Here is a 144,179-nt window from a genome sequence, read left to right on the forward strand (position 1 = left end):
AGATTCAATCATTTCACAGAGTTCAATATTTTCTATAAAATGCATGCATAATTAATAGCAAGTGGCCAATTATACATAAATTCTTACAACAAATAAGCAAGGACTTATTTTTTTTATTCATGCTATTCATTTATCTTTTGGCATAAATACACTGTAGCCAATTAGACATTCAGTGGAGTGGAAGTTCCACCATATTGTGATGCTGCCACATAAGTACAAGGTTTTAGAATTACCATGATAGAGGACAACAAGGATAGAACATCAAGATCCAACAATGAAAGGCTTTGGACCAAAAGTGAAAGATTTCCTTGGCTAAAGCCTATCACATGGACACAGAATACTTTAATGTTGGGTGGAGAATAATCCACCACTTAGCTGGAAGGAGACAAGAACCAAATATTAGTAAAAATTAGTAATGTCAACCACAGATATGACTTCTAGCTCTAAAAGCTAGTAGCTGTGTAACAGGTGAATGGCTTAATATTTTAGCTTTAATGTTTTAAGCCTAAAAATAATTATACTTTTTAAACTTTAACACTAAATTAGAAAAAATATATATATTAGATAGAAGGCACATAACACATACAAATATTTCCTGATCACAACACATTGACCAGGCCAAGTAGCAACAACATAGATGAGATAATATTCTAAGATATTCTGACTGATATTTCCATACTGACTCCTAAGTTTGCAATGTAATATATAATTTAAATATATTTCACATTCTTTTCCCCATGTGCTAGGTTCTAGACTTGAAACAGAAATTTTTTTAAAACATTTAATTAGGCTGACAAGAAAAAAAAATGTCCTACAGCAACATACGATCCCCAAATCTTTGTGATTTAGCACAATAAGTGTATATTTCATGTTCACATAAGACCCTTATGAGCTTGAGGTACCTCTCTAGACTAAAATTCTTCCATGGTAGGACTCAAGTTTAATTTTTTAATCTTACAATCTCAACACTTGGCCTCTTACATGACAGATAGAATTATCAGTAGTACCTGTAACTGAGCAAGTCTGAAAAAACTGACCAGTCTGAGATAGTAAAAAAAAAAAATTCACAATTACTCTGTTGTAAGAAATACTAACAAATATAATACAAAATGTATTTGAACTAGAAGTAAAATCTTACAACTATGATGTAGTAAAATATAAGATTAAAAATCTGGAAATCAGAATTGCACTTTTTGCTATATAGCATTAAAAGCATATGATGTGACTGTTGTGAATATTAATCTGCTCATCTGAAAAGAAGACTATTTATTCTGTTTTTTTTAGTGATTCATAGGGTTTAAAATATATAATTCAATAAAATGGTGATTTCTGATGCTTGAAGTAGTAAAGTTGGTAAGATATTTGCAAGACATCATCAAAATGAATGGAAATCTCAAATTGAAGAATTTAACTCAAAGTTGAATTGTCTTTAAAGCCTGTTTTTTTCTTCTAATGTACGAAGCACCAGGAAAAATTAGCCCATCATAGGGTCTACTATTATATAGGGTCTACTATTTTTTATAGGGTCTACTGTTTTTTCCTGTCTGATTTACTTATATAATGAAACATTAACAAATATAAGCCATCAACACCATTTAATTAACAGCTAAATTAAATGTTGTAAGAATTTATGTATAATTGGCCACTTGCTATTAATTATGCATGCATTTTATAGAAAATATTGAACTCTGTGAAATGATTGAATCTTAACATATTAATGATATCAGTAATTACATAATTTACAACCAAGAAAAACAATTTAAAATATCTACTGGCGATCTAGATATTGTAATGATCAGATAATGGCTTTAAAAGATCAATAAATTGATAAAAATATGTACAGAATAGGTTAAAAGTTGTTCAATTTTCAAAGAATTTTATTCAAATGAGTGTCCTGGAATGCAAAATATAAGATATGCAATTAACACACAATCAATAGAGGGAATTGGCTACAGAATAGAATAAAAATTGGAGAACTATAAGGTAAATCAATAGAAATATCCAAATTAAAGTACACAGAGTACACAATACAACAAGAAAAACACATGAGCATTAAAAACATGGAAGACACATTCAGGAAGATATTTGAAGAGTTAATGGCTGGTACTTTTTCAAAATGGTTGAAAGATAACACCAAACAGATAAATAACATCAGAGTACCCGAAACAGAATTAATATATATGCTTCTCAATAAAAATAAATCAAAGTATTCCATGGTGTATATGTGCCACATTTTCTTAATCCAGTCTATCGTTGTTGGACATTTGGGTTGGTTCCAACTCTTTGCTATTGTGAATAGTGCCGCAATAAACATACGTGTGCATGTGTCTTTATAGCAGCATGATTTATAGTCCTTTGGGTATGATTATAGTCCTTTGGGTATATACCCAGTAATGGGATGGCTGGGTCAAATGGTATTTCTAGTTCTAGATCCCTGAGGAATCGCCACACTGACTTCCACAATGGTTGAACTAGTTTACAGTCCCACCAACAGTGTAAAAGTGTTCCTATTTCTCCACATCCTCTCCAGCACCTGTTGTTTCTTGATTTTTTAATGATGGCCATTCTAACTGGTGTGAGATGGTATCTCACTGTGGTTTTGATTTGCATTTCTCTGATGGCCAGTGATGATGAGCATTTCTTCATGTGTTTTTTGGCTGCATAAATGTCTTCTTTTGAGAAGTGTCTGTTCATGTCCTTTGCCCACTTTTTGATGGGGTTGTTTGTTTTTTTCTTGTAAATATGTTTGAGTTCATTGTAGATTCTGGATATTAGCCCTTTGTCAGATGAGTAGGTTGCAAAAATTTTCTCCCATTCTGTAGGTTGCCTGTTCACTCTGATGGTAGTTTCTTTTGCTGTGCAGAAGCTCTTTAGTTTAATTAGATCCCATTTGTCAATTTTGGCTTTTGTTGCCATTGTTTTTGGTGTTTTAGACATGAAGTCCTTGCCCACGCCTATGTCCTGAATGGTATTGCCTAGGTTTTCTTGTAGGATTTTAATGGTTTTAGGTCTAACATTTAAGTCTTTAATCCATCTTGAATTAATTTTTGTATAAGGTGTAAGGAAGGGATCCAGTTTCAGCTTTCTCCATATGGCTAGCCAGTTTTCCCAGCACCATTTATTAAATAGGGAATCCTTTCCCCATTGCTTGTTTTTGTCAGGTTTGTCAAAGATCAGATAGTTGTAGATATGTGGCATCATTTCTGAGGGCTCTGTTCTGTTCCATTGATCTATGTCTCTGTTGTGGTACCAGTACCATGCTGTTTTGGTTACTGTAGCCTTGTATAGTTTGAAGTCAGGTAGGGTGATGCCTCCAGCTTTGTTCTTTTGGCTTAGGATTGACTTGGCGATGCGGGCTCTTTTTTGGAATACTATGCAGCCATAAAAAAGGATGAGTTCATATCCTTTGTAGGGACATGGATGAAACTGGAAAACATCATTTTCAGTAAACTATCGCAAGGACAAAAAACCAAAGACCGCATGTTCTCACTCATAGGTGGGAATTGAACAATGAGAACTCATGGACACAGGAAGGGGAACATCACACTCCGGGGACTGTTGTGGGGTTGGGGGAGGGGGGAGGGACAGCATTAGGAGATATACCTAATGCTAAATGACGAGTTAATGGGTGCAGGAAATCAACGTGGCACATGGATACACATGTAACAAACCTGCACATTGTGCACATGTACCCTAAAACCTGAAGTATAATAAAATAAATAAATAAATAAATAAATAAATCAAAGTAAAAAAATACACTTTTAAACAAGTGTAATGAAAAGACATGTCATTATCTAGCCTGCATTAAAATTATGATAGCTGGAAAAACATGCAAGACTAAATCTTAGAAATATAAATAATTAGATCCAGAGATATACATCATATATTTAGTAATTTAATGTATTATATATGATTAACTCATATACAGTATATTAGACCTGTTTAGTGTTAAGAAAAAAAAGCTTTTGGAGAACACAATATCGAAGGCAGATTGTTATTCAAAAGACAGTTTGGGAGGTCCCTGTATTTTTCTCTGTACATTTGGAAATAAATGGACCTTGTCTTAAAATTGCAATATTAGTTATTTCCTTCTTAGTGCGTACAGGGAATTCAAACGTGGAACTTTGGCAATAATTATTTTATAATATAACTGAAACTTAATACTTCAAATTATTCAATTTTTAAGGAGACTATAGGACTTTTTTACTTACATGTTCAACATCTAAATGTGCAAATTTAGTAGTTGTTGTTAATGATAAATTCAAGCTGTTTTAATGTAGTTTTCTATATATTTCAATCTTTTTTCTTCAATCTCAGGACAATTATCTTCTATAAAAGAAAAGCTTTGAAATTTGTTTTTCCAAAGATCATGCTGTAGCATATACTAACTTAAAAATGGACAATATTACGTTCAGTGGCATTTATGGCCCTAATTAAAATGAAAACATTTGCACTAATATTAATGTAATTAACAGTTAATATGTCAAATATATATAACTTACAGTGGACAGAATTTTGACAAAAAATTTCAATTGACTATGAGAATGTTTTTAAATATGAAAATATTTGAAATTCTACTTGCATGCTCGTTAAACATTGATTTTTTTAAAACTCTGATTGCACATTTTTTTCTAAATTATCAAGTGTCAAAACATTTGTTCATATGTCAGCAGCATTAATAACATCTAGGAAATGTAATTTTTGTTTCACAGTTAAAAAATAGCTGAAAGGATGCTAATATGTAAAGGATAAAATGAAACATACTCAGGAGTAATAAAACAAATGATTTATTAATACATAAACCACTATACTGTTCTGCTTTTTTTCATGTATTTCTAAGAGTAAATATAAGACATAATCAAATATAATTTGCTTACTAGGCTAATCGTAAATGATGCTGATTCAGCTGTTCAAATGAGAATTATAAGCCTTTGTTGATTAGGTCATTGAATTAAATCTCCTCAGTATCATTACAACTCATTTATTGTATGCAGATTAATAGAATAGGGATGTTTACATTTTTATTTTTATAGAGTAGAGTTTCTAATTGAGAATGGAGCTACTTTTACTTTGCATACTTTAATTCAATTTTCCCCTCTGTTAACCTACAAGGACAAAAAATATACAGTGAAATTTAATATAATTTAGTAAGAAAAGTAGAGAAAGCCTGGGATATGTGAACCCAGCATTAAATGATCAACTTTATAAACAATGGCCACATAGGTGAATATGACAGGATTCTGACTAATTTGTGTAAGAAAAAAAGTCAGTGTTCATAAATGCGAAAAAGGGTATATTAAAGGAATCCATTTGCATCTGCATGTTAGGATTCAAAATATAAAATCTTGATATGAAATACTGTTATAGGTAAAAAATTTGAAGATAGCTAAGCAAAAATCAGAGGAGAGGTCTCAAGTCAGAATGATAGGCTTCCTAAAGAAGCAGACGCACACCGGTCAAACAGTGGCAGTGTGCTAACAGCCAACCGGCGCCATCATACTTTTTCTTCGTTTAACAATATTCTCACTAATAACCCAGATAATTTTTTCAGTTGGCTAGTTAAACATCATGCAAATATTTTAGTCTGCAGATAAAACATTGCAAAGCAGAAACTCAACTCAGAAAACTGAAGGGAAGAGCACACTAAAAGCCATACATACCTGGAGATTAAGTTAATTCACTCCTACATTTTAAAAAAAAGACCTTCCAAAAATTAAAATGTGTGTTTGATATTCTAATAATTCTCATATTTTCCTAAGTCATTCTTTACCTCTATGACCCAAAAGGTTTGTACACTAAACCCTTTGAGTAATGGATAAGAGATTTTTCTCTCTTACATTGTCTTTTCAATTAAGTAATCATTTTCTAATTGTACAATCTCAAATCAAAAACTTAAACTTAGTTGTTTAATAACATAGTTCATTTCAAACATGCAATTGCTCATACCTTTATTGAAGCACTATTATATAATACATAGCCTAGTAATGTACCTCTTCTGTATTCTGATAAATATCTTTTTAGAAAATGAGCATCTATTATTTCAGGTACCATGAATAAAGGTGTGGTTTATAATTTTAAACTAACTGTAACAGGCTTAAGGACCATCATGTAAGAACAATTGCTTTTGTCTTTGTTAAGCATGAGTTGTTTTTTGGGGGGGGAATTTACTTTAAAATATACATTTGGTACAGAAATTAGAGATCAGGGTTTATTTTCTACCTTGTAAAATGCATCTGTCATTTTTAAGGCTTCTAATGTGCTTTGGACTTTTTTTTTAAATCATTTTATCCTATTAAGATGAGGTGGTTAAGATGGTGGAAAGCGTGATGTTCTGAGGAAAGGCTAGGGTGGAGAAAAACTGACATAGCCCTGGAGCAAGGTTATAAATAAATACTGTTGTACATTTCCTATGAACCTAAACAGTGTCTTAGCCTTCACCTGATAGTAATAGAAAATACTATATTATTCTGTAATCTTCTCTAGCAAAGGTAGCATAAATTTCAGGGCAGATGCAATGAGATTACTTTCTTTTTGAGTTTGTGCCTTTCCACAATAATCTACCAAGATAATAGAAATATTGCCAGAAGAAAACAAAAGAAAAACAAAAACAGAGTGATAGTCTTGAAGGCATTGCATGAAAACAAGGTTTGAGAAAAGATGACAAACAACAACAACATCTTCAAAAGCATAGAAGAGTAACAGTTAATACGGTGTAGCTGAGAATGGAAAGAATCTTTGGTCCAGGAAATGAGAGGATACAAGTACCTAATTTCAAGGTGCATAAAAGAGCCATAACATAAAAGAGCTTCCAATTAAACATAAAGGTCTTTAGTAACTTTTGTATAGCAAGCCAGAAAGTATTCTAAATATGTAACCAAGTGGGTGGAACTATTGGAATTGTATTTTAGAAACATAGGTATGGTAACTATAAAATATGTGACAAGGGGAAAGTAGCAAAACCTGATTTTGAAAAATGCAATAGCCCAGGTAACAGATGGCTAAATTTTACCTTAAAGCAATGTAAAACATATTTAATTTTTACTAACATTTTGGAAATTCATAAGCTATTAAAGGAAAGGGGAGGTCCCATGACTTGGCTTACAGCTTGATGAAAGAAATAATCATAATCAGAAGAAAGGGCAAAAATTCCTTGGTAGCCAGAAGAAATGGAGAATGGTGAAAATGGGAAATTATATTCTACTCCCTACAGATTGGTTGACTGATTGATTCATCATAAAATGAGAACCAAACATAAAAGTTGAAAAAGAAGGTGCTTTAATTTTTCCTTACATATATATTTATTTTTTGAATTGATAGTTAAAATTGCATGTATTTGCCATTTACAACATATTGTTTTGAAGTATGTGTAAATTATGAAATGACTACCTCTATCTAACATCTCTATTACTTTATAGTTATTATTTGTAATAATACCTCACATTTACTCTTTCATCAGTTCTCAAGAATAAAATATATTGTTAAATATAGTAATCATGTTGTGCAATAGCTCCCTTGAACTTATTCCTCCTATCTGAAATGTTGTATCCTATGACCATCAACCCAAACAGCCCCATGCAGCACTCAACCTGTTGATAACCACCATTCTATTATCTACCCATAAGGTATATTTTTTTAGATTCTAGATGAGTAAGATCATGTGGCATTTGTCTTTCTGTTTCTAGGTTATTTCACTTAACATAGTGTCTCCCAGGTTAAGCATTTTATTTCCTCAAATGACAGAATATTTTTAAGTGTGTGAAGATTACTTGTGTAATTATATATAATTATATATTAATTATTTAAGCTACATTTTCTTTATTTACCCATTGATGAACACTTAAGCTGATTTCGTAATTTGATTATTGTGAATAATGCAGCAATCAACATGGGAGCGCAGATATCTCTTCAATGTACTGATTTCATTTGCGTTGAATATGCATTAGTCCACATTCATGCTGCTGATAAAAACATACCCAAGACTGGGCAATTTACAAAAGAAAGAGGTTTAGTGGACTCACACTTGCACGTGGCTGGGGAGGCTTCACCATCATGGTTGAAGGGGAAAAACACGTATCACATGGAGGCAGACAAGAGGAAAAAATGAGAGCCAAGTGAAAGGGGTTTCCCCTTATGAAACCATCAGATCTCGTGAGACCTATTCACTACCACGAGACCAATACGGGGGAGACTGCCCCCCATAATTCAGTTATCTCCCACCATGTCCCTCTCACAACATGTGGGAATTGTGGAGGTACAATTCAAGATGAGATTTGAATGGGGACACAGCCAAACCATATTATTTCACCCCTGCCCCCTCTCAAATCCCACGTCCTTACATTTCAAAACCAATCGTGCCTTCACAACAGTTCCCCCTAAGTCTTAACTCATTTCAGCATTAATTCAAAAGTCCACAGTCCAAAGTCCCATTGAGACATGGCAAGTCCCTTCTGCCTATGAGCCTGTAAAATCAAATGCAAGTTAGTTACTTCCTAAATACAATACAAGGCATTGGGTAAATACAGCCTTTCTCAATGGGAGAAATTGGCCAAAACAAAAGGGCTGCAGGCCCCAGGTAAGTCCGAAATCCAGCAAAGCAGTCAAATCTTAAAGCTCTAAAATGATCTCCTTTGACTCCGTGCTTCACACCCGGGTCACACTGATGCAAGAAGAGGGTTCCCATGGTCTTGGGCTGTTCTGCCCCATGGCTTTGTGGGGTACAGCCTCCCTCCTGACTGCTTTCCTGTGCTGGAGTTGAGTGCCTGCAGCTTCTCTGGGTGCACAGTGCAAGCTGTCAGTGGATCTACTATTCTTGGGTCTGGAAGATGGTGGCCCTCTTCTCACAGCTCCACTAGGCAGTGCCCCAGTGGGGACTCTGTGTGGGGGTTCCAACCCTACATTTGCCTTCCACACTGCCCTAGCAGAGGTTCTCCATGAGGGCCCCGCATCTGCAGCAAACAATTGCCTTGACATCCAGGCATTTCCATACATCTTCTGAAATCTAGGCAGATTCCCAAACCTCAATTCTTGACTTCTGTGTACCCACAGGCTCAAGATGACATGGATGCTACCAAGGCTTGGGGCTTGCACACTCAGGCTATGGCCCAAGCTAGAGTGGCTGGGATGCAGGGCACCAAGTCCCTAGGCTGCACACAACAAGGGGGCCCTGGGCCCAGCCCAAGAAACCATTTTTTCCTCCTAGGCCTCTGGCTTGTGATGGGAAGGGCCATCTCAAATGTCTCTGACATGCATCATAGACATTTTCCCCATTGTCTTGGTGATTAACATTCAAGTCGTCATTACTTATGCAGAGTTCTGCAGCTGCTTGAATTTCTCCTTAGAAAATGGTTTTTCTTGTCTAGCGCATTTTCAGGCTGCAAATTTTCCAAACTTTTATGCTGTTTCTCTTTTAATGCTGACTGCCTTTAACAGCACCCAAGTCACCTCTTCGATGCTTAGCTGCATAGAAATTTCTTCTGTTAGAAACCGTAAATCATCTCTCTCAAGTTCAAAGTTCCACAAATCTCTAGGGAAGGGACAAAATGCTGCCAGTTTATTTGCTAAAACCTAACAAGAGTCACCTTTGCTCCAGTTCCCAACAAGTTTTTCATCTCCATCTGAGACCATGTCAGCCTTGATTTCATTGTCCAAATCATCAGCATTTTGGTCAAAGCCATTCAAGAAGTCTCTATGGAGTTCTGAACTTCCTACATTTTTCTGTCTTCTACTGAGCCCTCCAAACTGTTCCAATCTCTGCCTGTTACCCAGTTCCAAAGTCACTTCTACATTTTTGGGTAACTTTTCAGCAGTGCCTTACTCAACTGGAACCAGTTTACTGTATTAGTTAGTTTTCATGCTGCTGTTAAACACATACCCAAGCCTGGACAATTTACAAAAGAAAAAGGTTTAATGGACTCACAGTTTCCGGGCTGGGGAAACCTCACAATTATGGAAGGAGGAGAAAAGCACATCTCACATGGCAGCAGACAGGAGAAGAGAATGAAAGCCAAGCAAAAGGGGTTTCCCCTTATAAAACCATCAGATCTCATGATGCTTATTCACTACCATGAGAACAGTATGGGGGGAACTGCCTCATGATTAAATTATCTTCCACCAGGTCCCTCCCACAACCCATGGAAATTGTGGAAGCTACAACTCAAGATGAGATTTGGGTGGGGACACAACCAAACCATATCAGAATATATACCCAGTAGCAGGATTTCTGGATTATATGGTAGTTCTATTTTTAATTTTGTAAGAAACCACAATACTGTTATTCATAACAGCTGTGCTATCTTATATTCTCACCAACAGTGTGCAGTGGTTCCTTTTTCTCCACATCGTCATTAACACTAATCTTTTGTCCTTTTAATGATTGCCATTCTAACAGGGTTGAAGTAATATCTCATTGTGGTTATAATTTGCATTTCCCTGGTGATTATTGATGTTGAACATTTTGTTTCATATACCTGTGGCCACTTGCATGATTTTCTTTGAAAAATATTTATTCAGATTCTTTGCACTTTTAAAAATTGTGTTCTTTGTTTTTTGATATTGAATTGTTTGGGTTTTTAATATATTTTTGATATTAACCTCTAATTAGATGTATAGTTTGCAAATACTTTCTCCCGTAATGTAGGTTGATTCTTCACTATGTTGATTCCATTGCTGTGCAGAATCTTTTTAGTTTAATGCAATCCCACTTGTCTATTTTTGCTTTTGCTGCCTGTGCTTTTGGGTCATATCTAAAACAATCATTTCCTAGGCCAATGTCCTTGAGCTTTTCCTATATGTTTTCTTCTAGTAGCTTCATTGTTTTGGGTCTTACACTTGTCTTTATTTTAAGCTTATTTTCAGATTAAGCATAAGATAAGCGTCTAATTTTTTTTTTCTGCCTGTGTACATGTAGTTATCCCCAAATATTTATTAAAGAGACTCATTTCGTCATTATATGTTCTTGTTAACTGTGTTGAAAATCAGTTTGCTCTATATGCATACATTTACTTCTGGGATGTCTATTTCATTTTACTGGGCTACATATCTGTTTTTTTGTCAGTGCAATGCTCTTTGGTTAGTAAACTTGGTAGTATATTTTTAAGTCAGGTAGTGTAAAGCCTCTAGCTTTCTTATTTTTGCTCAAGATTGTTACAGCTTTTTGAAGTCATTTGTGTTTCCATACAAATTGCAAGATTTTTTTTTCTTCTGTGAAGAATGCTATTGGTGTTTTGATAGGGACTTCACTGAATCTAGATAATTTGGGGTAGTATGGAAATTTTTAAAATATTAATTCATCCAATTCATGAACATGGGAGTTTTTTTATTTGTGTCTTCTTCATTGTCTTTTATTACCATTTTGTACTTTTCAGTGCAGAGATCTTTTACTTTCTTGGTTAAATTTATTGCTAAATAAATGTTTTATACCTGTTTTAAGTAAAATTGTTTTCCTGATTTCTTTTTCAGAGAGTTCACTATTAGCACACACAAAAAAAAACCTACTGATTTGGGTGTGTGGATTTTGTAAACTTTAACTTTACTAATATTTTAGTTAGTTGTAATTAACAGTTTTTTTGGTGGAGTATTGTGGGACTTCTATATTAAGATCATGCTGCCTACAAACAGGGAGGAAAAATTTAACTTTTTATGTCAAATATAGATGTCTTGCTTACTCTGGTTAGGACTTCTAGTACCATGTTGAATATAAGTGTCAAGAGTAAACATGCTTGTTTTATTCTAGATCTTAGAGAAAAAGCTTTCAGCACTTTCCCATTTAGTATGAAGTTAGCTGCGTGTTTGTCATATATGACTTTTATTATGTTGAAATACAGTCCTTGTATATCAAATTTGTTGAGAACTTATGAAAAAAATTAATTTTGTCAAATACATTTTCTTGCATCTATTGAAATGCTGATATGGTTTTTGACCCTTATTCTGTTAATGGGATGTGTAGTTTTTTTTGATTTGCATATGTTGAACAATCCTTGCATTTTGGGAATAAATTCCAATGGATCATGGTGAATAATCTTAAGATACTGTTGCATTCAGTTCTCTAGCCTTTTATTGAGGATTTATGCATCTGGGAGATATGTCTGTAATTCTCTTTTCTCTATTGTCCTTGTCTGGCTTCAGTATCAGTGTGATGCTGCAAACATAAAATGTGTTATTACATTGTCTTCAATTTTTTGGTTGCATTTGCAAACAATTGGTATTAGTTATTCTTTAAATGTTTGATAGAATTCAGCAGGGAAACCATCAGTTCCTGGCATTTTCTATGATAGATTTTTTATTACTGATTTAATCATCTTATTTAATATTAGTCTGTTCAGATGTTCTATTTCTTCATGACTCAATCTTGGTAGATGGTATTTGTTGAAGAATGTATTTCTAAGCTACACTACCAAACAAAATTACATTATTACAATAAGCAACAACTGAGAAAGCCACTGCATGAACCTATCTGCCATGAAGGAAAAATTGCAGAGCCTTGGCAACCTGAAAGCACCAAGGAACAAAGCCAATCAATCACAGAATATATACTACAGTCATACCTTCAAGGGAAAAGAGAATGAAAAATCAACAAGCCCTATCCAAGAAATAGCAATTCAAAAAATAAACAAAAAAAAGGAAACATCAGCTCTCTCTGATGAAAAGAAACCAGCACAAAAACAACTCTAGCAATACAAAAAAATAGAGTGTTTGGTCACCTCCACTAGCTCCCAAGTAATGAATTCTAACCAGAATAAAATCTCTGAAATGACAGATATAGAATTTAAAATATAAATGGCAAAGAAACTCAATAAAATACAGAAGTTGAAACCCTGTCCAAAGAAAACACTAAAATAATCCAAGAGTTGAAAGACAACATAGCCACCTTAAAATAACCAAAAGAACTTCTAGAATTTAAAAAATTCACTACATAAATTTCAAAATACATTTGGAAGCCATAACAACAGATTTGACCAAGCAGAAGAAAGACATTCAGAGCTAGAAGACAGGCCCTTTAAATCAACCCAATCAGGTAAAGTGATAATAATTATTATTATAATAAAAACCCAAAGCCTTCAAGAAATGTGGGATTATGGAAAACAACCAAATATAAAACTTATTAGCATTTCTAAGAGAGAAGATAAAGTAAGCAACTTGGAAAATATATTTGAGGATATAATTCAATACAAATTCCTCAATTTTGCTGGAGAGGTCAACATGCAGATACAAGCAATGCAGAGAACCCTTATGAAATACTACACAAGATAACCATCTCCAAGGCACATAGTAATCACACCATTCAAGTCAATGTATAAAAAAAAGATAGCTAAAGAAAAGGGTCGTATTATCTATAAAGAGAAGCCCATTACATTAACAGCAGTCTTCTCAGCAGACACTATACAATCCAGAAGAAGTTGGGGGCTCATTTTTGGTATTCTCAAAGAAGAAAAAAAAATGCCAGCTAAGAATTTCATATCCTGCCAAACCCAAGCTTAAGAAATGATGGAGTAATCGATTTTCTCAGACAAGCAATCACTAAGGAGATTTGTCACAACCAGATCAGCCCTACAAGTGACGCTAAAGGGAGTTCTAAACATGAAAACAAAAGAATGATATTTGCTATCACAGAAACATACACAAGCACATTGCTCACAGATCCTATAAAGCAACTGCACAATTGTGACTGCAAGGAAACTAGCTATGAATTCTATCATGAGAATAAAACCTCATATATCAAAATGAATCTTGAACATTAATGGACTAAATGCTCAAAGAAAAGAGAGAAAAATCTATCACACAAATAGAAAACAAAAAAAGAGAAGGGGCCACAATTCTTGGATCAGATAAAATAGACAGTAAACAATAGTACAAAAATAAGGATATTACATTATAATAAAAGATTCAAATCAAAAGAAGATTTTGGTATCCTACATATATATGCCTCTAACATTGGAGCACTCAGATTTATAAAACCATTACTTATAGACATAAGAAAATACTTTGATAGTCACATAATAACCGTGGGAGACTTGAACACCCCACTGACACCGTTAGACATATTATCAAGGCAGAAAGCTAAAAAAGAAATTCTGTACTTAAACTTGACATTTGGCCAATTAGATGAAATAGAATCTACGTAATAGTCCACTCTACAACCACAGAATATACATTTTTCTCATTTGAACATGAAGCAAACTCAAAGATTGACCACATACTTAATTCTAAAGTAAGTTTTGACAAATTTTTTAAAAGTTAAAATCATATCAAGCATCTTCTCAGCCCACAGTGGAATAAAAGTAGAACAAAAAATGGTACTAACAAAAATAGAGACAAAACATACCAATACCTTTGGGATATGGCAAAGTAAGTGTTAAGAGGAAAGTTTATAACACCAAACGCCCATATCAAGAAGATAGAAAGATTTCAAATTAGCAAACTAACTTTGTACCTAAAGGAACTTGAAACACAGCAACAAACTAAATCCAAAGCTAGAAGATGAAAATAAACAAATAAAATCAGACTAGAAATAAATGAAATTGAGACCGAAGACAGCATACAAAGAATCAACGACACAAAGAGTTGGTTCTACAGAAGAATAAACATAATTGATGGACTGTTAGCTAGATTAACAAAGAAAAGAAGTGGAAAAATCCAAATAAACATAATCAGAAATAACAAAGTTGACATCATATCTGATCCCACAGAAATATAAAAGTTCCTCGGAGACTACTATAAACATCTATATGGATATATTAGAAATTGTAGAGGAAATGGATAAATTCTTAGAAACACACTATCTCTCAAACTTGTACCAAGAAGAAACTGAAATCCTTAATAGATCAGTGTCAAGCCATAAAATTTAAACTGTAATAAAAAATCTACCGATCAAAATATGTGCTGAACCAGAGAGATTCACAGTCAAATTCTACCAGCTCCCCAAAAAAGAGTTGGTAACTATCCTATTGAAACTATTTCAAAAAATTAAAAAGAGAAGATTCCTGGCTAACTCATTCATCAAAAACAGTATTATCCTGACACCAAAACTGTGCATACACACACACACACACACACACACACACACACACACTAAAACTACAGGCCTATATACATGATGAACATAGAAACAAAATTCCTCAACAAAATACTAACAAACTGAATAGAGCAGCACAAAAAAAGTTATTACACCATGATCCACTGGGATTTAATCCTGGGAGGGAAGGATGTTTCAACATATGTAAATCAATAAATGTGATTCACCATATAAACAAAAAAATAAAAACAAAAAAAATGATCATCTCATAGATTTGGAAAAAAAACATTTTATAAATTCAACATTCTTTTAATGGTAAAACTCTCAACATACTAGGTATTAAAAGAACATACCTCAAAATATTAATAATAAGAGCCATCTATGACAAACCCACAGCCAACATCATACTAAAGAGGCAAAAGCCAGAAATATTCCCCTTAAGAATGGAACAAGACAAGGATGTCAACTCTCACCACTTTTATTCAACATAGTGCAGGAAGTCCTAGCCAAGGCAGTCAGGCAGGAGAAAAAAATTAAAGGCATCCGAATAAGAAAAGAAGAATTCCAATCATTTCTCTTTGTTTACAGTATGATTCTATAACTAGAAAACCCTTAAGAGTCTGCCAAAAGACTTCTAGGCTTAATAAATTGCTTTGGCAAAGTCTTAGAATATAAAATCAATGAACAAAAAGAAATAGCATCTTAATATACATGTAATGTTCAAGCTGAAAACCAAATCTAGAATGCAATCTCATTCACAATAGCCACAAAGGTAAAATACCTAGGAATGCCCCTAAGGAGGTTAAGTATCTCTATGAAGAGAACTACAAAATACTTCTAAAAGAAATGACAGTTGACATAAACAAATGGAAAAGCATTCCATGCTTGTAAATAGGAAAAATCAATATTGTGAAAATGGCCATACTGCCCAAAGTAATCTACAGATTCAACACTATTCCTATTAAACTACTGATGTCATTTTTTAAAGAATTAAAAAACAAACTATTCTAAAATTTATATGGAACCACCAAAGAGCCTGAATAGACAAGGCACTCCTTAGCAAAAAGAAAAATGGCAGAGGTATCATAACACCCAGCTTCAAAGGAAGCTACAAGGCCACAGTAACCAAAACAGCATGGTACTGGTACAAAAAGAGGCACATAGATCAATAGAACATAATAGAGACCCCTAAAATAAAACTGCTCACCTATAGTCCATTCATCTCAAACAAAGTTACCAAAAATAATCAATGAGAAAGGGACTCCCTATTTAATAAACGGTGTGGGCAATCTGGCTAAGCACATGCAGAAGAATGAAAATAGACTCCTACTTATCACTGTATGGAAAGATTAACTGAAGATGCATTAAAAACTTAAGTGCAAGATTTCAAATCTTAAAAAATTTAGAAGGAAACCTAGGAAATACTCTTCTAGACATTACGCCAGGCAAAGAATTTATGATGAGGACTCTAAAAGCACATGCAGCAAAATAAAATGTCAGTAAATATGATGCCATTAAACTAAAGAGTCTCTGCACAGCAAAAGAAACTCTCAACAGAGAAAACAGACAACCTAAAGAATGGGAGAAAATATTTGCAAACTATATATCTGACAATAGACTAATATCCAAAATCTACAAGAAACTTAAGTGAATCAACAAGGAAAAACCAAACAACCCCATTAAAGTGGGAAAAGGTCATGAAAAGACACTGCTCAAAAGAAGTCATACATACTGCAACAAACATATGAAACTATCCTCAGCATTAGGAATCATCATAGAAATGCAAGTCAAAACCATAGTGAGGCATAATCTCACACTAGGTCAAAATGGTTATTATTAAAAAGTCAAAAAAAAACATGTTATTTAGATTGTGGAGACATGGGAATGCTTTTACATTGTTGGAAATGCAAATGAGTTCAGCCCCTGTGGAAAGCAGTTTGGAGATTTCTCAAAGAACTAAAGCTAAATAAAGAAAAATAGAACTACTGTTTGACCTAGAAATTTTGTTACTGGAAATAACTGAAGGAAAATAAATTGTTCCACCCAAAAGACACATGTACTCATATGTTCATTGCAGTACTATTCACGATAGCAAAGATATGGAATTTACCTAGGTGCCCATCAATGGTGGATTGAATAAAGAAAAATGGGGCACATACAATGGAATACTACCCACATAAAACAAAGAATAAAATAATGTTCTTTGTAGCAACATCAGTGCAACAGGAGGCTGGTGTCCAAAGCAAACTAACAAAAAACAGAAAGCCAAATATCGAATGTTCTCACTTACAAGTTGCAGGTAAATCTTGGGTTTATATGGACATAAAGATGTGAACAACAGACACTGGGAACTCTATATGCAGCAAGTGGGAGCAGAGCAATAGCTGAAAACTTTCTATTGGTTATTATGTTTACTATCTGGGTGACAGAATCAATAGAAGCCCAAACTTCAGCATCACACAATATACTTTTGTAACAAACCTCCACATGTACTCCCTGAATCTAAAATAAAAATGAAAATTAGGGGGGGGGTACGCGTAATAGCACTGGGGGGGGGGGGATAAGTAGAGATAGAAGTGAAAGTTCTAAAAATAAAAAAAAATTAGGGGGGGGGGGGGTGAGCATCGGAGGGGGGGGGGGGGGGGGGGGGGGGGAGATCGCACTTATCCAGTAAAAATGTAAAAAAAAAAAAAAAAAAAAAAATGAAAATTTAAGAAATAAAATAAATTTAAGTGAAATACAAAATCACACCAAAAAGCAAAATTTTTGTCATATTAAAGTGAGAAAATATGTTTATAATTAATACTAGTTTCTGCTACCATATTAATCTACAATAGTCAGAAGTTAGATGTGTCTTTTATAATAAAATATATTCAGGGCCGGGCGCAGCGGCTCCTGCCTGTAATCCCAGCACTTTGGGAGGCCGAGGTGGGTGGATCACGAGGTCAGGAGATCAAGACCATCCTGACTAACACAGTGAAACCGTGTCTCTACTGAAAAATACAAAAAATTAGCTGGGCTTGGTGGCGGGCGCCTGTAGTCCCAGCTGAGGGAGGCTGAGGCAGGAGAATGGCTTGAACCCGGGAGGCGGAGCTTGCAGTGAGCCAAGATCAAGCCACTGCACTCCAGCCTGGGCTACAGAGCAAGACACCATCTCAAAAAAAAAATATATATATATATATATATGGAACCAACCCAAATGTCCAACAACGATAGACTGGATTAAGAAAATGTGGCACATATACGCCATGGAATACTATGCAGCCATAAAAAATGATCAGTTCATGTCCTTTGTAGGGACATGGATGAAACGAAACCATCATTCTCAGTAAACTATCTCAAGGACAAGAAACCAAACACCGCATGTTCTTACTCATAGGTGGGAATTGAACAGTGAGAACACATGGACACAGGAAGGGGAACATCACGCTCCAGAGACTGTTGTGGGGTGGGGGGAGCGGGGGGGACAGCATTAGGAGATATACCTAATGCTAAATGACGAGTTAATGGGTGCAGCACACCAACATGGCATATGTATACGTATCTAACAAACCTGCACGTTGTGCACATGTACCCTAAAACTTAAAGTATAATAATAATAAATATATATATATAAAATATATATTATATATATAATAAAATATAAATAAAATAAAACATAAAATATATATATTCAGAAAATGTAATAAAAAGATAATTGGTCTTAGAAAGCTCCCTAGAGTTGTCTGTCCAATATGGTGGTCTGTAGCTATATCTGGCTATTGAGCAATTGGAATGTAGAGTCCTCAAATTGAGATATACTATAGGTATATAATATATACCAGATTTCACAGATGTCATAGGAAAAAAAAATAAAATATTTCATCAATATGTATGGTAATTGAATGTTGAAACAATATTCTGGATATAACTAAATTAAATAAAATGTATCAAAATTATTTTCTGTTTCTAGTCACTTGTTTTCAGTGCAGATACTAGAAAAGCTAAAAAGATCTTTTGGAAATATATTTAAGTGTGTGTTTCTAAATTTTCTCTATTTAACCGGTATTTCTCTTTACTCCATTTCCCATTATTAAGACTATTAAGGTTTTTAACATCCTATGTTTTCCATTTTAATTTAACAGGCACATTTGTAAAGAGCTTGCATTCCATTTTGTTTTCTACTTTCACTTTCATGTGGTAGATTATATAATGTTTGTGGTATGCTGAATTAATCTCATCTAATGATGATGGTAATATTAAGGTATACAAGAAAATATCAACATATAAAAATAACTTCCATTGATCTAGGATTATTTTAGAAGTTACGGGTGGTTAAAGGCACCACGATAGTTTAGTACATTTATCAGTATAAGAATAACCTAAGTGCAGATAGATGATGTGACTTTACCACTTGTCCTAAAATTTGGAATATTAAAATATTAGTTAATAAGATTATTAAATTTGGAAGTGCTAAAGTTTTGATAATCATACATGAGAAATATCTACTTTCACTCCTTCAAGGTAGCTCACAGAATATCGTGGTGTTCCCATACTATGAGCAATCATTTTGAGATTCTGTAAGCCATGAAAATCTCTCTCATTCTGTACATTTTCTGAGAATTTCAGAAATATTAGGTTCTATAAATTTAACAGTCGTTAACAATATCTGCTGCGTATTTTTTGTTGTTAATTAGTTTTCTTGTTTTCAAATCAAGATTTCTTCAGATTATTATTTCATTTTGTTTTTCTAATTTGTAGGTCTAATTCAATTTGTAGTTCTTATTATTCTTCAGTTATTATTTTATTATTTTGCCAAATAATTTTATCTGTTTTATTTAAAGTTTACAAACCAGTATTGTTTTACTCTAATTATTTGATATTTCCTATTGGTATTCTAAATATAATATGTGTGTTTCCTTCAGGGTTTCTCAATGGAACAGTATTAATAGGATGTGTATATATTTGCATACCTTTTTATATCTATACTTGTATATAATAGATTACACAAACACATCAAAAGAGAGAGGAAGAGAGATTTATGATGAGAAGTTTGATTATACAATTATGAAGGATGTGAAATACAGACCCAGGAGATCCAATGGTATATTGAATTATATTTCAATTATGTTCCAAGTCTGAAGGCAGGAAAAGGCCCATGTCCCAGTTGGAAGACTTTAGGCAGCAAGAATGAAATCTTTTTTACTCAGTCTTTTCTTCTATTCAGGCCTCCACTTTGAGGAGGACAATCTGCTTAATATATCTACTCAAATACTAATCTCACTCAGAAACACTCTCACAGACACATTCAGAATAATATTTACCCAAATATCTAGGTACTATATGGCCCAGTTGACATATTAGCCATCAAAATGTGATAAACTAAAGATTGAAATAGTCAATCTTTCCAAACACTGAACGGTTTTTATTTTATTTTACTTTATTGCCAAGAGGCAATAAGGAAATGCAAATACAGTATGAAAAATATTTTAATGTGTAGCATACAAACATAAGATATGGCTCCTCAGCAGTATATATGTGCTGACAAATACAAATGCATGCTTGTAAGGCACTGTGACTAGTAGTAGCCATCTCAGTATGCTTTATAGAGGAAATAAGACTACTTTTTTGTAGTTTTCGTTTAAAACAAACGTATTTTCAAATATTAGCACCTTGGAACAATATCTTTAGAAAAGTACATTAAGTCAGGTTGCATGCTTGTTTATCTCACAGTAGAATAAAACTTGTCCCATTCCTTTTCTCAATGTTTTTTAATTTCATTAATTTCTCCATAAGTATCTGATAAGAATTCATGGCGCATCACCAATTATTGCTCAAATTTTTGTTAAACGTGATTGAATTTATTATGTTGGCCCAAATTAGAGATGACAGAAGTGTAAACTGAGACAGTAGAAAAGTAGATCAAAGAGCAAGTTATTGTAACTCCGAAACCGTCTCAACACTCTCGTTTCCCAATATATCTTGTTTTATTAATATTTTTAATTGAATTGCTAAGGTAGAAAAAATGCAATATTTTTCATGAAAAGACTAAATAGCCACAAGTAGCCAAAATGCAATCCCATGGGATATACCAGACACACATGATGTAGAGTTGTTACTAATACAAGCTGAACCGGTCTTAAGTTGTATATAATGGTGTTTTATATAGTCACAATAAGGTTTCCTTGAAGTATATTATTTTATCCTGTGATCCAATCTTGTGAATATTTTACTATAAAAACATAAATATGTAAAAGTTACTTTAAAACACAACTGTCTTCTGGACACATAGTTTTATCATCTGAATGTCTTATTCTAATTGTTACAAATAATTAGAAATTATTTCCACAAAACTCATTTTAATTTTTAATTTTGAAATTACTTTTCTAACAGAAAAATTTATGAAAATCAATACAGATACTGTTTTAATACTTTTAAGTTTCCTTTGATATATTGTTTTGATTTGGATTTACCCAGAAAAAGACCCTGAGAATAAGAATCAAAGACAAGTAACTTATTTTGCAGTTGATCTCAGAAAGCACTGGTAAGAGAGAGAAAATAAAAGAAGTCTGTCAAAGGAGTATCATTGAGAAGGTTACAGTTCTGAACAACTGACCACCTGTTAAAGAACTCCAGGAGACATCGTAGAATATGCCTAAGAGTCTTTTCACATCAGCGTCAGGAATGTAAGGAGATGTATCTTCCAACTCACAATTATTAGACAAACAGTCCTTGTCTAATAATGAATATGAATTGGAAGATACATCCCCCTACTTTCCAAAAGCCTAGTACTTCCTGTCTGCCCCACATAGGAGTAAAGAGAAAGCCATCATAAGAGAAACTTCATTTGCTGTAGCATGCTATCAGCATGTATTTGAATCAAACTCATTAAATAGTCTCTATAGGGGGTCAAACCTAACAAAATAAAGGTAATAGCTAGACAGAGCAAGAATCATATTTTGTAATATTTGCCAGTGTGTTTTCAAGCAGAAAGCCATTTTACTTTCTACATTTGAAAATAAAGGTAAGAATAGGAAAGAAGGACATGACAATCAAATTAAGAATATTTCAATTTCATTTGAACAGAGCTGGGAAAACTTCTATTCCTTATTGCTAAGTGCATCATGAAAAGGTGCATACTCAATGCAGCATGATGAAGTTCCATGTATCAAGGTTACTTGAGAATTGCTTTCTGATGACCAGAATATTTGCATGCTCAAGTAAGATGAATAGGAAAATACTGTAAAAGATACTAAACAGTGAAAAGATGAATTCTGAAGAATTTGAAGAATGGCAGAATATGCCACCCCATCTGACAAAGGGCTAATATCCAGAATCTACAAAGAACTTAAACAAACTTACAAGAAAAAAACAACCCCATCAAAAAGTGTTCAAAGGATATGAACAGACACTTTTTTTTTTTTTTTTTGAGACAGAGTCTTGCTCTGTTGCCCAGGCTGGAGTGCAGTGGCGAGATCTCAGCTCACTGCAAACTCTGCCTCCCGGGTTCATGCTATTCTCCTGCCACAGCCTCCCAAGTAGCTGGGACTACAGGTGCTCGCCACCATGCCCAGCTAATTTTTTTGTATTTTTAGTAGAGACGGGGTTTCACCATGTTAGCCAGGATGGTCTCAATCTCCTGACCTCGTGATCCACCCGCCTCAGCCTCCCAAAGTGCTGGGATTACACGCGTGAGCCACCACGCCCGGCCGAACAGACACTTCTCAAAAGAAGATATTTATGCAACCAACAAACTTATGAAAAAAAGCTCATCATCCCTGGTCATTAGAGAAATGTAAATCAAAACCACAATGAGATACCATCTCACACCAGTTAGAATGGCGATCATTAAAAAGTCAGGAAACAACAGATGCTGGAGAGGATGTGGAGAAATAGGAACACTTTCACACTGTTGGAAAAAATGTCCTTTTTATAGCAGGAGGTTATTCCTATAACCAGAGACAAGGAGTTAAAACTGAAAAATATCTATGAATAAATCTTGTTAAATTACATTTTATCTTTCCGGTTACTTTTCAGAATTACCTGCTCTAGCTCAAGCCCTTTTGTGTTGTCATGTTTTCATAATTTAGTACTTTTTGTCTAATTTAGTATATAAGCGTGCAGTGCTAACTGCTTCCTTGGGTCTTCATCTCCTTATGAGTTGTTCCATGTGATATAACACTTACTTTTTTAAAAAAGAAAATATTGTATGCTTTTCTTCTGTTAATGTGTCTCATATAAGTTTAATTCTTTTGTACAGTCAGAGACCCTAAAAGGGTTGAGGAGAAATTTTGTCTGCCCTACAGTTCCAACAAACAGAGAAAATGGAAAGACAATTATATAGACATGTGGTCAAAAAGCATGCATAGTGGAATGAAGGTACAATGTGCTTTGAATAAGAAAGTGTGGAAAGAATATGTAAATGTTCAAGATTTTTACTAAAGCAATTATTGACAACAAGTTACAGATATACTCCTAGAAAATGGTGACTGAAATGGAGTCTATCTATTCCTGATAAGGAGGTTCAGAAACTGGCAAGGCTGTTGAATTATTTTTTAAAGGTATGAGTTAATTATTTAGTAAAATTTGAGAACCCTAGGAAAATTTAAAGAAGGTAAAGTGGTCTAAGTCTCAGAATGGGAAGTATTAAGTGGAGGTGATTGAGATTTCTGAAAATGAGAGCCAGATGAGAGTACTCAGTTTCAAGTTGACAGAAGACAGTGGAAATTCTTGACTCCCATCTCCCCAACCCCCACTGAGCATGAAAAATGTAGTATATGAGCCAATGAGTGGTTTGCATTGGAAAACATAAATTGAAACCACGTTTTGAATCAGAAGGAGATTTTAATTATGTTTCAGATATAGAAAAGATATTCTGTGAATAATGAGGGACATAACATTTCCCCTCTTTAGTTGGAAAGAAGGCTTCAAAAATCATAAAGGCAAAAAGCTCTTTGCTATTCAGAGACATCTAATGTGAATTATTTTTCACTATTTCTTAGCCTCATAACTCTTATTAATTCACTTTGTACTACTGAAGCTTCAGATATTTTGAATGTACTTCCTTACTGGCTTTAAATTGGAATATACCCACGAGAACCTTGGTTCATTAGAAGGCGGAAGAAAAACACAATTCTGCTCTTTTCCATGGAGGCAGGTGCTGGTAGTTGCTGGTGGTTACTGTAGTGACAGTAGAGTTTGTTGACTGTTGATGCCAACAGTCTTTTTTGTTTGTTTGTTTTTGTTGTTTTTGTTTTTGTTTTTGAAATGGAGTCTCGCTCTATTGCCCAGGCTGGAGTGCAGTGGCACAATTTTGGCTCACCGCAACCTCCACCTGCTGGTTGAAGAAATTCTCCTGCCTCAGCCTCCCAAGTAGCTGGGACTACAAGCACGCGCCACCATGCCCGGCTAATTTTTTTTGTATTTTTAATAGAGAAGGGGTTTCACCACACTGGGAAAGCTGGTCTCAAACTCCTGACCTTGTGATCTGTCTGCCTCGACCTCCCAAAATGCTGGGATTACAGGCATGAGCCACTGCGCCCGGCCGACTCCAACAGTCTTTGGTGTGACTAGGCTTCTTAGGATTTCTCTGCTTTACTTCTCTTAGCTCCCTTTTACTCATTGATGTTTTTCAACATTTTGTGAGCAATTTCTTATATCTCTCTGTTTGAAATAACAATTTTTATGTTAAAATTTTATTTCAATGATAGAATAATGATTAGGGACTAGATGACTTCATTAAGAGTAAAGTTATTTTTCTGCATTAATTTATTTAATATGGACTTTTTCTTAGTATTATTTTAAATTGGCAAATTATACTTGTATACATTTGTGGGGCACAACGTAATGTGTTGAAATATGTATATGATATGGAATAATCAAACCAAGCTAATTAACATCACTTCACTTACCTATAATGAATACAGCACCTCACTTACCTACAATTTTTCTGTGGTGAGAAGTCTGAGATGTACTTTCTTAGTTACTTTGAAATATAAAATACACTATTATTGACTTTAGTCACACTGGTGTGAAATAGACATGAAAGCTTATTTCTCTTGTCTATGTGAAACACTGTGCTCTTGACCAAGAACTCTGTGTTTCCTCCCTCTCTTCAGTGAACATTTTTTAAAAGGAACCTTAAATGTATGTCAATAGAAGCACATTCAGTGTTTGCTTATATCTGTACATCTGTTCTTTTTTTTTTTTTTTTTTTTTTTTTTTTACATCTCTGTACCAGCTGATTGCTGTGCATCTCCTCACTCCCCCCCCGTTCACCCATTCTCCCTCACCTCCCTGCTCGCCCCCCACCCCCATTTTTTTTTTTGTTCCCCCTCCCCCCCCCCCCCCCCCCCCCCCCCCCCCCCTCATCTGTTCTTTTTCTAGATATTGCTGTGATTTCTACTTCAGTGCTTCTGAAACTTGTTCAAACAAATCACCCATGTATTTTGTTAAAATGCAGATTCTGGTACATCAGGTCTGGGGTGAAGCCCAAGATCCTACATTTTTAGTAAGCTCCAAGGTGATGTTTCTTGATATGATTTGGCTCCATGTCCCCACCCAGATCTCATGTTGAATTGCAATCTCAAGTGTCGGAGGCAGGGCCTGGTGGGAAGTAATAAGATCATGGGAGTCCTTTCTAATGGTATAGCATCATCCCCCTAGTTTTGCCTCGTGATAGAGTTGTGACAAGTTCTGGCCGTTTAAAAGTGTGTTGCATTTCACCATTATCTCTCTCCCTCTCCTGCCCCCATGTGAAAACATGCTTGCTTCTCTTTCACGCTTTGACCATAATTGTAAGTTTCCTGAGGCCTCCAAGCCATGCTTTCTGTACAGCCTGTGGAACAGTGAGTCAATTAAACCTCTTTTCTTCATAAATAACCCAGTCTCACCGCTGGGCGTGGGTGGCTCATGCCTGTAATCCCAACACTTTGTGAGGCCAAGGTGGATGGATCACCTGAGGTCAGCACTTTGAGACCAGCCTGACAAATATAATGAAACCCCGTCTCTACTAAAAATACAAAAATTAGCCAGGCATGGTGGCATGCGCCTGTAATCCCAGCCACTCGGGAGGTTGAGACAGGAGAATCACTTGGACCCAGGAGGCAGAGGTTGCAGTGAGCCGAGATCACGCCATTGCACTCCGGCCTGGGCAATAAGAGTGAAACTCTGTCTCAAAAAATAAATAAATAAATAAATAAAAAATAACCCAGTCTCAGGTAGTTCTTTATAGCAGGGTGAGAATGGATTAATAACACTGCTGCTGGTGGTTACTACCTTATTTTCTTTTTAAAATTGTTTTTATTTTATTTTATTTGTAGACATTTATGAGGTACAAGCATAATTTTATTACATGCATGATTGCACAGTTGTGAAGTTAGAGGTTTTAGGGTATCCATCACCCAAATAACATATATTCTATTCATTAAATAATCTCTCGTCACCCACCTTCCTTCCACTCTCCAATCCTTCTGAGTCTTCACTGTCTATCATGCCACACTGTATGTCCACGTTTACACATTATATAGCTCCCACTTATAAGTGAAAACATTCAGTATTTGTTTTTCTGTGTCTGACTTATTTACTCAAGATATTTACCTTCAATTGCATCCATGTTGTTGCAAAAGACATAATTTCATTTTTTTCTTATAGCCGAATAGTATTTCATTGTGTATATATACCAAATTTTCTTTATACAGTCTTCCACTTATGGATACTTAGGTTGATTCCATGTAATTGCTACAGTGAATGGTGCTGTGGTAAATACATGGGGGCAGGTGTCTTTTCAATATAACGAATCCTTTTTCTTTGGGTACGTATGCAGTAGTGGGATTGCTAGATTGAATGGTAGTTCTATATCTAGTTACTTGAGAAATGTCGATACTGTTTTCAGTACAGGTTGTACTAATTCACATTCCTACTAACAGTGTATAAGAGTTCTTTTTTTTTTCTATATCCTTGCCAATATCTGTTATTTTTTGTCTCTTTAGTAGTAGCCATTCTGACTGGTAAAAGATAATATCTCATAGTTTTAATTTCTATTTCTCTAATGATGAGTGATGAATATTTTTTATATGCCTATTGGCTATTTGTATGCCTTCTTTGAAAAATGTATATTAATGATTTTGCCCATTTTTTAATGGGGCTATTTTGTTGTTATGTCGAGGTAATTGTAAATTCTGGATATTAATCCCCTGAGATATGCATTGTTTAAAAATATTTTCTGCAAGTGGTCTGTTTACTTTGTCGATTATTTATTTTGCTATATAAAAGCTTCTTATTTTAATATAGTTCCATTCATCTATTTTTGGTTTTGTTGCCTGTGCTTTTGAGGTCTTAGTCATAATTTGTTTGCCTGGACCAATGTCCTGAAAGTTTTCTGTAGGTTTTTTTTTCCAATAGTTTTATAGTTTCAGGTATTACATTTAAATCCGTAGCCCACCTTAAGTTGATTTTTGTGTATAATAAGAGATATGGGCCGGGCGCGGTGGCTTATGCCTGTAATCCTAGCACTTTGGGAGGCTGAGGCAGGTGGATCACTTAAGGTTAGGAGTTCGAGACCAGCCTAGCCAACATGGAGAAACCCTATCTCTACTAAAAATACAAAAAAATTAGCTGGGCAGCATGGTGCTTTCCTGTAATCCCGGCTACTTGGGAAGCTGCGGCAGGAGAATCACTTGAACCCAGGAGACGGAGTTTGCAGTGAGCCAAGATCGTGCCACTGCACTCCAGCCTGGGCAAGAGGGGTACACCATCCCACCCCCACCAAAAAAAAGAGAGAAAGATATGAGTCCAGTGTCATTCTTCAGCATATGGCAATCCCATTTTCCCAGCACCATTTATTTAAAATGTTGTGCATTCCCCAGTGTATGTCCTTGTCAATTTTCTCAAAGATCATTTGGTTGTAAATAATGTGGCTTTATTTCCAGGCTCTTTATTCTGTTCCACTGATCTATGTGTCCATTTTTATACCAATATTATGCTATTTTGGTTATTATAGCCTTGTAGTGTAATTGTAAGTCAGGTAATGTAATGACACCAGCTTTATTACTTTTGCTTAGAATTTCTTTAGCTAGTTGGCCTTTTTTTTTTTGGTTCCACTTGAATTACAAAAGAGTTTTTCTCTAATTCTGTGAAAATTACATTGGTATTTTGATAGGGATTGAATCTGTAAAGAACTTTGAGTAGTATGGTCAGTTTAACAATATTAATTCTTACACTCCATGATCATGATATGCTTTTCCATTTGTTTGTGTTATGTATGATTTTTTTCATCAGTGTTTTACAGTTTTCCTTATAGAAATCTTTCACCTTCTTGATTAAATATATTCTTAAGTATTTCTCTTTTTTTGGTAGCTATTGCAAATAATATTGCCTTCTCGATTTGGTTTTCTGCTGGATAATTATTATTGTATAAAAACACTACTGACTTTTGTATGTTGATTTGTATCCTGAAATTTTACTGAATTTATTTATTAAATCTCAGAGCTTTTTGGAGTCATTTTTACATTTTTCTAGATGTAAGATTATATCATCAGTGAACAGGAGAAAATCCGCTTCCTGTCTTCCAATTTAGAATCCTTTTATTTATTTCTCTTGCCTGATTGCCCTGCTTAGGGCTTTCAGTACTATATCTAATAGAAGTAGTGATACTGTGCATACATTATGTTGTTCCAGTTCTTAGAGGAATAGCCTTCTTCAAGTTTTCCCCATTCAGTATGATGTTGGCAATGGGTTTGTTATACACGGACTTTATTATTTTGAGGTATGTTTTTCTGATGCCTAGTTTATTGAGGTTTTTTATAATGAAAAGATGCTAAATTTTATCTAATGCTTTTCTGTGTCTATTGAGATGATCATATGGTTTTTGTTTTTAATTCTGTTTACGTGATGTATCACATTTGTTGATTTCAATATGTTGAGTCATCCTTGCATTCCTGCAGTATAACTTACTTCATTATGGTGTGTTATCTTTTTGATGTCCTAATATATTTGGTTTACTAATATTGTGGTGAGAAATTTTGCCTCTATGTTCATCAGGAATATTGGCTTATAGTTTTTGTTGTTGTTGTTGTGTGCTTGTCTGGTTTTGGTATCAGGGTGGTACTGGCCTCTTAGAATGACTTAGGGAGAATTTTGTCTTCCTTAATTTTCTGGAATAGTTTCATGAGGATTGATATTAGTTGTTATTCGTATGTTTGATAGAATTCAGCCATGAATACATCTGGTCCTGGGCTTTTCTTTGTTGAGAGATTTTTTTTTATTACTACTTCAATCTCACTGCTTGTTATTGGTCAGTTTAGATTTTCTATTTTTTCCTTGTTTACAATTGGGAGGTTGTACATTTCCAGAAATGTATTTATTTACTCTCAGTTTTCTGGTCTGTGAGCATACTGCTATTCATAATAGTCTTCAAGATCTTTTGTATTTCTCTGATATCAGTAGTAATTTCTAACATTTCATTTCTGATTTTGCATTTAGTGTTATAATCTTCTCCATTAGCATCATTTTTGCTCTATCTCAGAAGTCTTATTATGTTGTGTTTCTATTTATCTGTTTCAATTAAAAAAATTTGCCTTAAAATCTTTATTGACCCAGTTTTTGTGTTTCCTAATTTCTTCTGTATACATTTTTTCTGTCTTAACTTATTTTTTCTAATTTTTCTAATGTCATGATTTCTTCATTGACCCATTATTCTGGAGATTGTTGGGTTTCCTGTAACTGAATGTCTAACTCTTGCTAGACTTGGGAAGTTCTCATCAATTATATTCTTAAATAGATTTTTAAATTTTAAATATTTCTTCCCCTTTGGGAATACTGACAATTTATAGGTCCAGTCACTTTATGTAGTCCCTGACATCTCAAAGACTTTGTTTATTCCTATTTATTTTTTTATTTATGTTTGCTTTACTAGATTATTTCAAAAGACCTATCTTCAAGTTCTGATATTCTTTTCTTCTGCTTGCTCTAGTCTATTAGTGAAGCTTTCATACATATTTTTTTATTTCGTTTAATACATTTTTTACTTCCAGAATTTCTTTTTTGCTTTTTTTAAGATATCTATCTGCTTGGTAAATTTTCCATTGATATCCTGGATTTTCTGATTTTTTTTATTGGTTCTCATATTTCTCTTACATCTTATTGAGCTTCTTTAAATCAATATTTTCAATTTTTATTGACAATTTGAAATTTTTAGTTTGTTTTTATATTGATATATGTACATCTGTTGTTAGAGTCACTTCTTCCAGTTTTTTTAAGTTGCTGTTGTAGGAGAAATTTTTTCTTGAAGGTGTATGTATGTTGTTGGTTGAGTACAGCGTAATTTATTTTGCAATATATAAGGGTCAGTGGTCTCTGAGTCTCTTGGTCGTTGAAGGTATGGTTGTTAGTTGAGGCTATGGTGAAATTTTTCTGGGAACTGGAACATCAGGTGGGTCAGTCCTTGGACCCCAGTAGTGGTAGTGGTGGGCTGAATAATTGGCCCTCCTTGTGTCTTGCTCAGATTCTGGTTGTGGCAGCAGTGGGCTAGGCATAGGGGTTGGTTATCAGGCCTCTGGGCAGCTGGAGTGGTGTAGGTGATGTGAGTAACAGAGGTAGAGTAAACCACCTGAAACCAAGAAGTCCATGCTAGTGTTGTTGGTGGCAAAAATGCTTTGGTCAGGCTAGTCTTCTGGCCCACTGGTAGTGCATGCAGGTGGAGTTAGCTGTGGTGATATCCATCAGTTGTGCCAGCCCAACCTCAGACCCCAACAGGTATCAACAGTGATGAATTGGGGCTGGGAAATTTCAGGGCCCCTGGGTGCACCCTAAGTACTATGGGAATGGGTCCAGGCTAGCAGACTTGCCCTCAGGCCTCCTGGTAGTGCCTTGATACATTTGCTGACAGATGGGGGTCAGGGCAAGTGGTAATCATCAGGACACCACCAGAATCCTCAGATAAGGGCTGTGGTGACTGTTCTCTGGGCCTGCCAATAGGGTTGGCAGAATTTTTGGCTGGAGCAGCATGGGAATGTAACTGTAGAGAGTGCAGCCTGTTCATTCCTTAGTCTCATTGCAGCCCATAATAAGGTAGTGGGACTTGTACTAAGGATGCATGGAAGTGCCTGGTATCCCTTTTCCTTCTTGGCATGGTAGCTACAACAACATCAACTCAAGCCTTGCCTGAGGGCAGGATGCAGATTCCCAGTGGCTGAATTCTCAGAATAGTACCAGCTGTGGGCCCTCTATACAGTGAGTTCCATGGGTAAGAAGCTATAGGAAATGCAGTCTTCTAACACCTTGGGCTCACAGCAGCCTGTAGCAGGGTGGTGAAAATTGTCCTAGAGCTTATCTGAGTGCCTGGTCTCCCTTCTCCCTCTTTGGCTGGGTGGCAGCTGCAGCTATGTAATTCCAATCTTGACCTGAGGATGAGGCACAGCTCAGTGTTCAATTGAAGATGGCATCACAAGCCCCCAAACAGAGAGAACAGGATTCTTGGGTGAGCAGCGAGGGTAAGAATTTGTAGGAAGTGCAGTCTTCTCATGTCTTGGTCTCACAGCAGCCTACAGCAGAGTGATGGGTATTGTTTAGGGGTGTGTGGGAGCTCTCAGTCTGTCCTATTCCTTTTGGCCCAGAGGTGGCAGCTGCAGCAACTGCCTCAGTGCAGGGCGTTGACACTGGTAACTAGGCTCTCAGAATGGTGCCAAGCTATAGCTGCCCTGGGCTGTGATGCCTATAGAATTCTGCATGAGCTCTCTGTCTGGAGCAATGTCTCTGTATAATCTCTAGGCAACACCCTAAAGCCTGAGTCCCACATGGGCCAAGGTGTTCTCCCATAAGGAAGGTGGCAAAAATCCCATTGCAGAAATGTGGAGCCCCAGGGGTTTTTCTCTTACTCTTCCCTGCATTCAGGAGCTTCTCCCTGCTACCAGCCAGTTTCTAACTGGGCAAGCTTCCTGAAACCCTCTCTTTACTTGCTTTTGGTGCTGTCTGACACTTCTCTGTTGAATCCTAGCATTCTCTCTTAGGAAATGTTTGAAGTGTAAATATCTACTTGCTGTCCTGGTTCCTCTCTATGAAGGGGATGCATTCAAGTTGTGTGTACTCAGATATCTTGACCCTCTTGAAATAACTATTAATGGTTTTGTTTCCTTTACTAGACTCTGATTAAAATCTGTAAGATTTGTCAGAAGCATTGTATTTGCATGTCAAAAGCTACTTTCTGGAGAGATGCTGCTTTATTATGTTAAGAGTAGCTGTAAATAGTTTTTAATCTAATGAAACAGACCTAGCATACTAAATGCTCACATAAAATTGGGAACATCAATTAGGCAGTTACAGCAGTAAAAAGGACTGCTTTTCTTCATTAGGCAGTAGTGGAGTGGCCCTTTTATGAATGGGAGTTGATTCACAGAGTTTAGAGCAGCACATAGGGTCCATGTAGAGAGGAGGATACATGTTAGATTTTATTCACTTAAATTTTTTTTCACAAGAAGAGAGATACAATTCATGAAGCCAATAAAATATGCTACTATATTATGATGAATTTGTTATGATTAGTCCATCGGTTCTTAGTGAATTCTTTGTTAATAAATTTATAAGTATTTTATCTCTAAAAAATTTAAATACGATGATACATATCCAGGTTATTTGTTGGCCTCAGCTAAAGTAGTAACAATATTAGTGTGTCTGTTTTCAAGGGACTCACTTATTTTATTTTTTTTTATTGAAATCTATAGTAGTCTACGAACAGAAACATTTTTAAGTTTCTTAAACCCAGGTATCCACTGGAGAATAATACTGTTTTAGAAAGATGACTTTAACATTTTTTTAGCAAACTCTTTAAATAAGTTATTCACAGATTTTCAAAAAATAACACATAATAACTACACTTTATCGTGCAGTTCCCCTTAGCAGCATTAAAAATCTATAGTTATTATTTTCTTAATACTCTCAAGTGCTAACAGCATATTAGAATTTTGAAAATCAAATGCTACATCTTTTTAACAGATGCAACTATGGGAATGCAAGTGAAGAAATCAAACTCTACAAACCAGCTTTAAAGAAAAGGAAACCTTAGGAATCTTATTTCTTTTTTCTTGCTCTATTTCCTAGACAACGTATTTAGTTATTAAAATGATTTTGAACAGAATATAAAATTAGCAAATCTACTGCAAGCCTAAACATTTTATGCTCACAGATGATTAAAGCAAATATAAAAGATTTCATTCTCAATCTAAAGAACCTATTTTTTAATATCTCATGTTATTGTGTAATTACCTAGTTATGTAAACTATCCTTAATGCTGCATTAAACACAGAAAAGGGAATGCCCTCTTTTCATATGTCCTCACATTTCTAGAAGAAAAATAATGATATGAAATAATGCTTCTTTGTTTCTTCTTCCCTCTCTTTTACTTCATTTATAAAATCTCTATATAAGCATATATAATGACACACAAACACATAGCTACCCACAAATGTGTAAAATGTATTTTAAAAAATTTACTGTTAAGGAAATGGATAATTCTGGGACAATGATTCTTGAGAGAAGATTATGCACTTCATTCAAATACCACCTGTATGTGCCACAGAAGTTAAGGAGCGAGACCTGCATATAGAAAAATCCCTGAGAAAATGGACATGAGGAACAATGCTGAAGCCACAGTGTCTGTAGAAATCTATAAACTGGCCAGAATTTAGAAACTCGTTTCCTTTCCAAAACTCTTCACTGCAATCTCCATTCTACCATTCTTATGGTATTTTCACAGACCCTATAGTCAGCCTTATAGACATAACATCTCAAAATATCTCTTTAATCCCATAGACTTGGCATAAAAGTAGTCACTTTCATCTATGGACATTTGTAGAGAATAAGTTTTTTGTTTGTGGTAATTTTTATTTATTTATTTTTTGCTTTTCTTTCTTGTTTTTTTTTTATTATACTTTAAGTTCTAGGGTACATGTGCAGGTTACATAGGTATACATGTGCCAGAGAACTAGAGGTTCTCCTCATCATGCGGTCTATTATAATGACATATAGTTAAAATGATAAAGAAAAGTCGTTGCTTTTTTTTCCTTAAGACAGTGGTCACAAATTTATAAGACTGTGAAAAATAAGTATTGTCTGTATTTACAGGTTATTTCACTCACTTCAAAAAGAATACCTTGGACAGGGCTACTATGATGGCTGGTCATGTTAGTTATGGTTTTAAAAAGGATATATAAAATATAAATGAATATGGAGAGTATTAAATTAAGGTAAATGGTGGCAGCATTAATATGAAACATGCAATTAGAATAAAAGAATATGATAGAATTGGTTTTGTAATGGTTAAATAGGACAAAATTATTTAAATGCATTAAAAACTAAAGCTTCTTTAAACAAACCCCACAATCAAAATGACTTATTTTTATGAGAAATGAATTTCCAAACACAAATGTGTACTAATTTTACTATGCTTTATATTTTCTTGATTCATTTATAGGTGTTTTTTCTGCTAAATATTACATAGTTCTGATATAATAACCCTGACTTTGACTCACATTCAGTAAATGATTAAGGGCGAGCTTTCCGGAATCACATTTTTTAAGTCTTCCTTATTAATATTTTCATATTCGATACCATCATTTTATGTTCTCCTGAAAATTTTTCTCATAAGGATTTCAAGCCTGGCTAAAAATATAGAAAAAAAAAGAACGGTTTGAGGGGAGGGATACAATGTGCATTACAAAGAATGAACAATGAGAAGATAATTAGAATCCATGATGCCCTTGAGGTCTAAGAATTCTGAACTCTATAAGCCCAGGTACTGTGATACTATACCTACATATCTCTAATTATAGTTTTGCCTCCAGTTGGAGATTATCAGAAATCTCAGGCATTAGTTTTCTATAAAAATAGCATATTGCATTTTTGGAAAAGAAATAAAATATAAGATATTTTCAATGAACAATAAATACAGTGATGATTTGTTAAGAAACATTTTCAGAACATGAATGCAATGAGGCAATTTCTATGCAATTATTAAATATGCCCTCATTTTCTGATCTTTTCTATTATAATCAGTAATTACATTTCTTTCAGTAAAAATCCCCTAGGAGATGCATTTTTAGCATTAAATCAAAGAGTTAAGTAAATTAATTCCATCTAGTAGGGCACTTTTTTTTCTATATTCACTTACTCTTACCATTATGAGTTGCACATGCATTAATATTAGAATATGTAATAAAATTAAAAATGAATACTAATTTTCTAGGAAGTGTTTCCACCTCTAAGCAAGGGGAAATAATCCACAAAAGCTTACTAATCAAAAGACATCATTTATCTTTTAAAATGTAGCATAATTTTATGCATAACTATGTTGGGGTTGCTGTGTACTTTGTTTTATTGATACAATACTAACTAGGACATTCTTCCAAAGTTATTGTAGCCTATACTGGAAAATAGGCATATCAACATTTAAGTGTAATAACATGTTTCATTAACTAAAAATAGATGTATGCTGTATTAGTCAGGGTTCTCTAGAAGGACAGGACTAATAGGATAGATGTATATATGAAAGGGAGTTTATTAAGGAGTATTGACTCACACGATCACAAAGTGAAATCCCGCAATAGGCAGTCTGCAAGCTGAGGTTTAGGGAAGTCAGCCCGAGTCCCAAATCTTCAAAAGTAAGAAAGCCGACAGTGCAGCCCTAGGTCTGTGGCTGAAGGGCTCAAGAGCCCTGGGCAAACCAGTGGTGTAGGTCCAAAAGTCCAAAAGCTGAAAAACTTGGAGGCTGATGTTCGAGGGCAGGAAGCATCCAGAGTGGGAAAAAGAGGCCAGAAGTCTTAGCCAGTCTAGTCCTTCCGTGTTTCTCTGCCTGATTTTATCCTATCAGCACTGGCAGCTGATTAGATGGTGTCCACCCAAATTGAGGGTGAGTATGCCGCTCCTAGTCCTCTGACTCAAATGTTAATCTCCTTTTGCATCAGCCTCACAGACACACCTGGGACCAATACTTTGCATCCTTTAATCCAATCAAGTTGACACTCAATAGTACATCATATATGCAGATGATGAATAGTAAACAAAGAATAAAATGGTCCCTTTTACTTAAGAATGGTAGTAAAGATTTTATTGAAGAAATTGAAATGGCATTGAGTTTACAAAAATGAATAGGTGTTAATGGAAAAGAATATTCGGGATTGTGTGAAAGATATAGTTCAGAATGATGGAAACTACAAAATTAGCATTAAGTATAATCTGCCATTTTTCAGAACTCCATGGAATTTTATGTAAAGAGTGAGCTCTATCAGTGAGTATTAGAGAAAGGGTGACTATAGAAAATCCTGGAGAGGGACGGGCATGGCGGCTCACACCTGTAATCCCAGCACTTTGGGAGGCCGAGGCGGGCAGGTCACCTGAGGTCAGGAGTTTGAGACCAGCTTGACCAACATGGAGAAAACTTGTCTCTACCAAAAATACAAAATTAGCCAGGCATGGTGGTGTATATCTGTAATCCCAGCTACTCGGGAGGCTGAGGCAGGAGAATCGCTTGAACCCAGGAGGCAGAGGTTGAGGTGAGCCAGGATAGCGCCATTGCACTCTAGCCTGGGCAGCAAGAGTGAAACTCCATCTCAAAAAAATAAATAAATAAAATTCTGAAGAGATAAGCAAGAACCAGGTTAAGTTTAAGGAATTTTAACGCAAGTTATGATATGTATATTGCCTTTTATAGGTACAGATAAACCAATGTTAAATATTATGCAATAAGATTATATGATCATAATTTTTATCCATGATATTTGGATAATTAGCGATATATTTATTATTTAAAGAAATTTATTTTTATCTGTACTTTTTTATTAGTTTGTTTATAGGGTTCTGAGCTTCAAAATTAGACCTTGAGTCTGTCTTATTGTCCCAGGGGAAAGAAGACATACATTAACTACAGAAGATGAAGAAGCCAATTAAGTATCTACATATATTTCTTTTGAACTCATAATAAAACCATTGCGAAAGTTTTGCATTAAAAAAACTAGCTTTTTGAAAAAAGAAAGATTTTTTTGAAATCTAAAATATTAATTTTCAGTGTACTTTGCATGGTGTTTATGTCATATGTAACTTGGTAGAGAAAAATACATAATAATTTAAGAGCCACGGTTTTTAAAATATAAATTATTCTCCATGTTCTTTTCAGGAAAGATAACTCAGAAAGCTGTAACAAGAAAATCTTTAGAGGAGGGAAAATGAACAATAGAATACATTCTTGGTGTAGATGCTAAGAGTCAGAATGTTAAAAGAGAGAGAATTTAGAAAACATATGTAAGTTTAGAGTGCTCTCAGAGCACTCGAACACACGTGGCTCACTTCTCAACAGTAGTCTGAGAACACTCTAAGCCTCATTGAGAAGTTGGGCACTCATAATGGTATTTGAGAAGTTAAGTAGTAATAATTAGCTGAAGTTAGACTGAAAAACTTGAGGAGACTCCAGAAAGTCCTACTAAACTCTGTGTTGCAAAATGCAGGGAAAGCTGCCAAGAGTTCCTGAACATAATAAAGACCTTAAGAATGCATTCATTTTTTAAAAAAATAGGTATTTGTGAAGTACTTTTATCTTTTTTATTTCCTTGATTTATATATACTACCTATGTATATCATATATTTTATATGTTGCATATTTATTTATTACATATATATCACATATATGCATATGCTACAAATATATGTATGTTATATATTATATAGATATATTACTGCATATGTTACATAGATAACATATTTATCTAATTATCAGTCTCAGCTAACAAGATAAAAAATCTCTTCTGAAAGATAATTTCTTTTAAATTTTGTTAGTTCATTGATTTTATAGACATTTATCTTGTACCACTTATATTTTAATCTACTCCAAACTTGTTCAGGGTGTGAGGAATTATAATATCAAAATTAGAATCAAACCCTAAAACTGGGAACACCAAAGTGTGAGCAAAGTAAACATGAGCGTCCTAGATCATGCTGGCATCCTTGAAGGTGGATGTAGTGGACCTATATTGATAAGGTGTAGATAATTTTTAGGAGAAACAAAGTTAATGTATCAATGGACATAAGAACTTACAAAGTTATGTTCTAGGTATTTATAAATATTAAGTAATAAATATAAATAAATATTAAACTATGTTTAAATAAATTAACACTTGATGTCAACAAAAACAACAAATACATCAAATATATTACATTTCAACACTTAAATTATGAAATGTAGTGTTCAAAATTTTTAAAAAATATTTAAAGTATTGAAAAAACAAAGATAAATCTTGTAGTAAAAAATGAGTCAGTAATTAAAGCTTACTTAAAATAACAGGTTGTTTGGAAAAAAAATCAAGTAATGTTTTAAAACTCATAAGCTATGCTATTGGAATTAAAAGCTCGGTAAATGAATTAAACAGAAATTTTGGCAGTGCTGGAAACAGAATGAATAAATTAGAAATTAGATCTGAAGAAATTGCCAGAATATAACTAGCACATGGAAGAGATAAAAGAAAGGTTAAGAAACATAGAAGATAAAAATAAGAAGATCCAGTATACGTTAAGCTGAGAAAATAGAGGAAAAATGTTTTAAAAAAGAAAAAATATTCAAAAACTTCACTGCATTTTTTAAAGAATTGGTGAAAGATATACATCCACAGGCAGAGACAGATTTTTTAAAAGACGTATAAAAGCATAAAAGGAGCAATTCAGGACTTTATTGTAGTAAAACTAAAAAACATCAAAGAAAAAGAAAACATCAGATAAAAATCAGCTAGAGGAAGAACTATTGAATTTACCAAAGTTTGTTTATTTTTGGTAAACAATTGTTATGGAAGGAAGCGAGACATGAATAGAATAATATCTTGAATTTGCTTACAGAATATAACAGTGAAACAAAGTAGTGTACACAACAGAGATTATGTTATGAAAGTGTTAAATAAAAATTATGCATAGTCAGATAAATATTATCATGTAAATAAAATGTATATTTAGGTAAATACATTTTAGAGTCTTTGTAGAATTTGGGATAAGATTTAAAAATAAACATTTTGAAGGTTTTACATATGCATGGAGAACTTAGAAAAAAATAAGTAGATTCAAATAAGCTAAAAGTGCGAAGATGAATAATAATAAAACAAATAATCTAAGGTTTAATTGTTCAAAGAAACCAACAGAAGAATGAAGACAGGATGGAAAATGAAATTTTGCAAGAATCTAACAGTATACCATTCAATATATAATGTTATATAGAAATTCTGTAAAAAAAATCACTTACTGGGAAAATTAAGAAATCCATTTTTATAAGAAGATATATAGAATATACAGGGAACATATTTAAACATAAGAATACATCTAGAAGAACAAAATATCCAAATATATAAGAGATTTGGAAGATTGCTAATGACATAGAGCCAGGAAGAGCTACTCCTGTTGAGAGACGAGACCATCAAGATGACCAGCACATTCCAAGCAGATCTTCTGAAAAAGGCATTAAGAGTGGAAGGGTGGTGTATGCTGATGCTGGACTGAAAGTGGAGGAAGGTGGGAACCCTGCATGGGGTTGCAGAGAACCAGGACTCATGGCTGGCCCTTACCAGCTCCTAGAAAAGGGGTGAGTTAAACAGGTGTAGAGTGGCCCATTCTTGCCGTTGACCTCTGGAATCCTAGCTGCAGGAGACTCCATGACCCCATCGACATGTGTGATCTGGTAAGGATAGCTGATTGGAGAGTTGGCAGGGACAGGACTCCAGCATCTACAGAGCTCAGAGGGTTTGCCACAGGAACAACTGCATTTGAGCATGGCCAGGGGTGCCTAATCACCACACTTCGCTATGCTCCCTTAGGTGTCTTCGGCTTTTGCTGACTCTTGGAACTGGACAGAACAGGGCTATCTTGCCCATGGGACAACGTAAATCTGATCTGAGCAACCACTGTCTGCTGGCCTTTTTCAGGGTTTCTGTCTGGCCTTACCTGCTTGGAGTACAGCCTCAGATGCTTAACTGGGGTGCTTCCCAGTGTCCACCACAAGAGCTCCTTCACTGGTAGACCTTGTTTAAGCATTGCAGACATTCAGCAGATGGGCCCCCACAAGCACACACGTGCCTGAAGCCTCCCTCTACCACTTGGCCAGTTCATATGTGAGCATAGACCCTGCTGCCACTGCTTAAAAGAAGCACTTTTGCAAGCAACCCTCCATAGGAGTGTTGTTGTCAGTGGACTGAAAACACTTCAGCCCTTCCAGTGCAGCAAGAGTTTAATCTTGAGGGTCCAGAGAAGAAAGCCATGAGGCAGGCCCCAGCCCCTCACTGTTAGAGCACACAGCCTAACAGTGTTAAGCTGAGCATTAGCCCCCTGAAATCATCCAGAAATGAAGCCAGACAACTGAATTCAACTTATACCACAGTCAAACCCTCAAAGGCAACAAAAAATATAAAAGCAAAAACCCCATTCAAAAGACAGTAATGTCAAAGATTAAAGAAACATCAGCCCACACAGATGAGAAAGAACCAGTGCAAGAACTCTGGCAACTCAAAAAGCCAGAGTGTCTTCTTACTTCCATATGACTGAACTAGCTCCCCAGCAATGGTTCTTAACATGGTGAAATGGCTGAAATTACACAGAATTCAGAATTTGGATGGCAATGAAAATAATTGAGATTCAGGAGAAAGCTGAAACCTAATCCAAGGAATTTAAGGAATCCAGTAAAATAATACAAGAGATGAAAGTTGAAATAGCTGTTTTAAGAAAAAATTAAACTGATAGAGCTGAAAAACTGCAAGAATTCATAATATAATACAAATTGTTAATAGCAAAATAGACCAAGCCAAGGATAGAATCTCAGAGCTCGAAGACCAATTCTTTGAATAAACTCGGTCAAACACAAATAAAGAAAAAAGCATGAACAAAACCTCTGAGAAATATGTAATTATGTAAAGAGACCAAACCTATGACATGTTGGCATCTTTTTTTTTCTTTTTTGAGACAGAGTCTTACTCCGTCACCCAGGCTGGAGTGCAGTGGTGCAATCTCAACTCACTGCAACCTCCGCCTCCCGGGTTCAAGCGATTATCCTGCCTCAGCCTCCTGAGTAGCTGGGACTATCGGCTCATGCCACCACACCTGGCTAATTTTTGTGTTTTTAGTAGAGACAGGGTTTCGCCATTTTGGCCAGGCTGGTTTCAAACTCCTGACTTCAGGTGATCCACCTGTCTCGGCCTCCCAAAGTGTTGGAATTACAGGTGTGAGCCACTGCACCCGGCCTCATTGGCATCTTAGAAAGAGAGAGAGCAAACACTTTGGAAAATATATTTGAAAATATTGCATATGAAAATTTCCCCCACCTCACTAGAGAGATTGAAAGTCAAATTCAAAACAATTCAGAGAAGCCCTGAGAGATACTATACAAGGTGACCATCCCCAAGACATAAAGTCCTCAGATCCTCTAAGGTCAATGCAAAAGAAGAAAAAAAAATAAGGGTATCAAGAGGGAAGGGGCAGGCTACCTACAAAGAAAATGCCATTAGGCTAACAGCAGACCTTTCAGCAGAAACCCTACAAGCCAGAAGAGACTGGGGGCCTATATTTACCATTTTTAAAGAAAAGAAATTCCAGTGAAGAATTTCGCATCCAGCCAATTTAAGCTTCTTGAATGAAGGAGAAATAAAATTCTTAGAAGGAAGTGATAAAGGATTTCATTACCACCAGACCAGCCTCATAAGAGGCCGTTAAACAAGTGCTAAACCTAGAAACAAAAGACTGTTACTGGCCACCACAAAAACACTCTTAAGTATATAGATTGACACTATAATCTGCACAATCAAGTCTTCATAACAATCAGCTAACAGCACAATGACAAGATCAAATATACACATATCAATATTAATCTTGAATGTAAACAGGCTAAATGCCCCCTGTAAAAGACAGAGTGACAAGGGTAAAGAAGCAAGACCTGTGTGTAGAGCCTTCAAGAGACCCATCTCACATGTAATGAAACCCATAGGCTCAAAGTAAAGGGATGGAGAATAATCTATGAAGCAATTAAAAAAAAAAAAAGCAGGGGCTGCTATTTTGATTCAGACAAAACAGTTTTTAAAAATACAGTAAGTAGACTGATTTGAATAATAATAAATCTCCAGCCTCCTGCACAGTTAGCTCTGTGTGAATTACTTTCTCTATTGTAATTCCCCTGTCTTGAGAAATCAGTTATATCTAGGCAAGAGGCGAGGTGAACCCATTGGGCAGTTACAAATTTGGGGGCTTGTTGGGATTGCCCTTGTGGCAACCTGCCTGTTGTTTGGTAGCCCTCCTCTGGCGATGGATCCAGAAACCAACCCAAGTGGCCGCCTAGTTCTCTTGGACTAGAGACTGATTCTGGTACTCTCTCCACTGGTGGGGTGCTGCACACCCAAGGTGCCTGGATTTAATTGCAATAGAGAAACAGTCCTGAGGAGACATCCCTTAAATGTAGCTCTTTCACAGGGTGTCTGTCTGTAGCCCCATTGTGGGGTGTCTGTCTGAAGTCCCGTGGCAGGGTATCTGTCTGTAGCCCCATTTCAGAGTGTCTGGGTTGGTGAGTATCCTAGGCACTGCCAATACCTCCTTGCTTCTCCCAGCTTGTTCTGTAGCCCCATGATGGGGTGTCTGTTTGTAGCTCGACCACGAGTGTCTGTCTTGGTTTGGCTCCTTTGAGGGTCTTGGTTTGTCTGTAGCCCCAATTGCAGGGTGTCTGTCTCAGTTCAGCTCCTGGAGGGGTCAGGTCTCAGTTGGCTCTCCTTAACAAGTAGGAAGAGTCTTGGTTTGGGAGACTTCTTTACAATCAGGAAGATTTTGGGGAGATTTCTCAGATGGAAAATAGGAGGATAGTTTGGAAGGGATACTCTTGGAGTTCTTGGTTAGAAATCTGATTTGGAAGGCCTTCTGTCCATCTCATCTTAGTGTGTGTTTGTATATGTGGAAGGAATCTCAGAAGAAATTGCTGATGAAAGTCCAGCAGGCCTAACTCAGAGAACCCTTCCTATTTGTCCGATAACATTTGGTGAGCCCTGAAGAAAGCTCAACAGGCCTGTCTCTGGGTGACTATCCACTCTTTGCCTTGCCTAGAGACCGCTCCCCACCCCACCCCTGCAACTGTGAATTACAGTCCAGTGGTCATTTTTCCCCACCTGGAGTGGATCAAAGAAAACAGGGACCAACCAGAGAAAGTTTGAGCTATGCCAGGTTGATAGTAGGTGCTGAACAAGGTGACTATGTCTGTTTTATTGTGTATATTTTGCTGAGATGGAAATGTTATCTGGTTTCCAATGAAGCAATTGGCAACATCTTGCAAATTGAAATCTTTGCTATGGTCATAAAACAGAAAAGGTTGAGTTTTCTTTTGTAAGTAGCTTGAACCTCAGCTATGGCACAGTGATCAGGGTCATCAAAGCCACTCCATTCTTCTGGAAGCTGCAGAGAAAGGGAACTCAGAAACCTGGCATGCCAGCCAAAAGGGTAAGAAATTCTTACCAGTCAAGTTTCTGATCACTCTCTCTCTCTCTCTCTCTCTCTCTCTCTGTTTTTTGTGTGTGTGTGTGTGTGTGTGTGTGTGTGTATGTGTATGTGAATGCTAAATGTCTCTATTTGTCTTCTCTGCAAGGGTTTGATTAATATAAAAAGATTTGTGAGACTAGTCTTAGGCTGTAGCAAATCTGGTGTACTTTGTACTAAGAATTTGTCTTTCTGTGTTGTTCTGTAATGGAGAGAGGGGTGTCACAGGATAGAACATGGGTTTTGGATCCCTATAATTCTGCTTTTCAAGCCAGACCATCAGGCTAGTCAGTTACAAACTTTGCTACAGGTCCCTGAAACTTGAATTTATTTGAGTTAAAGTCTGTCTTGTTTTGTGTCTTTAAGAGCTTAATCTTGTGACCACGTTGGTATACTTTCTGTTGGTTTCCACCATCCAGAGGACAAGAATTTGGAGGTTCACGTCATAGTTAGCATTAAAAATTATCTGGAGCAGTTAAGAGCCTTTGCAAGCTTGAAATTGGCTGCTCTAGACTTCTTCTGGGAAGAGCAATTGAAACTGCTTAATGCTGGGTTGCTCAGAAGCTAAGGCTTTGTCCTTTGACATGATGGCCAGGGTTCAATTCTTGGCTTCCAAACTGATTCCTTTCTGCTTTGTTATTTGTGTAACTTTGCCATTTATTAAGGTTTTTTTTTTTCTTTTTTCTCCCCATGGATAGCTTCTGATTTCCTGTCTTGGATTTTCCTTTCTCTAAACTACCCTTGGGGAGATTCTAAATCTTGTTAAAAATAGATAAATAAAGAAAGTGCTTACCATCTCTTTGAGACACATTGTGTATCAATGATTAAGTTATAACCCTAGTTAAAACTCACTGAGTTCATGCGGGAAATTACCTGTGATAGAATTCAAAAGCCAGAAATATTGGCTGCCCTGGCTAGAGTCTGGTAATAAGATATTTATAATGTTTTTTTTTTAAGAAAAAAAGAGCTCTATGGTTAAAATCAGCTCAGTTAAAAAATGGATAATCAAGCTAAATGTATTTCAGAGGACTTTATCTTTTTCCTTTTGCAGAATTGTGTTTTTCTTAAAAAAGTTTTTTTTCCTTCTCAGTAGACTGAATTGCTCTTCCCCATTTTGTCTTCTTGCCACTCTTGATGCCCACATGAGAGAACTTAAGATAAATTTTAACATCCTGGGGCTCCTGGGGAAAAGCAGAGGAGGCACCTCAAACCCCATTATGAGAAAACTCTGTTTTCCTCACTGAAGCCCAGGAATTGAAAGATAATGGATTCTTCTCAAATTATAAGGCTCTGTTCTGTTTTTCATTTTGTTCCCTGACATTTTCTACTTTTCTGGGTATCAGAAATTACTTCATCTTATGAGAGAAACTTGGTGTGTAATAACTAACTAGGGAATATACTTCTTGAGATGTGTAGTGGTAGTTATGAGGGGATACTCAGTTCTTTGATGTTTCTATTAGAGAATCATACTCCTGGCCACCTGGAAGATACGAAAACATCCCCAACCTCCACTGAGAGATGAGAGTTCTCTGGGGGATAGTCTTGATTACAAAATGGGCTGACTGGCTTTGGGTAGCCTTGCAACAAAATGCACAGTAGAAGCACTGCACTGTCTTCTCCTGTAGTATTTCCCTCTTTTAGGGGGATCCAGGACCCAGTATAAAATGTCACACTTAATTTTGAGGATCTGTCTTTGCCTTCCAGCTGTGCCTACTTATTAGACCCTACAAACCCCATGCTTTCCTGGTCCTGTTCCTCCAAGGGCTCCATCCTGAAGCAGTAATTTAATTAAAAGACTGCCAAATGAAAAATCTTATAAGTGCTGGATCTTCCATTTGTCTGTGTATTTATATGTGCTGTGTGTGGGATGTTTATGTAAAAAGAGCTCTGATTAATTGGCTTAGAAAAAGAAGTGCTTAAATCAAATATTTTGTCAGAAAAATAGAAACTTTAGTGCCATTGTGTCCATATGACTGTAGTAAACTTTTGGAAATAAAGACAGTTTTAAAGAGTATTAATAAAATAAAATGTTTTCAAAATGTAGACATTTGGTCTAAATTAAGGTGAGATAGATTTTCTAAATGCTTTAAAGTCATAATCTCATTTTTTGACTTTTGAAAATGGTTCAATTTACCTACTTTGGGACATTATATTCTAGATAAGGCCTGGTAACTTGTGGAGTTAGCCATCCCCCACCTAGTTATGCTGCAAGGAGCCGATCTTATATTCACTTCTGTCTTATGTCCTAGGCTCCACACCTAATACATAATTAAAATTGCTTACTTATCAGGTTTTTTAACAAAAATAAAAGTTGTTGAGGTACATTGTAACATATAATTGAGACTACTGGAGAAATAGTTTTACATACAATGTTTGTATGGAAAGTAGAATGTGTTTTTGATCACAGATTATAAGAAAGCATGGAAATATGGCTTTTGTTAAAGGGAGTGCAATATATTTTAGTACAGAGGGTTTTAAAGATTGTCTTAACCTGAAAAAAGAATGGGACAAAACTGAAGCTTTCAGCAAGGTGAAAAGGATTTGTGAAGGGTTAGTCTTATAAAGAAAGTTCTGTGGGCATAAGCAAGTTGGCTAAGATTTGAAGGGGATTATTTAATCATTTTCCTTAGATTGAATCTTAAAATGAAAGCACACTAATGCAGGGCCAGAATCTAGGCCCATGTGTTCAAACAACAGGGTTTTCTTAGAAAATTCATCTGCTGTTTAAAAAAAATTTTGTGAAAGGTTTTAAGTTTATGAAAATCTTACCTCATGGTCAAACTGACTAAAACTGGGTAGATTTATAAAATATAATTTAAAAACTAGCTTAAGCATTAAAGATGCAGTAATGCAAACATGAAATTTGGTTTTCTCCTTTAAAAAAGGTTTGTATATAATATTAAAAGATAATGAAAAGATTTTGTTTGCCCTTTTGGTAAATGGCAGGGAAAAAAAGGAGGAGAGAAAAGAGATATATTTAGTTGGCCTCATGCTAACCTCATTGGGTCTTATTTGGAATGCTAATTCTCTTCAGAGTAAACATTTTTACCTTTAAAAATTTTGAGTTACCACTTTGGATAAATGAATAACCTGTGATTCTATTTGGTGATATCCAGTGTTTTAAGCCTTTGATATTTGACAGACTTTCCAAAATCAAATTATAAAGTATGTCATTTTCTGACCTAACTGATCCTTTAGACATTGGGTCCCTTGAAGTCCAAAAATGATGTGTTTGGTTTTTTGGTGTAAAAATTATATAAGAAGCATTATCAAATATGAAATGATGTTTGGCTTTCTTTGGGCTATATTTGTGTAAACGTGCTGATATATGTCCCAAAATTATGTAAAACTCCTATAATTCTGATATAACCTAGTACATGTTATCAGTAATAATTATAATTGTTATATTAAATTATTGTGTGCCACAGAGGTTACAAATTTCGTTGTCCATTGTGTCTACATATGTATATTCAAAAATTTTAAAAAAGCTTCCCTGTTTAGATGCTTAAAGTCATGTTTTTAAATAATGAGGGTGTCAAATAAGAAATTATTTTGGAAATTTTAAAAGAATTATAACTGACCACTATTTAAAGTGATACATATCAAAACCAAATAATAATTCAAATGCAAAAGTTCATTGAAAATTTAAACATATTTACAGATATTAGAGAAAAGCTAGAAATCAAAGACCTGTGTTTAATATAAGAAGTTAGAAAAGAAAGAAATATCATTTCAACATATTTTAGAAGTGTGGGTAAAAATGAGCCAGAAAATTATGAAATTGACAATAAAGACTTAGAGCATCAAATGAAGTGAAACATCATTCTCTAAAAAGTATAATATAATACATTTTCCACCCAAAGTATATTAAAAAGAGAGGAGGACCTATAAGTAATACTAGAATTGAAACAGGGGCATGTCTATAGAGTCAGTACAGTTTTAAAAGTAAGTTCAATGATTAAATTTTCAACTATTTGAGAACAATATAAACAAACATGAAATAAACGCAAGTTCTCAAACAAATTTGTTACCTAAATTAACCCAAAGAGAAAAAAGTTTGAATAACCTTTTATAGGCTTATAGTTATATAGTTAGAAATATATTTACAAAGTTTATGGATATCAAGTTTTATAGGAACCTATTGTAAAAATGTATATACTTACAATTGTTCCTAGTTCCTGGTAAGTTTTCAAAATACTTGTAATACCCTGGGTGATAAAAATGCCTTTATTGTGTTAATTAGGTACCTTAAGATGAACTCTTCAATAGCTTCATCATCAGGGATGAACACAAGAAAAACCAATCATGTTATTACATGGTTGGAACTTTGGGCCATCCCAACTTTCAGGGCTGAAGCTTCGGTTCAATCATGTGGTCAATAATTACACTAAGCATAGCTATCTAGTGAAAATTTCATAAAAACTCTGAACACTGAGGCTCAGTAGACCTTTCTGGTTGGCAAACACACTGATGTGCTAGGTGATGACTTACCTGAATTCCATGAGGCTAGGACATAGAAGCTCCACTTCCGCCTTCTGAAAGCCTTCCCCATGTGTCTTTTCATGTGGGGTTTCTAATATGTATCCTTTACAATAAAACTACAATTATAAGTATGTGCTTTTGTCAGATTCCACAAGTCATTCTAGCAAATTGCCAAACCTGAGCAGATTGTGATAAGCTCCAAATTTATGGTTGGTCAGTCAGTAGTACAGATGATCTCCAAGACTTGTGACTGGTGTTTGGAGTAATGGCAGTCTTAGGAAGAACTTTACTCTTAACTTGGTAGGGTCTGCAGTAGCTCTGTACAGTTAGTGTCAAAATTGAGTTTAATTGTAATATACCCAGTTGTCTCACTAATGTTAATAGGACTATTCAACATCATTCCTCTGATACCAGAGGATTCTATAGTCAAAACAATTGTTCAGAGAATTAACAAAAAAATCCATATCCCAACTTTCTTTTATGGCAGAAGAAATTGTGATTTTAAAATTTAAGTGACTTGCCTCAAATCAAATTCTTAGCAGGGCAGGAGCTTGAAATAGTATCAGGCTCTTGAAGTTCTAAACTCAAGTGCAAAACCTTCTTACTAAATCTGCTAATAACATCAAAGTATCAATTAGTAAGTTATAAAGAATTTAAAACGTTAGTAAATGCAAGTAAAGCCTTTAAAAACTTTTATTTAACAATATCATAAGACTTGGAATTATTACACTAATGTTGGCTATGGTGAGATTTACATAGAACATTCATATCATATCCACATGTGAGTAGATAACATGTGCTACAAAATTGTCCAATTATAATTTTTAGTTTAATGTATTATTTACTATTCCTATGTAGCCATCTTTGCAGTAATCCAAAACCAAAAATGATATCAGTAAGGCCTTAATTATCCATAAGGAAAAGAGATAAACTTGACTTCAATTTTTGAGATTTTATGAATAACCGAGGACAAAATGAAATTATATGATCTGACAGAAGAGGCATCGAACATTTTCTTCCATAAAGGATTGGAAAAAGAAGATAATAATTTATGACTACATGTAAGTTATATTGAGGCAAGGGAAGAGAAAGTTCCAAAGCAAATTCATTGCAGTAGAACATTTATATGCAAGCAGAAATGTATATTCTGATTTAAATATTTTTAACTTTGGTGTTTCTGTACTTTTTAAACCTATTCGTGTTTTTAACAGTTAAATGATAATCCGATTTCTTTACTTCTTCCTGATCTTTTCATTTTGTAAAAAAGATTAGAGATGGAGTTGATTCAAAATTAAAATGGTCAATGTATTATATACTTTTTTAAATACAGCTATTGATTTAAATCCTGACTACTATTGATTATTCAATATCATTATATTGGAATAAAAATGAAATGGACAGTGAGAATGGAAAATGCACATACTTAATATAATGGAAAAAGTAAAAACAGGTTGAATGATTGTTTCTCTTGTGATGGGACGTAATATTTAATCTATAATGGAACACAGATAATCAGACAGTGCACTTAAACAGAAGCTTTTTGCTAAAAAAGATAACATAATGTAATTACAGTTTCAGTTAAAAAAAGAGGCTGATGTTTATTCCTGGATGTGTTTATCTGAAATATTAGGGACAGTAAGTCAGTAAAATGAAGATAATTTAGGTTCTTAGAGCAATATATATACATATGTGTGTGTGTGTATACATATACACGTATATATACATATATATATACACACGTATATACACACACACACATCTATACACACACACATCTATACACAAACACACACACACAGGCACACACACACACCCTTATACCAGAAAAACCATTAGGGGAAAATAAATGTCTAAACTAAGCAAATTTAGCTCATTTAATATCTTGTTGTATTATTGAACAGTCATTAGTATTTAACTTGTGAGTGATTGAAATTATTAAAAATCTTTGATATTCTTAGAATTTACAGAGTTTCTTGGTTTTCTATAATATGTATTCTAGTTTTACATTTAACAAATTAATTTTATCAATTAATTCTAAGACAGTCTTTAGTGAATTGAGCCTTTTGGATAAAATAATAAATAATAATAATATAATTCATTATCTATCATACTGTCTATAATAGTTAGGGATGCATCTTTTTTCTGAAAGCTTGACTGGCCACGAGGCCCTCTTGTGAGTATATACAGTAATAATAAGAGTTTAAAAAGTGAGATAATTCTAAAATCACTGTAAAGTTGGACTCCACCAAAAAGATAAGTCTTTCACAAAAATAAAAAAAAAAACACATAGATTACAGTTTGAGGATTGTTCACTCCAAGAGTAAAAACATATTTTTGTATATCTTCAGCAAATAGCCAATTTAAAATTTAATCTCCAAAAAACTATTTTTAAAAATTGTAAATTTTCACCCTCTTTTAAAAGTATATTAAGTATGAATTGAGCGAGTATCATAAAATAACAAAAATTGTGTGTGTGTGTGTGTTTGATCAGACTTTTATTATATGTATAATTTTATAATATATAGGTATCTATGAAGCCTTTTTTCTTTGTTTTATTTTATTATTATTATACTTTAAGTTTTAGGGTACATGTGCACAATGTGCATGTTTGTTACATATGTATACATGTGCCATGTTGGTGTGCTGCACCCATTAACTCCTCATTTAGCATTAGGAATATTTCCTAATGCTATCCCTCCCCCTCCCCCCACCCCACAACAGTCCCTGGAGTGTGATGTTCCCCTTCCTGTGTCCATGTGTTCTCATTGTTCAATTCCCATCTATAAGTGAGAACATGCAGTGTTTGGTTTTTTGTTCTTGCGATAGTTTACTGAGAATAATGGTTTCCAGTTTCATCCATGTCCCTACAAGGGACATGAACTCATCATTTTTTATGGCTGCATAGTATTCCATGGTGTATATGTGCCACATTTTCTTAATCCAGTCTATCGTTGTTGGACATTTGGGTTGGTTCCAAGTCTTTGCTATTGTTAATAGTGCCGCAATAAACATACGTGTGCATGTGTCTTTATAGCAGCATGATTTACAGTCCTTTGGGTATATACCTAGTAATGGGATGGCTGGGTCAAATGGTATTTCTAGTTCTAGATCCCTGAGGAATCGCCACACTGACTTCCACAATGGTTGAACTAGTTTACAGTCCCACCAACAGTGTAAAAGGGTTCCTATTTCTCCACATCCTCTCCAGCACCTGTTGTTTCCTGACTTTTTAATGATGGCCATTCTAACTGGTGTGAGCTGGTATCTCATTGTGGTTTTGATTTGCATTTCCCTGTTGGCCAGGGATGATGAGCATTTTTTCATGTGTTTTTTGGCTGCATACATGTCTTCTTTTGAGAAGTGTCTGTTCATGTCCTTTGCCCACTTTTTGATGGGTTGTTTTTTTCTTGTAAATTTGTTTGAGTTCATTGTGGATTCTGGATATTAGCTCTTTGTCAGATGAGTAGGTTGCGAAAATTTTCTCCCATTTTGTAGGTTGCCTGTTCACTCTAATGGTAGTTTCTTTTGCTGTGCAGAAGCTCTTTAGTTTAATTAGATCCCATTTGTCAATTTTGGCTTTCGTTGCTATTGCTTTTGGTGTTTTAGACATGAAGTCCTTGTCCATGCCTATGTCCTGAATGGTAATGCCTAGGTTTTCTTCTAGGGTTTTTATGGTTTTAGGTCTAACATGTAAGTCTTTAATCCATCTTGAATTAATTTTTGTATAAGGTGTAAGGAACGGATCCAGTTTCAGCTTTCTACATATGGCTAGCCAGTTTTCCAAACACCATTTATTAACTAGGGAATCCTTTCCCCATGGCTTGTTTTTGTCAGGTTTGTCAAAGATCAGATAGCTGTAGATTTGTGGCATTATTTCTGAGGGCTCTGTTCTGTTCCATTGATCTATATCTCTGTTTTGGTACCAGTACCATGCTGTTTTGGTTACTGTAGCCTTGTAGTATAGTTTGAAGTCAGGTAGCGTGATGCCTCCAGCTTTGTTCTTTTGGCTTAGGATTGACTTGGCGATGCGGGCTCTTTTTTGGTTCCATATGAACTTCAAAGTAGTTTTTTCCAATTCTGTGAAGAAAGTCATTGGTAGCTTGATGGGGATGGCATTGAATCTATAAATTACCTTGGGCAGTATGGCCATTTTCACGATACTGATTCTTCCAACCCGTGAGCGTGGAATGTTCTTCCATTTGTTTGTAGCCTCTTTTATTTCATTGAACAGTGGTTTGTGGTTCTCCTTGAAGAGGTCCTTCATGTCCCTTGTAAGTTGTATTCCTAGGTATTTTATTCTCTTTGAAGCAATTGTGAATGGGAGTTCACTCATGATTTGGTTCTCTGTTTTTCTGTTATTGGTGTATAAGAATGCTTGTGATTTTTGTACATTGATTTTGTATCCTGAGACTTTGCTGATGTTGCTTATCAGCTTAAGGAGATTTTGGGCTGAGACAATGGGGTTTTCTAGATATACAATCATGTCATCTGCAAACAGGGACAATTTGACTTCCTCTTTTCCTAATTGAATACCCTTTATTTCCTTCTGCCTAATTGCCCTGGCCAGAACTTCCAACACTATGTTGAATAGGAGTGGTGAGGGAGGGCATCCCTGTCTTGTGCCAGTTTTCAAAGGGAATGCTTCCAGTTTTTGCCCATTCAGTATGATTATTGGCTGTGGGTTTGTCATAGATAGCTCTTATTATTTTGAGATACATCCCATCAATACCTAATTTATTCAGAGTTTTTAGCATGAAGCGTTGTTGAATTTTGTCTAAGGCCTTTTCTGCATCTATTGAGATAATCATGTGGTTTTTGTCTTTGGTTCTGTTTATATGCTGGATTACGTTTATTGATTTGCGTATGTTGGACCAGCCTTGCATCCCAGGGATGAAGCCCACTTGATCATGGTGGATAAGCTTTTTGATGTGCTGCTGGATTCGGTTTGCCAGTATTTTATTGAGGATTTTTGCGTCAATGTTCATCAAGGATATTGGTCTAAAATTCTCTTTTTTGGTTGTGTCTCTGCCCGGCTTTGGTATCAGGATGATGCTGGCCTCATAAAATGAGTTAGGGAGGATTCTCTCTTTTGCTGTTGATTGGAATAGTTTCAGAAGGAATGGTACCAGTTCCTCCTTGTACCTCTGGTAGAATTCAGCTGTGAATCCATCTGGTCCTGGATTATTTTTGGTTGGTAAGCTATTGATTATTGCCACAGTTTCAGAGCCTGTTATTGGTCCATTCAGAGATTCAGCTTCTTCCTGGTTTAGTCTTGGGAGGGTGTATGTGTCGCCTCTGTAGGCTCCACCTCTGGGGGCAGGGCAGAGAAATAAGAAAAATATTTAATGAGTTCTGGAAAACAATATAACAAAATATAGTGGCAGTATTTTTACATATTCAAATTCTAAAAATGTATTTATGTTAATTCATTCACCTAAAAAAATATTTGAGGAGCCTGACCTATCTCCCTGACTCTTTTAAGAGCTAAGAATAATGTCCTAGTCCATTTGTGCTGCTACAACAAAATATCTGAGACTAGGAAACTTATAAAGAGCATACATTTATTTTTTCACAGTTACAGAGGCTGGGAAGTCCAGGATCAAGCCATGGGCAGGTTTGATGTCCTGTCCTCCAAATGAGAGAAATGCTGTGTCCTCACTTGGCCGAAGGCAGAAGAGGGAGAGAGCAAGCTTGCTGAATGCTGCAGGAAGCTTCTTTTTTTAAGACCTTTATCCATTTTAGGAAAGGAGGAGTCCACATTGCCTAATAACCTCTCAAAAACACCACCCTCTAATACTATCACATTGGCAACACTTGAATTCAGGAGGGGACACATTCAAGTCATGGCAGAGAGATAAGTACAATCAGTCTCTACTGGGAAATTCAGAGAAGAAAATCAAAAACTAAACCACAGTGTATTAGTACTCTGATTATATTTATCTATAGGGTTCTACAAAAGCCTGGTGTTGGGTACAGCATTCAGTCTGAGTAAGTCAGGAAAGACCAGGACTCAAAAACAATAGGAAATGTTTGTATTATCCCAGGTAGAAAGAAAGTGCTTTCCAGATATGTTAAAAGCAAGAAAGCTTTTGAAATAATGATAAGTAACTAGTGTAAGTTACTAATGTTAAGTAGTTAGACAAGGCTAATGATGTAAAAAATATGTTAGATGGTTAAGGCATAGTTCAAGGTCTAGTATGCCATGCTAAAAAAAATTCAATAGACAACAAATAGCTATCAAATGATTTGAATGGAGTAATACATGCATGATTGAATTTTTATTACAAGTACATTTTGAAAACAGTGTGGATAATAAAATTAAGAAGACAAATGACAAATTCTGGACAGAGATGAGAAAAAAATATTTAAGAGGTGATTTCTACTAGGATGCTTAATTTACTGTGTGAGAAAATGCACTAAGACAAAGCTAAGAGCAGAAATTGGTAAAACAGAAAACATATGCAATATAATGTGTAAATTTATAAAATTTAACTTTTTGAAAACTAATAAAATTGATTAAAGACACAACAAATGTACTAGATACAAAAAGAAAGATAGAACATATAATTAGCATCGTGAGTAGAAAGGGAAATTTTTCATATATTAAAAAGAATACAGGACAGTATATCTGCTAACAAACTTCACACTTGATAAACAACATATTTATCAAATCTTGGATAAACGTGATCTGCCACAAGTGTCACAAGAACATACAGAAAATGTGATATGTAGATAGTATCCTATAGCTTAAAAAGAAGTTGAAATTGAAGTCTATAGAGTACCAATGGATTTACTGTCTTTCCTTAAAAATTTAAGCAAGGAAAAAGACAGTATTCTTATCTACTTATCCAGAGAAATAAAGAAAATATTTCTGAAAATGTTTTATAAGGCCAGTATAACATAGATTCTAAAATATGACAGACAGCACAAAATATAATGTAACATCACAAATCTGAATGGAAATTCTCATAAAAGAGTATCAAAACAATCTAGCAATAATCTAGTAACGTAGAAAGAATAATGCATTGTAACCAACTTGAGTTTATTCCAGAAATGCATGTTGTATTTTATTTAAAATAATTTAATTCAACAAATTAGAAGAACAAGGTAAACAGTAATGTTCAATTCGGTTTATAAAGAAAATTAATTTATAACATTCAACATCCATTTGATAAAGGATACCTACCAAAAATCTTACACTAAAAAACATACTCATGTCAAAAATTGTAAAACCTTTTCCAGTGGACTAGGATGGCCAGTGTCAACATTTCTATTCAATTTTGACCTGGAGGTCATAGATAGTGTAAAAAGGCAAGGAAAAAGTATATGCTGATTGGTAGGAAGAATTAAAATTGTCATTATTTCCAGACTACATTTTCTTACATGTAGAAAATCTCAGTGCCTCTATGGGTAATTAAAATGTTTCAAAAGGAAAATGAGCACATTGCAGGATACAAGACCAACACAGACGATTCAATTACAGATGCTCCTGAAATTATGATGGCATTACGTCCTGAAAAAGCCATTGTTAAGTAAAAAAGTCTTAAGTTAAAAATGCATTACATACACCTAACCTGCAGAAGATTAGACTGTCCTCCCTTAATCAGGCTCAGAACACTTACGTTAGCCTATGTTGAAACAAAGCCTATTTTATAATATAATGTTGCATATCTCATGTAATTGATTTAATACTCTACTGAAAGTGAACAACAGAATGGTTATATGGGTACTCAAAGTACAGTATTGACTGTGTATTGCTTCTGCACCATTATAAAGTTGAAAAATTCTAAGTCAAACTTTCATAAGTTGGGGACCATCTGTACATGTATACATGTCAGTAATAAATTCAAACTTAAAAATAGATATGACCTTAAAATCATAAAACATCAACTATCCCAGAAAAACTTAGCAAAATATGTGAGTTGTCTATGCAGAAGTCCACAGACCATCAGTGTGATAAGTTAAATTATTTTATTCCAAATAAATTAAAGTATTAGGTGAATTATATAAAATATTTTAATGCATCATAAAATGTTGAATATCAGTAATTTATTTTAATATTCAATGTTGTAAAGACATCAAATCTTTCCAAATTGATCTATTAATTGAAAAGAATTCAATAAAAATATCAATAATATGGTTGCATAAATTGATAAGTCTATTATTTTTACATAGAAACAACCAAAGACAAAAAGAAATGTAAAGCAGAACATTGATGTGCTTACATTACTAGAGCTCAAGACATATTATAAATTATTGTTATTAAAATATTATAATATTGACATGAACAACTAGATCATAGGAAGTTCCAAAATAAAAATAATTTACACAAGCATATTTGTTTTATGACAAACATATCATTACATCGAAGAGAAAAGAAGATATTTTCAATAATGTTGCTGAGTCTTTTGAGTTTCCACGAGTGTGAAAACAGAAAACAAATTACACTCTCTCTTTTTTATGGTAGAATAAATACAAACCAATTTCATATAGTCCAAAGACCTGAATGTGAAAATTAAAATTATAAAGGTTCTAGAAGATAATATGTGAGAATATTTTTATTACTTTAATGAAGTAAAATATTTCTTTAAAACAAAACTCTAAAGGCAAGCTGTAAACAAAAAATGATAAATTGACCTACATTAAAATGAAGAATTTTTGTTCATCTATAAATATTAATGCAAGAATGAAAAAGGAGGGATAAGCCATGGAGAGTGAGTCCATAATTGTAATACTTACACTCAAGAAAGGGCTACATGTTTACACAAAAATAACTATAAGAAAATAAGAAGAAGACAAAAATTTCAATAAAAAAGTGGTTGACAGACTTGAAATAGCACTTCATAAATGATATCTAATATGTGAAGACATGAAAAGGGGCACAATTGCATTAGTTATCAGAGAATTGTAAGTTAAAACCAGTGTGAGACACTAATACCTATTCCCCTGAGAATTGAGGAAATTATGAACACAAAGTGACATGAAGCAATAACAGCTATCATCAGCTTATGTGAGTGAAAATTGTTTAAAAACTCACTTGGGAAAATGTGTAGCAAGTTTACTACTCAAGGTGATATAGTATAGCAACCTTATTGCCTGGTCTATATCACAAATAGGCACATATGTGCCAAAATTTTATGTACAATAATGTGTTTAGTAGAATTATTTTTAGTTGCCACAAATAAAAACAACCAAATCATGCATCACTATTAAAACTAAATTTTAGCAAATTATTAAAATACAATACTGCATGAGAAAGATTAAACTTTATCTACATGTAACCAGAGTGTTTTATAAGACCTAAGATTATTTTCATGGTGAGATGTAACACAGTAACACTGGGATAGATGAAAGGCAGATCTTTTGTTAATTACAACTCTGAATTTGAGAAGGCTACAGGGCAGAGCCTCTCAGAGGTTGCACTGGGGGTCAGAGTGACAGTAAACTGGAGCTGAGCTGTAGGAACAGCTCATGTACCTCAAATGGCTAGGGCTAGCTGGGTTTGGTGGGGTCCCTGTGGATTATCTAATAGAAATAATTTCAGTGGGCTCTGGGGCTTTGGTTTGTCCTTAGTTGTCTGCAACCTGGCTCTGGGATGATGAGAGTGCATGCATTCCCAGAGTTAGAGAATCTAATACGGGAAGCAGTTAGAGTGTGGACTTCATCAGCTGCTCAAGAAGGGGAAAGGGCTGCTCTCTAGCCAGGGGTTCAAATCAGGGTCAAGACAGCTTAATTACAAAACAAACTATATTACACATATGAATTACCAAGATATAATGTTTAGTTTAATTTTTAAAAAAGCTGAAGGAAATATACTGTACAATTTAATTTACATAAAAATAAATTTTAAGGCAATGGTTTATGTATCTATTTAGAAGTCAAAATAGTAATTTCCATTGGAGAGTAGCGATACTGATAGGGAATGAGTATGAGCTGGATTTGGGGGATCTGGTACAACGTACAACTCTTTGTTCACCTGTGTAATGGTTCACTTTTCACAATTTATTAAGCTGTACAGTTACACACTTCTGTGTGTTAGGCTTTTCCCTACAGAAAACTTATATGTATATGCATTTGTATAGTCAGTCAGTCAAACAAGTTAAATAAACTGTTTAAAAGGCTGACTTTAACTCAAATAAATATATTATGCCATCAAATAAAGAATATACAGGGAAATCCAATTCATTCATTTTGTGAGAAGTGAGTTCTTCAGGAGAGCTGCTAATTTGTTATCTCTCCAAAATAGAATTTATTATAATTAATTAGACAAAGAGGATAACAAAAAGGGCAATTCACAGAAGAATTTGTTTTTCCCATCAGTTTTGTATTAGATAAAATGCATTTATGTTTCTTGTAAAATGGCCGCAATAATTATTGCAGAAAACAGTACTAGAAGAGAGAATTAGCTAGAAACCAGAAACAGAGCAAATTAACTGAAGAACTCATAATAACACTAGGAAAAAAATACTTTAATGACTCACAACTAAATGGCAATACTCAATAATAAGCATCCTTTTGTCTAAATACTATATTAACAGTAACATTAATCTCATTTCATCCTGAAAGTGGCTCAGGAAAAAATTTTTAAAGATAGGATCAAACTGTAATTGCTATGGATGACTACATAAAGTAATTCTTGAAGATATGGAGAACAGTGATTTATGAGGTGTCTTGTTGAGCACTCCTCAAATGGCAAGTAGAAAGTAAGACGTTATATTCTATTTGACCCTTGACTATACAGATTGCCTGTTTTCCATCAAAAGAATTAATAATAATCCTTTTCCCTCTCAAAAGTATTCCTGTGTGGACTAAAATTATATGATTACTCCCCAAACAACAAATTATCTATGAATTTCTCTGTTCTTCGAGTATTAGCGATAAACCACTTTTAATATTCAAGAGTCCTTACTATTAATTTCATCTGAGTATCAACCCATGAAACTCTAACTGGTTAGAATACACCAGATTTCATGACTTACCACTATTACTAGAAATCTATAGCAATTAAAAGATCAGTTGATGTTCCAAATTTCCTAGTGGTAATTTTCAAATTTATTTTCTACTCATACAATGTTCAGAACTTAACACATTGAGTAACTAGTTATGTTGAGTTTGAAGTTATGGCAAATTGTTTACTGCTTGGTATTATTCAGCAAATGAATACATATAAATTTTTATGTTGTTCAGAACTCCTAAACTGCAAATCCTTGTTTCCAAGTTAACATTTTATTGGGAGGCAGTGGTTATATCCCTGTAAGTCGTGAGTATTATTTTCTAGATTGTTTATAGAAAGCAAATATGTATATAATAATCTTCCAATCAGGTATATGGCTAGACAAGTAAAAGTCTTTGAATTTGTAATTTGCCAGATGGTTTGGAACGAATATTAATTTTAGTATCTAATGTAGATATTATAATTTGCAAAGACATCTCAGAATACAATTAAAAATAATTACTTTCTCATTTACAAAACGATCATAAAATATTTTAGTGTATGTATAATTGAATGCCTAGTTATAATTCTATATTAGGAGATAAGCCTTTTGCAGCTTTGTATTTTAGCTATATTTTCCAGCAATTTACATATTTGATATTACTTATAATAGAAACATTTCTTATGGAAGTATTAAAATTTTTAATCTTAATGTGTAATTAGCAAGTAGAATATATTTTTAGAAGTCTTATGATTTAAATATGTTGGGAGAAACTGCTATGGATATTTTTTAATTGAAGTAGAGAATACACTAAAGAAAAAGCCACTTTATTACCTTTATCCATTTGATTACAAAAATAATCAAATGGTGCTTTCTTTAGTTGACCATTTCTTTACATGTCATGTCATTGAATATTCTTTGTTCCTATGTCCTTAAATAAAATCTTGAATTATATAGTGATATTTATGAGTAGACTTTGACTTTCATACACATTAAAACATTGCAGTAACTATTTGGTTATATAGTAAGTAGAAATAAAAAAGATATGCAGCATTATGTATTTCTTTAGAAAAATTCACAATTCTGCAGTTCAAATTTAAGGTGTCTGCAAAGTCTCTCTCATATATACATTTACCTCCTCATAGTGATTAACATATATCTATATGGTATATGCTATATGTATTTTTATATATACTATATATGTATATATACATCTATATCCATACTAATATGGTATACTTTATATTTATATATACATATATACACCTATATAGAGAGATATATAGGTATATATAATATATTTATACATATTATATATTATGTATCATAATAATATATACATATATAATATGTATATATTTATACATATTATATAATATATCATATTATATAATATGTATATGTATGTGTATACATATATATTATTATGTATGTATTATATATTATGATATATGATATATGACATATTATATATAATTTGTTTTCTTTTTTCACACTCATGGAAACTCAAATGACTCAGCAACATTGAAAATATCTTCTTTTCTATGCAATGCCATGTTTGTCATAAACAGATATGCTTGAGTAAATTATTTTTATTTTTGCACTACCTATTGATCTAGTTGTTCATGTAAACTAGTTATATTTCATAGTGTTTACCATATATATGTATGGTATATATATGGTATATACTATATATGGTACATATACCATACGTATGGTATATACTATATATTGTATATATACTATATGGTATATACTATATACAGTATGTATACTATACATGGTATATACTATATATGGTATATATATATATATATACCATATATGGTATATATATTATATATACTATACATAATATATATACCATATATACTGTATATGGTATATATAATGTATACCATATATGGTATATATAGTATATATTATATATTATATACGGTATATATATTATATATACTACATATACTATGTATACACCATATATACACCATATATGGTAATATATATGTACATACTATATAAAACATGGTGATATATATACACTATATATGTATAAAATATATATACTATATATATTATATATGCATTTATATACCATGTGGTAATATACATATCATGGTAGTATATATGATAATATATACTGTACATATGATAATATATATTATATGTATTGTAATATATATATGGTAATCACTATGAGGAGGTAAATGTGATGCAGACCATGAAACATAGGTAACTTGGACAGTTGTCTTGAAAAAGGCTCAGTGTCTAATAAGTACCAACTGATTCTTCAAGCCTTTTAGACTACAAAGAAAATTCATTAATGTTGTTTTTAATGCAAAAGATAACTTTAAAAGGAAAGGCTCTAAGTCAAGTGGAACTTGGATTAGTTTGTCTTCCAAATACTCATTCTTATTTGTAATAACTCAAAGTGAGAACTGATCTGAGCTAGTAGACATATTTTTATTAAAATGAGTAACTTTGATTCTTTTTTAAAAAAATATTTATTTTACGTTCTGAGGTACATATGCAAGATGTGCAAGTTTGTTACGTAGGTAAATGGGTGCCATGGTGGATTGCTGCACCTATCAACCCATCTCTGAGGTATTAAGCTCTGCACGTGCGTTAGCTATTTATTCTGATGCTCTCCTTCCCCCTGCCTGCCCTCACCACTGACAAGGCCTCGTGTGTGATGTTCCCCTTCCTGTGTCCATGTGTTCTCATTGCTCAGCTCCCACTTATAAGTGAGAAAAATGTTGGTTTGGTTTTCTGTTTCTGTGTTAGTTTGCTGAGGATAATGGCTTCCAGCTCCATTCATGTGCCTGCAAAAGACATTCATTTTTATGCTGCATAGCATTCCATGGTGTATATAAACCACATTTTCTATCATTGATGGGCATTTGGGTTGATTCTGTGTCTTTGCTATTGTGAATTGTGCTGCAGTGAACATATGCATGCATGTTTCTTTATAAAAAAATAATTTATATTTCTTTGGGTATTTACCCAGTAATGGAATTGCTGGGCCAAATGGTATTTCTGGTTGTAGTTCTTTGAGAAATCACCACACTGTCTTATACAATGTTTGAACTAATTTACATTCCCGTCGACAATGTAAAAGTGTTCATGTTTCTTCACAGCCTTGCCAGTATCTGTTGTTTCTTGACTTTTTAGTAATCACTATTCTGAATGGCATGAGATGGTATGTTATTGTGGTTTTGATTTGCATTTCTCTAATCATCTGTGATGTTGAGCTTTTTTTCATATGTTTGTTGGCCGCATAAACGTCTTCATTTGTAAAGTGCCTGTTCATGTCTTTTGCCCACTTCTTAATGGGATTTTTTCTTTTAAATTTGTTTAAGTTCCTTGTAGATTCTAGATAATGATAATAGACCTTGGTTAAATGGATAGATTGCAAAAATTTTCTTCCATTCTGTAGGTTGTCTGTTCACTCTGATGATAATTTCCTTTGCTGTGCTGAACCTCTTAAGTTTGATTAGATCCCATATGTCAATTTTTGCTTTTGTTGCAATTGCTTTTGGTGTTTTCTTCATGAAATCTTTGCCTGTACTTATGTCCTGAATGGTATTGCCTCAATTTTTGTATATGGTTTTTATAGTTTTGGGTTTTACATTGAAGTCTTTAATCCATCTTAAGTTAATTTTTGTATAAGGTGTAAGGAAGGGGGTCTACTTTCAATTTTCTGCATATAGCTAGCCAGTTTTCCCAACACCATTTATTAAATGAGGAATCCTTTTCCCATTGCTTGTTTTTGTCAGGTTTGTTGAAGATCAGATGGTTGTAGATGTGTGGTCTTATTTCTGAGTGCTCTATTATTTCCATTTGGTCTATGTGTCTGTTTTTGTACCAGTACCGTGTTGTTTTGGTTACTGTCGTTTTTTAGCATAGTTTGAAGTTGGGTAGCATGATGTCTCCAGCTTTGTTCTTTTTGCTTAGGATTTTCTTGGCTATACAGACTCTTTTTTGGTTTCATATTAATATTAAATTAGATTTTTCTAATTCTGTGAAAAATGTCAATGGTAGTTGAATGGGAATAGCATTGTATCTAATAATTACATTGGGCAGTATGGCCATTTTCACTATATTGATTCTTCCTATCCATGAGCATGGAATGTTTTTCCATTTGTTTATGTCCTCTCTTATTTCCTTGAGCAGCTGTTTGTAGTTATCTTTAAACAGGCCCTTCACTTCCCTTGTTGGCTATATTCCTAGGTATATTATTCTCTTTTTAGCAACTGTGAATGGGATTTCATTATAATTTAGCTCTCTGCTTGTCTATTGGTGTAAAAATATGGAATGCTTCATGAATTTGTGTGTCATCCTTGTGCAGGAACCATGCTAGTCTTCTCTCTATCATTCTAGTATTATTATATGTGCTGCCAAAGTGAGCACAACTTTGATTCTTTGTTCATCATTTCATTCTCTAAATTCGATTTGGGAAGAACAAATGTGAGGCTAATATTGGGGATAGGAGAAATTTTTCTAAGCATTCTAGGAATTTATTTGCACCAAATCGTGTAACAGAGGGCAAGGGTTTTTTTTAAAACAAACTTTATGAGTTTTGTAAAAATGCTGGTACAGTATATTTTATGTAAATATAATTTTGCAAATAAATGTTTATTTTTTGTAGCAAATAAAATATATAATTTTGAATAAATCACATAACTCTGTAATTACTATTCTACCAAGTAAACCTTTTCAAATAGATGTAGAGAAATAATAAATAATATGTGATCATAGAGAAAAATCAATGAAACTGGAATATAATAGATTTATTTTGTTTAGCCATGAAAATTGTGATCTTACAGACTAGGTCCTCTCAAACACTTGCTATTATGGCTTTTATATTCTCATTCTTTTTCATTTTGGGCAAAGGCATTTATTCTGCTTAGGAGACTATTTAGCTGCGGATAATATGGAAGTAAAGAATTTGGATAAGGTAATCTGGGACATCATGCCTTGGAATTTGTTCCAGACTGTAGGCTTAAGAAGAAAGATGTTCACGTATGTATGATGTGTCATAGTTTACTAGCATAAACAAAGAAAGAAAATATTGAGAAATGATCTCCATGTATATTAAGCTCTGCTGTAACACTTGCTTATAAATACAAATTTATTCTGAGGCAATTGATACACTAATGAACAATTTTAGATTAATGCAAATTTCACATTTTCTAATGCATTATTTCATGTGTGGGAAACTAAATGAATGTGGAAAATTGCTCACAACCAAATCAATTCACAGACACACATAGACACAAATACACACATCATACCTCTTAAACATCTACCACTACCATTGTGTCACATGATCTTATACTATAACATTCCATCACATTTCAGATTATCATCCATCCATCACTTCAGAATAACTCACAAGCTGCAATCCTTCCACAAGTAAACTTCAGGTATTTTCTATGTATTATGTATTTATTAAAAAATGGTCATATGTAAAACTCTGTGACTCTTAATTAGGATTCTACATTTCAAAAATGTGTGTTACTAAGTTTTTAACGTTATTCCGTAAGCCCTCTAGTGTTCTCAGTGCACAGTCTTGCATAAGAACACATATTTTGTGCTATAGCAAAACTGATTGACTATAGCAAAACTGACTATAGCAAAGTACATAGATGTACTTTGCATATAAAATAGCAAGAATTCCAGAAATTTTCACAACTCAACTCAAATGGAAGAATATTAATAAAATAAATTCAGGGTTCCAAAATGGCAGCATGAAAGAAAACTGTGTTCTGTCTCCACAAAGAAAAGCAAAACCAAATATACAGCGTTGAGTTTATAACCAGAAATAGACCAGGGCTCAAATATGAAGAAAGGATAGTTTGTGGGGTCACAGAGAAGTGAAAATCTCTGAGCAGATGGTAAGCGAATTGGACTTCCATATCCATGATGCCCATGCCCTCATTCTGCCCAGCACCAAGTGTGCAGAAAATTTCCCACGAACTCACTGTTTCTGCACTGTAAAAGGTTAGATGAAGGTGAACAACCAGCTTCCCCATCATGTTCAGTTCCCTTGTAGGATATCTATGTCTGCCTTAATCCACAGGAAGCAGTGTGAGTGCCTGAAGAGAGTTGTATCACTGAAGACAAGCAGAGAAAATGGTTGAAGATGGGACTGCCATCCTCAGCCCTGGAAACAAAAATAAGAAAGTAAGCACATACATACATACATACATACATACATACATACATACAGGAAATAAATTGAGAAATTAAAGTCTTAACTAAAAATTCCCAGCAGGAACATGAAAATATTCATATCTGTCTATCTATGAATGATATGTGATATGTGACATTTGATATATAGGTATAAATATATAAGTTTATATATTTATATGTGTATATGCTATCAACTTGGTTACATTCATCCATTCTTGTAAGACTAGAAAGAAGCACCGATGATCTTTTTATATTAATCGCACACATACACACAAAAAAACCTTAAAAAAAACTATGAACTTGTGATAACATACATGCTAATTAACAGTGATATTTGAGCCACATGTTGTAAGTAATAAAAACAATCATGCTTATAGACCAATGTAATAATTGAAGGTTTTAAAAATAGGACATAAGACACTATTGTTTTAATGGCATTTATAAGTCCAGCGGTCTTGATGACAAAAACTAAAACATTTACATAATTAATAGCATAATCGGAGGTTAATAAACTAATTCATAATCAGCCAGAGAATAAATATTTTCAGTTTTGCAAGCTGCATGGTCTCTGTCGTAACTACTCAGTTCTGCCTTTGTAGTAAGAAAGCAATCACAGACAATGTGTAAACAATTTGTCATGACAATGTTCCAATTAAATTTTATTGATAGAAACAAGCAGCCTGACTGGACTTCAATTCATTGATGCCTGGTGCAAACCATAATCATTTAATTTATTACAATTATGATAATTACTGACATTTGAAATTTAGAGAGTTGTATCACATACTGTTTTAAATTTAAAACTTACCAAATCTTCAGCAGATGTATATTATTATTAATTCTAGATGAAACATTGTGTCTTGATCGGGTTGAATAATTTGATGAACAAAAAATTATGTAGTTATGAATTAGAAACAAAAAATGATCATTTTAACCACTCTTTATTATTCTAAATATTATGCTTAATAAGCTATGTAGTTTACTGGAAAAGAAGCCATATTAGTACTTAGGGAAAATTATTTTAAATTTATGTTCTAAATTATATTTCTTAAATGGTGATTTAAGTAGAGGATATCGAATAACAAGTTAGATAAACAGCTAGTTAATATTATACTCACCTCTCATGGTTCAGGCATAAGATAGAAAGATTTATCTGATAAACTATATAAGGTCATGGCAAGAATCACAATATAAAGCCAGGTATTTGAACAGCAAACATTTTTAAGCCCTATTAAAAACTATTTAAGAATAAACTACTCAAGGAAAGAATTGACTTAAACTTTAGACACAACACTTGGGATAAAATCCAACTAATAGGACCTAATGACTATAATCACTAAGTATAACAATGTGTAACTTTTGTGAAAATAAATATTTGCAATACTGTTACAAATTATCAGAAAATGTAAGGTAGCTTTTTATTTTCTTGATGAAGCTAAATTTTAAATAAAAATAAAAGAATACTACATTATTGAATTGTTTGCTGTAACATTTCAATTGTGTTTGCTACATCATATTCAGAATATTGATGACTGGGTTTGTTGTCAAATGAACTACTCACCCGTAATCCATTACTATAAAAATGGCATGTAATAGGTTTTTACTCAGGCACCTTTACCAGCCAATATTCTTTTAGAATTTCAAAAGTACATCGTAATATGCAACTGAAATATCTTTCATTATTAAGCTTGATTTTGAGATATATTCCATAAATTCTGAATCTCATATTGATATATTAAAGTGATACTTTCTTTCATAAATCTTATAACCATTTATATAATATAAAATTATTCCCCAGAATAAAAATAATCTTGTTGCTATTCAAATCTGTTTTCTTATAATTATGTTGAACATATTTTAAATTTCAAAATTGTGGTATTTTATTCTTATAAAAAGATGTTATTATGATTTTCTTTATAAACTTTGCTGCAGATTAAATATATAGGATGTTTCAAAATATATAAGAATATTACTCAATAAAAGATAGTTTCATTAACCTATAGGTAATAAGATATATTTGCAAATATAAAAAATATAATATTTTATTTAAGGTAGAACATTTCATCACATTGTCACTTCTATTAGATTTTGAACTGATTTCATTAAATTTTCATTTCCAAGTGTGACACTTTTAAGTTATAGGTAAATGTAAAAATAACCAAAATAAGAACATTTTTAAAACCTTTTAGAAACCTAATAATAAAGACATTGTCTAGGATGTGTCACAATATAATTTATTAATACATTTATTAATAGATCTATGCCTCTTAAAAATTATTGACAGGCTTTTTCTTTGTTTTTCCTCTTAAAGCAAGCCCGTCCAACAAGTGGACCACATGTGGCCCAGGGCAGCTGTGAATGCAGCCCAACACAAATTTGTAAACTTTCTAAAAACGTTATGCGATTTTTTTGACGTTTTCTTTTTTTTTTTTTAGCTTATCAGCTATTGTTAGTGTTAGTGTATTTCATTTGTGACCCAAGACAATTTTTCTTCTTCCAACGTGGCCCAGGGAGGCCAAAAGGTTGTACACCTCTGTCTTAAAGAATGACTCTGCTCCATTTTATCAATTATTGAAGGCTATGTACATCATGTTGTCCTAGTATATTTTGGTTTCAGGAAGCATAGAACTATCTTGAACAGAGTAATGTGAGAAACTTTTGTGTTCTTGTTTCAGAGGTAGGAAAAGTTGGAGGATAAGAGTTCCATGTGAAGAGATATGAGGGTGGACTCAGAGAGTGCACCATTCTCTCTTCCAATCAGTGATGGTGTCCTGCTCTAGCTAAGCAGGGAATGAGTGCAGGATTTTAGAATTTGAACCACCAGTGGCAAGTTAGGTTATCCTCAGAATTGTACATCTGGTAACCTCCCAGCTTTTATTATTTCTTTGTTAAGTACTAGCCTGATTTACATGGACTTTTGACAGTTTTGAAAGATATTTGCTTCTTCCCCAAAATTAAATTACCACTGCGTGAAAATATGACTTACAGAATGGAATTATGATGAGCAAGAAGGGCAGAAGAGAAATTAAAAACACAGAAGCAGCCAGAGGTGCTGTGCTCCAATAGTAGAGAAAGATGGCATAAAATTGGTAGAATGGGATTTTTTGGACTAAAAATATTACTAGTGGGAAATTCCTGAAAATATTAAGGAAGGAATTAAAGGATAATATGTGAGTTTGCTATTTATCTGTGTTTAAAGAACTCAGAATTAGTGTGATTTTAACATTAAGGAGACGCTGACATTAATTTATAACTCAAAAGTTTAATGTGGCTCAATTACTTATATTCCAAATTTCCACTAAAATATATAGTTAAATTTTATATTATTTTTATATATCTATTTTCTTAAAACCAAACATTTTTCTAAAATAGCTGTAACTGGAAATACTCTTGCTCCCCACCAATGTGCCTTTTCTTTTCTTCATGGGCACACAAGTTAGTACATGTTCCAGCTTCCGTTGCTGTCGGATAGTCATATAATTCTGTCTTAGCTAGTGAGATGTTGATAGCAATAATTCATACCTTTTCCATGCACGAGCCATAAAAATCATCTTTGGAATATCTGTCCTCTCCCTCGCCTATTGGCAGCCTTGGAGATCAAGTGTTCTAGAGTGCTTAGCTATACAGTAGAGGAGAGACAGTGGCAGAACAAAAAAAATAACCACTATCTTATTAACATGATGATAGTTTAGAAATTATATGTCATTCAGGCCTAACTTCCCCTTATTATTGCCCAGACAATAATAAATCATGTTACTAAATTTTCTCAAACTTCTAACTTTTTCTGTATTGCAGTCCTAATCATAGAACACTTAATTCCAGTGTATAGTGAATTTGTCATCTTCCATGTACTTCAGTCAATCAGAAATAAAAAGGGCCTCCATATATTTAAAAAGAATCAAGGCAAGGAAATAAAGTGTGTGCTAATACCAAACAATAACCATTCTTATAGTTCAGTCTCATTTTATAGTTTATTTTCTCTGGCAACAATATATTTTAAGGTCAGTGCTTATTTTTATTTTCTCTGGCAACAATATATTTTAAGGTCAGTGCTTAATGTGAGAATATTAACTGGTCTTTTTATTTTAATGCATGGACCCTAAAATATAAGATTGTGCTATATCGTCGTCTCTGTTTATTGTCAATATCTAATATTTCCTTGTCTTTGACTTTCTAACTGTGCTTTGCTCTCCCCCCAAAAACAGATAACAAAACAAATATAGGCACAGAACTCTCAAACCATTTATTGAGAAGGTGATTTTCAAGTGAGGGTTCTTCCTTCTCTTAAGACTGGCTCAGGTTTTCTCACTCAGCAACACAGCCCATCCACAGTACATGAAGAAACCATGTCCTTTGTGGATCATGTCACTTCCCACTCACTTTTCCTGAACCTGGTTCCCTTTAAGTCCTTTCTGTGCCCCTCTGAATGACTGTCTCTCTTTTCATTGTCTTTTGACTCATACTGATGGCCAGTGGAATTGGGTTTAGCAGTAGAGGGAAGGTGGGAAGAGACTTTTGGGAAGATATTCCCAAATGTCTCTTCCCAAATGAACATATGCACAGTGTTTAGCCCTTTCACTATATCCAAATTAATCAACTTCTGGGCACCAGCTCTAAACTCTTATTCTGAATGTATCTCCCTAATTTTCTTATTGTGGCCTGCTGTTAGCCAAGCCCTGGGGGGAAAAATAAAATAAAATAAAATTTTCACATTATCCCCCCATGGATTCATTGATCCCTTGCGAAGAGCAGGACTGTTTTCTTCTTTCTTGGTGGTAAATCAGGATTGCATTACTAATCAGTGTTCTCTTATGTCAGGAATTGCCAAGGATATTTCTTTCAGGCATCTTCACCAGTCTTTTTCCAAGATGTGTCTGCTAAACCTGCCAAAATGCTGAACCTCTGGATTGAACTCTTTGGAAGTGTGCTTACTTCCTTCTACAGACATGGTTGTGATTCAGCCTTACCTGAAATAAAATCAATTTTTTGGTGTGGGGGGACTACTCAGAAATTCCTGACTGCATGTAATTCTTTATATATCTCTTTCGTTTCTTGATGAAGACAAGAGCCTGTTACTACTGGCACTGGAGAAATTGTTACCAGACAAATGACTTAATCTCTATCTACTGACCCTTTCATAGTTTAGATGTTATTAAATACACTTTAACAACTCTAGTTCAATATTTAATTACTCTAAAATAAACCACAGCCTATCAAAAGAGCCTCCTTTTTAGTAATCAGACATTTTTTTTATATGAATTCTCTAACACGATCCATTCTCTGCACTACAGTTTGCATAAAAACACCTGTTGTCTGTTTTTTTATTTTATATTTATTTATTTATTTATTTATTTATTTTTGCTATACTAGCTTGACTGTTTTCTATTAAGTTGCATTATGGTGAGCAATTACAATGCCTAGATGGCTTTGAATCCAAAATGTATTATTTAGTTGAGTTTTATGTCAGTTGGCAGTGTCTTTCATATCTCTTTGTAAAATATACTTAAACATCATTGAGCAGCCATAACTCACCAGCATATAAAAAAAAATTGTGGAGTGTGTAATAAAATTACTGGCAGGTGTCTCCTAATGGTGATATATACACATACTCAGAAACCCACATATTTACTTAATTTTCTTTTTTCTTCCCTGGGCATAGACAACTGAACATGTTTAATAAATTTATATTCAAACTCAGATTATGACAAAATATTTTCTGTAATAACCAAGTTGATATCATTTTCCTTCATCTGCAGAAATCTATCAAGATAACTTTAACAAATTGTTTTCTATAACATGGGAAGACTAGGACAAAAAAAAGTCAAGGACAATTTCAGTATTTAAAATAAGAAAACTTTTGGATCTACAGTGGCAATAAGTACAATATGTCCCTATGAAGCAATAAAATGGTTTGACAAAATGAGTGTTTTGTCCAGTTTCTGGCTTTCTGCTTGGAAAGAGGGAAAATATGCAATGCATACATTGTATGTGATGGTCTTAATATTCTTTAGAAAAACTATGTTAAAAGTAAGAATATTTTCTGCTGAGTTAGACAAAAACTTCTTATTTTTGTAGGACTTTTTCTACCTTGGATGAGAGGAATCAGGCCACAATGAACTCTGACATTTGTTTTACCTTCAGTTATTTACAGCCAATATACATTAACCTCAGAACCATGGTGAGGCATTTATAAGATATAGCAAATTTCTCTAATGATCCTTTTAAGGAAAATTGAATTACCATATATAATACTTCTATAGAACTATATCTGTAATTTTAAGCAAATTTCTTTTGCTCCTGTATAAAAGATCTGTGCTTTCCTCTGGAACGGTCATCTGTTTTTACTGCCCATTGGATGCAGTTTCAAGACTCACCAGCTCTTCATCTTCCATGTGTAATAGCAATAAGAAGGCTAATAATTCATAATTTAGCACTGCTTTTATGTCTCCTATATGTTGTATACTATAGGGATAATCACAGGCTATGACCGCAATGCCATCCTCCATGGACATTGTCATTTTTTAGACCTCATACTCTTGATTAATGATGATTTCAGTACTTTTTAACAGTTTTATTGATGGATGATTTACAAAACATAAAGTTCATCCATCATAAGTTTAAAATTTAATGATTTAATACATTTGTAGAGCTGTGCAACTAACCACAAAATTCAGGTTTGGAATATTTTCTTATCCCAAAAGTTCCCTTGTATTAATTTCACTTAACCCCTGCTTCTCCTATTAGCTCAAGGCAAGAGCTTATCTGTTCTCTTTTTCTTTTATCTTTTCTAAAGCTTTCATATAAATGGAACATACAATGTGTACTATTTTGGATCTGAGTTCCTTTACTCATCATAATATTTTTGAGATTCATCTAAGTTGTGGTATACATCAGTAGTTATTCCTTTTAATTTGCTGAATAATATTTTATTGTATTGATATAGCACATTTTGTTTATCCCTCCACAAATTGAAGAGCATTTGAATTGTTTCCACTTTTGTGGCTATTGTCAGTAACACATTCTAAACACTTGTGTACTTGTCTTTTCTTGGATGTATATTTGGTTGTAGGGTAAATTTATATTTAACATTTTAAGAAACTAACAAACTGTTCCTGAAATTGATGTACAATTTTACATTAACCTCAGAATAATAGAATGATTTGAGTTCCTTTACATCCTTACTTTGTTTGTGTAACGATTCTAATAATATACAGAAATATCTCCTTGAAGATTTTGTATTCTCCTAATTAATAATGATGGTGAACATCTTTTCACATGCTTATTAACCACTAATAAATAAAACAAGAAAAAATTGAATTTCAAAGTTACTTTTCTCTTTTTTCAATCTTCTGAGACTCCATTTGTAATTATGCTAAAATATTTGATGTTTTATTACAGGTCTGTGAGGTTCTGTTTATTTTTTAGGCTCAAACTTGTTTTTTCTCTCTGTATTTCACATTTTTAAAATCAATTTATATTTAAGTTTATCAATTCTTTTCTGACATTACGAATCTAAAGTTGGTTTACCTTAGTTGATTTTTAAGTTTTACTTATTGTATTCTTAAATTCCACACTTTCCCTTTCTTTTTTATAATTTCTATGCCCTCATTAGAAGTTCAATTTGTTGATTTATTGTTGCCATACTTTTATTTCGTTTCAGGCATTTTTCTTTTTCATTTATCAATTTTACGTAAATTTATCTGTGATACTCTATTTGAGAACTAAGTACACTAATCAATGGATAGACATCAGGTCTTGTTGCTGCATTTGCTTCAACTATTAAATTGAATGGAATCGAAATTTTTTTCTGCAAGAATAATGCAACACTTTCTCCTTCAACTTGGTATTCCAAGTTTCTTTATTATTTACCTAAACACATATGTAACCTATAGATTATGCAGCATTGCTAGAGTTGCTGAATGAATCATTAACTTATCCAGTTCTTTACTAATTTTATCACACACTTTCTAAAAATAATTTCCTTCTGGGAGAATTGCTAAACTACTTCCAGCAATGCAAATAACCACGTCTGCAAGCCAAGTTTTTTATTGTGTTGCATCAAATGGCTCAATTTTCATACCAAGAATTATTCATAATTGTACTAAGCTGTCCTTTTAGTATTATGCCAGAATTCTTGTATTGTACTCATTCTTATACAATTTACCATTTTGCAATCCTGAAATGTTCATTATCTTACCTATTAAGCATATAAGATTACAAAATGATATTGTGATAATATGTAAAAAAGTGTCCCTCCTTTCAAATGACTTGTTATCTGATATACGTGTAAGACAGTTATGTGTTATGGAACAGAATCCATAACCTGGGTACAGTAATGCCACAAAAGAATACAAGGACAAGTCAGTATGTAACCTTATTCATTTTAAACTGTTTACATTACATTTTGCAGTTAGGAAAAGAGTAAAAGACAGTGAGTTAAACTGCAAAATATAATATAATATGTCTAGGTTTTACCATAAAAGAAGCAAGAAACACAAAATTGGTAATATGCTCACTTTTCTTCCTGAATTTCTAATACTATTTGTCCTAATTTAGTGGGGTGGATATTCTACGTAGCATTCCCAGAATATAATGGGCTATAATGCTTTGCCATCCAGTAGACCACCTTTTTTTTCCCCCATGGAATTCAGATCTTTCAATAAACTTTACTCTTTCTCTGAGTCCTGGCTTTGGGTGTGCAAATTATTATAGCAATTAACTCATATAACTATATAATATGTTTTCTTCCAGAGGTATGGCATACAAACATACCCACTAGGATACTTAGCATCTATACCACAGTTAGTAACAAGCATTTAAAAACTCAAGCAAATAAACAAAGGCAATAACAGTTTCAAGGTGGAGATGATTTATGTCTAGAAGCTAAGAGTAGAAGAATGTCAACTCACGTGATCGGTTAGTGCAGTATATTTGGCTTTCTCTTGTTGGTCCTAAAGTGAAAACTGGAGGCAGGGAGCAAAAATGCACTCAAGTTAGTTAGACCAAGTGTAGACCCTCTGGAGCTGATTGCTGCACAGGTTGTGGATTGGATTTCTGGGCTGGTTGGTGAAGTTGTCAGTCAGAGTTCTCTTTGTATATATGGTCTCACCATTGCACATTTATATATTTATTTCTTAATCATAATGCTGTTACTTTAATTTTGTATACTTTAAAATATATGTGAACTTTTTACTTTTTTAATTTGTATGGGTTCATAATAGGTGTATATATTCACAGCACTTTTAAAACCTCAGTTTAGATCTATGACAAATGTGTCTGAAAAAATAATATAACCACATATATGTGCATATAACACAAACGACAGAAGAATCAAATATCCTTGCTGTACTGTCACTCAACATCACCACAACCATCTCTTTATTTTTATCCATGAGGATTATTTCTCTGAAATCTAACTTAAACATCACACACTGGTTCCTCGCGAGCAAAGCCTCTAATTTCTCCATCTGCCACCGTCCCCTAATCTACATTACTATATTGCATATCAATTCATATCCTATTTTGCTCACTTCCAGGGAAAATGCCATATAAGTTTTCAGTGCTATGCCTTTTATGCAACCATTTAAATTAGTTTGGCCATGAAAAAATGGTGAAAGTGATGGTGTGCCCATATCTAGCAAAGGCTCAAAATACAAACGATTTGAGGAATTTTTGCTTATCACTTGGTGATTCTACCACTGCCATGAGAAGGACTTGCCTATACTAAACTTCTGGCTTCAGGAGGAGTTAGAGAACACATAAAAAACCAGGCAAAATGCAGATACATAACTAAGTTCAACAAATATTAGCCAAAATCAATGTAGATTGGTCAAGCCATGACATAGCCTACATACAGATGTATGCTATGTTTTGGGTGTATTTTTACAAAGCAAAGTCTGATGTACAGTTTGAAAATTGCACTGAAGCTATATGAGTTTGTGTCTATATCAGGAAATACATTTCCCTGGATTCCTCTCTGCTACTGCAAAAGATTTTAGTCTCCTGAGACTTCACATGCCATGAGAATTAGATCTTTAGACATGTGTCTAATAGATTCCATTGATTTGAAGTGATAAACATTTTTTTCTCTTACTTTCCAGACAGAGCCAAATGGTCACAGCCTGTACTAGGTTCCTAGGTTAAGCCCTTGAGGGAAAGAGCCTAGAGAGTTATTTCTCTATGTATTTATATGTCAAAAGGAATAAAGCCACAGAAAGTGAAGATGTCTTTGTGCCCTAAAAACTGAGACACATTCAGCTTTCAGGCTACTACAGAAAATCTTTTTACATACTATAGATTTGAAATAAAGACTCAGGTCCATTACTTTTCCAAGGAGATCTTTTCAGGTGGAGTTTGGGAAAACTGTCTCCTTCCCCTTGTAAGCAGAGCATACTTTTATCCTATAGAGTGCCTGGCTTGCCTATAGAGTACCTGGCTACTTTTGTAGGGTGAATTACATTGAATTCTCATTGCATCATCCCAGCAGTAAGCATGAGAACAATGGGGGAGACAATGCACTCATTATTTACTGTGAGTAATAAAGAACAAGTCTGTCTCTGTCTCAGGCACAATGTGTGTGCATTTGGGATAAAATTATGAAAAATGAATATTCAAAAGCCACTAGCCTAACTTAATTACTTGAAATAAGATAGAATTGAACCCTTAAAAATACAACAATCTTCAGTTTTTAGATCTGAACCAGTTCTGTATGCTATATGCTTTGAGAGTTTTAGGGAAAAATACGTATTTCTGTGCAGTAGCAGATAAAAAGAAGTAATCCTTAAACCAACCATTTAACCAATTGAATTAGAATTAGGCTATGGTAGACTAACACTCACAAAAACAACACTGTTTTTGAATGTTGAGAATGGAAAACAGTATACTAACAAATACATTCTAATACTGATAAGCCATATGGTAAGATTCAATTTAATAAAATTTAAACTAAAATATGTAGGTCAAAATTTCGCTATGTAATATATACATGAATGTAAGGAAAATATAACAACATGAGAAATAATAATACCTAACAGGGTCCAGAATAATGCTAAAGGCCTTTTATACAAATAAATGAAGAAATAAATGAATAAATATAAGAGCCCCTGAGTATAGAAATAATAATGTAGGAGAACAACTAATCAAAAAATGATGAATAAACAGTGATTAAGATATTAGCTAATTTGATTGACATTTTTCACATGGAGAACACCATGAAACTGGAGTCACAAATTAATCACAAACGACAAATGAGAAGTTGTCATTAAGAACCACTGACTCAGGATTTAATGTTTTAAAATGCAAGCTAAGATAAACAATGTGTAAATATGAGGGCTTACTTTTTTTTTGGAAATAAAAAGCCATATTTTTGGTACCCACTTGTTCCTGGCAAATTCTTTTAGGAAATGAGAAATAACAGATGGGCTTAATAAAACAGTACAGAATCTCCTTCAGGAAACCAAGGAGGGTAAACCCATTGTAGAAATTAAGCAAAAATAAAGACATAGGCGATAATGAACAATATAATCAATTCAGGAACTTCTTAAAAGGGAAAATAATTGGCACAGAAGAATTGTGAGAAAGCAGCATTGAGAGACGTGCAGCAAACTGGGACATGAGTTTGGGTTTTTATTTTATCTGACTCAGAAAAGTCTTGCTCATGATCACAAGTGGTTTTGGGTTTTCAAGGTAAGCTGTGGGTTGTCTGATTGATTGCCTTCAGGAAGTCAACAGAAATGCATCTTTCCTTCTAACAGTATTTATATTATCTCATTTATTTTCTATTATAGAAGGTGAGATTATAAAATAGTGGGAGAAAGTTTTTTTTTTTTGTCTGTTTGTTTTGCTTTTTTTTTTTTTTTTTTTTTGAGACAGTCTCACTCTTGTTGCCCAAGCTGGAGTGCAGTCGTGTGACCTCTGCTCACTGCAGCCTCCACCTCCCGGGTTCAAGCAATTCTCCTGCCTCAGCCTCCCAAGTATCTGAGATTACAGGCATCCACCACTATGCCCGGCTAATTTTTTTGTATTTTTAATAGAGATGGAGTTTAACCATGTTGGCCAGGCTGGTCTCTAACTCCTGACTTCAGGTGATCCACCCGCCTCAGCCTCCCAAATTCCTGGGATTATAGGCGTGAACCACTGCACCTGGCCCCGGAGTAGTTTTATACCAAGATTCATGAAATTAATGTTACATATATGTGTATATTTAGATACTTGATAAATAAAGTTAAAATTTCAGGTTCTGGGAGGTGCAGAGACAATAAATGTATTCTGAAGTATACCCAGGTAGGAATTGAATTTGCTAATAAAAGGCCCTAATAACATATAGATCGAATCATTATAAAGCCTAAAAGGAAAAAGTTGTTTCTAAGGTTAATGAGTCCAATGATTACATTTTCTCTTTCTCTCATTCTTCTGCTCTGCCTCTCTATTTACTCTTTTCAATTCAAAATGTTTTTTCAAAATAATAAAGACATTTGGGGAAATTCATAGTAAATACAAACTCTGGGGATCACATACATTAAAATACATAATTACGTAATTTTGCTATAGATATGTTAATTGGCTCTTACTTGATGCCCAATATTCAATTCTGGCTTATTAATTTGCTTAAAGATTCACTCTTAAAATTATGTTATCATTCTGATTCATTTCTCACAGAAATCATAACTGTTAGCCGGGAAAGAGCTCCATCAACTTAACTGTTTATATAGCCTGAGAATTTTAAGATCCCTATTCCCAATGTTGTAGATATACTACCACCACAACCCCAAAGAAAAACATTCAAAAATACATTTTCTGATCACTGTATACTATAATGATTCAAAATCCATAAAAGAGAATGCAAAATAAATTTCCTAATTATATGATGCTATAACTATATTCAAGTCTTTATGCTCACCCAAGTTATCTATGAACACATCAGCTACCTTAGTTTTGTTTTCCATAACCACAGGCTCAACTAACATGGAAATGAGTGTGGCCCTCTGAACGCTTGAGACACTCTTAAGTGAGGCTAAGGAAGCCTTAGTAATACAAAGTCGAAAGTGCATAATAATTAAAACAATGAATGAAAACTTTACGAAAAGCTCTGCTACAGGTCTGTTGACTTTCTTTGTTTAGGAGATTGCATAAAAGTGCAAATCATACTTAGAATATAAAACATTAGTCATCGCTATGCACACTAACATTTTCCGTCTTGGATCTTAGATAATTTGTGGAATAAATTGGTGTCATTTGCATCCTATTCCAGAAGACAAACCTGCTGCCATTTTATCCAGTATTTTATTGTAAGATTTGTTTTGCTTTCTACCTTATTTTTCTCAACCCAAATTTTTATTAAATTTAATTGATTTTGCCCTATTTGCAAGTTTATTTGGAAAACGCTAAAATGGATATTAGTTTAGAAAATGGACTTTTCTCAGCTGTAGCATTAGTATGTGTTTTGAAAGAGATTAGTAAATATTTTTTTCTTTGCTATTTAAATACAGAGGTTGAACATATTTCCAAAAGTCTTGGAACTATAGTACTATTTGTGCCCCCATATTTGATAGTTTTACAGGGTATTTATCAGAAAAAAATAAAAACTTTACAAAATCTGATTCAATTCTTCAAAATGGGAAAGGATAAAAATAACATCTTAATGAGTAGAATTTAGTTTTTTTTTTTTACTATAATTATACAAGTGTATTCTTCAAGCTCAGATTCTTAAATCAACACATGGTCTATAATGTACTTGTCTTCCTATTACCAACAACATGCATTCATTCACTGAATGTCAAGTGACCAATATATGTCAGGCATCACACTTATATAAAAACATGAAAAAAGGAACTCTTTAAAAATAAACTTACAGCAATCAATGGGTTTTTATATGAAAATTAACTCTTTGGTATAAACCTTCTACTACTGAAGTAATCATTAATTTGATGGTCACTTTATTGGCAAACTGCACAATTTATCTTAAAATTATATGAAAATGTTAATGCAGAGGTAAAGTTAAATGTATCTGAATACATTTAAAAATTCTATTTTCTGTGGTGTAGTTAGACAAATTATAGATCTAGTCACCGAATCCGTCTTGACAACCAGTAGAAAAACCTATAGCAATGCTGGCTTGGAAACCATGTGAAATTAATATTGCCTTTGGATTGCAAGTGATTTAAATACTGTGATAAATGTTTCAATAACTATCGTTAGTATCTGCTGATGGGTGGTGCTGAAGAGTGAAATAAGTTATTTTATTTAAAGCATTTAATTTTTTTTCTCTTTTTCTGATTTGTGTAAAAATTTGTTATTGCAACTTATATCTTTAATATATATTAAATAATCTTGTAATCACTTCTACACAATAGTGAGAAGAGGCATTGCTAGGAGATCATTAGGAGATTATGTAACAAATATATGTGTTTCTAATTTTTTTCCCCAAAGTGGAAATAAATTGTTTATAAACTGCTTAAAATCCACATTAGGAGAAAGTGGTGAGAAAACAGACCAGAAAAGTTCATTTATTCATCCACATAGCTTGGGAAAATATCCCAACTGGAAGCTCCCAATGATGATCAGACAGAGCATATGGCACAACTTGAACTCCAACCTCCAACCTCACTAGTTTTCCCCAGTTTCCTGTATCAAACAAGGCATAGTGCCTCTGATTCTTCTCACATTCTATTATTAATATTCAATACATTCTTCCTCCTTTTAAATATAACTTAATCTGTCCAGTCTTTCCTAAATTATACTTTATTATGATAAACTGTTCAATATCCCTCATCTAAAATTTTTACTTCTAAAAATTTCTAAGAGCTCAAAACATTTTTTTCTAACACATTTGGTGGGGGAAAATAGAAGGCAAAATTAACAGGTGTGTCTATATTGTGTTTAACATCCTCTGGAGGTGTTGGGAGATATATTAAGCATTTTGTGGATTTTCAGAAGTCCAGCAAAATATTAATTTCGGTAATTTCCTGGCCCAATTATTTCAGATATGTCAGAGATGAATTATTCTGATTATATTTTTTAGAGAAAAAGAAAGTTTCTAATGGTAGCCCCCAGTCCAATAATTTTTTTTGTCATGCGCGAATTCCTGAACCATTAAAGAAAAGGCTGTTGTTCATCCAATCTTGGACTCACATCAATCTACATAGAGCATGATTATATGCTTAGCAATTTAATGACATCTTTTAAAAAAAGATAAACATTAATCAACAACAAAAGCATTAATAATAAACTGATCAATACTTACATATTGAGAATGACTCATTCACCAGCTAATCTGAAGAGGTAGGAATATTTATACCACATTTGAGAAAGAAATAAGAAGTTCAAATATAAAAGTGTTTATTTCTTTAAATATAATGGGGACATGTAATCTAAAATTAACTACAGATGATATACATCTTGCAGAGGAATGAATATTAATATAAACTTTTTGGATTAAATCTCTACTTATACAAGCTTTATTCATCATATTGAAGCCCAAATATGTCTTCAAAGAGAGAAATATATATTTTGCTTAGACTTGAATCAAGTGTTGGCAACACGTTTCTCTATGTAGTTTAATGAGTTCAAAGAATATGTAAAAGCTAAAATCAACATTCAGGATTTTAACTTTCTGTGTATTCCCTCTCTTTTATGTGTGGATATTTCTTTCTGTTTGTGTAAATTAAGGTGTATATGTATGTGTATAAAGTATGTGTATGTATATATATGTGTGTATATATAGTATACACACATATATAATTTACATGTGTGTATGTGTATACACAATAATTTAACTATAGGTGTATGTATGTGTATAAACTATTGTATGTGTATAAAGTATGTGTATATAAACTTCATATACATACATATACATATATATACACAAAAAGTATGTATGTGTGTATATATGTGTATAGGAGACAAATGTTTTAGAAATAAGCACATAGAGAAAAACAAGTACAACAGGTGTTATTACAAATTCAGTATAAATAAACTATAATAATATATTATTTCACAGCATAATAATGTTTAGGATTGAATTTTATAAATGTTTTTCTAAAACATGATAACATAAAAGGAGAAACAAAATTCTTATACCGTAAATTGATAAGCATCTTTTCTCTGCCACAGCTTATATGTGACATTAAGCACACTGAAGTTTTAATTAATTTTAAGATTTGTGACCAAAATATGCAACTTCATTTAGTGGAAACTCTTTCTGAATTATTTTATATGATGCAATTATAAAAAAGAAAATAATTTATAAAGAAACTCATATCAAATGATGTATCTACTAATTAGATTACAGATAAGAATAAAAAATTATATTAATGTTTCATGAAAGCAAAGATCATATATTATATCAAATTAGTATAAATAGCCTAAGCAGAAAGTTTTAGAGAATGTATTTATTGCATACTTCTCTGTTGCTCAAATATGTAGGAATATAAACTGAGTCAAGTTGAGTTGCAATATTAGTTTTATCCACCTGATTATGTGTATCATGCATAAACAGGAAAGATGGGAATTTAAGTGAAAATGTGAGATATCTATAATAAATGTTATGCATAAATTTGCAGGCTATTTAAAATGTCTAGCTTCTTAAAACTCATTTTGTAAAGTTTCATTCAAAAATATTTACTCAGAAGAGTCTGTGTTCTGTCTCTGTACCAGTTTTGTATGGAGTTAAAAAGAGATGTAAGGCATGTCTGATTTTTTTCTCCCTAATACATCTTAATTTTAATTCATTTTTACATGTGAAAATATTAGAAATGAAAAGTAGTAAATGTTCTTGAGTGAGATGGTACAATTCAAAAATGTATTCCTGGAAGTGAGAAATGATTAGAAATTGGTTCAACTAGTCAAATATATTTGTATGGTGAAAGTTGAGCCTTAAATTTGCAAACACAGTTCAAGGTGTAACATGGATGGGTGGAAATTAGGAACAGGACGATTACAAGGGCAGATAAACTGCATAATTGAAGTGGAGATACAGGAAAAGGCAAAGATTAACATAGTCTGGAATGAAGGAAATTCGTAGGTAAAGCCATAGAAAGTAAGAGGACATAATGTGGAAACATTCACTCTGCAGCAATTGACCTGTGCCAAATACTGACTGTCCAGGTTAATTCAATGTGTCAATTTGGCTGGGCCACAGTGCCTAGATATTTCCTCAAACATTATTCTGGATGTTTCTGTGAGGCTATTTTTGGATGAGATTAACATTTAAATCAGTGGATTTTAAGTAAAACAACTGCCTACATAATGCAAGTGGAGGTCCTCCAATCACCCGAAGAAAACAGAGATTGGCTTCCCCTGAGCAAGAGGAAATTCTGCAGAAGACTGAATTCAGACTTGAACTGCAATATAAGTATTTTTTTTTTCTGGGTCTCCAACTTGATGACTTTTGGACTTGAACTGCAACATTGGCTCTTTCTGGAGTCCTAACCTGATGCCCTTTGTACTTGAACTATAGTATTTGCACTTCTCTGGGTTGCCAGCCTGCCAGCCTACCCTGAGATTTTGGACTTACCAATTTCCATAATTGTGTCAACCAAGTCCTTAAAATAAATATCTTTCTGTGTACACATACATGTATTGGCCAAGGTCCATGTGTTTCTCTGGAGAACCCTAATTCAGGGATCTTGGACTTTTCTATTTCTGAAAAAACATATGTAAACCCTGTAACTTTTCCCTAAAACTTAGCCTGAAACCATAAAAATCTATTCTCACAATAAAATGCTTTAGAGTACTGTGAATTTTTAATAGAATTCTAAAGTAACATGTATTAATATTTTGCACTTTTCTCTCAATGACGGCAGTACATGTAGGTAAGACCACATACGTAAGTTAGATTTTTTAAATACATGATATTTGCTATGGTTTTCAAATAGTTCAATAGTACCTAGCATAAGTAGATATATAGACAGTTGTAAAACAAAATTGTTTAATAATTTTGATTGGTTGTAGTTTTTTTCTAATTTCTCACTCTTATTTAGTACACCATCACTGCTGTTTTAAAAAGATTTCTGCCTAATTGAAATGACTATATTTCTTCTAGTAACCTTCAATAAAAATGTCTTGAGATTTAGCAATTAGTACAAGATCTATTGAAAGACCTAGAAATAAAACTATGAAGGATTTTCTACAATTGAAAAATCAAGATTCGAATCGAATTTAGTTCCTTATAGATTCTGAATATCAAACCTTTGTCAGACGCATAGTTTGTGAATATTTTCTCCCATTCTGTAGGTTAGCTGTTTACTCTCTTGATAATTTCTCTTGCTATGCAGAAGCTCTTCAGCTTAATTAGGTCCCACATCAATTTCTGTTTTTGTCGCAACTGCTTTTGAGGACATAGCCATAAATTACTTGCCAAGGCCAATAAGGAAGAGAATTTTGTTGGAAAAGCTGTGGAGAAAAGGGGCCTTTACTCACTGCTGGTGGGAATTTAAATTAGGCCAGCCACTGTGGAGAGCAGTTTGGAGATTGCTCAAAAAATGAACTAACATTCAATCCAGCAATCCCATTACCCAAGGAAAATAAATTGTTCCACCAAAAGGGTACATACACCCATATGTTCATTTCAGTGCTATTCACAGTAGCAAAAACATGGAATCAATACCGGTGCTCATCAACAGTCAATCTGATAAAGAAAATATGGTACACATATACCATGAATACTATGCAGCCATAATAAAGAATGAAATAATGTTTTTCCAACAACATGGATGCCTCTAGAGGCCATTATCTTAAATAGACTAAGGCAGAAACAGAAAATCAAATATCGCATGTTTTCACTTATAAGTAGAAGCTAAAGATTGGGTACTCACGGACATAAAGAAGTGAACAAAAAACGCTGAGGACTATTAGGAGAGAGAGAGGGGAAAAGGGATAAAAAACTACCTATAGGGTATTATGCTCACTACCTGGGTGTCAGATTCAATCATACTCCAAACCTCAGCATCACCCAATATACCCTTGTAACAAACCTGGACATGTACCCAACCTGATTCCGAAATAAAAGTTAAAAAAAAATAATTTAGTGATTAAATTTTTAATTTCCCTGACTGCGTTGTTTATATATATGAAAATATGAGCTTTTTAATATTATCTTAAAATCGTAATTGAATTCACCTTTGACACATTTTTATTGTTCATTTTTTTAAACTTTTATTTTAGGTTTGGGGGTACAAGTGAAGGTTTGTTAGGTAGGTAAACAAGCGTCACGGGGGTTTATTGTACATCTTATTTCCTCACCCAGGTATTAAGCTCAGTACCCAATAGTTACCTTTTCTGCTCCTACACACTTTATTTTTAAAATAATTCTGACTTCAGTATTATCTCTGAAAAGATGTGCAAATTATTTTTTCTTAAAAATTACAATAGCAAATTACACATCTAAAACTCTAATTAATAGCATTTTACAGCAAGAAAAGGGAAAGAAAACCAATGAAATATATATGATTCATTCAAGTTAATGTCTTAGAGAAAGACCATGTATTTGTCTCCTCTTAGATAATTGGAATTTTGGAGTGAAAGAGAAGGGAGAACTCTGGAAAAGGTTCATTTCAAACTGAATTAAATAAAATATTTTGTGAAAATACTTGGTTCTTTTGTCTTGAGATAAGACTTTTAGCTCTCTACTATCATTATAACTTATATAACCAAATGTGTCTGAAATTTGAAAAAAAATAAAGTAGAGCATTTAGAGAGATACTTTAAAAATAAACTTAGAGAAGTAAACTAACCATTAAGGCATTATGGTGAATATTATTTTGTTATTAAGCAACTTTTTTTTATTCTACTTTGTGATTATAGAAAGGCAAGGATAAAGATAACTGAAGTTGAAAATGTATTTACCTGAACCAATTAGTTTTAAAAAGGGGTAAAATATTACATTGTTTAGGTAGAAAATTCTCTGCAATACGTACAAAATACAAAAATACAAATACATATGTGGACAGGTTTTTTAAAATACAATGAACTTTTGATAAGTTATAAATGTCAAGGAGATTAGGCAGGCAATGGGTAAAAACTTGGTACATGTAAAATTTGGAAAGATAAGAATCCTCACTCAACTAAACTAGAAAGCACATACTGACTGTAAGATAATTTGACTGAAACAAAATGATTTGAGCTTTGAGGTTTAATTGAAAAAGGCCAAACACTTGGGGGATGACATAAAAGAATTGACTAAATTTTATAAAAAATTATTGGCTGTGCTAATAGTAGATGAGAAGTATGTAATGTCTCTTAGTGTTATGCTATATAAAATTTCAGAATCTAATGTAAAATAAATTCAATATATTCCAAAGGAAAGAATCTGTCTTTCATCAGGCATTTTTTCCACTTACTTCTTACTTGGAAGTGACTGTTTGAAAAAAATATATTGTAGTTAGAGCATAAAACTTTATCTAGAAAAGTTTTAAGTAAAACTCATTGAGAACAAATATTCAAAGTATTGGGAGTAGAAAAATGGCAGTGTTTGCTGAACCTAAACAATGATGAGGTTAAAAACTGCTGGATTTTTAGTGTAAGTGGGCAAAGCCTAAAGACAGTAATGCATAAAAATAGTAATGTATAAAACAAAAGGATGTGGTTAGAAGCATGTTATGTGGAGCATAGTTAAGAAATGCAGAGACAGGTTAGTGTTATGATTAAATCAGGGGGCTCTAGAGCATCTACCTGTGTTGTCATTCTGGCTCTGATGCTTATTACACAAGTAACTCATTGGAAAAGCTCTGTGCCTCAATTTCCCCATCAATAAAATGAAGATAATAATAATACCTCTACAGATGTTTCAAGTTTAAATAAATTCTGTTATCCAAAACACTTACAAAGGACCTTTGAAAATATTTACGCTTAGTAAATACTATTTATAAATATATATGTACATTTACCTACTTTAATATTACAAGCAATAATATTAGACTGTAAATTGAATACCATGGCTACCAGATAACAGTATATTAGACAACGGGGCTCAACAATATAGTTTCAAATGCTTTAAGACCTTTCTGTAATGTGCATAAATATATTTTTTCTTGAGTTTTATGTATTATATCAATATCAGACAAAGGCTCCTCTTTTCAAAACTTAACAACTGTCCTGATTAGAGCAAATAAAAAACTACTTATGCAAATATTCTCACGCCACAAAATTGACACAAGTTGTTTCTGAGGAAAGCATAACCTTAGAGAAGACAAACTTGACTTGCAAATAATTATTACAGTACAGAAATATAGTGAAGCAAGTAAATATATAAGTGTGCAGCAGAAGGAATGTAACTTGACCACCAGAGAGGTTTCCCCCCGATACACAAAGTTTAATCATATATTACTATTATAGATGTTGTGGATGAATTCTTTATCTCCCCACCACCAAGCTCATATGTTAAATTTGTGCTCCTGGGACTTCAGAATGTGATTTTATTAGAAAATAGGGTCTTCAAAGATGTAGTTGGTTAAGATGAGGTCATTAGGGTAGGTCCTAATCCAATGACTGACGTCCTTATAAAAAGAGAAATTTGGACACAGGGAAACGTAGGTGAAGGTGAAGGCAGAGGCTGGAGTGACACATCTACAAGCCAAGGAATGCCAAAGAGTCCCAGGAAGCCACCACAAGTTTGGCAAAAACATGGAGTAGATTTTTCTCACTGCCCTTAGAAGGACACAGCCCTACTGACACTTTGATTTTGGACTTCTGGCCTTTGGAAATATGAGACAATAAATTTTCCATCATTTAAACCACCCAGGATGTGGTATTTTGTTATAGGAGCCCTAGCAAATTAATACACTAGAAATTAAGGAGACATCAGTCCCGAATAGTTTTTTTAGCACAATGTTATTATTATTATTATTTTCGCTTTCAGGTAGTTAAATGTACTAGATAATTATTAGATGTTTATTCATGACAAAATATTGATAAGGTCAGGTGTTTTGGAAAGTCTAAGAGACTATTTTTAATTATTTTAACATATGAACTAGCCCAAATAAGATACATCCATATGTATATTTTACATAGTGGATTTCACTAAAATTTGTCTGATCAGCTTCTTCATGTTAATGAACTATAGTTAATTATAATTGCTATTAAATCTTCATCTTATAAAAAAATAAAGTTATAATTATCGATTGCATGCTCCATTTTATTTGATTGACAGCACCGAAGAACTTTAATTTAGTGAATTATATTAAAAGTATACCACATACGTTCTTTAACTCAAATTACTTACATTTCTGAAGAAATCTTGTTTTCATAGATACTTAGGCAGTTTAGGGATTATCAATTTCGAATTTCTGAAGTAAAATATTATCTAGAGTCCCTTGGTTTTATAGGAAAGTATAAGAAGAACAATATGAAAAAGTTTTCAAGCGCCTATCTTATTTTGCCAAAAAGTAGCAAGATTTGTCTTTTTAATTGCAAAGAAATGCGGCCTTACAGAATATGCTATTTTATCATTTCCTGTAAAAGGATAACTTCCACTGTACCCTTCCTAGAACAGAACAAGGGGAAACATAAAAGATATGATGATCCAAGGTGTTAAATAGACTCACTTCCCTAATGAAATAAGCTTTTGTATTTTTTTTAACTGAGTCTATAGGTTTTCACTAGAAGTTTCAATGGCACTTTTGTTACGATCTCCACCAATGTCTTCCAGTGCAGGATATGTGACCAGGGGATAGCATTATGGGAGGGAAATATTATAGCATTTAGTTGTATATTTTTTATCTTCAAAATAATGCCTACTATGAAAATAATGTTTTACTAATATTTCATATGTGGATTGACCCTGGAGCCTTCAATAGTGATTCTTATCAGACAAGTATGTATCACATAAAACTGGCAAGGTTTTCTAAGCATTTTTCATTTCTAAGCAATGTTTCATTTCTAAAACATTGAAACAAATACTAAAAACATCCTTGTATTTTACTCATGTTTAGTTTGTGGTAGTGTGCTACAATTTTTATGCACCAGGTTAATATAGCTAATAGTTTATCTAAACAATTTTTTTTGCTTAAAATGAGTCTGGAAAAAAATACTATGAAATAAAATATCAATAATGCTACAAAAAATAAGCAAACACTCACCAAAAAAGAAAAAAAAATATATTTTACTCAAAATTCTCCGAATTGTATGTACTTTTGTCAGTAACACTATAATATAAAAACAATAATGAATTTTTAGATGCTTAGATTGAAACTCTTAGACTGAAAAGCATCTAAAAATTTATCATTGCTTTTATGTTATAATATTACCAACAAAAGTACATACAATAAACATAGTCTTTTCAAAATAATGTATATGATTTTTTAAAACAAAAAAGTGTGAAAATACAGTAAAAATTGCAGAAATATAAAAATAGCTGAGAAAATTAAATAAATAATAACTTCCCTATATACCTCACTCTAACAACATGTTCCCTGATATCTCTGTTCTTCCTTTGATGTTTATCATTTCCATGAAGATTTTTATACTTTTTATTTTAAAAAACATGTGGAAGGAGGAGGGTTAAATAAACAGATCACAGAAGATATTTAGAGCAGTGAAAATACTCTGTATGATACTATAATGGTGGATATATATTGTACATTGTCCAAACCTATAGACTGTTCAACACCAAGAGTGAGTCCTAATGTAATCTATGGACTTGAGGTGATACTAACGTGTCAGTGCAGGTTGTTCAATTATAGCAAACATACTACTCTTGTTGGGGATGTTTATAATGGGGGAGGCTATGCACATGTGGGGACTAGGGTTACATGGGCCATCTCTGTGCCTCTCTTAATTTTGCTGTGAACTAAAACTTCTCTACAAAAATATTTTTAAAATACCTATAAGCTATTATATTAATGGTGTAATATCATACATTTCCCTTATCAAGTAGCTTCAAAAATAATGTGGTTGTTTATATTAGACTTATCACAGTTTTTATAATATAACATGGTGAAAAATCTAAAAATAATTATCATTTCCTTTTATAGTCACATAATATACCATTTTATGTGTGACAATTTACTTTTTCTCTCTGTTGATGGACACATTTTTTGGCAATTTTTTTCTGTTAGCAATAATGAGAATAAGTTTTTATACATGCCTTCTTGCCAAAATTACAATATTTCCTCAAGTTTGTTAACTTAATTCTACATATTTACATGTCTATTACATGTCTGTAAAATAATAATAGTGGTATATATTTATAAACTAATGATCATTATAACTATTTTGCAGATGTATGTGCAAATATTTTTATTGGCAGATATGTGATGATAATATATGGCCTAGATTAAGGGCTGAAAAGAAACGTTCAAGTAGAAGTCTGCAAACCCTCTTGGTTTCAATGTCCTTAGTGTCTCAGTAATCTTATCAAGGTGGAGTTAGAAGAAAAAAAAAGTCTACCTAGCAGTTTCTTTGATTAAATGATTAAATAGTTAAGCCCAAACAAATTAATAAGTATTTACAGATTATCAAAATTATTGACTATGTTGGGCACACAAAATTCTTAAAACTTTGGAATCAGATTGGGCACTGCTACTCTCATTTCCTGTTCTACATAGATTTTCATGTAGTCCTTGCTTTTTATCACAACAATCATTAGAAACTCAGATTTGCAAAAATATAACTTAATATTGAAACTGTGAATGACTTTGAGCTGTAGTCCATATGGTGCCCATGAAATGTCACTGTATTTTCTTAAAAATTTAAAGCACTGTACTTTCCCCTGTAAACTTTCAGGATTGGCCAGATGTTTCAAGATACTGGGTACCTTTACTGTACATTTTCAAGCTCTTAAGTTTATGTGGTTGTACAAGAAGATATCGATAATAGTTGTTCTTCACTGAGGGTCTACTAGCTAACAATTCTTTAGTACATTAATTTGAACTTTCACATCACCACTGCAAGACAGGAACTTCTGTTCTCACCCTTCTACAGAAGGAGAAATCAATGTGTTACCTAGCTAGTTACTACAGGATCTGGGTATTCAAAACAATAAATATCTGTCTTAAAGATGCTGCATTTCCTATGATACTATACCACATTTTAGAAAAATGTGGCTCTTCCAAGAGCATTTTGAGAAGACACAAGCAACAAGAATTGCTGATGACAACTTTTAACCAATACTAACCTATAATTAAAGGCCACATTTGAAGAATATAACTAACTCTTCTTTGGAGCTACCAGTCTCTTACCACTGTACACATATGGCATCTTAAAGTGAGTGAGTTCCAAATTCCGTTGCCTGCCTAATGGCTGATGAAAGTATAGAACAGATATAGGCATCTTTTTATGATCTCCTTCAATGAAACATAAAATAATTTGTCACTAGAAAGCTTTTTGCATTTAGGAATACTGGGTAAGATTTTAGGGCAAAGTAAATGATCTCCTGAAACACCTTGTTTATCATATTGCTACTTCCTGTTGCTTATCATATTGCTACAATATGATGTATTGAGGATCCCATAAGGAGGGTCCAATGGATTACAGTAATAATAGTGCCATTTTACTCTACTCAATACTAAATGCCTACTATGAAAATAAACTTTAATAATATTTTATATGCAGCTTTATTTTGGATCCCTCAGTAAGTCTTCCTGTCAGACAGGCATGCATCACATAGCATAGCACGGTTTTCTAAGGGGATCATGGCTGAACATCCAAAATGTAAAAAAGACTACCAAAAGCATCCTTGTATCTAATGTCTATGACAAGCAGTAAACTTGCATTATCCTGTTACAAACCAACACATACAGAATAAAATGATATAGGCAATATATACAAGGTCATGAAGCAAATAAATGGTAGACCCAAAACTCATAGCCATATTTTTCCATACCAAACTTTATGACATTAAATATGCCACTACTCCTACATTAAATGTGCCAATACTCTCTGGTATTTTATGTTTTACCACCTCCTTTAATATACATTTATTTCCTCAGTAGATCTGAGATTGATATTTTATTGAATAAATTATTTATAAAGTGGGATAAATATTTTAATTGCTTTATGTACTTGGGTGATAATATCAACCACAAATATTTATATTCAAATATATTCTTAATATATTCTGTTTCTTCTCTTACTGCATGTAGGAGGATGCTTATAAGGCATGCCAAGCTTGTAATTAAAAAACTATAAAGTATTTCACACTATTTTGATTATGTACAGACATAATTCCAGATATGTATATGTACTTAAAACCTATGCTTATCATTGATATTATATTAATCCAGTCAGCCAAAAGAGTTAGTCACATTTATATCCAGGTAGAGAATGCTATGTAACTTTTATAGCAATAAAAACATTTTAAGCTTTATCTCTACTCTCTATTTTCATCATTTCTTAGAATGTTTAGGTCTTGTTTCCTAATTCCTGACCAGCAATAACCCCTTTAAAAGTCTTCAGTGGAGGTTCCTCAAGGGTCTGGAACTAGAAATACCATTTGACCCAGCAACCCCATTGCTGGTCACATACCCAAAGGATTATAAATCATTCTATCATAAAGTCACATGCACACGTATGTTTATTGTGGCACTATTCACAATAGCAAAGACTTGGAACCAACACAAATGTCCATCAATGATAGACTGTATTAAGAAAATGTGGCACATATACACCATGGAATACTATGTAGCCATAAAAAAGGATGAGTTCATGTCCTTTGTAGGGACATGGATAAAGCTGGAAACCATCATTCTCAGCAAACTATCATAAGATCAGAAAACCAAACACCACATGTTCTCACTCATAAGTGGGAGTTGAACAATGAGAACACATGGACACAGGGAGGCACAGGGAGGGGAACATCACAGACTGGGGCCTGTGGGCGGCGGGGGGCGGGGGGGCTAGGGGAGGGATAACATTAGGAGAAATGCCTAATGTAGGTGACGGGTTGGTGAGTTCAGCAAACCACCATGGCACGTGTATACCTATGTAACAAAACTGCAAGTTCTGGCTGGGCGCGGTGGTTCACGCCTGTAATCCCAGCACTTTGGGAGGCCGAGATGGGCAGATCACGAGGTCAGGAGATCGAGACCATCTTGGCTAACATGGTGAAACCCCATCTCTACTAAAAATACAAAAAATTACCCGGGCGTGGTGGCGGGCGCCTGTAGTCCCAACTACTCGGGAGGCTGAGGCAGGAGAATGGCATGAACCTGGGAGGCAGAGTTTGCAGTGAGCCGAGACAGCGCCACTGCACTCCAGCCTGGGCAAAAGTGCAAGACTCCGTCTAAAAAAAAAAAAAAAACTGCAAGTTCTGCACATGTAACCCAGAACTTAAAAGTATAAAAATAAAAAATTAAAAAATAAAGAAATAAAAAGTCTTCAGTGGCTGGGAGCCATGGCTCACGCCTGTAATTCCAAACTTTGGGAGGCCGAGGCGGACGGATCACGAGGTCAAGAGATCAAGACCATCCTGGCTAATATGGTGAAAGCCCGTCTCTGCTAAAAATGCAAACAAAAATTAGCAGGGTGCGGTGGCACGCGCCTGTAATCCCAGATATTCAGGAGGTTGAAGCAGCAGAATCGCTTGAACCTGGGAGGAGGAGCTTGCAGTGTGCCGAGATCACGCCACTGCACTCCAGCCTGGCGACTCCGTCTCAAAAAAAAAAAAAAAAAAAAAGTCTTCAGTGACTTTCTAAAATAAAACTAATAATATTTATTTAGCCTTTGACACTCTTGGCATAGTTTCAATTATAGATCTTCTCACTGTTCCATATATTTGTTTCCTAACCTCTAACCTCAAAACCAAGCATCAGAAAGTATAGGTAGCAACATTCTCTCCTGTATTATATACAAACATTTATCATAGGAAGAATGATTCTTTAGTTCATTTACTTGTAGATTTGCCTACTTTTTATCTATTAGATCTAAAATAAAGACTAAGGACTTTATCTTATTTTTATTTACCATCCCAGAAGTGACAATAATGATGCAATAAAATGTTTGCTGAGCTAATTAACTAAGAAAAACATTTCTGAAAAATTTGACATTATTATTCATGTCACCTCATCATTCTACCATTCATTTATCCTGGGCCACTCCATTGTCTTGATTTCTTGACTAGAATGTTTTCCTTTAGTAAACTCATTATCTTTTTCTATTCTTTTGATCAGATTGTCTTTAAAATTTCTGATTTATTTCATCACTCTATAGATTCTTTTTAGTAATCCTATCTGTATTTATTCATATAGCTTGATATACAATTTTAAGCTGAGTCCTTTTGTTTCTTTCCAGTAATCACAATTTTCTTATTTTCTGAGGATTGCCATTGAAAAGAATCAGATTCTATTTCATCTCCTTAATGTAATGAAAGACTAGTTTATTCTAAGCCTATCATCAGGGAATAAAATGCTAAATACACACATGCATACACACACACACACACAATTGTCTTGAAAGAAGTAAGCAGTGAAAAAATGTGGGGAGGGAAAAAGAAGGGCAACCAGGCAAAACTGAAAAGAGATCCTAGACCTAGAAAGACATGAAAAATCTGAAAACAAAAGCCACTCTTACATGAGATAACTCTGATACTGCACACTTAGATTTTATTTTCCTGGTTTTGTTAAGCTGGGGTTAGGATACCAGTTAAGATGAGGAATCTTAAAAGATTTTGGTTTTTTTTTTTCTTTTCTTCCCTTACATTGACCCACATTTAGTAGGACTAAAACAGTGTTGTGAGCAGGTCTAGAACTTAATCTTCATCCTACTGTCAGGGGTTGGAGAAATGTAGAGAAGAGTGGCTTGAACCCAAACAGAAAATAAGAAAAATTAAAGAAAAAGAAAACAACAACAACAAAACTCTGAGAAATTTCAGCCACAGAATAAATATTCACAAAATTGGAAAAACAAAATAAAAATTCCACCAAACTATCAAAACTATGTGGAGACGCAACTGGAATACAATGTGGATGAAGTCAAGTGATGAATCCTCTCCAATTCAAACACTATTGCAGCTACATTAAGGGAGAAAAAAAGGATACTACCTGTACTGTCTGTGTTAGTCCATTTTCACACTGCTATAAATAACTACCTGAGACTGGGTAATTTATATAGAAAAGAGGTTTAACTGATGCACACTTCCTCCTGGCTGGGGAAGCCTCAGGAAATTTAAAATCAAGGCACAAGTTGAAAGGGAACCAAGGAATGTTTTACATAGAGGCGGGAGAGAGAGAGAGAGTGAAGGGGGCAGCGCCACACACTTTTAAACCATCAGATCTCATGAGAACTTACTATCACAAGAACAGCACACGGTAAGTCTGCCCCCTTAATTCAATCACCTCTGACCATACCCCTCCTCTGACACTTGGAGATTACAATTTGAGACAAGATTTGGGTGGGGAGACAGAGCCAAACCATATCACTACCCAGGAACTACAGATTCAGTGCAATCCCTATCAAAATACTAATGACATTCCTCACAGAAATAGAAAAAAAACCTGAAATTTGTATAGAACCACAAAAGATCTCCAATAGCTAAAGCAATCCTGAGTAAAAAAGAAATAAAACTTGAGGTATTACATTACCTGGCTTCAAAATATACTACAAAGCTGTAGTAATCAATACAGTATGGTACTGGTCTAAAAACAGAGATATAAACCATGATACAGAATAAAGAACCCAGAAATAAATCCAACTGATTTTTGACAAATGTGCCCAGAATTTACATTAGAAGGACAGCTTCTTCAATAAATTGTTTTTGAAAATCCTGTTACTATATGTAAAACAATGAATCTAGACCCCTATCTCTCACCATATACAAAAGTCAACTCAACATGAATGAAAGACTTAAATGTGAGACCTGAAACTGTAAAACTACTAGAAAAAAACATAAAGAAAACTTTCCAGCACATTGGCCTTATGTCATGAGTGGAAGCTTCCTGAGGCCCTCACCAGGAGCAGAAGCCAGTACCATGCTTCCTGTACAGCTTGCAGAAGTTGTGAACCAAAATAAAACTTTTCTTTGTAAATTACCCAGTGTCAGGTATTCCTTTATAGCAATGCAAACAGACTACAACAACATCTTTATTTATTTTATTCTGCATATGCACAAGGAAGTGTTCTGTACCAGAAATAGATTTATGATTAATTACTTTACAGTTAATAAGTGTCCTGGTACCCCCTGCCCCATTGCCTACTATTGGAATGGTGCAAAATGAACTATGTCAAATATTATATATGAGCTGTAGAGCACTTCGTATGTAAGAGTTGAAAGAAAATTATTTTTATTTTCAGTTTATAAAGGGGAGGGAGGCTGTTATTTCTTCCACATCTAAAGAATCTCCTTGGAAACAAAAAAACACTTAGTCCTTTTTGTCTGTAAATTCAATCCCTCCAGGAGACAGACTGCCCAAGTGTCCTATTTAATATCTAGAGATATCTCCAGATTCTGGGATTTTATTTTTTTGACATGTAAATACCTGAGGAAGCTCTCTAGTCTCCCTCATCCCCTGGGTCTTAACTTATCAAGACCGATCCAGAGCTGTAACCATTTGGTTTTCTCAGAGGGTGAGGAATATTTTATTATCCCTTTAAATCAGTAGAGCAATTCGCTAGACAAATGGCTACAGATATAATTCTCCTAGTATCTGAAGAGTCTCAGAAGGCAAAGGCTTTGGCAGGAGCACTGAAAAATCTAGGGGAGCTTTGTTTCCCCATGTTATGGAATTAAAAATTCAATAACCTTACAATCAAGTGTTGCTAAAAAATTAAACCATAGGTATACTTGGAAGGGTACTTCACGGTATATCTACAAGTATGACATTGTGCTATTGGTTGTAATAGCAAAACTAGAATTTAAAATTTCAAAAATATATGAAGAGAAAATACATAATTGAGTGTCCTTAAAAGTTTATTTTTTTTTAGGCCAGGTGTGATGAATGGTGAATCATCCCTATAATCCCAGCACTTTGGGAGGCTGAAGCAGGATGACTGCTTGAGAACAGGAGTTCAAGGCCAGCCTGGGCAACATAGTGAAACCGTCTTTACATAAAATAAAAACAAAAATAAAAAATGAACTGGGCACAGTGGCACGTGACTGTAGTCTCAGTTACTCGGGAAGCTGAGGTAGGAGGATTGCTTGAGCCAGGGAGGTATAGGCTGCAGTGAGCATGGTCACACCACTACACTCCAGTCTGGGTGACAAAGTGAGACTCCGCCTCCAAAATAAATAAACATTAAAATACATTTTAAAAAGTTGTTTTTTCTCTCTCTTTTTCTCTCTTCTACCCATTTACTGTCTTGCCTTTAACAAGGAGAGAATAGTCTTTACTCTCCTTCTTTCTGCAAAAATGAGATAATCTTTGCTCTTCTTTTCACCAGGCACCCCTTTGCACAATGTTTCCCTTATCTGACTGTGTGTTTAGAAGCTACAGAGACTAACTCTTGAAACAATTAAGGCCACTACAGGATTCTCCCCCACTTGAACATTACTTCAAGCCTGCAGTCACTTTGCAACCCAGCTGTACCCAAGATGGCGACAGCCCATTCATCTATGAGACAGCCCAAGGTAGCTGCTGAAACGAGTCACATAGACTGGCACCTCTTTATCACCCCTGCATGCCTATCATAGCAACCTCCCCTTACCCTTGACCCAAAAAGCTGAAATAATTTATTTAAGGCCAGAACCTGGACCATTTCTTCACTTCTAGCTATGGAATTGAAGTCACTTTTCTTTCACTGCACTTTGTCCTTGTTTTTTGGTTTTTTAAGTGGTGAGTAGTTGAGCCTGCAATCTGTAACAAATGCATTTTTCTGTATTTGGCAGTTAATACATTACTAACTACAGATCTTCAAGGATGATACTAATTGTATTCTCCTCTAATAACTTGTTGCCAGTAGAAGGTCTTGACCACAACTTCTCCAGATTTTTGGTGTTTTGAACAAAGAATTGGACAAAACACACAAACAAAGCAGCCAAAGAATGAAGCAATGAAAGCATAGATTTATTGAAAAAAAAAATGCACTCCAAAGAGTGGGATTGGGCTGGTACAAGCAGCTCAAGATCACTGGCAAAATCTTCTGTGATTTAAGTGCCCTCTACAGGTTTCCAATTGGATACTTGGTTATTATCTATGTATTAATAAATGAAGACTTGTCCTGCAACAAATCTAATTGGTTGTGAGAGTGGACAAATCAGATATATTTTGCGTTTTTCATCTGCCATGCAGTGGAAAGGTGCGGGTTACAAAGAGAATAGCTTCTGATCCTTTTGTTACTTGGGCATGGAGGGGTGGATCTTCCTTTTGATTCAGTTCTAGGAAGTCAATGCAAAGCAGCCTTAGGTTCCCTGCCTGCCTCCAGGCTGTATTCTCCTGCCTCAAGCTTTCTAGATCTTCATGCCCCTTAATACACACTCATTCTGACCTAAGATGAATAACCTTTCTTCTGAATTCCCACAAACTGTATCTCCTTTTGTGTTGTTTTTAAAGTATACTCATCATATGTGAGTTGATTTAGCTTTACTCTTGATTTCTGATATTGAGATGTTTCCTGATTTTATAAGTGCACCTCCTTTATATACATAATTCAGAGTGGAATTTTAAAATACAGCTAATGAGAAAACTGAACTGCTTCATCATCTTATTCCTTTAATCTTTTTCAATAACATTTTTACCCTTTCTAACAGCAACTTCTATTTTATTCAATATCTTCAAAACTCAATTTAGTAACAGAAAAATTTGATGTTAGATTTCTTTTGACAGAAGTTGGCTTAGTATGAACTTACCTGAATACTTCTCATTGCATGCTGAAACACCATTTCATTTGCACTTTATTGTTATATATGACCTAAACAAGTTTCCCTGCAAGGACAACACCCTGAGAGTGGCATTGATCTTTTATTTAATCCCAGCTTTTTAATTCTTGTCATTTTATAAATGACAAAACTTTTTTTAGCTTAGGAATGTTTGTTTGGTTCTTTTCATTGTGTATATGTTTGTCTGCTAAGATTTAACAGTTCCTTCCTGAGATCTGAGATTTTTATCTATTGAAACCGTGTTTCATTGAGAATAATTACAAATTTATTAAGATGTTTGTTAGTGTCATCATCTTGTTTTTAATTTTGGATTCAATTAACATTCTTTGCACTTGAGATGCACACTTTTTCTTTCTTCATATTACAGTTAATTTTTAATTGTATTCATGATACTAAAATGTTACATTATGGGAATTCTGAGTTCTGTTATTTTTCTTTGGTGAGCATTTTTTCTTAATTTTAGCAAGAAAGATTTGCCTGGGTTTAAATTACAGCTGAAATTCTCCAACACTGCAACTCCTAAACATTAACAATCAATAAATTATGGACTCCTGTACTAAGCCAGCCACCTTCATCAATGATAATTCTTTCAAACCAATTTGTTTAGTGTATCCTTTGAGAAGTCCCCACTCCCCTTTTTCTCTTCTGAACCCTAGCTTGTAGTGGAATCTTTCTTCTGTATTGCAGTTTCTGAGATCAGAGTAAATGCATAGTCATACTGCTTTGCAGGGTGGTTTTTTGCCTTTTCTTAGTCGACACCTCAAAGTGTGTATGCATACTCAGAGTCTCTTAGCTTCTATTAATTCTCCAGAATGTTCAGGTAGTTACTTTTTACATTTTCTGAATGTTTTAAAGCTGCTGTTTGGTTTTGGTTTTGTTTTTACAGAAGATCTCATACCATCATCTTTTTGGTTCACCATATAATGCATCAGAAACAACTCCTGTTCTTCAGAAATCCAAAATGTTAGTTTTCACAAGTGAAATGCACTTTGCTAATGTATTTATAAATTGACAAAAATTTCTGAATCATTTTGTTATTCTTAAAATTATAGGTGATGATTGCTTACTACCAAGGATGATTATTATTGCAAGATTTTTTATTTAGTTGAAACAATACTTGTGTCCCAAAATACAATATAATTTGTGTTCAAATATTTATACAACTATGAGAAAACAAGGATCTGAGTCTAATATTAGGATAAGATTATTTTTAATAGAAGGGTAATCAACCTTTTGTATAATTCTTTATCTTGAAAAATGAGGGTAACATTTTCTAATAGATTTATTTTAAATAATATAGCATCTGCAAATTACATAATACAGTTTCTGAAAAAGACTAGGTATTTAAAAAGTAGATACTATTATTTCTTATTTCAGGGACTACCATTTACTTCCAGAAAATAAAGCATATTTTTATTTAAATAATCTTGTAATATATATAGAATAAATACCTACCAACTTACTGTTGAGGTATTGAAAAGTGCCCTGTAGCTACTTTACGTACTTAAAACAAAACACATTTTTTTGAATTATTAATAAGGGGAATATAAAATTCCACATTCCTATTATATAAATGTATATTATAGAATATGCGAATATATAATGCAGTGTCAAGAATCAAAGAATTATTGATTTTGAAATGAGACAGTTCCCTTAACCCCTTTGCAGGCCTCACAGCATGGATGTGGCTCATTTGTTGGGCCGCCACACTCTCAAACCCTTACAGGAGAGGGAGCACGCAGACGGACAGGTGCAGAAGTGGGGCAAGAGCTTCTGGGCTCTAGCCCCATGGTAGCATCCAGTGGTGGGCTTCTGCAACTCCTGAAGCCCCAGTGGGCATGTTACAGTGCTCCTTTAGCTCTGTCTTCTGCAGACAGCTTAAGTGTTAACCAGCTCAGTGCATTGTTGATACCTGGGAACTTGTCCTGCATCTAGGAAGAATCAGGTCACACACAGACTTAAAGGATGGTGAATGTGTAGATTTTATTGAGTGGTGGAGGTGGCTCTCAGTAGGATGATTGAGGAGCTGGAAAAGGGATGGTGTGGAAAGGTAATCTTCCCCTGGAGTTTGGCCATCCCATGGCCAATCTCTTCTCCAACAATCCCCAGCTGAACTCCTCTTGACTTTCAGATGCCCCTTCTCTTCTCTTCTCTGCCATGCCACTCTTCTTTTTCTCTTCTCTTCTGCTCATCCACTCATGGAGCCTGGGTTTTGGGGTTTATATGGGTACAGGATAGGGAGGCGTGGCAGGCCAAAAGGCAAAATTTAGGAGCAAAAACAGGAATGCCTGTTCTCATTTGGAGCTGTGGGTTTCCAGGCTTGAGGGTGGTGCCTTTGCCAGGAAACCACCCTCTTCCACCCAGTATTTTCTTGCTTCCTGCCTGTATCAATTTGAAATAATAAATGGATATATATGGGATTAATTAAGACAGAAGAAAATTATTTAAGTCTGTCTCCTAACCCTCAAGAGATTGATATTCTATTTAATGTTTTGGGGGAGGTCTATTGAAGTGCAGATAGAATTAGTGGGAAGGAGCTTGAGGAATTTACATAATTTATGATCTTATGTATTTTATAGGCATTTTTTTCCCTATACCTTTCTTTCTGACCCATAGTAATACAACTTTTATATTTGATACTTTGTTGGAAGAGGAGAGCAGATACTTTCCATTCTAACAGAATCATTTTCTTCAAAAACAAACAAACCAAATAATAAGTATGCACATACTTTTCAACCTAACTACTAAGACATAAAATTCATTCTTATATTATAGATTTTATAATGATTTCTTTAAAAACTGAAAATGAATTGAGTATTTTTATAAAGATCACTACTAATACACAGCACTAGTTCATGACTATGCACAAAATCAATGCTAATGAAGTATCACATCCTAAATATATGAAAAATAATCTGTTTCTCTTGTCAGTAGTCCCTAGCAAAAATGGGAGAGATTTCCTGATGATAAAATGAAGTGTCTTTGCTGGATGAGTTCAAGCGTTCTTTTGAATCTACAAATTCTCGTATTGTTTTTGACTCTAAGTGCAAGTCATCATTCTTACTGGCACCAACCACAATATCTGACAGTTTGTGCTTAATAAAATATTTACTAGAAGAATAATGATCAAATATACACATATGTGTTTATTACACATCTAATTAAAGTATGAAGGTCAGAAAATTATGAGAAGATTTTTTTTCAAAAACAATGTATTTAAAACAAAAAAGAGTCAAATTTTGCCAGAATTTATTCCAATAAAATTAGGGAAGGAAAGACTAGAACATGCTTTCCAGAAACTGGTAAAATAATTTAAGGTTTCCTCCAAATCTGTGATCTCAAAATTTCATTTGTAATCACAAGTCCTGATTTCATATAGTCTATAGAATTCCCTATAACCCCTGATTTCCAGAAAATACAATGAAGCGTTCGATATTGATTTGCTGCTAAGCAGAACACTGATTCCAAGTATACTACTAGCCCAGAGGGGGCAAGACTGAGGTCAGGGGTGAAGCTGGATAAAGATAATTGCTATTTGACTTAAAAGATTTTGTGGTATTCTCAAATCCATGAGTGAACAAGTCTCTCTTCCTACCCCACCATTAAACTAGGCACATCTTTCTGGTGTTAAGAGATACTCCATTATTAGAGAAAAATGTAAAGATATATTTGAAGCCAGAAACTTTAAACAAGATGATAGGTAAAGCATTAGTGACAGCTTTTCCTTCAGGGTAAATGGTTCACCTGATATCATTTGCTTACACATTTTCACTTGAAAGATTTTGCCAAATGAATAGTTTTGCATTAATACTCTGGGTTCACATTTGCAACCTGCCCTTTAGCAAAATGCATTAACAGTAGGACTTAAAAATAAATAGAGCTTAAGTCTACAGTGTCACCTCCCTGTTTTCTGCCAAATCCTTCTATAAGAGAGAAGATAAAATATGGTAAGCCATTAAAAACAATTTTGTGGAGACCAAATTGTAGCGCTTCACATAATAGGAGATGTGATGATTTTAAATTTTGAAGAAAAATTTTAAAATGTCATCTACTATTCAATATCAGTGGACATTTTTGTAATTGGAATAAGATAAAATTAAGTGTTTTGAGATAATAATAAGAAAAGATTTTCTCTGAAGGTGTTTTTCAGACAAAAGTTTCTGTTTATAACCCATATATATATATTAATTTATAAAATGACTTTTTGTAAGTACAAAGAGAAATGATATTGATCTGTTATTATTTGCATAAGCCATCACCATTGTCAGTTCTTTCTACAAAAATGTTCAGGAGAGTTAACTTAATCTTAGAATGCAGTGGATAATGACTACATTACATAATACACACAATACATAATCATATTTATAAAGAAATTATCAAGGCTTATTTTGGTAATATTGTATTCCTATAATTTGTATTACTCACTGCCTTAGAAATTTCTTTCCCTAGATTATATAGAGTGAAGTAAATCTAAACCAAAATTGGAATTTTATATATTTATGTGTGTGTGTGTGTGTGTGTGTGTATGAGGGTGAGAGAAGGAAAGAGGGCAGCTGACTTTATTCTTTATAAGGAAAATAGTATCCTTCAGTAGAGGAAGGATATTGGCACTGCTAAAGGAGTGATGATATTTTGTTCCTTTCCTCCATATCCTTTTCTTTTTATTCTTGTACCTATATTTGTATGTATAGGACTATTTTTCTATGTAAGGCACATGGTATTTAAGCTTTTTATCAGATAAATGCTTGCTCACATCTATTTAAATAAACAGATACTAATTTTTAGTTTTGTTTATCACAATGATAAATACATATGGTAAGCTAGGGAGTGACTCATGTAATCTATTTAGCTAAACTGTGGTTGATACAAAAAAAAAAGAAGCTTTCTTTTGAATGTATTTAAATTTAAAAGACAGCTTGAAAAATGCACAGAAAGCATAAAAATCTAAGCAGTAAGATTAAATAAAATCTCATTTATCAACCTACACATACTAGCTTCTCTTTCCTAGAAAAATGAATTTTGTTATTTATTTTCCAAATCATATGTCTGTCTGAACCATTTAAATATTCCTATTATCTTTTAGCAATAATAAAGACAAAGACCATTAATACAAAAAAGTCCTTTGTTAAATATTTCACAAAATTTTATAAGATGGTGAAAGTACCATAGTAAAAAGGAAATATCTGATATCATGAAAATATCAACCTCATCAAATATATGTATATTTTTCCAAGTTCCTTTTCCCTTTCCTATTTATCAGTTTCCCTCATACTACCATAGAATGGGCAAGCACAAAGCAATTAAATTTATTTTTTAATTGCCTTTGTATCCTCTAAAGGAACTAATTTAGACATTTACATAAAATAGATTCCCAATAAATATAGCATTAAACCACAGGTGTGCATCACCATGCCCTGCTAATTTTTGTATTTTTAATAGAGACAGGGTTTTGCCATGTTTGCCAGGCTGGTCTCAAACTCCTGACCTCAAGTGATCTACCTGCCACAGCCTCCCAAATTAGGGATTATAGGCATGAGCCACTGCACCCAGCACCTTATTTCATTTCTTAAACTACTCTCCTCCTCAAAGGTTTGTTTTCTGCTCTTTATGTATGTTGAGCATTCTCCTAATTTAGGACTTCGATCTGGCTTTTCCTTCTGTCTGATACACTTTTTCCTCTCCATTCTGCATAAAGCTGACATCTTATTAAAGTGTATGAACATTTTTTTCCTAATGGTAATTGCCTTAAATAACATTTTTTAAAATTGCAGCCTTGAGAAAATAAATTGCAATCCCTTTAATTTTTTTAAATTTGATTTTTTAGGACACATAACTGTAAAACATACCAAATGACTGGTTACATTTCACCTTTATTGTGTTATGTGACTCACTGTCTTAGAATGTAAGCTCTGTGAGAACAGATACATTTTTTCTTGTGTTTGCTATTATTATTATATGTTAAAAATAGTTTTAGCTATTACCCAAGGAGCCAAAACTATCTTTAACATATAATAATAATTGCTCAGTAAATATTTACTTAATGAATAAATAACATAATACCCCCAAGTGATGCAGATAAATTATATCAATGAGCAAATATTAGTTTTTTTCAATGTATTCGGTTTGTGTTTATGTATGGTTATTATCCTTGACAGAGAATGTTACACAAGGCAGTAGATATATTCTTGTGTATATAACATACAAACAAAAAATCAAAAGAGCTTTTATTTCTCACAGTAATATATATAAATTTAACATAAAATAATTATACCAGATATTATAAGTAAGTTACAGGATTAGATTACATCTTTATACAATTTAAGAACACAAAAAACTGATTTGCTTTCTAAAACAGAGTTAATGGTTTTTACCTAGCTTAAGTTAAATGACCTTACTTTTCGAAGAAAGGTGCTGTGTTCTGAATTTCATTAAAAAGGCAGTTAAGCAATTTTAGCCATGTGTTAATGATGCATCTCCAGCATCAGTTGTTAGGAAACCAGTCTTCCAAGATGAGGATAGAAAACGTATGTTGCTTCTTGTTACAGCAAGGCTCTAACTTCCCTGCAGCGATAGAATGTTATAACCTTGTAGAATTATTAGACACATTTCTTGTGAATGCACAGTAAAGACTATGCTGTGATATACAATGAAATAAAATAAAACGTTCCCAAGTGGGAGTCCAGTGTTTTATGTTAAATAGTGCTAATGAGTTTGAAGAGATATAATGAAAATATATTCAAGAAAAACAAAGCTAAAGGCTAATTAGGCAAGAGTAATTATATGGCTAAAGAAAAAAATGTCTTTTAGCAAAGTTTGTCTTCAATTGAAATAAAACTCTTAAAACTCAAGTATTTATTGTGTTTTTTAAGTTTTCAAATTCATGAAATAGAATAAAAATAAAATCTACCAGAAAATTAAATTTTTAAAATACTTTCAATTGGAGATTGGGAGAAAAAGCATAGTAAACTGAAAACTGATTCATAGCTTTGAGATATTTTTGAAATGTTAGATTTTAGTTCTGTGAATTTTACAAAGCAGCCATCCTTGATTCTAACTCAAAGCAATCCAGAGAAATCCTGTTTTTTCCTAACAGTATTCTATCTGAATTATAAATTCCTTAGGGTTAAGTTTTTTTTATTAATACAAAATCACTATTATACATTTCACATAGACACAAGTAACTCATACATATAATCATCAATGGTGCTAAGAGAAAAGCAGCTCCTGTAAGGTCTGTAACATAGCCTAAAAATATGTTTTCTTACCAATTTTCATCTCCCAATTTAAAAATCAAATCTGAAGTTCAGAGAGAATAACATTAAAACTACGGTTAATATGTGGTACAACATTTAAATATAAGGCTTGAGATGAAGTGTCTCAACAAATTAAGACCTTTTCAGACACAGAAGTAGTTTACAAGAATCAATTCTGACTATGTAGTAGGGAGTTAAAGCCCTCTGAAGCTTTTAGATTGATAGGAAAAGTTTATGGTGGTGTCTCTCTAATATTCTGTTTTAGAGAAATATAATATTTCCATTTGTGATAGGAAAAGAAGGGTTCTTGAGGTTTTCCTCTAATATTTGATTTTTTTTCAAATGGGACTGCATTTCTGGTTTTTTGTTTTTAGAGATTTAAACAGTAATAACCTTTGAACATTACAAAATAATGGAATGGCTTTTAATTACACAGAAAAATATATTATCCACAGAGTCCAATACTTAAATAATTTAGGTGTTTTAATTCATTTTAAGAGCTGTATGGAGTAGAGAAAAATCAAGTAGTAATAAGAAAGCATAAGGTCTTATCCATATTTAATGCTCTTTCTTTAATATAACTAAGGTTATCTTAAAAATGATAAAACAAAGAGAATGCCTTACCAATATCTAAAATAAAATGCCTGTAATACTTAATACTCCATTCAGAACTGAACATAGTGAGCATTCCAGGCACATTCAGAACACAACTTGCCTTCGACAGCTGGATGGCCCTCTCCAATCTACTGTGAATCCTAATTCCGGACTCTAAAGTTCTAAACTTTACTTGATACACACACACACACACACACACACACAACCTGCTTTCAGGTTTTCCAAAATATATACATTAACAATATACTCATTCAAATACATGTATGTGAATATTTGATAATATGTATTCTTTAAGAGGGCATCTATTCCTTACCCCCCAAAGCCCTATTCAGAATTGCATGAAAATATATAGCTATCTATTAAAAAAGAAATAAAAATTACATTGATTATCTGGATAACTGTCAAAGAAGAATTATCAAACCTTTACAGTAGTTAGAGGTTTACAGCATTAAAAATTTGAAAAGAGAAATATGTAGGCTCTCACTGTCTTTGCTGCCTGTAACAGAGTATTACTCAATCTTATTAAGTAGGTAGGAAGACTATTCAGCTTTTTCTGGGGGCCATTCCCAATTCGAAGATGTTAATTTTATACCCAAGAGAAAGAAGTACATCTACTACATACTGCTAAGTAGTCCAGGCTGTGTTTTCCATGGCTACGTGAAATGTAATTATCCTTACCTCGTTTTTCTCCTTAACCAATTGTATTGATAGCAACATTTTTTTGTCCATTCAACTTGAAATGAAAATATAAAAGCATAGAATACATTTGATTAGGGCAAAGAGAAGGGTTATATGAAAAACAAGTTAATAACATCAGATAAGTAATTTTAAGAAACTAAATAAATAAAATGGCATACATATATTTCCCATTGGAGGCAGGACAAAGAAATTGAGATTGTAGAAAACTCAGATGAATAAAATAGTAAAAATCTCAAATGAGTGAAATAAAGACTAATTTGAGAAAAGTTTTCTCCAAATTAAACAGTGAAAAACACTGATAGATAGGAAAGATTAGGAAAACAAACAAAAAAGACCAAATGTAAGCTACAACTTTTCTCATGCAATTTATTGAAAAACAAAAGTGTTTTTTCCATACTACACTTTGCTAACATTTTAAGTTAAAGAATAAAGTAGAAAAGATTTTAAGCATTCAAGATTTAAAAATATTAAAGATTTCCCATAAATGAACACAAAGTAGATACGCTTTTGCAGATTTTACTTTAAAATTTAGACCTGAAATAATAACACCATTACTCAAGAATTTTTAAATTTCTATTTGGGTGATACAAGAATTATACTGTTTGTTAAAAATATAAAAATAAACACTACAATAGATGTAAGTAAACATTTTAATTTTCTATTTATTCCAACTTTCTGGACTATTTCCTCAATTTTTATTCTGTTTTTTGCATTAGAAAATAGAAATACATTTTTAAAATTTTATTTCTTTTTTTTTAGTTTTCTTCTCCACACTTTGAATTTTTAGAATCATTATTCTATCAATTCCACTAGTATTTCCTTGGTAAGCCATCATACAGAAAATCTGAATTTTGTTCACCATGTAAATTATTTGGTTGTCTGTAATAGCTATTCTGTATTTGACTATTGCTAGTGTGTATATATTTTAATCTGGTATAAAATTCTTTGTTCTTCATATTCTGTTTCTCAGGCATATTACTTAAAAATAAAATTTAAGACTAATGTAAGTTTATATGTTTTCAACTCTTTGCATAGGAAGACATTAAACACATTCAAAATTAGAGAAGATACTAAAATGAATTTGTGCATACCATTTATCTAGTGTCAAAAAATATCTATTCATGGTTAATCATGTTTCTTATATGATTCTACCTAAATTCTCCAACTCCAAATTATTTTAACATGAAACCCAGACATCTTATTATATAGCTTTAAATATTTCCACAGTTTTCTCTGAATGATAGATACTCTTATTTACCATATCATCACAATATCATTAAACATCTAATATAAATTAACAATTTATTAATATCATCTCCATTTGATTTTAAATATCCATGATTGTGTCTTTATTTAGTGCATAATTTAATCATATGTTTCTTTTTTAAACAAATTTACTAAGATAAATGCCCCTTGGCAATGATCAATAATCCTTTCTTACATGTTGCCATATTTAGTTTGCTAGTATTTTTTTGATGACTTAAAGTTTATAAATGACATTGGTCTGTTCTTTCTTTTCTTGTAATGACCTTGATGTTGGTATTTTGGTAATATTTGCCTTATAAACTGGGATGTACCTCTCTTTTTTAAAATTTTCTGGATGAGTTTGTGAAAAATTGGTAGTAATTTTTTAAATTTTTGAGGAATTCACCAGCAAAGCCATCTTGGTCCGGGATTTTACTTGTATAAAGTTTTTAAATTGCTAATTTCATCTTTTTACTTGTTACAGATCTATTGATACTTTCTAATATTCAATTGTTTATAATATTCCTTTACAGTCTTTTTTATTTCTGTTTGGTCAGTTTGATGTATCCTCTTTCATTCTTACTGTTAGTAATCTGTCTTCTTTTATCTTCTTTGGTCAATGTAGATATTTGTCAAATTTTGTTACTTTTTAAAAATAATCAATGTTTGTGTTTGTTGATTCTTCCTTATAGTTTTTTTATTCTATATTTCAATAATCCACTCTAATCTGTATTATTATGTTTTCTTTTGTTTGTTTTGTGTTAGTTTGCTCTTCTCATTCCAGTGTGTTAAGGTTGTAGGTTAGGTTGATTTGGGATTTGTCATAGATTTAAAATGTAGGTGTTTACAACTACAAATTAGACTCTAAGGAATGCTTTAGCTGCATCCCATAATTTTTGTTATGTGTATCTTCATTTTCATTTTCTATTTTCCCATTTGGTTTCTTCTTTAACCTATTAATTATTTAGAAGTAGGCTGATTAATTTTCATGTATTTGTCAATTTTCCAAATCTCTTTATATGGTTGATTTCTAAATCTATGTCATTATGTCTGGAGAGCTTTGTATGATTTCAATCATTTTAAATTCATTGAGACTTGTTTAATAGCCTAGCATGTGGTCTAATCTGTTAAATGTTCCATGTGCACTTGAGAAGAACATGTTTTCTGATGTTGTTTAGTGGCATGTTATACATATGTTTGTTAAGTCTAGTTGGTTCATAGTATTAAGTCGTCTATAAATTTTCTTATTTAACTTCTGCCTTGTTTTTCTTGTTCTATTCATTATTAAAAGTTGGTTAGTAAATTTTTTTAATCATATTGTTGACCTTCTCCATAACTAATCGTTTATATTTACATGCATCACTCATAGTTTATCTACATTTATCCATTGATTATATCTATATCATCTACATTGATTTATTTGAATATAGATTGAACCATGTTCATACATTGCAACCCACTAGTATATTTTCAGAATTCAATTTAATGCATAGGTGTTCCAACACCTCTTTTTGCAATTTATTTGTTAGAGAAACTGGTCACTAGCTCTGTAAAGTTCACAGAATCTAGAGTTTTGAACATTGCATCCTATGATGTCTTTGTTTTCCCATTCACCATTTTTTTTGTAAACTTAGTAACTGCTCTACAAGTTTTAATGGTTTTAGTTATAAATATTTCCTACATAATTTTTCAAATTTCTGATAATTGAATCTTTTTTAATGTTAGCAATTTGCGATATTTATTGCCTGGATTCATTAATTATTATGGGTTGCAAGTTGGGGGATATTTTATTTATTTTTTCTATGAATTAGTTGAAATGTTTCTACAGAAAGAAGCTTCCAATAATAAATATTTGATTACCCTGAGAAACAATGTTAATGAAGAAGGCAAAATAACCATTTGATTTTGTCACTTTATCAGTTCTTATAATTGACTTGATTCCCTAGTTTTCTCAAAGTTTTTGCCCTCCTCCCCCTAAATTAGGTTCATTATTAAAAAGGTACTAAATGAATTTTATATATTTCAATTCACTGTGGTTATTATCCTTTATTGATGCTTAAATTATCAAATCATTAGTTAGTGGAAACCCCTGAATTATTTTGACATGACCATAGTATATTTTGTTAGTTTCTTTGATTTCCAAAATGCCAAAGTTGTCCATGCATATCTTCTATATGTATCTCCCCAAAGTTAAAAATCACCCAATTTCTTAAAGGGTTAAGGTTATTTTCATTATATTTTATATAGGGATATCATTGTTTATACTAACATATTGAGCTATTTATTTTCTAAGACATTTCAGTTGACAAAGCTAGGACTCACACACGTATATGCCTAAATATATGTGTGTATAGATGTTGATCTATGTATATAAACACACACATGTATATGTATAGTTAATTTTTTAATTAGAAGAAATTTCATACTGATATTGTCAGGGGTTTTGCTTCAATGCATGAATCTAGATCTTTTGTTTATGTATATTTTTTTCCATGCTTGAAATTCAAGCTCTCAGTGACACCAACATCATTAAACATTTGCTTACACAATAATATATCCAACAGTCTCAGAATAACTTTGCCAACACTATGCACAATAAGATTAATAATTTACTAAAAAGGGTTTAAGATTTTATGCTTTGTTGTTATTTGTCATATTCCATTAGGAATGTAAGTAATAGCACTAAGTTTATAAGTCATTTGATTCAATTTGTCTCAAAAATGTTCTCTTTAGCTATTTTAATTTTACTGGCCAAGATCTAATGTAGAATTCTATATAGTGTTGTCAAAGCTAATAAGTCTTTTATTCTGAAACAATCGCATCCCCTTCCTTAGTAACGTTTGACCTTGAACATTTTGTCAGTTAGAAGCCATTTCATTTTAAAGAATGCCCTTATTTTGCATGATACGATGTTTCCTTATGATTAAATTCTGAGTTTGCATTTTGGCAAGAATAATACAAAAATTATATGGTTTTCTTTTCAGCAATTTTTTGTAGCATGCAGCACTGGTTATGATTTGTTAAATATTGTTGATATCAAGTTTAATCATCTAGTTAAGATACTTCCTGCCAAAATTCCACATATGAAAATGCCATCCGGGCATGGTGGCTCACACCTGTAATCCTAGCATTTTGGGAGGTTGAGGTGGGTGGATCACTTGAGGCCAGGAGTTTGAGACCAGCCTGGCCAACGTGGCAAAACCCCATCTCTACTAAAGATACAAAACAATTAGCTAGGCATAGTGGCACTTGCCTGTAATCCCAGCCACTGGGGAGGATGAGACAGGAGAATTGCTTGAACCTGGAAGGCTGAGGTTTCAGTGAGCTGAGATCACACCACTGCACTACAGCCTGAGTGACAGAGCAAGACCCAGTCTCACAAAAAATTTTTTAAAAAGCCATTTTTTCTCTTAATTCTCCTTTATTAATTTATTCATATCTGTGTCCACTTAAGTATTTTCCTTTATTCATAGTATTCTAATCCATATTATCATGATTTATATTTATATGTAATGGATAGTATATATATGCCATAATGTACACATATGTATGTATGTTTATACTTTTGGTGAGACGAATCTACTTCCAACTGACTCTTGTGTCTTTCTAATAAAACTTATCACTCTTCAAAAACTTTTTCTTTTTTTTTTTAGAATAAAATTCAGTCTCATCTTGCATATTTCCTACTTCTAGCCTGAAAGCAGACTTTACTGAAAAAAAAAGCTGATGTTTTCAGCTTTGGATCCTAGATCTGGGAGATACATGCTTATTGTTACTGGTGTCATCCCTCATAAGCTTTCTGGCCTCTGATTAAAATGTGACCTACATGTACATACTCATATAACTGTCTGTATATATTTATCTAACTCTGTTATCTATTCTTTATCCTTTCATCTATCTATAATTATCTAACTTTAATTGAAGTCCATCCCCAATGGGTGCATTCTAGTCTTTCACCTTTGATATTGGGCATTCCTTTCTCCATCAGTGAGAAACTAAGCTCTCCTTATCGTAAATATCTTTACTTATTTGTTGATGCCTATAATACATAGTAGTTTTGACTCCCTCTTTATGTATTTGGATGCCTTTTATTTCTTTCTCTTGCCTCATTGCTCTGGATAGGACTTCCAGTACTGAAAATTGGGTGATGGGAGTGGGCATCCTTGTCTTGTTTCAATTCTTCAGAAGAATGCTTTCAGTTTTTGCCCATTCAATATGATGTTGGCTGTGGGTTTGTCATAGATAATTCTTATTTTGAAGGCATGTTACTTTGATGACTAGTTTGTTGAGTGTTTTTATGATGAAAGGATGTTGAATTTTATCAAAAACTTTTTCTGCATCTACTGAGATGATCATATGACTCATTTCTAACTATGTTTTCATGGTGAATCACATTTACTGATGCGTATGTTGAAACAACCTTGCATCCCAGGAATAAAGCCCACTTGATCATGGTGAATTAACTTTTTGGTATGTTGATGGATCAATACCTAGAAAACCCTAAAGAGTTTTCCAAAAAGCTCTTAGACCTGAAAAATAATGTTGGTAATAATTCAGGACACAAAATCAATGTACAAAATTTAGTAGCATTTCTACACACAAATAACATTCAAACTGAGAACCAAATCAAGAAGCCAATTCTGTTTACAATAGCCACACACAGTCACACACACACAAGTACCTGGGAACATACATAAGGAGATAAAAAAGCTCTACAAGGAGAACTACAAAGCACTGTTGAAAGAAATCATAGATGACACAAATGGAACAACATTCCATGTTCATGGATTGGAAGATCCAACATTGTTAAAATAGACCTATGATCCAAAGCAATCTACAGATTCGCTTTCATTCCTATCAAATTGCCAACATCATTTTAACAGAATTAGGAAAAAAAACTATTCTAAAATTCACATGAAACCAAGACAAGAGCCCAAATAGCCAAAGCAACTCTAAGCAAAAAGAACAAAACCATACATTACCCAACTTCAAACTATACCACATCACATTACTCAACTTCAAACTATACCACAAGGCTACAATAAGTACAACAGCTAGATAATGGTACAAAAATAAGCACATAGGCCAAAGGAACAGAAAATAGAGAACCCAGAAATAAAGCAGCATACCTACAATCAAGTGATCTTTGACAAAGTTGACAAAAATAAGCAATGGAGAAAGGACTCCCTATTCAATAATTGGTGCTGGGATAACTGGCTAGCCATATGCCAAAGAAAGAAACTGGACCTATCACCATATATAAAAATTAACCCAAGATAAAATAAATACTTAAATATGAGACCTCAAACTATAAAAACCCTGATAGAAAACCTAAGAAACACCCTTCTGAACATCAGCCTTGGCAAAAAATTTCTAACGAAGTCCTCAAAAGCAATTGCAACAAAACCAAAAATTGAAAAGTGGGACCTATTTAAATTAAACAGGCTGCACATCAAAAGAAACTATCAACGAGTAAACACAACCTACAGAATGAGAGAAAATATTCGTACACCATTTTTCTGAACAAAGGACTAATATCAAGAATCTAGGCTGAGTGAGGTGGCTCACACCTGTAATCCCAGCACTTTCGGAGGGTGAGGCAGACAGATCATGAGGTCAGGAGATCAAGACCATCCTAGATAACATGGCGAAATCCCATCATTACTACAAATAAAAAAAAAATAGCCTGGGGTGGTGGCATGCACCTGTAGTCACAGCTACTCAGGAGACTGAGGCAGGAGAATTGCTGGAACCAAGGAGGCAGAGGTTGCAGTGAGCCAAGATTGTGCCACTGCACTCCAGTCTGGGCGACAGAGCAAGACTCCATGTCAAAAAAATAAAAATAAAAATATAAAACTCTAAATATGCAAAGGAAAAACTGGTACCAGCCACTGCAAATACAAATAAAAATGTAAAGACCATTGACACTATGAAGAAACTGCATCAATGAATGGAAAAAACAATCAGGTAGCATCATAATGACAGGATCAAATTCAAACATGACAATATTAACCTTAAATTTAAATTGGCTAAATGCCCCAATTAAAAGGCACAGACTGGCAAATAGGATAAAGAGTAAAGACCCGTCAGTGTGCTGTATTCAGGAGACCCATCTCACGTGCAAAGACACACATTGCCTCAAATTAAAGAGGTGGAAGAATATTTACCAAGCAAATGGAAAGCAAAAAAAAAAAAAAAAAAAAAAAAAAAGCAGGGGTTGCAATCCTAGTCTCTGATAAAACAGACTTTAAACCAACAAAGATAAAAAAATACAAAGAAGGACATTATATATGGCAAAGAAATCAATGCAACAAGAAGAGCTAACTATCCTAAATATATATGCACTGAATACAGGAGCACCCAGATTCATAAAACAAGTTCTTAGAAACCTACAAAGAGACTTAGACTCCCACACAATAATAGTGGGAGACTTTAACACCCCACTGTCAATATTAGGCAGAAAAATGGGACAGAAAATTAACAAGAATATTCAGGACTTGAACTCAGCTGTGGACCAAGTGAACGTAATAGACATCTACAGAACTCTCCACCCCAAATCAACAGAATATACATTATTCTCAGCACCACATCACACTTGTTCTAAAATCAAAAACATAATTGGAAGTAAAACACTCCTCAGCAAATGCAAAAGAACAGAAATCATAACAAACAGTTTCTAAGACCACAGGGCAACAAAATTAGAACTCAGGATTAAGAAACTCACTCAAAATCACACAACTACAGGGACACTGAACAACCTGCTCCTGAATGACTGCTGGGTAAATAACGAAATTAAGGCAGAAATAAATAAGTTCTTTGAAACCAATGAGAACAAAGACACAACTTACCAGAATTTCTGCAAATTTCTGCAAAGATCCTCAATAAAATACTGCCAAAAGGAGTCCAGCAGCATATTAAAAAGCTTCTCCACCACGATCAAGTCAGCTTCATCCCTGGGATGCAAGGCTGTTTCAACATATGCAAATCAATAAACATAATCCATCACATAAACAGAACCAATGACAAAAAACACATGATTATCTCAATAGATGCAGAAAAGGCCTTCAATAAAATTCAACACCCCATCATACTAAAATCTCTCAATAAACTAGGTATTGATGCAACATATCTCAAAATGATAAGAGCTATTTATAACAAACCCACAGCCAAGATCATACTGAATGGGCAAAAGCTGGAAGCATTCCCTTTGAAAACCTGCACAAGACAAGAATGCCCTCTCTCACCACTCCTATTCAACATAGTATTGGAAGTTCTGGCCAGGGTAATCAGGCAAGAGAAAGAAATAAACCATATTCGAATAGAAAGAAGGGAAGTCAAATTATCTCTGTTTGCAGATGATATGATTCTATATTAAGAATACACCATTGTCTCAACCCAAAAACTCCATAAGCTGATAAGCAACTTCAGGAAAGTCTCAGGATACAAAATCAATGTGCAAAAATCACAAGCGTTCCTATACACCAATGATAGACAAACAGAGAGCCAAATCATGAGCAAACTCTCATTTACAATTGCTAGAAAGAGAATAAAATACCTGGGAATACAACTTACAAGAACGTGAAAGACCTCTTCAAGGAGAACTACAAACTACTGCTCAAGGAAATAAGAGAAGACATAAGCAAATGGAAAAACATTCCATGCTCATGGATAGGGACAATCAATACCGTGAAAATGGTCATACTGCCCAAAGTAATTTACAGACTCAATGCTATCCTCATCAAACTACCATTTACTTTCTTCACAGAAGTAGAAAAAAAAACTACTTTAAATTTAATATGGAACCGAAAAAGAGCCTGTATGGCCAAGACAATACTAAGCCAACAGAACAAAGCTGGGGGCATCACACTACCTGACTTCAACTATAGTACAAGGCTACAATAACCAAAAAAGCATGGCACTGGTACCAAAACAGATATATAGATCAATGGAACAGAACAGAGACCTCAGAAATAACACCACCCATCTAGAACCATCTGATCTTTGACAAACCTGACAAAAACAAGCAATGAGGAAAGGATTCCCTATTTAACAAATGGTGTTGAGAAAATTGTCTAGCCATATGCAGAAAATGCAAACTGGACCCGTTCCTTACACCTTATACAAAAATCAACTCAAGATGAATTAGAGATTTAAATGTAAGACCTAAAACCATAAAAACCCTAGGAGAAAACCTAGGCCATACAATTCAGGACACAGGCATGGGCAAAGACTTCATGACTAAAACATGAAAAGCAATGCCAACAAAGGCCAAAATTGACAAACGGGATCCATTTAAACTAATGAGCTACTACACAGCAAAAGAAACTGTCATCAGAGTGAACAGGCAACCTACAGAATGGGAGAAAATTTTTGCAATCTATCCGTCCGACAAAGGGCTAATATCCAGAATCTATAAGAAACTTACACAAATTTACCAAAAAAAAAAAAAAAAAAAATCAGAAAGTGGGCAAAGGACATAAACAGACACTTCTCAAAAGAAAACATTTATGTGGCCAAAAAACATATGAAAAAAATCTCATCATCACTGGTCATTAGAGAAATCCAAGTGAAAACCACAATGAGATCCCATCTTTTGCCAGTTAGAATGGCAATCATTATAACGTCAGGAAACAACAGATGCTGGAGAGGATGTGGAGAAATAGGAATGCTTTTCCACTGTTGGTGAGAGTGTAAATTAGTTCAACCATTGTGGAAGACAGTGTAGCGATTCCTCAAGGTTCTAGAACCAAAATGCCATTTGATCCAGCAATCCCATTACTGGGTATATACCCAAAGGATTATAAATCATTCTACTACAAAGACACATGCACACATATGATTATTGGAGCAGTATTCACAGTAGCAAAGACTTGAAACCAACCCAAATGCCCCTCAGTGTTAGACTGGATAAACAAAATGTGACACATATACGCCATGGAATACTATGCAGCCATGATAGAGAATGAATTCATGTCCTTTGCAAGGACGTGGATGAAGCTGGAAAGCATCATTCTCAGCAAACTAATACAGGAACAGAAAAACAAACACCACATGTTCTCACTCATAAGTGGGATGTGAACAATGAGAACATATGGGCACAGGGAAGGGAACATCACACACCAGGGCCTGTCGGGGGTGGGGGGCAAGGGGAGGGATAGCATTAGGAGAAATACCTAATGTAGATGATGGGTTGATGGTGCAGCAAACCACCATGGCACATGTATACCTATGTAACAAACCTGCATGTTCTGTACAGTATCTCAGAACTTAAAATATAATGCAAAATTAATTTTTAAAAATTATGTTTTTTTGTTTTAATGTCTTGCTTCATCCTGGACTATAATTTTTATGACAAGGATTTAGTTTATGTATTATTAGTATACTTGCAAAACTAAATACAGTTTCTGAAATAGTATTCCTTCAATAAAATTTGATTAAAGAGACAATTAACTCAAAAATAATTTTGTTTATTCTATCAGTAATAGAAAGTGCACATTTTATTTTAAGAAACATAAATTGGGTTACATATGGCCAGCAATTTTAGTAGTTAGAACTATAAAAACTTATATAAAATTGAATGTTTCTTACACCGAATACAATTTAAATGCTAAATAACAATAAAAAAGCATAGATTATTGATATTTTCTTGGTACATATTGCCAGTTGCCGATATAATTATTTTCTAGAATAAATTATTATTTTAATATTGTTGTTAATGAAAAAATCATAAACATTTACTTTATTATTTATGTCCTCTAATTTCAAAAATATGACATTCTGCAAGAGATGTCTTACAAATAAATTCTTTCAGTCCAGGACATCACTAAAGGACTAGATTTTAAAAATACATACAAACAAAAAACGCTAATACACTGAGTTTCTAATTCCTGAGTGTATGAATTTACAATAACATTAAGAAAAAAAGAGGCTTTCGAAATCTGTCATAGAGGGGAGGCTGTGCATATTCAAGGACAAACGGTGTGGGGAACATCTCTGTACCTTCTGTTCAATATTGTTATGAACCTAAAACTGCTTTTAAAAATAAAGTCTAAAATAATTATTGGGGAATTATTTAAAAAGGTAATCAATAAGCAACCTGTAGTTAAAAAATACCTATCATAAACTTAGGCGAGACAAACCATAAGATGGCATTCATTATGTTTCTTTAGAAGTGCCCTTCTTTGATTTGGCCTCAGTAGGCCTAGTCTATTCAACAACTTTCTCTTACACGATATTTTTACAGATACACGCAGGTATATAATATCTGTTAGGAGTGATGGTTAAAGAGGAAATCACTCTTAATTGAAGTCCTTGTCTGTTTTGTTTAAACCTAATTTAACAAAATAGGTACCAAACAAACGTTAACATAACAAAAAATGTATATGTCGGATGTCGACTTGGACATTTTTATGGGGCAATACTCTATTTTTACAGGAAATACTCTTTTATTTAAGAATTTTGAAATTACTTGTTAGCCAGTAAGCATAGCATAGGTCAACATTTAGGGCAAATAAAATTAAATTGCAGAAAATTATAATTTTTAATATTTGAACATATTCTAATATTAAAAATATATATACACACATAGTATACATACACACATATGTGCATATATATTTATATATGTGTGTATATACACATATGTCTAAACACATATGTGTATAGACATATGTATGCATATACACATATGTCTAAACACATATGTGTATAGACATATGTATGCATATACACATATGTGTATAGACATAAGTGTGTATTTATGTGTAAATATATGTGTATATTTATATATAATATATAACACATTATATAACATAAATATTTTTATATATACATAAATTATATTATATAATATAAATATATATGTAAAATTTATAAAATTAGCCAGGTGTGGTAGTGCACACCTATGTCCTAGCTGCTTAGGAAGCTTAGGTGGGAGCCTCCCTTGAGTTCCGGAGTTCAAGGCTGCAGTAAGCCACAGTTGGATCACTGCACTTCAGCCTTGGTGACAGAGCAGGACTCTGTCTCAAAGAAAAAGAAAAAGAAAAAAACTGTTAAAATATGAACACCAGAAACTTCACTTTATTAACATTTAAATATGAGTTATGTATTTCAATTACAATAGTATCTAACTGAAATTAGAAAACCTCAGATTCTCACTGGAAGAAAATAAAACATTAAATTAGCTATGGTACCAAATGAAGCCTGAAAGTCTGAATGACATTGATTTCAGCACACTGTATACTAAATGTCTATACTTCCTAGAAAAGCAAATAAATTGACCCACATATAGAAAATATGAATAAAAATTAATTTATATTCGAAAACAACCATCATATGAACATGTCAATAATATTTAACAGTTGAACTGCATTGTCAAGGAATAACGTCCTCCATACAATGAGAGTAGAAGAGAAGTAAAAATAGTGAAGCCTTTTGAAATTAGGAAAATCTTTGCAAATACTTGTCAGTTAAACTCAGAGGTTTATTATAATTTGATTCTATGTATTCATAAGTTATAATTCATAATTGTATAATTTCAAACTTGAGTGGCTAGAAAACAATTATCATAAGGAAAAGCAATAGACAGTTCAAACGGATAAGAGTGGAAGGATTTTCTTTGAGGTGAAAATGAGTTTTCTTTTAGATATACAGAACTGGAAAAGTTGTGAAAAAATATTATAAAGACAGCTTAAAGAGTCAGGTAGATTGAAACCAAAATATTACCTTTTTAATTGGTAAAGATTTTTGGAGAAGGCCAAAGCTAGGTATATGTGTGAATAAGTGTGCTGCAAATATTTCACCCTAAAACTAGACATGCTTGCTCAGCCATTGGAGAATAAATGTAAAGAAGCAAAGCTGTTATCCATTTTTATCATTTTTTTTGTTTGTTTGGTTTTTTTTTTTTTTTTTTTTTGAGACAGAGTCTCACTCTGTCACCCAGGCTGGAGTGCAGTGGCACCATCTCGGCTCGCTGCAACCTCCCCTTCCCAGGTTCAAGAGATTCTCCTGCCTCAGCCTCCCGAGTAGCTGAGACTAAAGGGTCGTGCCACCACGCCCTGCTAATCTTTTGTATTTTTAGTAGAGATGGGGCTTCACCATGTTAGCCAGGATGACCTTGATCTCGTGACCTCGTGATCTGCCTGCCTTGGCCTCCCAAAGTCCTGAGATTACAGGTGTGAGTCACCGCAGCCAGCTTTTATCATGACTTTTAAGGCAATACCCCCTCGGGAGAGAAAGCAGCTGACCCAGTCTAATCCTGCTTATAATTGAATAACCAGATACATAGGCTACAGTACTTATATTTGCTAGTTAGAAAGTTTTTATCTAGGCACATCTCATAGTAGGATTTCCCTGGTTTAATAGTACTAACAGGAAACAAATCACAACATGAAATTGTAGTGTAGGTTTAGTACACATGGGTCTCTGGAAAATGTGACACAAGCACTGAAACAATCTTGTTATGAAATGGAGGTTTTCTAACCTAGATGATCACCATATGAGATGGCCCAAAACCTTATCTGGAATCTGTAATTATTACTCTGTGACAGAGAACATGTGTCTTATATGAGAAGTGAGTACCTAAAGAATCAGACAGGATATCCCAGGTCTGGCTGTGCTTTACCTATGCTACTTAGTTGCTTATATCATTAAAATTATTAGTAAAGCTTAATGCTGGCAAGATCTTTGATTTAGAGAGTTGATTTGGCAATCTGATTGACAGTAGTAGCTCAGATGTGTGCCATGAACAATAATTTCTTTTGGCCAGGATGCAGCTTCCTATTCATATTTGGTATAACGTTGCAAAAGTTTTGAGGCAAATTCTGGGGAATAAATCTCACCAATGGATTTTGAAGTATATAGCATTATACCCAAGGGGTCTGGATAAATGTATAAGAGGGAATATAAGGATAAAGAAATGTTCAAAAATTATTTTATTCCCTGGATGTTGCTAGCAGCTTTGGAAGAATCTAGTCCTTTGAAAGAGGATAAGACTGTAGAAGTAGATAAAAGCTGCTAATTCTTATTTTTAAGAAATATATCAATGTATGGTCTGCTTATACATTTTTGATTACCTGGAGAGATGTCCAATTCTCTCACAGAATAACTCAAGTAAAGCCACTACCTAAAAGGCTATATAGGTCACTGAAGCCCCAGGTCAAATTATTACTAAATGCAAAGGACGTCTTATTAAAGAACTCAAACATTTTAAAGAGAAATACTAACAGAAGTATTAGGCGAATTGTCAATGGCATGATTTCTTAGAATTAATAATTATGAGACCTCACTAACTTTAGATACTGCTGAGTAGAAGGGATAAGTTAAATCTACTACTGATTAATCTTAGTTTTAGAAGTGAAAAATACCATTTTTCATTTTATTATTGTTTAATACACTTGTGATCTAAGTCTGTTACGTGGTAGAATTTCTTTAATTTTAAACTGGTCATGGGTCAGCTACACTGGGGTGGGGGACTTTGGAAGACCCTAAAGAATTTTCAAATGCCCTTCTACATAGAAAACCAGAATTCTTGAAATATATTTAAAAGTACATTCATATGACACACTCACACCCACATACAAATATATTGAAGAATAAAATCTGAAAATCTTTTGCATAGCAAATTGAAAGATTTTTGTCATGTAAAAACATCTTATTTCAAAGCTACGATGAAGTAAATATTTCAAAACAAGGCTTTTTGATACTGCATTTAAAAAAGTCTTTCCAAAAATACTACAAAAGCAAATGATCTTTACAAGACTATAATAATCTAAAAATAATAAATAGTATTGTCTCAGTGGTTGTAGGATTTTTTATTACTTTTAATTAAAAAATTAATTAGTATAATAAAAAGAAAACTTAAGGTTTCTGCTCCATGTGGATATTTTGAATGTAGAGGTTTTTCAACATTGAATAATTTATTCTCTTTATATCATTAAGAGACATTAATTTTTATTTTAATATTCTTTTGTTCTACTCCATGTAAACATACAATATTTATTATCAGACTCAATGCAAATAAGCATAATAATTTAAAGCTTTATCTTTGATTTTGTTGACAGCTGATTTTAGGGTTGTCTAGATAAAGCAAATTGACTTCATTTGGGAAATGTCTTTTTAAGAATATGCATGAACCTCACTGTTTTGCTATTTATTAAAAAAATGAAAACAGTTGTATGCTTTTAAGATTACAAATGTGAAACATGCTTATTTTTAAAAATGCATATAAAATATGATTGAAATACAATTGAAAAGAAAAAATTACCTCTTATCCTAATTCCAAGTCATAAGTGCTAGAAAAATTTATAAATAATATGTATTATTTAATATTTTGCAACACAATTACACACACACACAAATACACTCACATATTAAAATGATCATGTGTACTTCTTTATTAGATTTTTTTTATGACAGCAGTTTTATTCAATACCCACTGGTGTGTTTTTGACTACAAATGTTCTTATGATTTCTATGTAAGTAATATATTATTGTATAGCTTGTATACCATTTTGATTCAAGCATAAAAGGCGAGTTTTTAAAAATATTTTCCTACTATCACTTATTTTATTGTATTATATTATTATAAGATCATAATTATTGGAATTTTTCTATTTAGTCTGAAAACAAAAACCTTGTTTTTTGCTCTATTTTTTTTCAAACACTACTTCTTTCTGGAATCTTCTAATGAAGGTAAAAGTATATCACTAATATTATTATTGTTATTTATTCCTACAATTTTAGATATATGTACAATTTTATCCTTCTATTAGGAAATTTCTTTAGTCTTGATTTTAAATAAATTCATTATATTAGGTTTCCAAGGTTTTACATTTTCATCAGTTTTCCCTGGTACATGGTGAGTCCCTCAAGTCTTAACCATGTAGTCTCTTAGATGCATAAATTCAAATCTTCTGCCTTTTATATACTTGCTATGTTTTTGTCTTTTCATTATTTTTTTCATTTTTATCATGCTTTATATATCGAAGTGTTTAACTTATCTGATATCCAATTTTATTATATTCTTGTGTGATCATTTACAATTAATTATAATTTTTCCCTTGATTCTAGGTAATTCCTTTTCAAATTTATACATTCGATTATTGTTCTGTTCATGCTGCAAAAATATATTGAATGTTAATAATGTGCTAAGATTCACAAAGTAGGTTTTGTGGAAAAAAGCTATTGTATTTTTTTTATTTTCAAGTCTATTGATATAAATATAACTATGAAATACACTAACAATATTTTATATGTAATATAATATTACATATTATGACAGGTCTCCCTAAGCAAAATATATTTAAACAAAAATGACTATACATAGCAATTCATGTTTAGATTAAGGAGACAAAAACAGCCTGCCTGAGAAAACTTCATTTACAAAATTGAAAACTAGAAATCAGGTAGGCGCTGGGTAGTAAAGAGAGCATTTCAGGAAGAGGAATGTTTGTGAGAAGAACTTAAGTTGGAAAATATCATTATTGGTCCAAATTTTTGAAAGAAGCTAAAGTAATTTAAGTTAAACACACTTTGAAGTTGAAGACATTTTGTTCATGCTGCAAACATATATTAAATATTTATGATATGCAGGCCATTGTTATAATGTTAGCAGCAGTGAATTTGTACAGGTCTGCAGCAAACTTGATTCTTTCCTCCTTGAAGGAAAGAATTCCTCCAAGGAGCACAAAGAAGAGTGAGGGTTTATTAAAATGCTTTAGAGCAGGAATGAAAGGAAGTTAAGTACACCTGGAAGAAGGCCAAGCAGACAACTTGAGAGATTCAAGTGTGCTGTCTGACCCTTGACTTGGGGTTGGTACAGTTCCAGAGTTTGCTTTATCTTGGGCTGCCCGCATGCACAGTGTGTTTACTGAAGTTGCGCATGTGCTCATTTGATGTGCTTTCCCTTACCACTCAAGTGTTCCAAGAAAAAGGTCATATACCCGTTAAACAGAATTTGACCTCTTACTGCACTCTGGAGCCCACTCAGCTAACTCCTGAGATCTTATCAGGAAGCTGCTGATCATTGGCTTCAGATGTTCTCTATCTATTGGGAAACTGTCCTGCCCTGGTGCTGGCAGCAACCAATTTTTATTTTAGAAAGACAGTGTAGCAACAGTCTGACCATAACCTTATGGTGGCCACACATTCCTGGTTGGGGCAGAGGGCCCTCTCCTTCCCTGCTCATGTCTGTGTAAGTACCTACTCTAACAATATCGGTTATCATTACAGTTTGCCAAGCATCAATCTAAACTCATCATATGTGTTAATTCTTCAATGTGCAAATACTCCTAAAGCATAGGTATCGTCGCTTAACGAAAGAGAAAATTTAGGAATTAAGCAGTTGAGTGACGTGTTTAAGGCCATGCACGTGGGGAATGACAGAGATACATTTCAATGCTGTTATTCTAGCTATTCAGTTTTCATAACCAATATACTGTTCTGCCAGTCGCAAATTTCATATTTTAATATATGGGCAACGGGAACCATGGAAAGATTTAATGTTTTGGAATATAACCTTTATTCCAAAATATCACAACCTGCTGTCTTGTGCAAAATGACACAGAAATCAGCAAGAATGGAAGTGGGGAAATAAATTAGTAAGATACTGTTGTACTTTAGATAGAATTAATATTGGCTTTGTTTAGGGCAGTAGAAGTTTTGATGGAGACAACTGAATACTGGGCAATTCATTAAAGGATTTGTGTCAGCCTAAAAACTGTTAGTAAAAAAACAAAACCGAAAGAGAAAGAGAAAAGGGGGCATTTTATTGAAATGGACGAAAGTGGGGAAGATATAGACTAGAAAACAACAAAAGATATGTCAGGAAAATGTTTAAATGGAGATGCCTCAAATGTCCAAATATTTTACTGTTACGTAAGCTCAAGTTTAAGAAGAAATGATAATTATAAAAATTGGAATGAACGAAATTAGCTACAAGAAGCAATATAACAAACATTTAGGTACAAAATAGTATTTAGAAAACATTATTTGGATCCTAAGTGTGTTCACTGATACTAGAATCTCACTCCTTTCTTCTTGGCTTTCTTGCAGATAGAGATGATATTTATCTATCTATCTGCTTTAGACATATCTTTTATAAACTACATGTTTATTTTATACTGATATTTTATACATATATACACACAATAAAAGTGTAGGTATTTTTAGTCTCTATCTGTGTTACTTCATATATATATGCCTACACACTAAAAACATGTTTATTGTGATACTACCAGTCCAATCCAACACTCAGGGTTTATTCTTTATTTCCCCTTTTCAATATTTGTAACTCTATTCTCCGATAGTAAGAAAACTGGCACTAACTATTCATAATATATTTACGTATATGCTCAGTCTAGAATATATCTGAAATAATTTCTGTACTGCTAATCCATACCACTTTGAAACACAATACCATTATCTGGGATTCAATGTTTGTTTATGGTTCTTTATTTTTTATTTTTGTCTTTGGCTTGATTGTATGTAGTCAAAATCCTGGACTCCAAATTTGTTAGGTTTTCTGTTGGTTTTTTATTTGGTTTTTCATTTAAGGTGCTTATTTTAGTTATTTGAGATACACAGAAATTCATTGCTTCTGTTAGTATCCTTTGTTGATTTGTTTGTGAATATGCAAAAAGTTAACATGGTTTCAGAAAGTAGAACTATAGGGAAAGTTTATTCAAACAAGTGTCCTTTAATTCTTCTATCCCATTACCATACACTTTCTTTTCATTTTATTTCCAGCTCCTCTGTACAAACAATCTCATTATTTGCTATCTTATTTCAAGATTAGAAAAGGAAATAACAAAATAACTTAGTCATTTATTATGTCAGAAAGTAAGTTAGCCCATAGAATAAAATAAAAATTCATAAATTCCTACTGGTTTGAGCAAATAAACATATACAGAAGAAGGAGAACCATCTCTTCCGGAGAGTGTAATTTGAATGAATACATGTGGAAGACATTGCAGGATAAAGAAAAATCAACATACTGCAATAATAAAAATAATTATTGTAATTAAGAATTAGTAAGTGAGACTAGTGAGTGAAAGCTTGACGAGAAATAAGATATTTAGAGAGTTGCCAAATGTCCTACAAGAGGTACTTATTAATTATACTTGGCAAAATGTTATTTGATCTGTAAATTGGATTATAGTGTTGTATTAACTTTTATTTCATGATTTTAATAATTTTACTGCGATATTTGCCCTGAGAAGTACACCTGGAGTATAGTGAAAAGGCATCATGCCTGTAACTTACATGCAAATGGTTGGGGGGAAAATCAACCTATTTAGTTATAGATATGGTATAGCCACATTCCCCACAACACACACACGGAACAAATGTGGAAAAATATTAACATTTTGTGAATCTCTGTGAAGGTATTCAAAACTTTTTCTGTAACTTCTTTGCAACTTTTTTGTAAGTCTGAAATTTTACCAAAGGAAAATGTTTTTTAAAAAATAGAGTTAACAACTGGGGTGCACAGAGTGAATCTAGAACTTAGAATTGAGTCCTGAAAAGCTCAAAACTTAAAATGTAATAAATCAAAAAACTAACAGAAGTGTGTAATTCTCAATTTGCTGCTTTTAATTAGGTATAAGTTATGTAATGTTCTTTTTTAATTCTTTAAATTTGTCTTCAGACTTAAGCCCTGGTTTTAGTTTGTGTTTTTGAGACAGGGTCTTGCTCTGTTGCCCAGGCTGGAGTGCTGTGTTTCAATCACAACTTACTATAGTTTCCACCTCCTGGATTCAGTCAATCCTCTCTCCTCTGCCTCCCGAGAAGCAAAAACCACAGACTTGCACCACCCCACTGGGCTACTTTTTGTATTTTTCATAGAGATGTTGTTTCGACATGTCTTAAAATCCTGGTTCATGTGATCCACAGTCTTTGGCCTCCTAAAGTGCTAGAATTATAGGCATGAGCCATCATGCCTGGTCAAAACTTGTCTTTATCACAATCTAGATTTGCTTTTTTTTTTTTTTTGAGACAGTCTCGCTCTGTCACCCAGACTGGAGTGCAGTGGCGTGATCTCGGCTCACTGCAAGCTCTGCCACCCAGGATCACGCCATCCTCCTGCCTCAGCCTCCCGAGTAGCTGGGAGCTGGGACTACAGGTGCACGCTGCCATGCCTGGCTAAGTTTTTGTATTTTTTTTTTAGTAGAGACGGGGTTTCACCGTGTTAGCCAGGATGGTCTCGATCTCTTGACCTTGTGATCCACCCACCTCGGCCTCCCAAAGTGCTGGGATTACAGGCCCATTTCATCATTTTTGTCTTATTTTTCAGATTCATGTATACATTAATTTTGTTGTCCATGTGAATATGAATATGTTCTTTATTTCTTTAATACCATATGTAACTTCTTTATTTCTTCTATACCACATGTAAAACTCTAGATGTATACCTACATGTGACTTGCATGCCTTCCTCTTTTTATATGTAATAGCTAAATAGCTAATTTTATCTCTCTCACCTTCAAATGGAGGTAGATTTATTTAGAATCCATTTTATCAAAATGTATGAAGTACTACAACAACAACAACAACAACAAAATTAGACAATAGAATGAACAGTAGCCCCTTTTCTGTTTGCTACACACTATATGATCATTCAATATAAATGAGCTATATTGCCATACATTATGAATCTGAAGCTGGGGTGGCTGGGGGGGACATCCCCAAATGCAGGTGGAATCTCGTGCCCAGTTGATGTCCAGGCTCTTGACACCATTATGAGAAAGAATTCAAGGATGAGTCAGAAAATAGTAAAAGTATGGAGATATATTGCAAAGGGAAGGGTACACACTCAAGAAAGAGGGCTGTGGGTGTACTCAGGAGAAAGACACACACTGGAGTTTGACATTTCTATCTTTATGTTTTTTTGTTTGTTTGTTTGTTTGTTTTACCAAGGAGTGGAATAGTCATGAAAATTTCTGGAAGAAGATGGCAATTTCTCAGAAGTGTGGTGCCACCCATTTTACACCAAATATGGACATTCTGGGAAATGTCATGACGCTTGTGGGTGTGCGATTTAATATGTTAATGAGCGTGCAATGAGGTGTTAGGTAAAACCTAGGTCAGATCCAACACCTGTTGCATCCAGTCAATCTTAGCCAGCTTCTTCTACATATCATTTTTCAGGTTCTTAACAGTCCCTAGCTTCTGCAGCTATTTCAACAGTTTCCTTTTGCTTAGTCATGTGAAACAGCTGCCCGGAATTTTCTATTCTTCTCTGACTACTCGGTATTATTCCTGTCTCAAATTTATCTTATCATGTATTTTATTTAGCTAACTGGTAGAGGTAAGTAGGACAGAAATAACTGGTCATTTTATATATAATCTTTATCTGTTTCCTCTGGAATATTTGCACTAAAAGTTACTCAAACTGCCTGGGAAAATACTGTTACCAAGGAATGTGGCCACAAACACTCAGTATTTTTGTTTGTTTGTTCGCTCTTTATTCTTTTGCATATCAAGTGAAGATAATTTACATTAAAGATACTCACTGAATCTCACTGTGTTGCTAACTGGGAGCATTTTTTAACACAGATTTTGTTATTTTATTACTGTTCTTTGTCAGATCATGCCCTTAAAGTTTAGGATTTTTTGTGTGTATATCTGCTTGCATGTATCCCACAAGTCATAGGTTATTATTTACAAAGAAAAACAGCAAGGCAAACTCACACATTTTCTGTTTTATTCTTAGTGCAACAGATTGCAGAATTTGGTCTGTGATAAAGAGTGGTTCTCTGAGTGGAAATCAGGTGGAGCATTTTCATGTACCCTGAAATGTCTTCAGATCTCTAGGCACAATCTTCATTTCTGAAGTTAAGGAATTTTTCAGAATCCCACCTGCATTTTAATACTGAATTCTTATTTTATAGAAGGAGTTATATGGTGACTCTGAGCATCTTACTCTGTTTTTTGAGACACAGTCTGGCTCTGTCACCAAGGCCAGAGTGCAGTGGAGCCATCATAGCTTACTGCAGGACTTGACTTTCTGGGCTCTAGAGACCCTCCAACCTCAGCCTCCTGAGCAGCCGGGACTACAGGCGCACACGACTGAGTCTGGCTAATTTTTCTATTTCTTTTGTAGAAATGGGGTCTTGCTATGTTGCCAGAGCTAATTCTGAACTCCTGGCCTCAAGCAATCCTCCTGCCCTGGCCTCACAAAAAGTGCTGGGATCACAGCATGGGCAACCATGACCAGTCACAAATTGGATTTTAATTAGGATATTTCTAAGAATATTTTCTACTTGTTTTTTATAATATTGAATAAGAAAAGTTGAACATTTAAATGATAAGCATTTTCTTAATTTTGTATAAACTTCAGTATATGGCAGAAAACCCTCAGGGCTTTCTTACTATTGTGTGTTTTAGCATGTATAAAGCCCCTCCCACCATTTTTATTCTGTTTGTTCATTTTTTTGGTATTTAATAATTTTGTTTTCTTAATATAGTGCATGTTCATATATCTACTAATAATTTTACCTTAAGATGAGTCTTTCAGTGTTTCCATTTTTTAAATTTTTTTGTGATTAATGAGAACAATGACATAACAACTTACATCTTTTATAATGTTCAAATCATAGAGCTTCTGAAAATGAACACGGTGCTTGGAAATTGCATCTTTTATATTAATATGTATGTGCATCTAATGAGTTTTAATTAATGTGGAAAGGTCATTTCAATTATTGTTAATTTGATGAGTTTTTTTCTTCCAAGGAATTTGAGAGAACTGTACTCAAATAGACTGTATTGTTTTAATAATCAAAATAACCACACAGTGAACATTATATTAAAATGTGATTTTCATGATTTGAGAACAATGTTTTCCATAAAGTCACATCTCTGAAATTATAAGTAAGATGAATGTGATTTGATATAAATGAATTTAAACTACATATAAATGTGAAGGAATTTTTTCACTCTGTGGCAGGCCATAAATAAAATAAAATTTCTTAAAAATTTAATAATTATCACTTGAACATTAATAAGAAAATCAAATGAATTTTTAGGAGACAAATACTTTTATGCCTTTAATACTTGTCAGAACTCATGAGATGATTTCTTATAAATCAGTGTATTTTTAATTTTCATATGCCATGATATATCAGAATTACTATTATAATTTTTTTAATTTTAGATTTAATGCAAAAATAATTTATCTAAGTAGCTATTAATTAAAATGTCTAATAATTCAATAAAATATGCACTTACTGACTAAAACATAATATATGGTGTGCATATAAAATATTGTTGATGTCCAGGAGCACTTGAAGAGAGAATATGCATAAATAAAACTATGTTGCATAATGTAATAAAAAACATATGAAAAAGTGCAATAGGAATTCAATGTTTATTTTATTTTATTTAGTGGAGAAAGAAAGACAGTTCTGTTATAAGTTGAGTAACAGATTTCTCTAAATTCTGAATGATTGTCTGAATCATGTCACCGTAATGCTCATGTCATTTTCATCTCCAAATGGCTCATTGTGACCTTTTCATCCTTACATTTCAAAATAAGCCTAGGTGCCATACCAACAGGATATTAAAGATATTCAAGTAATTAGAGGTGTGAGAAATTAAAAATATAATGAAGGGATGTGAGTGAAAATGTACAAATTGTCACACTTTTATTGCCATGTTTTTCCTAAACCCCCAATACAAAGAGATTTTAAAATTATACTGAATTATTAGGCTTTTGGAAAATGTCCATGGTACAGATCTTTGTTTTTATATCAACAGAAACATACTAGCTAGGCAGAGCAGTTTAGAGTCAAATTAAACAATCTGTGTTACTCTTTGTCACATTTTTATTGGCATGTACAGGTTTAGGTTTGCCATCCAAAAAGTAAAATATCTATATTCATTTCCTCTTAAATAATTTGCTTGTGTATTTGAATATGGTACCACTGGATAAGTGAGAACATCTTCCTATGGACCTCTGGTTAAAAATGCCAAATGTTATTATGATTACTATTATTTTATGTATTTTTTTGAGACAGAGTTTCACTCTTGTTGCCCAGGTTGGAGTACAGTGGTGGGATCTCGGCTCACTGCAACCTCTGCCTTCCACATTCAAGCAATTCTCCTGCCTCAGCCTCCCGAGTAACTGGGATTACAGGCGCCTGTCACCACACCCAGCTAATTTTATTATTATTATTATTTATTTTTAGTAGAGACACGGTTTTATCATGTTGCCTGGCTGCTCTTGAACTCCTGACCTCAGGTGATCCACCCACCTTGGCCTCCCATAGCTGGGATTACAGGTGTGAGCCACTGTGCCCAGCCCAAATGTTATTATTATGTTATCATTTAGTGTATAAAATGTGATTATGCCTTAGAAAAACTAATACCAAAAATATTAAAGAATGAAGGAACAAGGTGCATGCATTAAGTCTAATACAGTGCAGTGAATAAATACCAAGTTACTGGAATTTTTTTTGTTTTTGTTTTTTCATAGCCTTTTATATTCTTTCATTGATTCTTCCCAGTTTTAAAAAATAGAATGTAATTTTTGGCCCAGTTCTTCTATAATCAGGTTCTGAGAGAGAGACTCACTTACAGGAAGTTTATTAGTGAGTATGCCTGAGAACAACATTTGTAAAAGATTAAAGAAATCCTGGATTGGGCATAAGGAAGAGTTGAACAACAATGAAGTTGTTAATACAGCCTCAGTCTATCCAGTGGGGATCTCTGGAGCTGGGGTGGGTTTTTAAATTTGCCTAGAATTGAGTCAAGGGAAATAACGTTTGCATTATTCTATTGACCAGTCAGTGGATGAATGATAGTCACAAGAAAGGATGTAAAAGTGTGTGGCCAAAAGCAATGCATGAGAAGGGACTCAGCCATGAGCAGTCAGAAGTGGTGGCAACGAGTGCTTTAATTTTACAATCAGAATCTGGAAATCCTATTTAATTTTGCTCTTAAATTGTAATTCTAAATAAAAGAACATCTTAAGTTAAACATAATAAAACAATATGCCTTGTTGACATTTTTGTTAACAATTTTCTTTCCACTTTGAAACAAATTAGAGCCCATAAACAAGGTAAAAGCAAAAGCACAGCAGAGATTCTGTGAAACATATGATCTATTTAGGTATCATTCTTTACTTCTTGTTGTGTTTCCAGTTTCAGAGCTTTGGGGATGTTGCTTCTCATTCCAGGGCTGCCAAACATGGTTGACTATTATGTTTGTAATTTGTGACCAACAGCTGCTATTTCATTTTTCAATGTTGGGGGTCTAAATAGATCACATAATAAAAGAATAAAAGAAGCACTCATTTTACAACCATCCAATCTGTGCCTATGCAGATGGCACTATCCTTTCTTTTCTGAAAAACATTTTTTTCTTGTTCCTAATGTTTCTGTTTGCCTTTGTTATACTGCACTTTCAATATAGGGTTCACAATTTCGTAAACTTCTTGGCTTTACTGAAACTTGATTAACTCTCTTCCTCCTTGAAAACACAGCATATTTTGTTATGCCATTCCTCCCTGTCTCAGACGAAGAGGCATTATTACATTTTTCAAGCAGTAAAACTGTCATCATTCCCTTCCTCTAATATGCTCCCTTTGATTTTGCTTTTAACAATTATTCCAGCTGTCTTATATCTCAAAAGCATCAATCAGATACCATCTTTCCTCTTATATGCAATAATGGTTAACTCCCCTCCACCCATGACAATGACTTAAAAGTCATTTCTTATCATCATAGCAGGATACTGGTCAATTAATTTTCTTGCTTTGATTGTGAAATTCCCAGTAAATAGAATTCTCACTTGATATGTATTTTAACTCACTCAGTAACACTCAACTTAATGCAAACAAACATAAGTAATTGTATTTCATTTCCCTAGAACTATTTTCGCAAGTCTATTCAAATAATATTTTTTACCTTATTTGAAAGCTGAATTGAAAACTCGCCCAGGAATAAGGTACTCATTACATCAGGAGGAAGCCCCTTTAGTACTTATTAAGCCATAGTATACCTTTCCCTAAGTTTGGTTTGTGCTCCAATGACCTGTGGAGAAGTATATCAATTAAAATTACTTTTTACCCACTTTTCTTGACAAGGGACCATTTTCTTATATCATATTGATTGTTTTTAAGCCAGATAAGCACCTTAGATAATTCTACTAATTTTATGAGCCAATCTCTCTGTAACACTTTTTTGCCGTTCGTATTAATTCAATTTTACATGTTGAACTAGAACATAGTGTTTTCATCTTGGCACTATTGACATTTTAGGCTAGATAAGTTTTTTTGAAACCATCCTATGTACAGTATGATATTTAACAACAGTATCTTTGACCTCTATCTACTGTATGATATTTAACAGGAGTGTCTTTGACCTCTATCTACTAAATGACAGATTTAGCACACCTCCTCCAAGTTGTGATAAAAATGTCTCCAGACGTTGCAACCTGTCCCCTGAGAAGCAAAATTGTTCGTGGCAACCACTACAGAGATGAATAAAGAGAGGTTATAGAATTCAGAAGAAGTCATATGCAATAATGTTAATAGTTTTAGAGCACACGCTATATGACGATTAATATTGTTACACATTTATGCATTTAATTGCATTAAATATGATCTTTACAGAAAACACTGTGTTATATGTATTATAATCCTCATTTAACACATTAGGAAACAGAGATGTAGAATGATTATTTAGCTTACCTCCCAAAAACTTGAAAACTATACATCTGACATGTGGTTAATATCCAAAATATATAAGGAACACAAACAATTCAATAGCAAAAACAAACAAATAACCTGATTTTACAATGTGCAAAATACATGAAATGATATTTCTTTAAATAAGACATGCAAATGGCCAAGAGGTATATTAAAAAATGTTTAGCGTCACTAATCCATCAGGGAAATACAAACCACAACCACAATGAGATATCACCTTACCCCAGGTAAAATGGCCATTACCAAAAAGACAAAAGATGCAAGTGTTTATAAGGATGCAGAAAAAGAGAATCCTTGCACACTGTTGGTGAGAATGTAAATTAGTACAGCCATTATGGAAAATAAGAAGATTCCTCAAAAAATTAAAAATTAAAATTAAAAATAGAACTATTGGACGGGCGTGTTGGCTCACACCTGCACTTTGGGAGGCAGAGGCGGGTGTATCACGAGGTCAGGAGTTTGAGATCAGCCTGGCCAATATGGTGAAACCTCAACTCTACTAAAAAATACAAAATTTAGCTAGGCGTGGTGGCATGTGCTTGTAGTCCCAGCTACTCGGGAGGCTGAGGCAGGAGAATCACTTGAACCCAGGAGGCAGAGGTTTCAGTGAGCTGAGATTGCGCCACTGCACTCCAGCCTGGACAACAGAGTAAGACTCCATCTAAAAAAAAAAATAGAACTATCACATGATCCAGCAATCCCATTTCTGGGTATATATCCAAAGGAATTGAAATCCATATGCCAAAGACATATCTGCACCCCCTACATTTATCGCAGCACCATTCACAAAAACCAATAGCATGTGAAATCAGCCTAAATCTCCCTTGATGGATTAATGGATAGAGAAAATATGGTATATACCTAATGGAATATTATTCATCCATAAAATGAATGAAATCCTGCCATTTTCAATATCATGAATGAACCTGGAGGAAGTAATGTTAAGTAAAATAAGCCAGGCACAGAAAGACAACTATTCCACGATCTCATTTATACGTGGAATATTAAAAAGTTGGTCTCAATGATGTAGAGCCAGGATCAGTGGCTTAATGCCTGTAATCTTAATATTTTGGGAGAACAAGGTGAGAGTATTGCTTGAGCCCAGGAGTTTGAGACTAGCCTGGGCAACCAAGCAAGACTCTGTCTCTATAAAAGGGTCTAGGCATGGTGACATGCACCTGTAGTCCCAGCAACTTGGGAGACTGACGTGGGAGGATTGCTTGAACCCAGGAGTATGAGGCTTCAGTGAGCCATGATTGCACCACTGCACTCCAGCCTGGGCAACAGAGTGAGACCTTGTGTCAAAGAAAAAAAGAGAGAGAGAGAGAGAGTCAATGGTTGTTGCCAGAAGCTGGGGAAATTAGGAGGTCGTAGAGCATGGGAGATGTTTATCAAAGGATGCATAATTAATGTTAGAGAGAAGAAATATTATTTCAAAAGATCTATTGTACTGCAAGGTGACTATAGTTCATGATGACATACTGTGTTCTGGAAAATTTAAAAAGTGTGGATGTTATGTGCTTTCACCAAAAAATATGATAACTATATGAGGCCATGTAATCATTAATTAGCTAGATTTAACCATTCTGGAATGTATATGTACTTCAAAACATCACGTGATACATAATGAAACCACAATATCACCCGTCAAATAAATACTAAAATAAAAAATAAAAATAAAAATAAACCCATTTACTTTAACCTTAGCATCCATGATATTAACCAATACAACAATTTGCCTATAACGCAAATTCCACAGAAAGACCAGAAATAGAGAAGACCTAAAAAAAAAAGTCTTAAGGTTTAAAAGAGTGAATTTTCAAACCTTAAGAGAAAGAGAGAGAGAGAGAGAATCAAATATATGCTTCTAAGGATAGGAAGTAAAAGCAGAAGGTATATACATGTTTAAGGAGTTTGAGGAAAAAAAAGGAATAAAATTAGGTCACAATCACAAGTAAAACATGAATTAAAGCTGTAATGTAGTAGGATAATTTTTCTACTTTCCTTATTACAAATCCATTATTTTTGATTAATGACTTTTTAAGAATGTCTCTTTACTTTTGGCCACAGATTGAGGTCAGTGGTATGAGGAATAATAAGCAAAACATTGAATTATATTTACAACTAGAAATCTAGTAAATGTAGACTTGTAAAGCACATATTTTACATTGTGTCACAGAGTTCTGTTTCACTTTTGTTAATTATATAAGGAAAATAAAATAGGTTCCCATAAACATAACCTGGAAGTAAACATTGCTTCTGGTTGTACCAAGTTCACAGTGTCTTTTATTCTAAGAATTATCAAAGGCTCATGGCTGCAAGATGTTAAGAAATTGTATACTGTATATCAGTAGACCATAGGTAGAACATCACACAGCTAGGGTTCCACAGTCCACTTCCCAGGGAATACGATAAACAGTGGTGGCAACATGCAGCCAGTCAGGTGGGGAAGACAATAATGTGCTAGAATGAAGTAGAGTTTTAAAAAAAGATTCAGATGATTGCACTATCCAAACAACTGGTAAGTCTGTAAACAATTGTACAAAGTGTCAAGACTACTTTAAATTGGGTTTAGAAGGAAAAATAACAGTAAATTCTGAATCAACTAAACCAAATGAAAACTCATATCTGGCTGTCCAATCCAGTGCACACATTACACAATAGTTAAGGATGATGACACATCTAACCAAGAAAGAAAATGTTTGGAGATGGACTTAAAAATAAGAGAAGGGGTTGCTCTGCTGCTCATTCCAGTGTGGAGTAAAAAAGTAAAAAGTAAGAACTGTCTTTAAAGGGTGTGTCATGCATCCCAAAATTAATATTCTAATATATGAAGAAAGATGTCTTGTAAATACCTGTATTTGCCCCCTGAAAATATGGGCTGTTGTATTATTCACAAACAAAGAAAAATCATGACCATCTAAGTATTTAGGGTGTGTCTTCATATAGTATCAGTGGGGATCCTGGTTGCTGGGATTATGTGAAGAGAAGAGAGAAAAAATAGAACATGAAAGGTGGATGCCAGCTATTAAAATAGTTGGGAGTAGTTTGGTTTTAATGTCATGATAGCAGAAATCAAAACAGGTGACTCAGGCATACGAATGATAATTGTTACATATGTACAACAAAATATAAAGATTTTAATGAATTAAACACCTCAACATCTAATATTTATGACCACATAAAAATAAGCCTTAGTGTAAGATTTTAGTACTATTGTACTCTTGTGTTAGCTAATGACAAAAAAAATATAGTATGGCAATAAAAATAGTTATTAAGTTTTGAAAAAGATCAAACCATGTGTTCTAGTAAATGACTGAGAACATAGTTCTTTAAGCTAACTACCTATATACATCTATAAATCTTATTGCCATAATATCAATATACCTGAATTAAAATATGTGAAACATCCTAGGGGTTTATTTAGAATCATGGTGATGTATTGATTTAAGATTTTTTTCTTCCTATTACAGGGGTTTTTTAACAAATAATTTCTGAAAAGTTTTGCAACAACAAATTCAGAAGGAAATTTTAAATTGACCTCCAGAAATACATTATCAAATAGAAATCAGGTGGATTGTAGCTTCTATCTCATAGTCAAGTGGATTGTACATAAAAATATTGCCTCCTTGTACCTATAAAATATCCACTTGTATCTGTAAATGGATTATCAGGAGAAATTACAATTTCTTGTAATCCTAACAAGAAACAGACTTGTTAGAAATAAAGACAATGTCATGTTCAAGTTGGATCAACTTTTTCAATCAATGCAAATATATAGGGCATAGGACACAATATAACCCCACACTGTATTTTTTCTTATTTTTTCATTTGGAAGACATGATTCTACATCACATTTTTTTTTGTCTATTCCAAAGGGACTCAGTTAACAAAAATATTATCCTCAAATTTTCTCTAATTTTATGTATATTCTAATGGGGAAAATTTACAAAATAAAGAGGAAAAAAGAAAAACAACAACAACAAAAAACAGGTTGAGTCAGGATTTACTTTCGGTTTATCTTTCTTCTTTAACATAAGCTTTAAAATAATAATAAAAATATCCTCTAAAAGGAAAAGAGGACCCTTCTTCACCAAAGGAGTTGGCTTGATGAGAAACCCAGGAATGCTGTCTTACTCAGCCACAAAGTAACATTGTTAAAGTAGGCAGATAGCCAGACACAAGCAGGAGAGAGGATACCCTGAGACAAGGGAGGTCTGGAAAATCTCACACCTCCGAGATCACCTGAAATATGCTTGCTGAATATAAGCAGAGAGGAAGGGAAACACCTAAGAAAGAAATGCCCCTTAAGAAGGCCAGTAATCATTCACACTGCAGATAACCTGTCAGAATGTAGCTAGGTACATGTTGATAAGGAGAAAGGGCAAGCGAGGAAGTTCCTAGGAAATACATAGGCAGTAAGTATAGATTTCAGCACTGTACAACCTTCCTGGTATGACATTAATAAGCAATGCAACCATTTGGTAGATTCGTATCTAGCACTGGCCAGCACATGCACACCAACTAATTAATTACCAAGCTTCGGGTCATTAACTAGGTGAGGACAAGGAGGGGATTTAGACAGAAGTGGAAAATCTAGACAAAGAAAAAAGGCAGAGACAAGACAGAAGCGGGAATTTCAAGAAACAGTGCGACATCATGAAAACTCAACAAGGTACTTTTCGGGTTGCTGGTGCTGGCTCATTTCCCTTCAGCATCCCACTCTGCTTCATGTCTTCAGAGTGTACTGTCGCTCTAAATAAACTCTCTGCTCTAGATTTTCTTTCAATAAATTTTCTTTTTTTGGCTAAATCAGTCACTTGGATGATTCTTTCTCCAAGTGAGACTAAGAATCAAGGATTCCTGCACTTCCCAATAGCAAAATCAGTGTCACAGCCTTCACATCACTGAAAGCCCTAGAAGGTGGGCATAGAAGGAGGCCATGGATCCTACAGTGAGAAGAGCCTACAGAGATCTAAACATACTACTGTGTCTATTCAAAGATCCTTCATATGTCACCAGAAACAAAACCCTTCAGCATTTTAAGATATTGAGATAGTCTGTGTCTTTAGTGCACGCCAAAAGAGAAAATAATTTAAATCAGGACTAACATATTGTTTATACTGAAATTTCATTTGAGCAATGATCAGTTTTCACTATTTTTTATATTTTAGGTTATGTCTTTGAAAGCAGGGATGGTATGCCTTTTTTACTGCCAATCTCCAAATCCTGGAAGATGTGCTTGTTAAATATTAAGGACACAAAGCTATATGTTTTATTTATGAAAAGTAAACCACAAATTTATAAGCTCTCTTAGATAATTGCTAAAAGCACAAAAACAGTCTAGGGATTAGTAGGTGGCTTTACCAGTAACATAATTGGAGTATTTGACAGTTTTGTGGACTTACTGCTCAACACTTAAATCAAGTTGCATGAGAAGAAAACTAAAATGATTAGTGAATTTGAAAAAGGAATACATGTAACAAATAAGAAAATTTTTAAAACTCATATCTAACCCTCGTTTCCCAGCTTAAATCCCTTCATTACTACTCCTCTTTGAGGTATAATATTTTTTAAGTTATAAGAAAAATCTTTTTGGGAAATGCTTCTCATCCATCCTTTCTTCAAACTTCTCGGCATCTTCCACTTTTTATTCGCATGCCCCAATCTCGCTGTCTTAACTTGTGTTCAATTTCCTGCCTAAGCATGCTGCTCCCCCTCCCCACTAAGCTTTCTGTCTAAACATGTTGTCCTAGGCTTCACCTGACTAATTTGTATATATGTTTTAGCCCTTAACGTTAAGCCTTCAAATTTGGTGAAGTCCTTCAAACATGTTCCCACTGTCATATCACTCATGACATTATATTAATATACCTTGGTTACTCATAAGTTTCCTAATCTTGACATCAGATATGAGAAGTATAGACCCCATGGGAATTTCTTTTGGAAATATCTTGTGCCTAGTATGAGTTTTGTCAGATAGTAGGTGTTAAGTAACTTTTTATTTAATGACTGAATTAATGTATATTTTATTGCTTGAATAAACAAATTTGGAGAAACTGATTTTTCTAAACTATTACTTGGATAGTGCAAAGAATGATTTTATATTATCATTTATCAACTCCCACACACTATGCAGTCATATCCAATATAATTCAAAAACACATTATTTTTTGAACAAGGAACAAGGGAGAGATAGAAACACATACTATAAACAACTATTTTATATAAGCGGTTTTACACAATTCGAGAAGCAAACTCACTAAGTTTCTGATTATAATGAGCAATGTAAGGTATTTAACCTTAGAAATAATTTTAAAATAACATGGAATATAGTATTTTCCTCAATCTTATACAAATTTATAATACCATCATCTGATTTTGAATGTTAAATAAGAACTAGAAGTAGAATTGGGAGAAGTTGAATTATGATGTCTCTTCTGAGATGATTTTTTTTTAGTGGGAATTACTATCTGATACAAAGATTTTCACACTTTATTTCAAGTTTCATATATCTACCATCTCGCCTCTATTCCAAATCTCCTTGTCCCCAATATTCCCATTTTCCTGTTTCTGGCCCCCTGACCATTCAACTAGGACATTTAACACAGCACATGTATCCATATACATTTTAATCTTGATTAATGTCCTGTGCTACATAAAATAGATAATTAGATTAACATATGAAGCTTTGTCATTAAGGGGAATTCCCATACCTCATACCTTTCAAGAGCGTTGCTTAGTACAACTGCTGTACATCTTCCACTTACGTTTGTATCCCATGCCAACCCTTCTGTAAACCAAGGCCAGGCTTTTTTCTTTTCTATCAGCTGGTTACGTATGATCAACCATATGGCCAAAGAACTGAGGGAAGGTTGTGCTGCTACTACAGCATTAGTAAATGACATGGTTTCTGGGAACCGTGCCATTGCACCTTGATTTTTCACCTACTTAAAAACAGATATGCAACTGTCAAGCATAGTATAGATTTCTTCTTGAGTCTGCTTGATTTTATGATTTGGTGCCCAGGATAGAACTTGATAGTCAGTTACAAATACATAGACACTTGGTGTTCACTGTTTAAGTGCTTAATTTCTTCCAGGCCATGTTAAAAGTTGTTTTTAAAATGGAATTTAATTATCTGCTACAGATGGTCTAAGCCTTACTTCAGGATCTCAAGAGCCAATGTTTTGCTTCTCCTTCTGGGCTTGCCATAACCTGTTCACAGCAGCATTTTTTTCAGTTCTTAATATAGCTAATATTATTGAGTCTACTTGGTCAATATTATTGGGAGACAGAGCTTCTTTTGTCACAGACTGAGCACTTTCCTCTTCCAGAACCCACTGGAAAACTTATTTCACTGAGCATATGATCTAGTGAAATATTTTCCAGTGTGGAATAAACTGCCTCTGGAATCCCAAAGACCAACCAGGTATTATTAATTATTCTTCATAGTGAAAAGAGCAAAATTTAATATTCAGTGAGGCAATACCAATCCACTGAGAACTTATGCTCTGTCAGATAATTAGTGCCAATCATATTTTACAGATGAGGAAAGTAATAACTTGGCCAAACTACTAATATCATTTTGTATCTATATTTCAGGTAAAAATAAACATACACTATATCCTATAAAATATTTCTTTTTAAAAAAGATATAAGTATTTTACTTATACTTTCTTCATGTCATTTATAAAATAAAATTTGACTCTGTATATTGTGAAAATGAATGGGTACTATTTTGAAAGATCAAAATATTTTAAGGTATGCTAAGCTTTAAGACCATTTTTGAATCATGGGTTTAACATGCCTGTTCATGCTCAAAAATACAGATTTTGGTAATGTATTTTCTAAAAATATAATCTCACATGACTTTATTTCAGCCATTAATTTTGAGTAAGCACTTATTGAAATTAGAGCTATAAAATAAAAATGAATGTTTCATGTAGTGTAAAAGTTCTAAACTGGTTCTGTATAAATTAAAGTTAGGGTGCAAATCTTTCACATATAATAGCTGATGTCTCCATTGCTCTGGTGGAGCAGTGTTGCTGTTCATTTATTCCTTTACCTAGCAACAGCTGTATTCCTCATAACTCTAGAGAATTAAATACAGTTCATTCTTCTTTTTATTTAAATTTTTCTGTTTTTCTTTTTATTTTTTAGAGATAGGGTCTCACCTGCTGCCCAGGCTGAAGCATAGTCCCATGATCATAGTTCACTGCAGCCTCACACTTGTGGGCTTAAGTGATCCTCCTGCCTCAGCCTCTCCAGTGACTGAGAGTAAAATTGCAAGCCACTCAACCTGACTACAGTTCATTCCTTTTAATCAGTGTGCTAAATCAGGTATCTGATGCAATTGGCTTAGGGTGCTGTTGAGAGAGGAAGCAGTTAGAGGCTGGTTAGGCAGAGAGAGAGGGAGGGTCTCGGGAGAAGGACAGAGAAAAGCAATCTTCACAGGAACAACCTCAGAACAGCACCTACACTCCCTCTGTTAATGTAGTTAAGAACTTCCCCTTTTGCCAGGACGTTGCTCAGAAGGGACTGTCCCAACTTTGGCTCAGGAACAATAAATCAACCTAAATGTCCTTAACTTGACCCAGTTCATTATAATGTCATTGACGTGACATTAGCATTGTGGTTTTTGCTCTACTATGGGTTTCTCTTAGGCACTAATGGGTAATAACCAAAATGGAGTCACTCTGGCCAACCCCAGGCATGCACAGATTCAACACCCCTTGGAGGGAACTTTACTCCTCCCACAGAAGACTTCCTGGCTTCTGCCACATGAAGGACACAGCAGAACTCAGCCCTGTTTATGACAACCTTCTTTCAGGTCCCTTATCTTTGGTGAGAGCTTTCCTTTTGCTTAATAAATCCATTCTACTCACTCTCCAGTGTCCACATGCCTCATTCTTCTTGGTCATGGGACAAGAACTCTGACCTAGCTGAACTAAGGACTAAGCAGACTGCAACACTGTTACCAAAAAAAATTTAAAAAATTGTAAATATCTAAAGAAGTTTTCTTAAAAAAATATATATATAATTATATTCGTGTGTGGTTCAACAAACAAGTAACCAGAAAACGTATTTTCAAATGTTCCTTCAGTCAGTTTTCCTTAAGATTAAAAAAAAGTGTAACATAAATGTCTATTAGTACATTTTTGAAATGTAACCACTAATTTTGAAGAGTGGGAGTATGACACTTAAGGAAAGCTACTTTATTCTTTGTGCTCGATTATCTATGCAGACTCACTGCTTACTCTAGGGTGTTAAACAATATGTTGTCTAGCCACTAGAACCAGTTTCAGATAGATAGATCAGATAGATACAATAATAGATACATAGATACATAAATACATAGCTGCATAGAATGTTACTAATCTTGCTTTGTATTGTGTGGGCTCTTTTCATCTGGTAACTCATATTAGTTTTGATAGTTTTTCTGCACTATTTTTTTTCATGATTTCATTCTACTTGTTTTCTCTATTTTTTTCTTTTTTTTTGCACTCCTATTTTTGGACACTGTCTTCTAATTGCTGTATCTTATCTTTTCTACTTTCCATCACATTTTATTTCTGCTTTACTGCCTTGAACAATTTTCACTTTTATTACAGAACTTCAGTTGGAAGTGTTCCAATTTCTGCTATTATGTTTTCATTTTCAACAGTTATTTTTTCTTTTCCAGAATATTATTTACGATAGTATGTTGTTCTATTTAAAGAATGCTATTTCTTCTCTTATCACTCATATGAGTGAAAATTTCCTGCAGTTTTGTTACCCTATATAACCTTGAATTTCCTCAGTTGCTTTTTTCTCATTTGCTTGAGTTTTTAATTTTCCATGTTACAAGTTTTCTAAAAATATAAAATTTTTCAGTATCTGTTCATGATTAAGAATGAGGGACTAAACATAAGATTGGAAGCTCAAAGTGTATTTGTTAGACTTGCTGACTCTTGAGTTTTACTGGATAATGATTTAAATTGCTTTTGGGGTATACCAAAATGAGAAGCCAGTATTTCAGTCTTTGCTCTTTAGTTTTCCAAAAAGAGTCTTCTAGGCTCCTTTTAAAGTGTTCTGGATAGTAGATAGAAGAAGAAGGCCAGGTTTCTGCATTCAATAGTATTAATTACCTCCACCTCCCAGTTTTTAGTAAATCCCTTATGCTCTGAAATCTCTTAGTGTTCACCAATTCAGACACCGTACATTTTAACATTTGTAGAGAATTATTCTCTGGATCTCTTTCTAGGTGGAGGAAAAGTTCCTGCCTTGTGCTATATATTTAGAGAGGTTATCTAAGTATATAACTGCTTCTTAGATTGTCATCTAATCTTCTTTACTTTGCCCTGATACCTTTTAATTTCCACGGGGGTGAAATATGGTACTCCAAATTCTTGGTCATTTTTAAGAATTCTGTCATTTAATTGTTTTGCTGTCATCTTTCTCCATAGACATATTAAATCCAGCTTTTTGGGGGTTTGCAAGTCAGATATCAGACATTCATATAGTTTCATACTTTCATAGATTAAAAGTTTCCCTGAAGTTTTCATGGATTTAATGGGCATTTTCAATGACAGAATCAGATACATTATTTAATCTGCTACTTTCCTTGGGGATAAAAACATAATTTTTCAATGTGCAAACATGTCACATTTTATCCAGCCATTCCATTGTTTATTCAACAATAATATCAGATCTTATATTGTTATTATTAATAATGAGGATTATACTAAAATGTCTGTATATTTATTTAATTATTTCTCCCTCAGATTAATGCCCTAAAAATATTGTGTTGAATACCCAGATTATT

At 33.6% G+C, this 144,179-nt stretch overlaps 1 non-coding gene across 1 annotated transcript; it reads right to left on the reverse strand.

Annotated features, from left to right (window-relative positions):
- Positions 1-63,223: 63,223 nt before the first annotated feature.
- On the reverse strand, positions 63,224-63,330 carry LOC115836231. The gene has a single exon (XR_004031197.1). It is a non-coding gene; the product is annotated as a U6 spliceosomal RNA (small nuclear RNA).
- Between the last annotated feature and the right edge of the window lie 80,849 nt (positions 63,331-144,179).

Source organism: Nomascus leucogenys, chromosome 7b (genome assembly GCF_006542625.1).
Source record: "Nomascus leucogenys isolate Asia chromosome 7b, Asia_NLE_v1, whole genome shotgun sequence".
Taxonomy (NCBI): Eukaryota; Metazoa; Chordata; class Mammalia; order Primates; family Hylobatidae; genus Nomascus; species Nomascus leucogenys.